This window comes from Callithrix jacchus, chromosome 18, assembly GCF_049354715.1.
Source record: "Callithrix jacchus isolate 240 chromosome 18, calJac240_pri, whole genome shotgun sequence".
NCBI classification, from domain to species: Eukaryota; Metazoa; Chordata; class Mammalia; order Primates; family Cebidae; genus Callithrix; species Callithrix jacchus.
The window spans coordinates 11372328-11494223 of record NC_133519.1 but is presented as its reverse complement, the minus strand read 5'-3'; the positions used below and the strand labels follow the sequence as shown (position 1 = coordinate 11494223).

General features: G+C 47.6%; 2 protein-coding genes and 4 non-coding genes across 28 annotated transcripts; 3 read left to right on the top strand and 3 right to left on the bottom strand.

Annotated features, from left to right (window-relative positions):
* Window positions 1-2281: 2281 nt before the first annotated feature.
* On the bottom strand, window positions 2282-46856 carry TUFT1 (tuftelin 1). 20 transcript variants are annotated; one of them, XM_078355665.1, is made up of 14 exons: window positions 46737-46856; window positions 32224-32342; window positions 25690-25764; window positions 25180-25281; window positions 23566-23652; window positions 22942-23031; window positions 21071-21136; window positions 16970-17083; window positions 12233-12601; window positions 11259-11353; window positions 7221-7326; window positions 6036-6119; window positions 4736-4836; window positions 2282-4150 (listed from the first exon to the last, which is right to left on the bottom strand). In XM_078355665.1, the coding sequence occupies exons 4-14, from the start codon at window positions 25258-25260 to the stop codon at window positions 4087-4089; spliced, it is 1257 nt and encodes a 418-aa protein (XP_078211791.1). In that variant the 5' UTR covers window positions 25261-25281; window positions 25690-25764; window positions 32224-32342; window positions 46737-46856; the 3' UTR covers window positions 2282-4086. The 20 variants fall into 20 exon arrangements, with proteins under 20 accessions (XP_078211791.1, XP_078211797.1, XP_035136240.1 ...); XM_078355671.1 differs by having other exon boundaries at window positions 12473-12601; XM_035280349.2 differs by lacking the exon at window positions 32224-32342.
* Window positions 46857-48153: 1297 nt separating this feature from the next.
* CGN (cingulin) lies at window positions 48154-78116 on the bottom strand. Of its 4 annotated transcripts, none has more exons than XM_017966265.4 (21): window positions 78057-78116; window positions 69058-69950; window positions 67862-67962; window positions 67650-67719; window positions 67443-67538; window positions 64881-65008; window positions 64067-64199; window positions 63523-63735; window positions 62633-62781; window positions 61640-61772; window positions 58477-58686; window positions 57926-58132; window positions 57305-57562; window positions 54550-54720; window positions 53499-53660; window positions 52247-52336; window positions 51697-51780; window positions 51482-51600; window positions 50793-50901; window positions 50251-50414; window positions 48154-49628 (listed from the first exon to the last, which is right to left on the bottom strand). In XM_017966265.4, the coding sequence occupies exons 2-21, from the start codon at window positions 69934-69936 to the stop codon at window positions 49487-49489; spliced, it is 3618 nt and encodes a 1205-aa protein (XP_017821754.1). In that variant the 5' UTR covers window positions 69937-69950; window positions 78057-78116; the 3' UTR covers window positions 48154-49486. The 4 variants fall into 4 exon arrangements, with proteins under 4 accessions (XP_017821754.1, XP_008982614.1, XP_054103413.1 ...); XM_008984366.4 differs by lacking the exon at window positions 78057-78116 and adding an exon at window positions 76586-76646; XM_054247438.2 differs by lacking the exon at window positions 78057-78116 and adding an exon at window positions 71901-71918.
* LOC118149349 (small nucleolar RNA SNORA44) lies at window positions 59884-60008 on the top strand. The gene has a single exon (XR_004736733.2). It is a non-coding gene; the product is annotated as a small nucleolar RNA SNORA44 (small nucleolar RNA).
* On the top strand, window positions 60406-60512 carry LOC118149306 (U6 spliceosomal RNA). Its single transcript, XR_004736696.1, has one exon. It is a non-coding gene; the product is annotated as a U6 spliceosomal RNA (small nuclear RNA).
* Window positions 78117-93809: 15693 nt separating the features above from the next.
* LOC118149392 (U4 spliceosomal RNA) lies at window positions 93810-93950 on the bottom strand. Its single transcript, XR_004736763.1, has one exon. It is a non-coding gene; the product is annotated as a U4 spliceosomal RNA (small nuclear RNA).
* Window positions 93951-109974: 16024 nt separating this feature from the next.
* LOC118149302 (U6 spliceosomal RNA) lies at window positions 109975-110081 on the top strand. Its single transcript, XR_004736692.1, has one exon. It is a non-coding gene; the product is annotated as a U6 spliceosomal RNA (small nuclear RNA).
* The last annotated feature ends 11815 nt before the right edge of the window (window positions 110082-121896 follow it).

Here is a 121896-nt window from a genome sequence, read left to right as displayed (position 1 = left end):
AGAAGCCCTAGGCTAACTTTTTGGAGCATTTCTGTCTGAGGACTCTCTTAGACCCCTGGTTCTCTGCAGTGCTTGGGTCACAGCTTGAAGGAGGTCTGGCGCAAGCTCAGTGATGCTTGGCACTAAGGAGTGAGGAAGCCCAGGGGATCACGAGAGGCCCCCGCAGAAAACAGCAACACACACCGAAGAGCTGGTTAAAGACGGAAAGCTGCTTGCTTTTCCAACCCAAAGGTTATTACTCTCCTTAGTCAAATTAAGTTGCTTTTTTTTTTAGATGGAGTCTCGCTCTGTCGCCAGGCTGGAGTGCAATGGCACAATCTTGGCTCACTGCAACCTCCGCCTCCGGGGTTCAAGCAATTCTCCTGCCTCAGCCTCCTGAGTAGCTGGTTACAGGGGCCAGCTACCATGCCCGGCTGATTTTTTGTATTTTTTAGTAGAGATGGGGTTTCGCAATGTTGGCCAGACTGGTTTCAAACTCCTGGCCTCAAGTGAGCAACCCGCCTTGGCATCCCGAAGTGCTGGGATGGCAGACATGAGCCACCGCGCCCCCAGCCAAATTAAGTTGCTTTAACTCATGTTGTGTCACAGCACCTTTCCAAAGTGGAAACACTTCCTAGTGGGACATTTCATAGCAAAAGGTACTTTTAAACAGAGATGAAAATGGGCCAATCAATTCTTGGCCTTCGAAACTTATGTTTGATAAAGTTCCCATGCACTGTTTGGTTGAGATGCTGTGTCACTGCCAGGCTTTTTCTCTGTTCAGGGGAAGGGACAGACGAAGATGGGGAAGACATGGGCGGTTGCTCAGGGGGCAGGGTGCTCCTGCTGCTTCTCCCACGTCGGGCTGACGCTCCAGGTTTACAGGAGGCTGTCGATGCCGGCTGCATGTCTGAGCAGCTCTCAACACCCAGCTCAAAGAAACAGGCCTTTCATGGCAGAGGTCCCAGGGAATCAGACTCTATCCTCCCTCCACAAAATATTAAGGCAGCACAGAGGAGTTGGCTTAAAAATGACAAAGCAAAGGCAATAAACAAGCCATTGAAGCCAGAAGTGCTGTACTCACCACACCCTTTCTCAGGCCCTGAGCGCTATCTCCTTCTCTGCGGGTCCCCCATTCCCCATCTCTAATCGACAAGATCGCCAAGATACAAACTATCTTTCCCTGATGACCCCCCTTCTTCCCTATGGCATGCCCCTACTCTGTTTGACAGTAGCGTAACTAAAGTCCAGGAAATATGCACCACAGGCACATTTCTGTCCAAGGACTCTCTTAGACCCCTGGATCAAGTCCCTGGAATGCCTCCAGACCACTCCATTATCTGCAACTCAAATCCCAGTTCCTCCCACTGAGCTCAGGCCTGGCGGGAAGCCTCCCTTTGGCGTACAGCGGCACACTCACTGCGGTATTCCTCCAACCCTGTGAGTCTTCCTGGCACCTTGGTCAACCTCGCCCTGCTTCCACCCTGTTAATATTCTGAGAGCAAGTACAGTCTAGATGTACCCATGCCAAACAAGACTGCCAGACAGAAGACAGCCACGGGTGTCAGAAGACAAATTAGGGTCTGGAAAGGAAAGAGGTTTCCAGTGCATCCGAAACCTGCAGTGTGAACTGGCTGAGAAGCAGAAGGGGGAAGAAAGGAGAAAAACGTACACTCTTTCAACTGAAGGCGAGAACGGGAGCTAGAAAGGAAACAAGCCAGGGATGAAGGGGTGTTGTTTCTGGTTTCTTTGGCCCGGAGAATATTCGCGTAAATTCATCTATGTCCCCATTTGGCCCCGCAGTCAACTGCCTTCTTGGCAGAAAGGAAAAAAAAATCATGGGACTAATTGAATGATGCCCAGAGACCGCCAGAAACGAACCCCCCTGAAGAGCCGTGGTCAGCATTTCCAGAGTGCTTTCTGTTTCTGCGGAGGACATGCGGTTAACTCGTCTAGCTCAGCAGATGAGTGCCGCTGGTCTACCTCTGTAACCACAGGACTCTACCTCTTTCTCTTTTCCAAATGAGATACAATGTGGCGGAACTTAGGGACCCTACAGAGGCCGCCGCTCCAGAGAGGGTCAAAGCTAAAGTTAGGGGCTGCCTCCAACATTCACGATTCGGACTGTGGAGCTGGGCTGCTTCTAATACTCTATAAATGCCGCAGAGTCCTCCTATCCTGGCATTTGGGATGTCTGGACCACAACTCCCACATGTGGCTAACAGGGTGCCCATCTTCAAGAGACACTACAATTTTGTTCTTTCATCCTCCCTGAAAAGTGAAAGCAAACCAGACCGGGAGGTCAAAGAGACACATTAACATAATTTATTAAACTCACCATACAAAGAATATGCCACAGGCAAACGTAACAGAAGGGGAAGAAACATGGAGATCACCTGCTCCGACCCCCTCATGTTATAAATGAGGAACTGCCTGAGGTCCCAGAGCACTGTTAGGACAAAGCCAGAATGTGAGCCCAGTCCGGAGACACAGAAACACAGACTTAAGGCTTCTTGTTGTGAGCCACGTGGAGCCCAAACACTTAATCCACATTTGTTTTGAATTTTTCTGATTCCTATAATACCATACTCGGATGCTTATCTACTTCTCAAGGCGGTAGGAAGAGCCCTAAAGAAAAACACGATGGGTCAGGCGCAGTGGATCATGCCTGTAATTCCAGCACTTTGGGAGGCCAAGGTGGGCAGATCACCTGAGGTCAGGAGTTCGAAACCAGCCTGGCCAACATGGTAAAACCCCCATCTCCACTAAAAATACAAAAGTTAGCCAGGCATGGTGGCATGCGCCTGTAATACCAGCTACTAGGGAGGCTGAGGCAGGAGAATTGCTTGAATCCGGGAGGTGGAGGTTGCAGTGAGCTGAGATCATACCACTGCACTCCAGCCTGGGTGACAGGGACAGACTCCGTCTCAAAAGAAAAAACAAGCAAACAAACATGGTGACTGTAGGGTCATTCAGATCCAGGATAAAAGACCGACTACGGAGCAAGGGGTTCAGAAGGGCTAGTGAAGAACTCATCTGGGCCCCACAAGAGTCCTGATTGGCCTCTTTCTCCAAACAACATACACTCTGACCCCAAAGCCTCGGGGAAGTATACTTACCTTCCTGAGCTGCAGATCAAGTTAGAAGGAGAAAGGGAGAAGAAACAGGCGGAGGAAGGAGAGAAAGATTTATAATAGTGTCACTGGCATTAACAACCCTAATGGGAACAGTTCCAAGCAAATCCAAACACTGCAAGAGAAGGCTACAGAACTTTGGTATTATATCTGTCATGAGATGTAAGCAATCCACCAATAACTTAGCACGATACATACAATGATGGTTTTGCTGGGACTGGTGGAATCCAGTGAAAACAGTTTTTAGGCTCTGCGCCAAGAAGACCGAGGTGTGCCTTGTGGTAGGTCCTTAGGGAAAATCCCTTTTCGCAGCAGAGAGAAGTCACACATAACTGCCTGTAGTCCTGGAGAATCTTTCTGCAAAAAGCTAATCCCCAGAAACACAAGGCCACCCAAAGCTTAGGTTCACTGGCTCTGTCCAGGCCTCACCAGGTAGCCCCACTATCTGTCTGCAGGAGGCCAGGTCAGCGTAGGCTGCAGGTGGAGCAAGTAGAAAAACAAACAGTTTGTTGCTAAGAACTGAGCTGTGTTTGTGGAAGGAACTTCATTCCCCCAGGACATTCTCCAATCACTCTGGACATCTGTGTCTCCAGCTTTTAGGGCTGAGGCAAATCTTGTCACCTTTCCCAACCAGAAGAAGGCCTGGCTTCTGGGGCAGCCAGAGTCCAGTCTACAACAGAAGGGAGGCTCTCTACAGAGGAAAAATAGTCGCTATAGGAATACAGATAGTGCCTTGGCTCCTGCTCACAGGACAATGTCTTCCAAAGGGCTGCAGTGCCTTGAAGAAGTGCTCGTGCTCCATCTGCCCAGCATATGGTGGCAAGGAACTCGGGAATGGTGAGACACAGAAGCCCTAGGTCCTGGGTGCAGCCAGGAGACAGTCAGGAAGTCAAAGTCAGTGCTAACAGCCAACAGGGGCTTCTCCGGAGGCAGAGGCAGCAGCAACAGCAGCATCCATCTCCAGGCAAGCAGCTCAGGTTTCCACCACTCGGATGAGAGGCATGGGCTTTGGGCTGGGGGGCTTGGATATCCTAATGCTGAAAAGAAGGTTGGACACAGTGAGTTGTGCTGGGAACAGCTGTGTCGTGGCTCACCCTTCACAGAGCCTCCACTCCACATTTGCCTCTGCAATCTTACACTACGGTGGCGGCTGATCACTTGGGTTCTAAGTGCTGTGAAACAGAAATTATCAGTGACATCTAAGAGAAGGTTTGGGACATGATACATGTGCCTTGTAGCCAGGGTGATGAAACGAGAGGGGCAGTTAAACCACTGAGAAGTGGATATGGCTGTGATTTTTGATTTTGCCAAGTTCACAGGTCCTTTTCTGAATCTCTTAGAGGCAAAATACCCTCTCCCTAGAAATAGGCAAACATTATAAATAAATTTTGCCATTTCAGGGTGTCCATACATTCACGGACCTCCTTAGGCTTGTGGTTAAGGTTCTACTCTAACTGGGTTAGAAAATGGTTCAGGTAGACAATGGGCCAGCTTAGAGACAGAGGGAGGAAGGCTGGATTTAAGAGCCTTGTTCTTGCCTCAGCACTAAAGGTTCCACATAGCTTTGTCCCTCCTGCCTCCCCTCCTCCCTGGGCCCGTTCCGTCTATGTGCGCTCACTCACCTGCCCGAGTTCTCTGTCTTGGCCCGGGCCTGGGTGCTGAAGTTGCCGTGACTGATTTGTTTTTCTATCAGGTGTTCCATCCGTTCATGCATCTCTAAATTCTGTAACACAAGCTTAGGGGTTAGAGTTGGCCTTTTTCTGGCTTTCCGGGTGTCACATTCAGCTACTGCATTCTGGTCTCTCTGCCTGTGTGTGCACTGTTGTCATCCCCACCCACGCCATGTGGCCACCGCCTGGATACCCTCTTGCTTCGTCTTCGTTACCACAGACTGCGCTTATCCTCCAATACCTGTTCCTCCATAACTGTGTATAACACTGATAGTGATGGTTTCCTATATATCCTCGACATACAGTTGTTTTTTTTTTTTTTTTTTGAGATAGGATCTTGCTCTGTTGCCCAGGCTGGAGTTGCAGTGGCATGATTATACATAGCTCACTGCAGCCTCAACCTCCTGGGTTCAACTGATCCTCTCCCCTAAGTCTCCCAAGTAACCAGGACTACAGATGCATGCTACTGCATCTGGCTAATTTAAAAAAAATTTCTTTTTCAGACACAAAGTCTCACTATGTTGCCCAGGCGGGTCTTGAACTCCTGGCCTCAAGCAATCCTCCTGCCTCAATCTCCCTAAATGCTGGGGATTACAGGCATGAGCCATTGCACCTGGCCCCGATATATAATTTTTTGTCCTCAGTTGAAATATTCACTTGCCTTTGTTGATAGGCTATGCTCTAAAGCATTCTCTGGTCTTTTTAAAAACATACATTTTACCTCTGACTTTAGACTGCAAACTCCCTGAAAATAACCCTTTGTCCCATTTATCTCCCCCACTACAAGGGATCTTCACAGAGTAGCTGCAAAGTGATCTTCAGGGTCCTGTGGCAAAGTGGTTTTTGGACTAGGAAGGCAATTCGTTGGCTAATCCAGCCCCAGAAAAGACTCCATGTGTATGAATGCCGCCTACTCCTTCAAAGCCCAGCACCACTGCCAGATCCTCTGCAAAGCCTGGAGGGTCAGAATTAGCCTCCATGCAGCCATGGCCTGTTGCACCATGATATGTACCTTGAAGGTGGGAGGGGGAAGAGGGGGGAGGGTCTCATCATTCTCATCATTGTTAGCAGCTCCCTAAAGGTTCTCAGAAAATGTTTTCTCAACTGAACTGAAGGTCAACCAACCACCCCAGGTGTTCGCTTCAGAGCAGCAGCGAGACATGACAAAGACCCCTCTGTAACCTCTGTCCCCCTTACGTCTACCTTCTCTTCAAGAGCCCCGTTCCCCTGCTGGGCTGCCCAGCACACACACCTCTGCCTCCAGATAAGCGATTTTTTCCTTGAGCTCCTGGATGGTGGCGTCCTTTGACTGGATCACAGCTTTGGAATTCTGGAGCTACAAAGGTGCAGGAGACACTGGAGCTCATTTTGCAATGACTACACACTCACCAGCCTTCACCCCAGCTGCTGGGGAAGCCAGCAGAGCCCAGCAACGCCATATGACTTCATTAGCTTTTCTACAAAGGCTTCATTTCAGTCAATATTAAACTCTTGATTATCCCAGGGGTGGGAGTGAGGAATGAATGAGGGGAATACTACGCTGAGAACCCAAAATCATGAATGATTCAAAACCCATTCCATTTAGCTCTGGAAAATACAAATTATTTTTTCATTCGTGATTTATTTAAGTACTTACTATATGACAGACTCTGTTCTAGACAACAGAAGACAGCAGTGAATAAAACAGATGCTAACGGAGCTGACGTGAAGCACATCCGCCCTCCCAGTTAGGGGGCATTGGGCTCTCAAAACAGTTCTGCAAACTGACAAATCCTAAGTATGCCACCCTCAAGCTCAGGCAGGGTAAGGCAGGAAATCAGTCTTGAGGCTCAAGGTTAACAGAGTTTATTATGATTCAACTACTCATTGACCCACACTCTTCACAGAGTGGAAGAGAAACTAACCTTTTCCTTCCTTTCCTATTGGAAAGCAGAGGCCAAATGGCAAACAAAGAAAACAGTAGGGGAAAGATGGTAGAAAAGCAGATCCTAGGGCCGGACGCGGTGGCTCACGCCTATAATCCCAGCACTTTGGGAGGCCGAGGCAGGTGGATCACGAGGTCAAGAGATCGAGACCATCCTGGTCAACAAGGTGAAACACCGTCTCTACTAAAAATACAAAAATTAGCTGGGCACGGTGGTGCGCGCCTGTAGTCCCAGCTACTCGGGAGGCTGAGGCAGGAGAATTGCCTGAACCCAGGAGGTGGAGGTTGCGGTGAGCCAAGATCACGCCATTGCACTCCATCCAGCCTGGGTAACAAGAGCGAAACTCGGTTTCAAAAAAAGAAAAGCAGATCCTAATAATCCAAACCCTGGTAATTGGTAGCTATAAATGTCTGACAGGAAGCGCATGAATGTAAGTCAAGCTCCCTAGGAATCTAATAAGAGCATAGACTTAGGGTGACCCCCAGGGCAGGTCACAAACCAACCCAGCTTACCTGCTCTATCATCTGCCGGACTTTCCGCTGCTGGCTCTTGAGCATGTCATCCAAGTGGTGGATCTTCTCCCGCAACCCGGCCACTTCCTTTTCCAGGGTAGCAGCCCTGGGGATAAAGACCAGAAGGCTGAGAAAGGGAATAAGAAGACTTACTTACCCAGTCACAGGGAGAGCCCTGAGCTTGGGAGGTTCCCATCGGATATGATCCCCAAGAATAGGTGGTGGGTACCTTAGAACATCACATTGGAAGCACTGAGGTCAGGAGTTCGAGACCAGCCTGGCCAACATGGTAAAACCCTGTCTCTACTGAAAATACAAAAGTTAGCCAAGCGTGGTGGCGCACGCCTGTAGTCCCAGCTACTCAGGAGGCTGAGGCACGAGAATCGCTTGAACCCAGGAGGCAGAGGTTGCGGTGAGCCGAGATGGCACCACTGCACTCTAGTCTGGGTGACAGAGCAAAGACTTTGTCTCACACACACACAAAAAGAATATCACACTGGAAGCATCATCAGGGATCGCCTAGTCCAAGTGAGGAAACTGAGGCTCAGAAAGGGTAGAAGGGATCCCAGTCATTCTGGGTAACTCTGGAGGGTAAATCTAGAAGCAACAGGTAGATGGTTCCAGGGAAGCCGTTTTTAACACAGGAAAGACCTACTCAGCATTAAAGCTCTCAGAAAGTGGACAGTCTCACGTGTAACGAACTCCTCATTACTGGAAAGATTCAAGTAGAAGCTAGGATTGAATTTTTCTTTTTTTTTTTTTGAGACAAGGTCTTACTCTGTAGCCCAGGCTGGAGTGCAGTCCTGCAAATGTGGCTCACTGCCAGCTTGACCTCCTGGGCCGAAGCAGTCCTCCTACCTCAGTCTCCCATGTAGCTGGGACTATAGGCACATGCCACCACACCCGGCCAATTAAAAAATTTTGTGTGTGTAGAGACAGGGTCTCACCATGTTGGCCAGGATCTCAAACTCTTAAATTCAAGCAATCCAGTGGGAGGGGGAGGTGGGGAGGGATAGCCTGGGGAGAAAAGCCAAATGTGGGTGAAGGGGAGAAGAAAAGAAAGCACACTGCCATGTGTGTACCTACGCAACTGTCTTGCATGCTCTGCTCATGTACCCCAAAACCTATAATCCAATAAAAAATTTAAAAAAAAAAAAAAAAAAATTCAAGCAATCCTCCCGCTCCGGCCTCCCAAAGTGCTTGGATTACAGGTGTGAGCCACCATGCTCAGCTGGAGCTGGGATTATTATACTCAACACGATCAAGCTGTGTGCAGGGATTTTATATCAGGAGGGAGATAGGATTTGAGGCTCCTTAAAATCTTTTACACAGTTCTGTTTCTAGGTCTCCTGATTCCCAAACCACTGTCGCTTCCTTTGCCTCTTCTAAGCAAACTGAGCCAAGAACCCCCGAAGGGCAGTGTAAAATAATAACTATATAGTGGGTCTCTGTCCCGGTTCCTGACATAGAGCTCCTAAAACCTTTGTAATTTCCTGAGTAGAGGGGTGACAGAAGCATGTTTTGTTATACTATTTGGGCACAGTCCCTGGTTCCTGAGCCTTGGCATCTCCAAGACTGATGAGTGTCTTTTTGTACGCTAATGATGGCTGGTGGCTTGGGTCCCTATGGAGAGCTTCAGGATGGGGCTAGTCAAAAGAACAAGGCCCGATTAAAGGGTTGAAACTTTCAGCCCCACAACTCCCCCTAACCTCTAGGAAAGGGACAGAAGATAGGAGCTAGAGACTAATCACCAATGGCCAATAATTTAATCAATATTGCCTAAGTAATGAACCTCCATAACCACCCTAAACAAAGGGGTTCGGAGCGTCCAGCTTGGTGAATGCATGCGCATGCTGGCCTTGCCCTACATACCTCACCTGTCTGTCCATTTGAATCCTTTATATTATCCTTTATCATAAGCCAGTAATAATAAGTGAAATGTTGGCCAGGTGCAGTGGCTCACGAATATAATCCAAGTACTTTGGGAAGGAGAGGTGGGAGGATTGCTTGAGCCCAAGAGTTCAAGACCAGCCTGGGCAATATGGCAAAACCCTGTCTCCATGAATAAAATTTTAAATTAAAAAAAAGTAGGCCAGGCGCGGTGGCTCACACCTGTAATCCCAGCACTTTGGGAGGCCAAGGCAGGTGGATTGCTTGAGATCAGGAGTTTGAGACCACCCTGGCCAACATGGTGAAACCACATTTCTACTAAAAATACAAAAAATTCGCTGGGCGTGGTGGCACACGTCTGTAGTCCTAGTGTGTCTCCTACTCAGGAGGCTGAGGCAGGAGAATTGCCTGAACTCGGGAGGCAGAGGTTGCAGTGAGCCGAGATCGCACCACTGCAATCCAGCCTGGGTGACAGAGTGAGATTTCATCTCAAAATAAATAAATAAACCAACAAATAAATGAATAAGTAAAATGTTCCCCTGAGTTCTATGACAGCACACCCATCACAGCAAATTGTCAAACCTGAAAAAAGGATATGGAAACCCCCAATTTATAATGAAATCGGTCAGAAGTGTAGGTACCCTAGACCCCACTACTTGTGATGGCATCTGAAGTAGGAGCAGCCGTGCAGGACTGGCCCTTAACCTGTGGTTCTGCACTAACTCTGGCTGGTCTCAGACTGAATTAAAGTGCAGGGCGCCCAGCTGGAATCAACTGAGAATTGGAGAAGTGCTTGGTAGGGAAAACCCACATATTTTGGTGTAAGAAGTGTTATGAGTAGGGGAGCAGTCTTCGTTTAGTCAGGCTACTAGGAAGCGTGTCCTGGGGTTCGGGCCCCTGAAGAATCCATCACTCCCCAGTTCTGCCTGAGGAAGCTGACGAGTGCACGCTGCCTGGGGTACAATGCAACCTGAGCCACCCCATATCCTTCCTACACTCCAAACGCTCTGAATTTCCACCCTCAGCTCTCCAATGTCCTACTTTCAGTCTCCTTTTATTTAGAAAATCAGCACGTACACGGCACACCTGTCACTGCCATTCCCAGGTCCTGGCTTTTGATTATCTAATCCTTTTTGTCTCTCTTGCTCTGCCCATGTGCACCTCCCCACTGAGGAAGGAGTGCTGACTAATTCTGATATTAATTCTGATATGAAGTCCAGTCAGAAAGGCGGCTACAATACGATGCATGTATTTTCCATGCCAGGAAGGTCAAATCTAAGCTATCCTAAAGGAGAGAAAATGCTTCCAGAAGACTGAGGGGCCCTGAAGGGCAAGGATTGCGTCTGTTCAACCTGGAATTCCTTAAAATGCCCTTTGGATAATGTCTTGTTGAACCAAAAAAGGTCGAACTTATACAATGAAGATCAAACCCAAAATGCTGATGTCAAATGTGATTTGCCATTTGAGGTATTATTTATTAACTGCCAACAGCATAATTTCCAACCTCCTGAAGAACTAGAAGGCACAATCCTGGCTCTGTAGGCTTCGCTGGTTGCCCGGGGCCTCTGATTTCCTCTGATCAGAGGGAATTCACAAACCATCTCACCTTGGAGGTAGAAAGAATCTCAGTGATCACCTATGGGACCCTGCTGACAGGTGGTTCTTAGTTTCTATCTGAATTGCTTCAAGGAACAGGAAGTTCAGTATCTCCTCATGAAGCTGCTCATTCCATTTTTCATCAGCATGACTCATTATTCAATTTTACCCTCAAATCGTTCAGTCAGTTTTTGTTTTGGTGGAGAAGAAACGAAGGCATAACATTTCCACTGCCTTAATCTGTGGAATGACGCACAGCAACAGCAGAGGCTCCGCCAGCTCTCACTTGCCGTTGGCTCTCAAACTGTGAAAGCCTTTTCTTTAGGTTATTACCCCATGGAAAATGAACTGCCTGGAGATGGCGGCCTTCCAAATGGTATCTCTTGGGTGGGGCTCCACCCTGAGCAAGCTCACAGTGAGTCAGAGCTGGAAGATCTGACATCAGCACCAGTTTCCTCTCCAGACCCAGCCACCACAGGAGCTACAGGCTGCACGGCCTGCCCTCCCTCCACTGCAACCCAACTTCACAGTGAACAAGAGCTGAGCCCTTACTTTTCTCGTTCTGCTTGGCCGTCAGCATTGTTGCTCCGAAGTTCCTCTAGGGCCATCTCCCCTTCCCTGACTTTCGCCAGTAAGGCCTGATGCTCCTGCGTGGGCCACAAAAGAAAATCTAGGATGAGAAGATGGCAAGAGTTTGCGTGTCTGGGGTGAGATGGGCGCCAGGCTGGACTTAGCCCCTGCTGGGCCTGGACGGCTGCCAAAGAGCAGCAAGATGAGCTGGTTTGATGGGGCGCCCTCCCTTGTCGGGGAGAACCCTTCCCACTCTCACTCAGCCTCACCCAGATGCCCGGAGGCAGAACCCAGCCCTGTGTCATGCAGGCCCACTCGCCAGCTATGGCTGCCAGTCCCTGGGAAACCAGGTCTTCAAAAGGGGCATCTGTGCAGGAATCTGCCTAATGCAGAAATGGGCTCAGCTCTGGCTAGGGGGAGGCTAATTCCTTGAAGGCTAAAAGGTATTCCAAGGGATTTGCCAAAGGAAGCTGCCAAGTGTGCTACTCCGGAGATGCTCCGAAGAGAAGCGTCTCAGCAACCGTTTCTTTCTTTTGTTTTTTTTTTTTTGAGACTGAGTTTCGCTCTTGTTACCCAGTCTGGAGTGCAATGGTGCGATCTCGGCTCACCGCAACCTCTGCCTCCTGGGTTCAGGCAATTCTCCTGCCTCAGCCTCCTGAGTAGCTGGGATTACAGGCACGCACCACCATGCCCAGCTAACTTTTTGTATTTTTAGTAGAGATGGGGTTTCACCATGTTGACCAGGATGGTCTCGATCTCTTGACCTCGTGATCCACCTGCCTCAGCCTCCCAAAGTGCTGGGATTACAGGCTTGAGCCACCGTGCCCGGCTCAGCAACCGTTTCAATCCACCCGCAGCCCCCTTCCAGCCCAGGAGTCCAGGCACTGACAAGCAGGATCCCCGATTACCGTCTTGATCCCTAACACACGCCTCTGCAGCTCAGGATCCCAGATTACCGTCTCCATCCCTAACACGCACCTCTGCAGCTCAGGATCCCAGATGACCGTCTCCATCCCTAACACATGCCTCTGCAGCTCAGGATCCCCGATTACCGTCTCCATCCCTAACACGCGCCTCTGCAGCTCAGGATCCCAGATGACCGTCTCCATCCCTAACACATGCCTCTGCAGCTCAGGATCCCAGATGACCGTCTCCATCCCTAACACGTGCCTCTGCAGCTCAGGATCCCCGATTACCGTCTCCATCCCTAACACACGCCTCTGCAGCTCTCCGACTTCTGCCTCTTTCTGCTCCACTCTGTTCTCCTCTCTCTGAAGGGCCGCGTTACTCTGTTCTGCTTCTCTCTGGTATTGGCTGAGTGTGACCTAAAACACGGGGCAGGAATATGTTAAATGGTGTGGAAAGAAAGAGCAAATATGGGGGGAAAAAAACCTTAGAAAAGAACCCAGGAACCTGGGTGGCTCCGGAGCTGTGACGGGATAAAGGTGGTGACTCAGATGGCCATAGCACCGCCTTCCCTTTGCTGTGCAGGACCACCTCAGTACTCCAGCAGAGTGAGTCTATGCCCAGGGTTAACTGGCTCACAGTTGATTGAGGTCCACTTTAAAGTGACACCTGGAACCCACAAGCACCACTTTTCAGGTACGTGACTCCTTCATCATCCCCATGAACCCTCTGCCATCACCCAAGCTTAACCCAATGTTGTGGCTTTCTATGAATTCAAAAGCAAATAATCCCGGGGAGGATACCTCCAGGTCCTTCCCTCTGTCTCCTCCACGCCTCCTCACTCTCACTTCTAGCAATACTTCAGAGCCCACACACAACAGCCAAAATGGCAACTGGAAGGGCTACTAAAACATCAGGAAGAACTTGTCTTTTATCGGAGATGAGAAACCATTTGGAGAGAACAGAAGCAGAGCATCAGAATGAGAACACAAAGAACTCGCCTCCTTTCCTCCCACTTGCATCTTTCCAACTCCCACTCATCCTTCAGGTCTCACTTGGATGCCCCGTCTTCCAGGGAGCCTTCCAAGCCTGGGGGAGGAGCCCTTCCTTTTTGTGCCCAGGGAGAGGACACACGAGGGACACACGGCCTTCCCTCCCATGGCACTGAACAGACTTTGCCCAGCCACCGCATGCACCTGAAGCAGGCTGTCAGCATCCTGATGGCACAGACCTGAGCTCCCACAGCACCTTGTATACAGTAACTACTCGATGAAATCAGGAGCGGAACTGACATGCATCTAATCAAACCCTCTCCCTTAACAAGCAAAGGCCAACTGACCTATTCAAGGTTACCCAGCTAGTGAATGACAGCCAGTGCTAGGACCCAGATACTTCACCATCCATTTCAACGCTTCCCAGGTACCTCACACTGACTGCTCATCACTTATTAAAAAAGAATCCAGGTAACTTCTGGAAAGCCTAGCCAGCCAGCCTGGGAAAACAGAACACCAGCAGCCAGTTTGTCCAGCCCCTCCCAAGGTCAGAACTGGGGAGGAGAAAGCACAGCACAGGGTGATTGATGTGTAATGGGACGTGTCCATGCTACACACCAGCTCCGTCCAGAGCAAACTCACTCTCACTGCAAATCCTTCTTGACAGCAAGCAGCCAGTAGAACAGGAAACCCATGCTTAATGGCAAGTTGTTTTCATGGTAATTGGTCATCTTGCCCTTCCTACCCCTAGGTTCAGAAAAGTACATCAGGGAGTCCAATTCACTAGGAGAAACTGAGACAAGCCCTCAAATGACCTGTATTAACCTGAAAGAGCCCATCCCCATAGGCAGGAACTTAAAAATAAGGCCTTTCATTTCTGTACATAAACACTACACCCAAGTCGATGTGAGCTCAGAGCACTGTGTTAACAAGCCCATGGGTCAGTTCTTGCACCCCACTGTTGGAGCAAAAGGTTAAAAAAAATACAGACTCCCCTTCCATATTTGTCTCTGTGGCTCCAGCCAACCCTGCCCTCAAAGTAGCCTCTTAATTATAAAAAGGTGGCCGGGCGAGGTGGCTCACGCCTGTAATCCCAGCACTTTGGGAGTCCAAGGTGGGTGGATCACCTGAGGTCAGGAGTTCAAGACTAGCCTGGCCAACAGGGTGAAACCCCATCTCAACTAAAAATATACACACACACACACACACACACACACACACACACACACACAAATAGCTGAGCATGGTGGCAGGCATGTGTAATCCCAGCTACCTCAGAAGGCTGAGGCAGGAGAATCGCTTGAACCTGGGAGGTGGAGGTTGCAGTGAGCCCAGATCACATCATTGCACTCCAGCCTGGGTGACAAGAGCAAAATTCTGTCTCAAAAAAAAAAAAAAGGTGTGCCAACTTGGCCCACCAGTAGGAATGAGCTGAGGAACACCTCCTTTTTAAAAAAAAAAAAAAAAAATTATTTATGTATCCTATTTATTATTTTGAGACAAGGTCTCAGTCTGTTACCCAGGCTAGAGTGCATGGCACCATCATAGCTCACTGCAGCCTCCACCTCCTGGGCTCCAAAGATCCTCCCACGTCAGCCTTCCAAGTGGCTGGAACCACAGGCATGCTCCGCCACACCGGGCTAATTTTCTTACTTTTGTAGAGACAAGGTCTATGTTGGTTAAGCCGGTCTCAAACTCCTGGGCTCAAGGATCCTCCTGCCTTGGCCTCCTGAGCGATTACAGGCGTGAGCCACAGTGCCCAGCAGGAAGCATCTCCCATCGCAGGAGGTGCTGTGTACTATGCGGTTACGAAACAGAACCTCTTCTAACCTCTGGGCAGCGGCTACAGCGGTCGTGGCACTTTTGAGATCCAGAGTAGCAGACTCCTCCATGCGTGATTAAACCCAGTAAGTATTTCTATCATTTCCACAACTTCAAAATGCCTCTCAATGCAGGAATTTCTTTCCAAAATTCACAACCTGGTCAGTACGACAGCCTCAACCTTCCTTCCTCCTGTTTTGCTCGGAAAAGGTAGGAAATAGCTGGTTACCAACTGATACATCACCAACGAAATTATACAAACTGTAGAATCTGAAATAGATGCAACACACCCCTCACCACACAGCTACTTTGTTCTGAGACGACAAACTACTTTTAATATTACCCTAAGTCCAAGCTATTTACAATAGGAAACTCTGCTTATTAAACTGATTGCTAAGAAAAATGTAGATGATTTTAGGCCAGGCGCGGTGGCTTATGCCTGTAATCCTAGCACTTTGGGAGGCCCAGGCGGGTGGATCACAAGTTCAAGACCAGCCTGGCTAAGATGGTGAAACCCCGTCTCTACTAAAAATACAAAAAAATTAGCCAGGCACAGTAGCAGGCGCCTATAATCCAAGCTACTCAGCAGGCTGAAGCAGGAAAATTGCTTGAATCCGGGCAGCAGAGGTTGCAGTGAGCCGAGATCACACCACTGCACTCCAGCCTGGGCGACAGAGTGAGACTCCATCTCAAAAAAAAAAAAAGAAAAGAAAGAAAGAAAAATATAGACTATTTTATATTGCTAAAACCCTTCCAAATAATAAAGTGCCCTCACATATATCACCTCACTGGATCTACACAACAAACTTGTAAAGTGCATTTCATTCACCCTTTTTCCAAAAGTTGAAACAGATACTCAGAACTGCTTGTTCAAATAAGACCTCGGCTAACACAAAAGCAGTTTATCATCCTCGGTGCCCTCCTTCTTCACCCCCAGCCCTCCTCTCAGAAATTCTCCTTCTCAGTTCCATGAAAAAGAAGAGTTCTGGCTGGCCTTTCTTTCTACCAGCTCCCAGCATGCCTAGGCAGGATATAACCCTAGCATAACATATTCACGACACAAAGGATACTTTACTGTGGAAAAACAAAAGCAGGTAACAGATGGTTAACCTCACACAGAGCAGTTAGAAAACTGCCCACGGGCCTCGTGTGATGGCTCATGCCTGTAATCCCTGCACTTTGGGAGGCCAAGGTACGCAGACTACTTGAGCCTAAGAGTTTGAGACCAGCCTGGGTGACATGGCAAGACCCTGTCTCTACAAAAAATACAAAAAGTAGCCAGGCGTGGTGGTGTGCACCTGTTGTCCCAGCTACTCAGGAGGCTGAGGTGGGAGATGGCTTGAGTCGGGGAGGTGGAGGTTGCAGTGGGCCAAGATCGTGCCACTGCACTCAAACCTGGCAACAGAGTGGGACCCTGTCTCCAAAGAGAGAGAAAACTTAAGATACTCATTCTAGACCACGAAACTCTGCATAGTTTAAAGCTGCATCTAGGGCCCAAATCCTCTGACTCTATAAGTGCAGTTCTTTCTACAACAACACAGACTTAGTCACTCATCCAGTCCACGTTTATGAAGCACCCATCTAATACCAGGTATTGTGCTAGACACTGGGGACTCGGGGGTGACATGCCAACAGTAGTCCTTGCCTGCATGGAGCCTTAGAGCCAGGGATTCTTACCACAGCACAGACGGAAATGACTTCTGAATTACCTGCTGCCCCAGATGGGCACCACCCTCAAATTCATCAGAGCAGGGAATCCCGAGCTGACCTTTGAACTGTGGGCCAGCCTTGGACAGTAAATAGTACAACTGTCTAGGAGAGGGAAAAGCAGACCAGTGCTCCAGGCTTCACAGCTGTGCCTTTCCAGTTTGTGGCACTCAGCCAGAGACAGGAAGTCTAAGCTGAGACAGCACTGGCACCTGCGTTCAGTAGCCCACCCTTTAGGGCACTTTCTCCCTGAATCCCAAATCTCACCTCGAAAGCCACACGGTCTGACTGGTGCTGCCGCTCGGCCTCCTGAAGTTTGGCCAGCAAGTCCTTCACAGTCTTCCTCAAGCTCTCAACATCCTCGTTTATACAGATGTCCACCTACAGCCAGAGCAAGGATGGGAAAGGGAAGCCATCAAGTTTCTGACTTGGTAAGAAAAGGTCCCCTCCCAGCCACACACTGGGTTGGATCATCTCATTCAGACCACCCTCACAAAAAACTTATCATCACAGGAGGGGAGAGTTACCTTAGGCAACCAAAAATTCTGAGTTACTCAATGACACATGATCCCTTCATACCCTAAGGAACTGGCTGGGTGTGGTGGCTCATGCCTGTAATCCCAGCACTTTGGGAGGCTGAGGCGGGTGGATCTCCTGAGGTCAGGAGTTCAAGACCAGCCTGACCAACATGGGGAAACCCTGTTTCCACTAAAAATACAAAAAATCAGCCAGGTGCAGTGGCACATGCCTGTATTCCCAGCTACTCAGGAGGCTGAGGCAGGAGAATCGCTTGAACCCAGGAAGTGGAGGTTGCAGTGAGCCAAGATCACGCCACTGCACTCCAGTCTGGGCGTCAACAACAAAAACTCCGTCTAAAAAAAAACAAAAACAGGCCAGGCGTGGTGGCTCACGCCTGTAATCCCAGCGTTTTGGGAGGCAGAGGTGGGTGGATCGAGAGATCGAGACCATCCTGGTCAACATGGTTGAAACCCCATCTCTACTAAAAATACAAAAAATTAGCTGGGCATGGTGGTGCGTGCCTGTAATCCCAGCTATTCAGGAGACTGAAGCAGGAGAATTGCCTGAACCCAGGAGGCGGAGGTTGTGGTGAGCCAAGATTGCGCCATTGCACTCCAGCCTGGGTAACAAGAGCGAAACTCCGTCTCAAACAAAAACAAAAGCCTCAAACACCCAATTATTTTAGGACGTGCTCAGTAATATTTCATGTATGTATCTACCAATCGATTTCTTGGCGAGTATGTGCATGCCATTTATAGGTATGTGTCCTGCTTCCCTCTATCTGCCTAGAGCTCTCTGAGAGCAGAGACCATGTTCCCCTTTGGACTACAGTTCCCACAGGACAGGGACTGTGTCACATCCATCACAAAGGAAGTGGTCTAAAAGCACAGCCTTTACCATTCTCAGCTTCTGGCACTGAGAGCAGCATACAAAGGGTTACTGACGGATGGCCAGATTTAGGGCAAAAGCATGCAATGAGTCCAGGAATCTGATTAATGTAGAAAAAGGTGTCTCATGGAGGTAACTGCTCAGTCTCTCCCAGACACACCCAATTGTGGGCCGGTGGTTAGGGATGAACAGACATGTAGGGTCTCGCCCCCATCTCTGCTGCACAGGCACCAGACACTTCATTACAAGCTCCCTGTGAGTCTGAGAAAAATCTCTCCCCGTCTTGCACAGCGGGAAGCAGCAATGCCTTCAAACCGGAGCTCAGAGTTCTCGGCTGGGAGGAGGGAGATAGGGTCCCAGTTTCTGCATTATCCTCGGGTCCTGTGGGCCTTCATTTCTTTATCTGTGAAGCAGTGAGTACACTCCCTTCCACACCCTGCCTTACAGGCTGCCTCAAAACTAGGTAAGATAACATCCGGTACAGCTTTGAGCTTGTGCGAAGAAAGAGGCCAAACAGATATTACCAGGTATTATTGTAATTTGTTGCCAACAACGTATTTGCCAAATACGGTGATTCAAAGGAAGGAGAAAGTCCAAACTGCACATCTGAAGCAAGTGGTTAGAATCACAGCATTCCAAATCTAGGTGTCAAAAGTTATCCAATTTCCCTAAATCCTCACCTGAACCAATGGCCGGGTGAAAATGTTTTCAAAGGCTCCTGAAACACAACTATTATGCACTTATTTCAAAGAGTGTCCTCATAAGATTGTTTAATGACACGGAAAACGTTCATGAAAATATTATTTCATCATATGATATAATATGAAGCAAAAAAACTAGGTTAAAAAACTACATGTAGGAGGCAGAAGCAATGAACTAGATTTTGATACAGCAATGTAGATAGATCCTAAAAATGTGGTACCAGGGAATAAAAAGAACAAAGAGAAAAGAAGATATAGCACAAGTGCATCATATATATTGAAAACACTTTACAGGCATATTTAAAGCCATATATTGAATTCACCAGAGTGAATGCCTCTTGCAGGAGGTGGAGAGGCAAAAAAAAAAAAAAAAAAAAACCAAAAAACTAAAACCAGTGAGAGGCCTTGACAGGACCCCTGAACTAACGGGTGGATCTGATTCAACCTATACTTGAGGACCAAAAACACCCAATGCAAAAACATACCCAACTAAAGAAACAAAAAATTATAAAGGAAGGTTACATATTGTACAATATGAATATTGTCAATATATATTTGCATTCAGGGAAAGACAATTTCACTGTGGTTTTTATCTGAGTAGATTACAAGTGACATTTGTTTCTTCTTTCACTTTTCTGTGTTTCTCAATTTTCCAAATTTTCTACAATATGCATGTTTTGTATATGATCACAAAAAAAATAACAACAAGCTTTTTTTTAAGTACAGTCATGGTGGCCTGGCGCAGTGGCTCATGCCTGTAATCTTAACACTTTGGGAGACCAAGGTGGGTGGATCACCTGAGGTCAGGAGTTTGAGACCAGCCTGACCATGGTGAAACCCCATCTCTACTAAAAATACAAACATTAGCCAGGCATGAAGGCTCATGCCTGTAGTCCCAGCTACTTAGGAGGCTGAGGCAAGAGAATCACTTAAATCCAGGAGGCGGCGGGTTACAGTGAGCCAAGATCACACCACTGCACTCCATCCTGGGCGACAGAGTGAGACTCCAATCAAACAATAAAACATAAAGTACAGTCATGGAGGCCAGGCGCAGTAGCTCATGCCTGTAATCCCAAAACTTTGGGAGGCCAAGGTGGGCAGATCACTTAAGCTCAGGAGTTTGAGATGAGCCTGGGAAACACGGTGAGACCCTGTCTTTACAAAAAATACAAAATTAGCCAGGTGTGGTGGCACATGTCTATAGTCCCAGCTACTCAGGAGGCTGAGGCAGGAGGACTGCCTGCCAAGAGGTCGAGGCTATAATGAGCCATGATTGCACCACTGCACTCCAGCTAAGATGACATGGGGAGACCCTGTCTCAAAAAATAATAAAAATTTAAAAATAGGCTGGGCACAGTGGCTCATGCCTGTAATCCCAGCTCTGTGGGAGGCCAAGGCAAGAAGATCACTTGAGCCCAAGATTCAAGACCAGCCTGGGCAACCCCATCTCTACAAAAATTACCCAGGCATAGTGGTGCATGCCCTCTAGTCCCAGCTACTGAGGTGGGAGGACTGCGTGAACCCCAGGGTCGAGGCTGCAGTGAGCCATGATCGCCACTGCACTCCAGCCTGGGCGACAGAGTGAGACTCTGTCAATCAGTCCATCAGTCAAGTACAGTCATGGAAGGAAATACTATGCAGTTATTCAAAAGAATGAGGTAGATCTATATGTACCGACATGGAAAGAAAGTTACAATATACTCTTCAATTTAAAAAAACAAAGCAAGCAAAGAATAATGAATTTACCATGATCTTATAGTTAAGAAAAGCACATGTATGTTATATACATATATTTATCATGTACATATGGTGTACATATAACGTATACATGATATTTAAATATGGTTGTCTATGTACATAAAAATACTCTAGAATACTGGCACTCCACTGTGGGTAAACATTAGTATCACCTGAAGAGCTCTTTAATGTCCTAATGCCCAGGCCGCTGATCAGAACAATGAAATGACAAGCTCTAGGGACAGGCCCCAGGCATCACATCTTTTAAAGCTTGCAAGGCCATTCCAGTGAGCAGCTGAGGCTGAGAAGCACTGCCCTAGAAAGATCCACCCACTTCAATCTGTTAACAAGGAGTGAGAGTGGGGAGGAGAATTTCCACTCTTTATATTTCTCTGTTGTTTGAATTTTTATCTCAGCTACTACTCTTGTATTTAATGAGAGAGAAAAAGCAATAAACAAAGGGATGGGAGGAGGCGATGCCGCCCCAGCTAAGCAGAGCACCGAGGTGTCCTCTGTTACCTACCTCAGGTGAGCTGCTGTACGGGGCCGGGGGACTCTGACTCAAGCCATTTGGCTTTTCTAGCACCACCTGTTCAGAGAGAAATAAAATTGGTAGTTAAAACACATGAAAGCAACCAACTTTGAAATATTATTCTCCTAACACTCAAATCTTAGACCCGGAGAGTGAGAGGAAGGAGACTGGACGGAAAGGACAGAGAAAAAGAAAGGGAGGGAGAAAAAAGAAGGAATGAAGAAAGGAAAGAAGAAGAAGAGGGAAGGAAGGGAAAGAGAGAGAGATTTCCAGTGTTCCATGAGAAAACAAACAAGAGGGGATGGAGAAATATATGTGGCCTGGAGAGGGATACCCTGGTCTTGCAGGGAGGGTGAAAAAAACCTTGGGCTAAAACCTTCCAGCAGGTGGAAAAATATGTGGAGCCCGTTCCTCCTAGCCAGGGAATACAAGCAGCTGCCTACCACAAACAAAGGGTTTTCCTGCCTCCGGGGATCCTGACAAAGTTTAACAAAGCAAAAGTCACAAAGGGAAGCAGCTTTTTCAATTCTGATTATTCATCATATGACAGCTGGTTCACGCAAACAAGGGCGCCAGACTTTGGGCCAGTCTCTGAGCACATTAAGTTCTTCCACCCGACAAAGCAGCTCTCACTAGGCAGAGGTGGGCTCAGGCACTGAAAGGCCTACCTCCAGCCAAAGCAAAAATTAGGAAATGTTCCACCCCACAAGCCTAGTGCATGCCAAGACAAGAAACTTTCCTTGCACCAGCTGCTGGGCCACTGTTCCCTTCAAGGGAATGAAGGCAGAGGCTGCTGCTGGTGCCAGAACCAAAATGCAAATAAAGGATACAACTCAGTAGGCCAGGCACGGTGGCTCACTTTGGGAGACCTAGGTGGGCAAATCACAAGGTCAGGAGTTCAAGACCAGCCTGGCCAATATGGTCAAACTCCGTCTCTACTAAAAATACAAAAAGATTAGCAGGGCGTGATAGCTTGTGCTTGTAGTCCCAGCTTCTCAGGAGGCTGCAGCAGAAGAATCACTGGAACCTGGGAGGTGAGGTTGCAGTGAGCCGAGATCGCGCCACTGCACCCCAGCCTGGGCGACAGAGTGACGCTCTGTCTCAAAAAAAAAAAAAAATACAACGCAGAATCTAAAGGCGGATGAGGGTAACGTCACAACTCTTTGTGATAGACAGACAGCTCTGCTCTGCTCTCCTGAGGACATTTCTGTCCCCGAGTTTTGGAAAAGCTGAAAAGCAGGATCCTAGGATTATCCATCCCAGAAAAGACTTATCCAATTTGTTCAGTCTAAGAAATATTTACTGATGCCTTCTACATCCCAGACCTGGAGGGAGTGGGAAGGTGGTGATACAGACACAGGGTGGGGGTGGGGTGAACTCCTAACCTTGAGGAGCTTCCCATCCCAGGCTACACATAACTACATATGATTAATAACAGGCTAGGGCAAGGACTTCCATTTACACTACAGGTGTCACCCAAACTAAGCAAGATCAGCTCATGAGACGTGTGGATTTACAGGTGATTGTCTGCTTTATAAAACTCTACTACTATAAGAAGCTTGATCACAGAATCCTTACAGATAAGAGGCTTTGCTAACAACTGATTTCATTTATTTAAGTTCAGTTTCTGTACAGTATTTCAGGAGGTGTACTTGTGCTTAAGCTGACATGTGTAAATGTAAGTGCTCATTGACTGGAGAGTCCTAACTAGACTGGGAGTGCTCAGAGGAGCCAGCATCACCTCTACATTCTCCATCCCAGCAGGGGTGCTAGATTCGGCACACACTGGGTGAACGGCCTGGCACAGCCCCACCTCCTCAGTGGGAACCCAACTGAGGAGGAACCCAACCATTTCCTATTACCTGTTTCTCCTGCCGATGGAGAGAATCTCCCAGGTCCCTGTCAAGCTTGCTACTTATATCCTCCCGGAGCTTCTGCAGGCAGTTCCTGGCCTGGGAGGGGAGGGCGAGAAACTTGAGCTTTAGGGTAGAGAAAGAGAGCGCACCAACTCACCCAACTCTGTGCCCCATCCCCGGCCTGTACTGTGAGTCAGGCACTGTCCTAAGTACTGGCTGAAGGATGGAGGGAGGAACCCTGGTCAAGTGGGGCTGCAGCTGACATTCTAGTTGGGGAGACACACAACACAAAAGACAAATAAGCAAAACGTGTAATATGTCATATGGGAATAAGTGCCAACGAGAAACATGAGCCAGGAAGAGAGTTAAGAAATGCTATGAAAGGTGGCTGGTAATTTCGATAGGATGGCTGGGGACAGTGCTAGGCACACAGTACTTGTATTTGTGGATGAATGGATCAGGTATGAAGGGTCAAAAGTGATATGTGACACACGGGAGGCCATGGTGGCATTTCAGAGACATAAAGGAAAAAGAAGGGGAAAAACCAGAATCCAAAAAAGAAGGCAACGAAAAAAATGTGAGGTTTGGAGATATGACCTAGGCCCTGCGTGAGAGGGAAGGCGGGCCCACCTCCTGGATGTACTGCACCTCACTCTTCAGCTGGTTAATACTCTTCTCGTGGCTCATCTTGTCTCCAGACCTCCCCTTCAGGTACACCTGAAAGAAGAACGCTATTTGGTTAAGAAACCTCAAATTAAATTAACTACACAAAAATAGGCAGCATCACACAGTGCTGGTGAGAGGGCAAACTGTTACCAGCAATTTCCTGGGTGGAATTTGGTGATTCAGATCAGAAGACCTAAAAATATATTTACTTTTTGGCCTATCAACTCTACTTCCAGAAACTGACCCTAATGCAATACATTTAACTAAATGCTATATAGCTATATTGGCATAAACATTCACACACGTACAATCACGCATCACTTAATCATAGGAATACATTCTGAAGGGTGCATCATTAGGCAATCTCATCCTTGTACACACATCACAGAGTGTCCACGCACAACTCAGATGGCATGGCCTCCTACACCCTTAGGCTGTATGGTGTAGCCTCTTGCTCCTAGGCTACAAAGCTGCACGGCATGCTACTATACTGAATACTGTAGGCGATTATCACACAATGGTAAGTGTTTATGTATCTAAACCTAGAAAAAAATACAATAAAAATGGAGCATGATAACCTTCTGGGGCCACTATGGTATATGCAGTCCGTCACGGACCCAAACGCTGCTATACAGCACATAACTGAACTGTAACTGAATCAATCACATGATACGGAAATTATATCTCAAAAAGCTGTTTTATTTAAAAAAGAGAAATAACAAAAATAATTTTTAAAATTATTTATTTATTTTTGAGACGGAGTCTCACTCTGTCACCCAGGCTGGAGTGCAGTGGCACAATCTTGGCTCACAACTTCGACCTCCCGGGATCAAGCAATTCTCCTGCCTCAGCCTCCCGAGTAGCTGGGATTACAGGTGCCCACCACCACACCCAGCTAATTTTTGTATTTTTAGTAGAGACGGAGTTTCAGCATATTGGCCAGGCTGGTCTGGAACTCCTGACCTTGTGATCCACCTGCCTCAGCCTCCCAAAGTGTTGGGATTACAGGCATGAGCCACTGCACCCAGCCAAATCATTTTGTTCTTAAAAAATAAGTTCCGTCGGCCAGCTGGGGTGGTGCATGCCTATCATACCAGCATTTTGGGAGGCTGAGACAGGAGGATTGCCTGAGCCCAGGAGTTGGAGACCAGTCCAGGCAACACAGGAAGACGGTCTCTGCAAAACTAAAAATAAATAAATAAATAAATAAATAAATAAATAAATAAGTTCCATCAGGATGAGACCATTATAGGAAAATAGTAAGTTCCATAAACACACCTCCCACCTCCCTCCACAACCTCCAGCAGCACAACATGGACAGTGGATAGGCCCTTCGCACGGTCATCCAGTCCACCCCCTCGCCTGGGGCCAGGCTGCACCAAAGTTGCTCACAGGCCAACTGTAGTCTCCTGGTATTAATTAAGACATTTCCAGAAGACTGCCAGGAACTAGCATCTCAGGTCTGGTCCCTTCCATCAAACCACAAGCTCCCTTTGGCAACAACATCAACTGCTCCCTCTCATGTCCGTGCAGGAAGAAAGAGGGCAGGGAGGAAAGGTGGAGGTGAACTAAGCTTACCTTAATGATCTCCTCATGTCCATCATGGGACTCCACCAGTTCTGAAGCCAGAGAATGACCAGCTGAGCGGCCAGACACCATGGCGTAGGTCTTCCTGCCCGCCTGGCCAAAGAGAGACGAGAGAGAGAGAGAAATGGCTCAGAAACCACATGACAAGCCCAGAACTCCTGCCCCTCAACCAATGCAGAAGACCTGATTCTCAAAGGACTTGAAGGGTTAGTCTGACTTTCCTCTGCAAAAATTCGTTTCAGAAATTCTAAAGGAAGCCACACAGCAGCAAGAACACTGGCTGGGGAAAATTGGCAGAAACAGCAGGTTAGTTTTAATTTTAGTGGGGGACTCCTGTCCCAAAGCAAGGCACAAGGCTCAGGCAAGCTGGATGCTGCTGAAAGGAGGTGCTCCCATGCTCCCGACGGCAGAGACGGCTCCAGGCAGCACTTGGGGAAGGGGCCAGCAGCAAGGAAGCACTGGTGTGGGGAGGGAGCCAGGCCCACCAGAATTCCGCAGTACCTTCTGGGCTATGTGTTCGAGTTCATCTCCTGTCAGTTCACCCTGGAGAGTCAGTCTGAGAATGTCCACGCTGCCCTAATAATGACAATGACAGCAACAATAACCTCTCACCTTTACAGTCTACAGATACAGAGTGCTAATGGGACACGGGTGCCTCTGCCAGCCCTGTGGAGCAAGCCTTATCACCGCCACTTCACAGACAGTCCAGGGAGGTAGCTTAGGTGGCCCAAGATCAGGTGTCTGGGGTGACTCTGGGACCATCTGACAGTTCTTTCTTTCACAACAAAGTCTACACCGCACACGGCTCTGTACGGCTCCAGCGGGGCCACCCTGGTTCTTGGACTGCAGGGAACACGGTGCATGTACTCCTCTTTCTCCAGCTGTGGAGAGGTCATGCCTGGACTGCTCATCCTCAGTCCAGAATTTCTGCTCCTGACAATGCAACAGCAAGTTACTGATGCACTTTACAAGACTAGCATATTCCTCCCAAACTAAACTACAGGAAAATACCTGAATTCAAACTCCCATTTCTACGAGCCACACAGAAATTATCTAAGTGAAAGCAGGCAAGATAATAGGTATTTATCTAGAGATTAACCTAATCTCAAAGAATGAAGCAGGTTTTCCTTCATAAGTCAAAGGGTGTGTGTGTGTGTGTGTGTGTGCGCGCGCGCGCGCACGGGCACGCGTGCTTTTGAGACAGAGTCTCACTCTGTTGCCCAGGCTGGAGTGCAATGGTGCAATCTCAGCTCACTGCAGCCTCCGCCTCCTGGATTCAACGGATTCAAGCAATTCTCCTGCCTCAGCCTCTAGAGTAGCTGGGATTACAGGTACTCACCACCACGCCTGGCTAATTTTTGTATTTTTAGTAGTGATGGGGTTTTACCATGTTGGCCAGGCTGGTCTGGAACTCCTGACCTCATGATCCGCCCACCTCAGCCCCTCAAAGTGCTGGGATTACAGGTGAGCCACCACACCCGGCCCCCAAATCAAGATTACGGGCTCATGCCTGTAATCCCAGCACTTTGGGAGGCCAAGGTGGGCAGATCACCTGAGGTCAGAAGTTCAAGACCAGCCTGGCCAACATGGTAAAACCCCATCTCTACTAAAAATACAGAAAAATTAGCCAGGCGTGGTGATGGGCACCTAGAATCCCAGCTACTGGGGAGGCTGAGGCAGGAGAATCACTTAAACCCGGGAGGCGGAGGCTGCAGTGAGCCGAGACTGTGTCATCGCACTCTAGCCCGGGCAACAGAGCGAGACTCCATCTCAAAAAAAAGAAAGAAACAAAATATATGGAGGTTACTCTCTGCCACAGGAGGTGACACTGAAATATCAGCCTCCTCCCACTTCTTGGAATGAATCTAAATGTAAGAAAGACAGAAGACACCGCCACAATGGCCCTTAGACCTTCCCAACCCTAGCAAAGTAGCTGGTTTTATAAAAACATTGAACTCCTATGAAATAAAGCCACATCCTTAAAGTAGCAGGCAACACTCTCCACAGTCTGGGGAAACTCGCCCTTCTTTCTACCGTCTCTCAGCGCCCCATCTGATATATTCTGTGGTTTCCAACTTCAGTGCCTTTGCTCCCATCATTTGCTGTGCCTTAAATATCCATTCTCCCCATTTTCACCTAGGGTATCTGCAAGTTCCTCAAGAGCTCATGTTCAAATGCCTCATCTTTCCATGATGCTACCCTGCATCCTGTGGGAAACACAGCTTCCCCTCCCTGAACTCCCACAGTGTCCTAAGGCCTCCCAGGCATCTGCTTCTCAGTTATTTGTGTTCTGTGAAGATTTACCCATTCTGTTAACTCCTTGAGGGCTGTTGTATGCCACAGCTGTTCACAAAGGTATTTTCTGAATGCACAGTGAATGTTCCACGACATCTAGGTCAAGAGAATATTACAAAAGAAAGAAGAGGAAATGATTTCAAAATAGCCAGAATGGCTGCCAATTCTTTCTTCCCAGGACATAGTTGCACTTTTATTAAAATATTATCTCGGCTGGGTGTGGTGGGTCACACCTATCCCAGGACTTTGAGAGGCCAAGGCGGGTGGATCACCTGAGGCCAGGAGTTCGAGACCAGTCTGGCCAGCATGGAGAAACCCCATTTCTACTAAAAATACAAAACTCAGCTGGGTGTGGTGGCAGGCACTTATAATCTCAGCTACTGGGGAGGCTTAGGCAGGAGAATCACTTCAATCTGGGAGGCAGAGGTTCCAGGGAGCCAAAATCACACCACTGCACTCCAGTTTGGGCAACAGAGCAAGACTCCATCTAAAAAAAGGAAAAAAAAAAAAAAACCACTATCTTCCCATACCTGGAGGCAGCTGGGAAAAGGAAGGGCATCCTTCAGTCAGAACAAAAGAGTTAGTAGCTAATGAAGGTCAAGTCTAGTCTGTTTCATAAACCCAGGCTTTTCCAATTAGAACAGCATAGACAACGAGGCTGGACTGGGGCACTGAGAGATGATTCCATCCAGTCATCGGAATTCCAGGTGGAGAGGAGAAAGAGGGTGAGTTGAAATGTTCTCAAAGAAATAATGACCAAAAACTTTCAAAATTTGGCAAAAGACACAAACCTATAGATTCAAGAAGCTAGGCAAACCTCAAACAGAATAAACATGAAATTCATGCCATGATAGATCATAATTAAACTTCCGATTAACTAAAGACAAAGAAAACGTCTTGAAAGCAGAGAAAAATAACCTGTGAGGAGAAAACAATGTGAATAACCGCAGATTTCTCATCAGAAATGACAGAGGGTAGAAGGAAGTGGCATACTATTTTTCAAATGCTGAAAGAAAAGAACTGTCAGCAAAGACCTGGAATCAACCCAAATGCCCATCGATGATAGACTGGATTGGGAAAATGTGGCACATATACACCATGGAATATTATGCAGCAATCAGAAATGATGAGTTCGTGTCATTTGTAGGGACATGGATGAATATGGAGAACATCATTCTCAGCAAACTGACACAAGAACAGAAAATGAAACACCGCATATTCTCACTCATAGGCGGGTGATGAAAAATGAGAACACATGGACACAGGGAGGGGAGTACTAAACACTGGGGTCTATTGGGGGGAAAAGGGGAGGGCCAGTGGGAGGGGGAGGTGGGGAGGGATAGCCTGGGGAGAAACGCCAAATGTGGGTGAAGCGGTGAAAGCAAACAGAACACACTGCCATGTGTGTACCTATGCAACTGTATTGCATGCTCTGCACATGTACCCCAAAACCTAAAATCCAATAAAAAAATAAGAAAAAAAAAAAAAAAAAGAAAAGAACTGTCAATTCAGAATCCTGTCACAGAGAAAATATCCGTCAGTAACGAGTGGGAAATGAAGACACTCTCAGATGAAGGAAAACTAAGAGAATTTCTCACCAGCAGACCTACACGAATAGAATGGCTAAAAAACTTCTCTAAACAGAAAGGAAACGATAAAAAAGGAAATTTGAGCCGGGTGCGGTGGCTCACACCTGTAATCCCAGCACTTTGGGAGGCCAAGGCAGGCAGATCATGAGGTCAAGAGATTGAGACCATCCTGGCCAACATGGTGAAACCCTGTCTCTACTAAAAATACAAAAATTAGCTGGACATGGTGGCATGTACCTGTAATCCCAGCTACTTGGGAGGCTGAGGCAGGAAAATCGCTTGAACCCGGGAGGCGGAGGTGGCAGTGAGCCGAAATTGCGCCACTGCACTCCAGCCTGGCGCCAAAACAAGACTCTGTCTCAAAAAAAAGGAAATTTGAAATATTGGGGGGGAGAGGGGGAGGGGACAGGAAGGAAGTGAAAAGGAAAGGGAAGGGAAGGGGAAAGGAAAGGGAAAAGGAAAGGAAAAAAGCACCTTTATTTGTAACAGCCAAAAACTAGAAACAACCCAGATGCCTCCAGTAGAGAAATGGGTGAACAAATTGTGACATATCCATTATTGTGGAATACTATCGGCAATAAAAAGGATCAAACTATTGAATTGATACACGCAACAACACTCTCCAGAGAATTTGCTGAGCGAAAAGAGCCAATCACACAAGTTTACGTGCTGTATAATTTCGCTTGTGTAACATTTTTAAAACAACAAAATAATAGAAATGGGAAAAAGACTGGCAGTTACCAGGAATTAAGAAGAAGGCGGGGGCAGAAGGGAAGTGGGTGTGGTTCTCAAAGGGCAACATGAGGGGACCGGTCCTTGAGGTGATGGAAATGTTCTATAGTGTGACTGTATCAACACCACTGTCCTGCTTGTGATAGAGTTCTTTTTTTTTTGAGACGGAGTTTCACTCTTGTTACCCAGGCTGGAGTGCAATGGCTCGATCTTGGCTCACCGCAACCTCTGCCTTCTGGGTTCAAGCAATTCCCCTGCCTGAGTCTCCCGAGTAGCTGGGACTACAGGTGCGCACCACCATGCCCAGCTAATTTTTGTATTTTTAGTAGAGACAGGGTTTCACCATGTTGACCAGGACGGTCTCGATCTGTTGACCTCGTGATCCACCCGCCTCGGCCTCCCAAAGTGCTGGGATTATAGGCGTGAGCCACCGCACCCGGCCTGAGTTCTATAGTTTTGCAAGATGTTATCACTGCAAAAAAGGAAATAAAGGCTACAGGGGATTTCTATTATTTCTTGTAACTGCATATGAATATGTAATTATCTTTAAGGAATTAATATTTCTTGAAGTACTTTCAGGGACAAAAAGAATATAATGAAAATAAGCATTTATAATCCTGCCACCCAGAAAGAGCCACTATTAAAATATTAATGTATGCCTTATAATTTTTTTTGAGAGGGAGTCTCATTCTGTTACCCAGAATGCAATGGCACGATCTTGGCTCACTGCACCCTCTGATTCCTGGGCTCAAGCAATCCTCCTACCTCAGCCTCCCGAGTAGCTGGGATTACAGGCGTGAGCCACCATATCTGGCTAGGTTTTTGTATTTCTGATAGAGACAGGGTTTCACCATGTGGCCCAGGCTAGTCTCAAACTCCTGACCTCATGTGATTACCCCCCACCCCGCTTTGGCCTCCCAAAGTGCTGGGATTACAGGTGTGAGCCACCACACCTGGCCTTAAAATTTACAACTTCTATTCATCAGAAGACACTGCTAAGAGGACCGGCGTGGTGGCTCACATCTGTAATCCTACCACATTGGGAGGCTGAGGTGTGCGGATCACCTGAAGTCAGGAGTTCCAGACCAACCTGGCCAACATGCTGAAAACCTGTCTCCACTAAAAATAAAAAAATTAGCTGGATGTGGTGGCACATGCCTGTAGTCCCAGCTACTCGGCAGGCTGAGGCAGGACTGCTTAAACCTGGGAGGCACAGGTTGCAGTGAGCCAAGATGGTGCTACTGCACTCCAGTCTGGGTAATGGAGTCAGACTCTGTCCAAAAACAAAAAAAAAAAAGAGGGCCAGGCATGGTGGCTCACAATCTCAGCACTTTGGGAGGCCAAGGTGGGCAGTCACCTGAGGTCAGGAGTTCGAGACTAGCTGGCCAACATGGTGAGCCATCCCCCATATACACTAAAAATACAAAAATTAGCTGGGCGTGGTGGCATTCCCCTGTAATCCCAGCTACTGAGGAAGCTGAGGCAGGAGAATCGCTTGAACCTGGGAGGCAGACGCTGCAGTGGTGCTGAGATCATGCCACTGCACTCCAACCTGGGCGACAGAGCAAGACTCCATCTCAGAAAAAAAAAGGAGTGTATGACAACCCACAGAGCAGAAGAAATTCATCATATGTATATCTAACAAAAGATGTCCAGAATACATAAAGAATTTCTACTATCCAAAATGACTAACATGGGATCCTGGACTGAATCCTGGATCAGAAAAAAGATATTAGTGGAAAAAGTGGCAAAACCCAAATAGTCTACAACTTTGCTAGCGGCACTGTACCGACACTAATTTCTTCGTTATAACAAACGTGCCATAGTAACATAAGAGGTTAACATTGTGGGAAAACTGGATAAAGGGTATACAAGAGTTCGTACAATCTTTGCAACTTTTCTGTAAATTTAAAATTATTTCAGGCTGGGCGTGATGGCTCACACCTGTAATCCCAGCACTTTGGGAGGCCAAGGTGGGCGGATCTCCTGAGGTCAGGAGTTCGAGACCAGCCTGACCAACATGGAGAAACCCCATCTCTACTAAACATACAAAATTGGCCAGGCATGGTGGCGTATGCCTGTAATGCCAGCTACTCAGGAGGCTGAGGCAGGAGAACCGCTTGAACCTGGGAGGTGGAGGTTGTGGTAAGCCGAGATCGTGCCATTCCACTCCAGCCTGGACAACAAGAGTGAAGGTCTGTCTCAAATAAATAAATAAATAAAATAAAATTATTTCAAAATAAAGTGTTTACTTAAAGAAAGAGGCCAAGTGTGGTGGCTCTTGCCTGTAATCCCAGCACTTCGGGAGGCTGAGGTGGGCAGATCACGCAAGTTTAGGAGTTCAAAACCAGCCTGACCAACATGCAGACACCCCGTCTCTACTAAAAATACAAAATTAGCTGGGCGTGGCAGCACATACCTATAATCCCGGTTTCTCAGGAGGCTGAGACAGGAGAATCACTTGAACCCAGGAGGCAGAGGCTGCAGTGAGCCAAGATTGTGCCACTGCACTCCAGCCTTGGCAACAAGAGAGAAACTCTGCTTCAAAAACAAAAAGAAAGCGAGAAACCGACAGTTAGGCATGCAGCCCAATATAAAAACAGGTAGAAGACGCCCACAGTCACGTCATTATGAGGATACCCAAATTTTCAATAAACATATGAGAAGGGGGTCAATTTCATCAGGCATTATCAGAGAACTGGAAACTAAAACCACAAAGTAATACCACGAAATGTCTATCAGAACAACTAACATGAAATGGATAAAAAAAAATACCAAATGTTTGGAAGATGTGGAACAGCCAACACTCTGAGATGCTGATGCTGGGATTCCACAGCATCACAATCGCTGGAAAATTCAGAAGCACGACCAAAGACGAACACAAAAGTGGCCTAAGGCACAGCAATTCTACCACTAATTACTCAACAGAAATGCAAATGTACGGTCTCCCCCAAAATAAAGGCCTCAGAAGAAAGAGGTTTTCTCTGACTTTCTCCTGCCCTCATCTCTGGCCTTTCATTCCTTCCCTCCACATCCCAAGGCTACCCACAGAAACTAGAATCCCTCTTCTCCAGGCAGGTCACAGAAACCAGAACTCCTTTCCCCCAAAGCCAGCCATAAAATCTAAAAATATTACTCTAATTTTCCACCTCTCTATTAAAAACTGGCCATAAAGAAATTACCTGACCCACTTTGCTTGATTTTAAGTCATAAGACCCCCATTCCAGACAGGCTCCTCTGGCCTCATACCCAGAAGGAATGCTTAAGAGAGGTCAAGAAGAATCTAGATAGACAGGCCTTGCTGGGTTTCCCCAGTCAGTTTCTTAGCATTGGACCATCCCCTTTCTGCCCAGTCCTATTTCTACACAGCTGTCTCTACTTTGTCAAATCAAGAATGGACAGTTTCTGATTCGGTAAGGTCAGATTTTAAAAATAATAAAAATTTTCAAAAAATGGACACTTTCCTCTCTATATTCCAGTCTTCCATCTGAAGGTTCCTATGTCACCTAAAACTACGATCAAATAAATGTTTATGCCTTTTTTCCTATTAATGTCTTTTGTCAGTGATTTTCAGCAAAACTTCCAAGGGTGAAGGGGAGGCTATCCCTTTGCCCTGGCACATACATATGTTTCCCATAAAAGCACGTATTCTAGAAAGTTCACAGTAGCATTTTTCATAATAGCCTCAAACTAGAAATTACCCACATGTTCATCAAGAGTAGAATAAATTGCAATATATTCATACAATGAAACTTTGTTCAACAATGAAAAAGAATGAAGTACCGTACATGCAACATCAGTGAATGCCACAAAAATGCTAAGCAAAGGAATCCAGACCCAAAAGTACGCTATATGATTCCACTTACATAAAAAGCACAAAAATAGTCAAAACTAATAAAATACACACTGTGGAAGTCAGGATAGTGGTTACCCTTGAGGGTGGAGGTAGGAGGTAGGACACGAGGGGGCTTCTGTAGTGCCTGCAACGATTTGTTTCTTGATCTAGGTGCTGCTTACAGGAATGCGTCTAGTTTGTGAAAATAACTTAACTGTACATTTGTGATGTATATACTTTTTTGTATATATGTTACTATTAAATGTTTGTAAAAACAAAAAATCTCAAACTCCTTATTATGGTATGAGAGTCCCCTTATGATCAGGACCATCAGTCTATACCACGCAGTGTTTGGACTCCCTCCAGCACCCCAGTGTACCCTGCTGATCAGGACCATCAGTCTATACCACGCAGTGTTTGGACTCCCTCCAGCACCCCAGTGTACCCTGCTGATCAGGACCATCAGTCTATACCACGCAGTGTTTGGACGCCCTCCAGCACCCCAGTGTACCCTGCTGATCAGGACCATCAGTCTATACCACACAGTGTTTGGACTCCCTCCAGCACCCCAGTGTACCCTGCTGATCAGGACCATCAGTCTATACCACGCAGTGTTTGGACTCCCTCCAGCACCCCAGTGTACCCTGCTGATCAGGACCATCAGTCTATACCACGCAGTGTTTGGACTCCCTCCAGCACCCCAGTGTACCCTGCTGATCAGGACCATCAGTCTATACCACGCAGTATTTGGACGCCCTCCAGCACCCCAGTGTACCCTGCTGATCAGGACCATCAGTCTATACCACGCAGTGTTTGGACTCCCTCCAGCACCCCAGTGTACCCTGCTGATCAGGACCATCAGTCTATACCACGCAGTGTTTGGACTCCCTCCAGCACCCCAGTGTACCCTGCTGATCAGGACCATCAGTCTATACCACGCAGTGTTTGGACTCCCTCCAGCACCCCAGTGTACCCTGCTGATCAGGACCATCAGTCTATACCACGCAGTGTTTGGACTCCCTCCAGCACCCCAGTGTACCCTGCTGATCAGGACCATCAGTCTATACCACGCAGTGTTTGGACTCCCTCCAGCACCCCAGTGTACCCTGCACTCTAACTATCCCCAGCTTTCCCCATCCAATCGTAGGAAGGCATCTAAATCCAAGTCTGTTTCTGCTGACGAGTCTTCCAGTGCAATACGTGCTCCCACCTCCCCAGAGGTGCGTATGTTGCTTTCTCCTACCAGGGTATCCTCTCCCACCTTCCACGTTGCCTCCTTGGAGAATTCCTGCTCAGCCTTCAAGGCATCTCCTCTCTGAGGGTCCTATCCCAGCACTTCTCCCTCAGTCAGAGCACCTACTGCACCCTGCATATCCTGCACTCTATCACGGAGCCCATTCTTTTGCAACTATTCATTCCTCTCCTCCAGTAAAATCATAAGCTCCTTGAAGACATGGAGAGCTGATTTAGCACAATACCTGGCCGAGAACAGGTTCTCAAAAAATATGTGTTGCGTGAGTTCCAGGTGACATGTTCAGGGATTTTCCCAATTCCCTTTGAGAAACCCCGGCTCTTCGGTTTAGAGCAGTATGGAATACTGGAAAAAGCAGACACAGAAAGGTAGCAGAGGAAGGTTAGGGAAAAATTGAGCAAAGACTAAGAATGCAGCTCTAAAAAGAAATATAAGTGGCTAATGGAATAGGAAAGATGCTCACCAGTAATGAGGAAAATGTAAATTAAAACGATAATGAGCTAGTTTGGGGGGATTTAATAACACTTACAGGGCCAGGCGTGGTGGCTCACACCTGTAATCCCAGCACTTTGGGAGGCCGAGGCGGGTGGATCATGAGGTCAAAAGATCGAGACCATCCTGGTCAACATGGTGAAACCCCATCTCTACTAAAAATACAAAAAATTAGCTGGGCATGGTGGCGCGTGCCTGTAATCCCAGCCACTTGGGAAGCTGAGGCAGGAGAATTGCCTGAACCCAGAAGGCAGAGGTTGCAGTGAGCCAAACAAGAGTGAAACTCCGTCTCAAAAAAAAAAAAAAAAAATTACACTTACAGAAATATAAAGATAAGACATGTACAAGTATGTTCAAAGCAGCACTGCATGCAATGGCAAAACACCAGAAACAACCCAGATGTCCCACTGACAAGGAAATGAACTTTTAAATTACCTATGATTATTATATTATTATTTTTGAGACAGGGTCTCACAGCGTCGTCCAGGCTGGAGTGTAGTGGTATGATCACACCTCACTGCAGCCTTGACCTCCCAGGCTCAATTAATCCTCCCACCTCAGCTTCCTGAGCAGCTGGGACTACAGGCATGCATCACCATGCCTAGCTAATTAGAAAATGAATGAATAAAACCTGGCAGATTAGTACAATGAACTACTATTCAGCTTTGACAAGAAATGAACTACACAACATGCATTGACGTGAATAAATATCAAAATAAATGTTAAGTAAAAAAGCAAGCTGGCGCCAGGGGCATTGGCTCACACCTGTAATACCAGCACTTTGAAAAGCCAAGGCAGGCAGGTCACTGGAGATCTGGAGATTGAGACCAACCTGGTCAAACTGGTGAAACCCCATCTCCACTAAAAATATAAAAATTAGTTGGGGGTGGTGGTGCATGCTTATAATCCCAGCTATTTGGGAAGCTGAGGTGGGAGAATGGACTGAACCCAGGAGGCGGAGGCTGCAGGGATCCAAGATCCCGCCACTGCACTCCAGCCTGGGAGACAGAGTAAGACTCTGCCTCAAAAAAAAAAAGAAGAGAAAAAGAAAAAAAAAAAGAAAGCAATTTGGGTCAGGCACGGTGGCTCATGCCTATAATCCCAGCACTTTGGGGAAGTCAAGGCAGATGGATCACGTGAGGTCAGGAGTTCAAGATCATCCCGGCCAACATGGTGAAACCCTGTCTCTACTAAAAATACAAAACACTGGCCAGGTGTGGTAATGGTCCCCTGTAACGCCAGTTACTTGGGAGGCTGAGGCAGGAGAATCACTTGAACCCGGGAGGCAGAGGCTGCAGTGAGCCGAAATTGTGCCACTGCACTCCAGACTAGGTGACAGAGTGAGACTCCATCTCAAACAAACTAACAAAAAAGCAAGCTGTAGAATATAAATATGTATACAGAGCTCAAAACATGCCAAACTAGGAAATATATCATTTGAGCCTGCAGTAAATAAACACAAAATTCAAGACAGTGATCACTTCTGCGGAGGAAGCAGAGGGTTATGATCTGGAAGGGACTTTAGGGCTTCAAAAGTGTTGGTAATGTTTTCTTTCTTTCTTTCTTTCTTTCTTTCTTTCTTTCTTTCTTTCTTTTGGGGATAGAGTTTTGTTCTCGTTGCCCAGTGTGGAGTGCAACGGTGCGATCTCGGCTCACTGCAACCTCTGACTCCTGGGTTCAAGTGATTCTCATGCCTCAACCTCCCAAGTAGCTGGGATTACAGGCACCCACCACCACACCTGGCTAAGTTTTTGTATTTTTAGTAGAGATGGGATTTCACCATGTTGGCCAAGCTGGTCTTGAACTCCTGACCTCAGGTTATCCACCTGTTTTGGGCTCCCAAAGTGCTGCGATTACAGGCATAAGCCACCACGCCCAGCCTGGTACCGTTTTATTTCTTAAGGTGGGTGTTTGGTACACAGGTGTCCATTTTATTGCCATGCTTTAAGACTTCTCATATATCCAGTCTTCTTTCCTGCTTTTCGGTAAAGCTTTTTTTTCATGTAAATCCTGCAGAGATATCATTTTTAGACCAACAGAATGGCAAATATTAATACAATGGAACTCTGTATACAACAATGACAAAGAATGAACTACTGTACATACAATATCAGCAAATCTCACAAAAATGCCAAGCAATAATATCTAGTATTATCAGGGATCAGTGAGAATGAGAGAAAAAGACCAATTTCATACTTTGTTGAGGGGAATGTAAATGTATAAAGGTCTTTTGGGAAGTTAATTTGGCAACATTAATAAGAAGGGTTTGCATATTTCATAAATCCTTTGACCCAGTAAAATCCACTTTTAAGACTATGAACTATGAAAATCCATGCACATTTGCTCAAAGATATGCAAGAAAAACCTGACTGAAATATTATTTACAGCAGTTAAAAACTGGAAACAATATAAATATTCTCTTTATTTTTTTTTTGAAACGGAGTTTCACTCTTGTTACCCAGGCTGGAGTGCAATGGCGTGATCTCAGCTCACCGCAACCTCCGCCTCCTGAGTTCAGGCAATTCTCCTGCCTCAGCCTCCTGAGTAGCTGGGATTACAGGCACGTGCCACCATGCCCAGCTAATTTTTTGTATCTTTAGTAGAGACGGGGTTTCACCATGTTGACCAGGATACTCTCGATCTCTTGACCTCGTGATCCACCAGCCTCGGCCTCCCAATGTGCTGGGATTACAGGCGTGAGCCACCGCGCCCAGCACTTCTAATGTTTTAAACTTCAGGCACAAAAATGTATTTGTGTGACACTCCTACAATAAAACACATAAATAAAGAGAAGGAAAGAAAACGTACTAAATTTGCCCAGGCACAGTGCTCACACCGGTAGTCCCAGCGCTTTGGGAGGCCCAGGCAGGCAGATCGCCTGAATCCAGGAGTTTGAGACCAGCCTGGGCAACCTAATGAGACCCTGCCTCTACAAAAAGTACAAACACTAGCCTGGCATGGTGGTCCACACCTGTAGTCCCAGCTACTAGGGAAGCTGAGGTGAGAGGATCAATTGAGCCTGCAAGGTCAAGGCAGCAGTGAGCCAGGACTGGGCCAATGTACTCCTACCTAGTCGGCAGAGTGACACTGTCTCAAAACAAAGTACTAAACGTAGGGTCACAGGCAGGATGTCTGAGTCCTGACTGATGACCATTAATCCTTGAGCAAATCACTTAATCTCTCTGGGCCTCAGTCTTCTGTCTGTAAAATGGGGGTGACAATATCAACCCCACCGACATCTTAGGAAGGGCAGGTAGATGTGGGAGAATGATGTAAAAGTGGTTTGCAAATGATAACTCGCTTCACAAGCGTGAAGCAGCATCACTTTCGCAAGTAGCTCTGGAAAGTCTGCAAGAGAAGAGGGTGGATGAAGTAAATTGTCTAATGGAGCTGATGAAAAACTTAGGGCTCTCTCTGGCACCTCATCCTCTAGAACCGGAGAATGCATCTTAGTCAACAAGGCCACAGACCTCAGCCTGCACCCCCAACCCAGAGTCAGGGAGTAAATCCTGGGGCTCCTCTCTGCTTGGTGTACTTCATTGTTCTCTGGAGCAGGCTCATTTCCTTAGGACTGTGAGCAGACTCCCGGGAGCTTTAGAAACACCCCAAAAGTATCTTACGGGGGGTGGGCGGGGGGGCCCTACTGGGAACTCTAAAAGGCAAGATGGGAAGTGGAGCCTTCTTCTCCAGGGAAGAAGGAACAGTGCTAATCACAAGGTAAGCAGCCTTCAACCTCATAAACATTTTTGGGAGAAGCCCAGCTACCTCCAAATTACAGGCAGCCTCACCACTCTGTTCAAACACATCTCTGGCTGTGACTCACTCCTCAAAGCAGGGAGGGGGTAAACACATAGCTGAGGGGTTAGAGATGGAGACGCCACAGCAGAGATCGGGAGATAAACAGGGAGGCCCAGGGAGATAAAGAAAGAGGTGCAGAGCTCTCACACCACAGGCTCACGTGAACAGCTCTTCACTCCCCAAGTTTGACAGGGGTCACTGGAAGTGGGTGAGAGTCAAGCTAAGAGGAAGTAAAGGAAGTGGAGACTGCCCTGGAGCTGCAGACCAGCACTAATTCCCCTTCACCTTGTATCCCACTCTTCCCTCACTTTGTCCCTCAATCCCATCCACTTTCCCACCCCAAGTGTACATGATCACCTCAGTTTCCTCACTTTGAAAAATGGGAACAGCCAGCCCCTTGTAACAATGGCTCCCACGTGACGAGGACGAAGAAAGCCCCATTAAGTCAAAGAAGAGAGCCGCATGGGAAGGGTGGGTACCTACCCTCTCTCTGAATGACTCGCACCTGACTCAGCTCATCAGTCTCAGGTACGTGGTCCTGCCTTCTGCAGCGCTGCCTAGGCCAGAGATGGCCCTTGTGGAGTATGACACGAAGAATCACTCCCTTTCTTCCTCCCCAGATTAGCCAACAAAACAGGTGTTTGCTTTTTATGTGGCTGCCTACCCAGAGGCATGGGCTGGACAAGCTCTAAGCAGAGGGCCGACCAGGGTTACTGTGAGGTGAAATGAGAAAAAGGATTCGGGCGGCACCCTACACGGGGCAGCCTTTCTCATTACTTGGAGCCCTAACAAAGGAAAACACTGGGGCCTGGCAGTGACAGTGTGACCTGAACCCCAACGCTGAAGGAGACACCCACTTGCTGAGCCAGTCTCTCTCCAGGACACCTGCCTAGAGACTGGCACACCTGGAATGAAAGGGAAAGTTCCTCAGTGCCCCCTCCGCATCAAAGGGAGTGGTTCTGCCCTCTCTAGTCTTTGACTCCCTGCTCAGTGATTTTTGCTTTTGTGCCCCCAGACCCAACCATGTCCCTTTTCTTCCTTCATTGACTCATCCCCATCCTACCTTAAATTCTCTCTTCTTCTTCCTGCCTCTGCTGGCTAGGCTTAAATCTGGGCCACCAGCCTTCCTGGTACATACCTATTTCCCTAACTGAACCTTCCCAACCCCTAGAAAACAAAGGTATTTCACAAGACTCTTCACCCAAAGAGGTATGCACCATAATTACTAGCAGGCAAGGAAGCTCATCCCACCTCTCTGAGTACACGTGTCTGGAACCGAAACCATCTGGGTGCACGCCCCCCTCCACCCTGGAGAACTATGGGCAAATGTGAGCACCAAATGCCTGATGATGAGGTAACTCTCCTCACTCAGATCCTCCCCTCGATCCTTCCTTCTCTGGCAAAGACCGGCATTCCTCAAATTCCTGGCAGGCTTGGTGACATCAGCTGCAGTGCTCCTGAAAGTAAAAACCTGGCAATCAATGGGAAAGATGGGATGGTGTGAGGAGAAATTTATGGGCTGAGATTAGGACAAGTCTCCTGAGTGGAAGGAACAGGCAGCCACCAAACTTGAAAGGCTCCTCTGCCCAGCAGTTTCCCCCATACTTAGATGTCACAGAACCAGGACTTCCACCGTTTTAGAATGCATTCATGGCTCCAGATGAATCCTCTTTTAAAATGCAAATATTGAGGCCGGGCGCGGTGGCTCAAGCCTGTAATCCCAGCACTTTGGGAGGCCAAGGCAGGTGGATCACGAGGTCAAGAGATCGAGACCATCCTGGTCAACGTGGTGAAATCCTGTCTCTACTAAAAATACAAAAAAATTAGCTGGGCATGGTGGTGCGTGCCTGTAATCCCAGCTACTCAGGAGGCTGAGGCAGGAGAATTGCCTGAACCCAGGAGGCGGAGGGTGCGGTGAGTCGAGATCGCGCCATTGCACTCCAGCCTGAGTAACAAGAGCGAAACTCTGTCTCAAAAAAAAAAAAGCAAATATTCTGACCAAGCAATTCCACTCCTAAGTATTCCTCTCCAAGAGAAATGAAAATATATTTCCACACAAAAACTTGTACACCAAAGTTCATAGCAGCATTATACATAATAGCCAAAAAGCAAAACAACCCAAATGTCCACCAACATTTATCTATGACGAACACAGCTATAATATATCCATATAATGGAATATTATTCAGCCATAAAAAGGAATGAAGTACTGATTCACATGACAACATGAAGGAACCCTGAAAACATCATTCTAATAAAAGAAGCCAGTCACAAAGGATCATACACTGATGATTACACTTATGCAGAATATCCAGAATTGGTGAATCCATAGAGAAAGAAAGTAGACTGGTGGCTGCCTAGGTCTGGGGGAGATTGCAGGGAAATGGGGATGGACTGCTAAGGGGTCAGGATTATAAGGTAATGAAAATGTTCTCAAATTGATTTACTGGTGATTGCACAACTCTGTGAATATACTGAAAACCACTGAAACGTATACTTTAAATGGGGCATATGAATTATATCTCAATAAAGCTGTTCATTAAAAAATTATATGAAGTTCATGGTAAGGCTTCAATAAATCACAGTTCTAGTTTAAAAAAATAGGGCCGGGCACGATGGCTCGCGCCTGTAATCCCAGCACTTTGGGAGGCCAAGGCGGGTGGATCACGAGGTCAAGAGATCGAGACCATCCTGGTCAACATGGTGAAACTTCATCTCTACTAAAAAAACAAAAAATTAGCTGGGCATGGCGGCGCGTGCCTGTAATCCCAGCTACTCAGGAGGCTGAGGCAGGAGAATTGCCTGAACCCAGGAGGCGGAGGTTGCGGTGAGCCGAGATAGTGCCATTGCACTCCAGCCTGGGTAACAAGAGCAAAACTCCGTCTCAAAAAATAAATAAATAAATAAAAATAAAAAAGAGTGAGGCTCTGCGAAGACTTGGTATTAAACTACATCAGTCTCTGAAGTCCTAAAGGAACATCACCTATTCCATGGTAAAGACACGTGTTCAGACTGCAGCTGACACAAAAATTCCGAGTCCACCCAGGTGTTGAAAGAACCGCTCTGGCCAAGACAGTTCCCCCCCCCGTGCCACACCTCCCTCTGCCGAAAAAGAAAAAGAAAGAGTATGAAAAAATGCAAATATTCTAAGGAAAGATAACACTGAAAGATTACTTGAAGAAACCAGAGCAGCAGGGGATACGAGCTGCCTTGGTCATTAAGTCTGAAAAAGACGAGGAAAGACGCCCAGAGAAAGATGCCAAGATATGAACCCTGACCTATCACCTGTGAAGGGTGGGAATATAGATTTTCCTATAATTCCCAAAACAGAAGTCAATAGATGTCTAAACTGATACATCAAGAAAAATCATTGTAAGCATATTATTTAGAAACATGGAGGTAAACACAAGACAAAACAGCTAAAAGTAGAAAGTGGTTACGTTCATGGAGCAGAACTTGGAGGAGGGGACTGCTATTTTCTTTTAAAAGCCTTCTGATAGTATTAGATCTTCTTAAAATCACACACATATATTCCTTTGATAAAAAGTGATTTAAGAGACCGGGCATGGTGACTCATGCTTGTAATCCCAGCACTTTGGGAAGCTGAGGTGGGCAGATCATTTGAGCTCAGGAGTTTGAGACCAGCCCAGCCAACATGATGAAACCCCATTTCTAGTACAAATACAAAAATTAGCTGGGCATGGTGGCCCATGTCTGCAATCCCAGCTACTCAGGAGCTGAGGCAGAAGAATTGCTTGAACGGGGGAGATGGTGGTTGCAGTGAGCCAAGATGCACCACTGCACTCCAGCCTGGGTGACAGAGTGAGACCTCATGTCAAAAAAAAAAAAAAGGTCAGGTGATTTAAGGTCAGGTGCAGTGGTACACACCTGTAATCCCAGCACTTTGGGAGGCCGAGGCAGAAAGATTACTTGAAACCAGGAGTTTAAGACTAGCCTGGGCAACATAGTGAGACCCCATATCTACAAAAAATGAAAAATTAGCTGGGCATGTTAGAGTATGCTTGTAGTACTAGTTACTTGGGAGGCTGAAATGGAAGGATCCCTTGAGTCCAGGAGCTCAAGGCTGCAGTGAGCTATAATCACACCACTGCACTCCAGCCTGGGCAATACAGTGAGACCCTCTTAAAAAAAAGTGATTTAAGAAGGATGGAAAGAAAGAAGGAAGAGAGGGAAGGAGGGATATAAAATCAGAGATCATCCATGGTAAAGTCTAATGGCATGGACATCTATTCTTTTGCCACACAGCTTCCATTCCCCTCCACTGATAGCAACACTTGGGTCTTTGGAGAATCTCTTTCCATCACTATAATCTGGGGGCTATCAATCAAGGAACCCTGCCCTGCTCTGGACAATTGGGGGGCCAAGAAATGATGGTACTCTCTCCCTGGAATCCTGAGCAGAATGGTGAAAGGACCTAAAACAGCTGGAACCAATTCACCGATAGTAGTAAGTCTCCAACTTTCCTCTCACTCAGGTCCCAGGACATCCTTGTATAGGACTTTCTAAGCTTTCCCTTAAATCCTGTGAACTGCTCCATTTCCTTCTAATCATGTCCTCATCTGCTTAACTTCGCAGGACTCATTCTCTGTTGTTCGTAACCAAACGAAGTTAATGGAAATACCTAATAAAAAGGAGTTTGGTGTTTATTTGTATATTTATTTGCCAATATCACTTACCACAGGGGCTTGCAAAGCTTTTCAATCTCAAAAACATATTTCACATCACGATCCAGTAAACTAACACACACATATATAACACACACATACATATATATAACTGAAATAAAAGCTCTACCAAAAATGTCTATCCTTACTAACACTCTAAGAGTGTTGATTCTATTTCTTTTCTAATGCTGGTCTGACCTAAGTTGATCTCAGATCCACTAGTGGTTATGGTCTGTAGTTTTGAAAAACACTGGCTCCTTGTACCTGCTGCATCTGCCTCCAACAATATAAAGTCCCAGAGAGTGTATTAGCCCTATGTCCATGTCCATATGTGATACATTGAGGCACGCAGCCCGGCTACCCTATGTCCATGTCCATATGTGATACGCTGAGGCACGCAGCCCGGCTAATGGGGAAACACCAACAGAGTCCCAGGGCCCACACTCCCATGAGGATACTCTAATCAGTTCAACTGTCAACACTCTGACTCTGGAAAAAACATTTGATCATTTATTGATTTAATCACTTTGCACACTCATTGAGCATCCATTCAGTGGTGTGACTATATGACAGATTCCTGGAGACTGTCCAGAGCCGTAAATTCCATGCAAGTTGGCTCAGAGAAGAGGAATCCAGGACAAGGCCTGTGTCCTGACTGTTTACCATCTCCTCCCCTCCCTTAAGGGCCCAGGAATGTCTCCAAGATGAGATCTGGACAATGATTACTTCGTTCCCAGCTTTGGAGTAAAATAAGTCTCAAGTTCAGCCTAGAAAAAAGGAATAAAAGGGTAATTCTGTCTCTCCCTTGCTCTAACGGTGTCTGGTTAGCTTCAAACTAACTTGTGGCTAGAGACCATCTGAATTCCTTGTCCACTATTTTCTCCTAATGATTTTTTTCCCTCCACCAGACAAGCAGCAAAAACATCAAGAAATAGTATAAGGGGCCAGATGTAGTGGCTCATGCCTGTAATCCCAAGCCCTTGGGAGGTCAAGGTGGGCAGACTGCTTGAGCCCAGGAGTTTGAGACTAGCCTGGACAACATGGTGAAACCCCATCTCTACCAGGAGATGGAGGTTGCAGTGAGCTGAGATTGTGCCACTGCACTCCAGCCTGGGTGACAGAGCAAGTCCCCGTCTCCAAAAAGAAAAAAAGAAACAGTACAGATTAACGATTCATTAATACTGCCAATGCCTGGGTCTTAAACTTATCTCTTTTCTATAGCAGGCAAAAAGCAGCCCAAACATCCCTCTCTTTTATTTATCTCATACCCTTTCCCTCAACTATTCCAAAAGTGTGAGCAAGAGCATGGAGGAGAAGCTATCGGTGGTGTGCACCGGAAGTCCAAGCTACTCAGGAGGCTCAGGCAGGAGGATTGCTTGAAGCCAGGAGTTCAAGGCTGTGCTGTGCTACGATTGCACCCGCGAAGAGCCACTGAACTCCAGGCTACAAAGCGAGACTCTTTACACTTAAAAACAAAGAGCATGGAGTAGGACTTGCAGCTGACACAAAACGGATGGATTTCTTCCTTCTCTTCAGAGTCTCACAGCTGGGGATGTGGCAGGCTAGAGAAGAGTGGGGTTGGGGCAACTGGGGTTGGCCAATAGCAACATCTGTATTGTAATGTGGCAAAAACACTCATAGCCCGGGCAGAAACGGAGAGGGGACTGGGACCAGAACTAAATGACCATCTGTATTCTAAACTTGAAATGAGCACCTATTCTACAAATATCGCTTGAAGAACAGCCATAATCTAGCTTCAGTTAGGTTATATCTACCTCAAGGGCAGGCTCAGGCAAGCAGAGGGTAAGGGAATCAGATGGGGGAGGGGGGATGATACACAAACTCCCCATCACCTTGATTTTCATTGCACTCTCACTCACAATAGCTTGGAAATTGATGTAATAGTACACACCTAATCTGGGTTAAGTTCCCCAATAGAACCTAGAAACAGCCACAAATTACCCTCCTCAGCCTCTGGACAGGAAAAACCATATGGTCAAGCTAGGGTGGGGAGAACAGGGACTGGGAGCCAGAGAAAGAAAGAGGAGCTAGGTAGACCAGCCTGCACTGGACAACGCCGCCTATCTCCTCAACCCTCTCCTTGTCCCAAAGCCCTTTCTTGGGTCACTTCTCTCCCCTTCACAGCCTGGGTTCTGCCTCCCCTTCCTCCACCGTCCCCGGGCCTGGCGGCTGGGGACGGAAGCAAAACCAACACACCGTCCCAGCAAGCTACTGATAGGCCGATAGGGGGAGGAAAACGGGAGAACTACAAGCGGGAAGGCGGAGAAATTCAAGACGAGAGGTGACCCCCGGGCGGGAAAGCCCTATCCCTTTTAGCGAAAAGTAGAGTCCCTGGACAATCTCGAAATAGCCCGAGTCCCACCGTCCCCCACTCGCCCCCGACCCTGCCCTGGAATTGACTCTACCCTTTTTCTTGTTACTGATCATCCAAAGCACAGTGATGAAATTCTTTGACGGGCCTCTAAGGTCACCAGGACCCGCGACCCACGGGAAAGTCTAAGCCTCCTCAGCGAGACACAATGTCCGAAAGCGCTCAGGGACCCAGTCTGGCTGCCCAGAGGACGCAGGAGCAAGCACGAACTCGCCGGCGCCGAGTCCCAGCCAGGAGCCGCAGTGTCCTACCAAAGGGCAGGGACGCCCCTAGCTCTGAAGCCTCAAAGGAGTCTTCACCCCGCGACTCCTAATGCCCGTCGCAGGCAGCAGAATAAAAAGAGAGAAGCGCCCCGCAGGGCTGACCGCGCGAGCCGGGCACCAGGTGATGTCAGCGAACTCGGCGCGGGGCACCGGAGCGGCGGGCTTAGAAATCAGGAATACAAAACGGGAAAGACGGCGAGGGCGCTTTTTCTTACCGCGGCCTGGTCCTCTGGGTGCAAGTCCACCAGGGTACACCAGTTCTGCGTCCCGTTCATCTTCCCGCGGGGTCGCAGCACACACACAACCTCTCGACCGAGCGGTCCCGCTCCAACTAGGCGGGCGCGCGCGGAACCGCCTCCTTGTATAGGCTTGTCGGGGGCGGGGCTGAATGTAGGCCACGCCCCCAGCTCGTGGTTTCGCCGAGAACGCGCGATAAGCGAGGTGGGCGGGGCCAAGGGGTTTGAGACTTGTCTTAGCCCAGCTCGCACAGATTTACACAAAGGTAGGGCTTGGGAGCGACATGGGGCTGCTTTAACTGAACAGCTGTATTTAGCGTATGCGGTTGCAGCTCAACAGACGTCACTAATCTTTCTCCTTCCATCTCTCCAAGATCAGTGTTGGTCAGAGGGAATCACCCTGCCTGCTCCTAGAGGATGAGAATTTGGAAGCTGCAAAAGCTTCCTTCCATACATGTTCTTCTCTCTATACGTAAGCCAGCCTGTAGGCTTTGTAGAGCTGAGTAAACCTTTGCTCCACCGCAGAAAGGCAGGCACCAAAGGGCCAGCTCACTCAGACTGGCCTAAGCCAGTCTGGCAGGTGCATTTCTTTGGCGAGAGGCCCAGGAGGCCCAGTCTAAGCCAGCCAAGCTCTGGGTGGAGCTTGTTTTGCAGAAGCCCTTATACTGATGCTGCCCTTATATGGTTGGGAGAGGCGGGACACTTTGCCTTAAAAGGAATTTGCGTTCATGAGAAAGGATGAGCCTTGACTTCGGTTGCATTTGCTCCCCAGTCCTAGGCTGGGATCTTGAGGGCCTAGAAGAAAGGGTTGGCCAAGCAGGACCCTGGAGCCTCCTCCCTGCCCAGCTGCTCTTGGCAGATGGCTGGTCCACTTGTCTATGGCTTACACAGACAGCAAACAGAAAACTTCAGGAGGAGGTCTGACCCACTGCTCAGTGGCTAGTACCCCTATACCTGGCAATAGGCTCTAGTGAAGGGCCAGCTCCCTCTTCAAGGCAACACTAGGGCAGGAACAGCAGAAATGTCCCTACCTCCCAGGTAGGGACTGGGTCCTATGCCAGTTAGGAATGAATGAGGATTTTTGTATCTGGGAAGTGAATGCTGGGGTTATCCCTACAACCCAAGGGAATAGAACCCAGTTCTGGTCTGTTCTACTCTAATTCTGAAAAAGGCATTTACTGGTCTTGTTCTTCCCAGAAGGTTGTTCAGGAGAGAATGCGACTGCTATAAACATCTCCGGGTTTCCTAGGTCCCATCTGCTCTGTTGTAAAGGGCCTCTGAAATGTAAGGTGAAGAAAACTCTAGCTTCAGCCCCTAAGCTATATGGTTAATATGACTTCATAAAACCTGGACCTCCAAATAAGCCAGGAAAAAGAATGAGAAGACAAACCAAGGATTTCAATATAAATGTATAATTTTGATATTTAATTTAAAATAAAACCAAGGCTGAATTGGATTGGGAAAGAATGTCTGATTTGCAGAAGAATATAGGGATTTTTTTTAATCAAGAGATTACAAGTCATTCGTGAAAAGAGCCTTCCTCCTCCCCACTGGCTCCCTATAGAACCTGCTTAGTAAATATGAGAGGTGAATCATTCCCCTCATCTCCTCCCTACCAGGACATGGCTCTCCCTAAAATCCAAAGGAGAAATAAATGTCTTCTGTTGCCTCTTCCCATTTTTACAGTCAGCTTCTAACCCCTTGCAAAGCCCTAAATCAAGACCAAGCACCTCAGAAAATGAGGGTCCCTTGGTTCTCTATGTTGGGCACATCTGGTCAGAGAAGCCCCCAAGTCACAGGGACTGAGACCTTTCCTTTTGGAACTTGTACAGACAGTCGTCAGGGCTCCCAGGTGCAACCACCTTATAACCATATCCACAGTCACAGAGGAGAGAGAGGAGGAAGGACGGAAACCCTGAGAAGCACCAGACCCCCGCCACTTTATCATGGCCCCACCAAAGTCCCTCTCCCAGGGGCTCATCGGCAGAAAAACCAACAGCTCTCTCAATCAATCACTGGGGCAGCAGGGAAGGCTAAGGGCCCTGGCTGGGGAAAAGCTGGTCTTTGGAGAGGTATGAATGTGCAGATATAAAAGGCAAGAAGAGCATCCTTATCTCCTTACCCTGGCCAAGGCACTGAGAGGAAAAATGCAAGGAAGAATGGCGAAGAGGGGAAGGGAAGAAGACAAAACACAGGAACTGGAGGGGTATGGGGACTACCACCACAGGAGCCCCATACTTGTGCAAAGAAATGGGTAGAGCCACGCCTGCATGTCCCTTACCCACAACATTCCCCTCACCCTGCTCCAGAGTAGAAGGAAAATGAGTTGCAGGAATCCAGGGAGCACAATAGCATAGGATATTTCCCTGAGCCTTAGGGTTAAAGGCTAAAGAATAAAGCTTTATACACATGGCAATTTCTATCCCTTCCTATCCTGCTCAGTCCCTATCAGCCTAATGCTGATCATCCTTCCACATGAGAGAGATGAGGGAGGTGTCGGCACTTGAGGAAAGGGCTCAGTTGGCTTGAAATATCCACGCTTCCAGTGGAAAGTCCATCCATCACCTTATTGCTGATGTCTTTTATCACCATCGCTCAGACCCCTCCCTGGTCTTAGGTCTGAATAACTGGGTCATGCACAGGAATGCAGAATCCAGGGTGAGCAGAGCAGAGCAGCACTGGCTGGGACAGGCCTTCAGCCTGGTTTCTGGGCCCTTGAGGACCACGAGCTAACAAGAGCTGGTCTGTAGGTTGCTCTCCGTAAGCAGTGATGCAATGGATGAGGGATCATAGACACCATCAAATTCCTCATCTGAGCTCAGCCCTTCGTGTTTGAGAGTTGACTCAGCAGCTGAGCGGGAAGCTTTGCGCCTGACTCAGAGAGAATAATACTGGTTAGGGAGGGGAAGTAGAAATATTGAGACAGCCACTCTTTTTGTGTTAAAGAACCCCCAATTCTTCTAAGGCCTAAAGTTACAAGATACCCAACTAATCAGATTTAGGGAGATGAGGTATAGGATGATGGCTGAGATACTAAGAAATAAATATACTGGGCTGGGCGCGGTGGCTCATGCCTATAATCCCAGCACTTTGGGAGGCCGAGGCGGGTGGATCATGAGGTCAAGAGATCGAGACCATCCTGGTCAACATGGTGAAACCCCGTCTCTACTAAAAATACAAAAATTAGCTGGGCATGGTGGCACATGCCTGTAGTCCCAGCTACTCGGGAGGCTAAGGCAGGAGAATTGCTTGAACCCAGGAGGCGGAGGTTGCAGTGAGCCAAGATCGCGCCATTGCACTCCAGCCTGGGTAACAAGAGTGAAACTCTGTCTCAAAAAAAAAAGAAAAGAAATAAATATACTGGCTTTCAACCAGAAACAAGTGACTGCACAGTCCCATCTTAGACATTCTCCTCCTTATCCAGCTCAGGAGAGACCATTCCCTCTCTGCTCTACTGTCCCTATGGAGCAAGGGGCAAAGGGGCAGCCCATACCAGGAGTCCTTCTCCAGAGACTTGATCCGGGCCTGGAGCTGTTCATTGACCTCATGCTGCTCCTCCAGCTCACGCTGGGCCTTCTTCCTCAGGCCGTCCAGTCGCTCAATTTCCTCTTCTGCTTCATCCACCTGACGCTTCAAAGCCTTCACCCTCAGGCTTAGCTGGGCAGGATACCAAGTCCCCACATTGGAACAGCGTCTACTACCATGGCCTGGGACCCTCCCCTGTAACTATCTTGACTAGACATAATTGCCCCTGAAAAAATGTGGCCACGGGCAAGTTCCTTAGCCTCACAGGGTTGACTTAGGGATTAAATGTATTAACACATGTGTCATACTTACAGAACCTAGCACAGGACAAGCACTCAATAGATATGCTCACGATGACTGCTCTAGTCTAGTCCTTTCCATCTAATCTCTGTCCTTAGACAAGGAAAGTCTAAGTCTGGAAGACCTATGGGAGACAAGGGCCCCCTTGGCTTTCAGGAAAACATACCCAATGGTCCACAGCTGCTTGGCCCCAGGGTGCCATGTGCTCACCTGGTCTTTCTGGTCATTGACATGCTGCCGCTCGTCTTCAATCTGGATGGATAGCTCTTTAACTTTCCGCTCCAGTTTTCTATTGGTAGACTGCAGAACTGTCTTCTCCCTAAGATGAGGTAGAAGAACGTCTATGAGTGTCCCGATTTCTTTTTTGTTTTTTATGGAGTCTAGCTCTGTCTGCAGCCTCCACCTCTGGGTCCAAGCAATTCTCCTGCCTCAGCCTCCTAAGTAGCTGGGATTATAGGCACCCACCACCACGCCCAGCTAATTTTTATATTTTTAGTAGAGACAGGGTTTCACTGTATTGGCCAGGTCTTGAACTCCTGACCTCAAGATCCACCCACCTCCGCATCCCAAAGTGCTGGGATTAGAAACTTGAACCACCATGCCTGGCCAAGAGTCCCCATTTCTAAGGGAATCCTATCTTGGCCCTTTACTGCCCCCAAGGACTTCTCTTAATCATGAGCCCACCATTAGACTGGGCAGGATCCAGGGCAGATTCAAAGAACGAGGGAGAGCGAGGTCATTCACATTTAAGAATTTCTGCAACTCTCTTTGCTCTCTATCAGGAGAAAATGTTCCCTAAATATCAGGCCACGTTGGCCATATCTGACGTGGAAGACGAAAGGAGCTGCAGAGGAGAAAAGCCAAGAGGGAGGGAGGGAGGGAGGACAGGCTTATGTCACCTCTCTTCAGCCTGCAGCCGCTCCTGCAACAACTGATTCTGAGACTCGAGCTGAGAGAGGCTGGCACTGGGTTTCTGGAAGCCTTCTGAGCTGGCCAACCGGGTCTTCAGGTCCTTGTTCTGAGAAGGACAGGAAGCCTCCACAGTCAGTACTCCACTGGCCATTTTATCCACCTCCTGGGGTCCATTCCTGGGACTCCTCCCTTCCCCCCTCACCTGTCTCTCCAAGGAGATTTTGTCACACTCCAGGTCCTGCCGAGCAGACCTCTCCTGCATGAGCTCTGTCCTCAGCTGATCCACCTAGTGGAGAGGGGTGAGAGGACCAGACTTGGAGAGGGCTAAGGACGCACTAGCAAGCTGAACCAAGTGAGGCTGAGTCACGGGAAGATGGTCTCTGAACCCTGAATCCAGAAATTCCCAGGCAACTAAAAAATCACAGCCTATTCAAATGGGAGGAGCCAGAGAATGTAAACAGGGCCTCCTTCATCCCACCAGGAACTAGTATCCCTGAACTAAAGAAGCCCCAGTTCAGGTCAGAGAGCAGCCCAGGCCACGAGGATCCCTTCCTCCACGCAAATTACTGGCTTCTTTCCACCCAAGGAAACTGGCCAGCCTTTCCCAAAGCAGGCAAGACCCTGAAGTAAACCCAGCCATGCACAGATTGGGCAGGCAGACCTCTCCGGATGATGAAAGATGGGAGGGTAGACTTGTTTTTGAGGGAACCAAGAGGTGATACAGTACAGAGATGGGGTGTGACGGGGGTTACCTGGTCCCGGCCACGATTCACCCGGTCTGTTAGCAGCTCCACAGTGTTCTTCTCCTCATCTAACTCTGCTTCCAGCCGTGAGACTTTTTCCTATAACAGAAGAACAGGTTAATTCTGTCCCAAATGCTGGATACCAGAATGCCAAACTCAGACCAGGGCCCAGAGCCACCATGGAGCCAGCGCCCTCTGCTGACCAGGTGTGGTATCACGGGCAGGTTGGGACCATGCTCACAGCCCCATGACAGAAAGGCAAACCCCAGAATCCACTCTTCATTGGAAAACCCTATTTCTCTAATGGGAAAACAGAGAGAAACCCAAGTACCTGGGCCAAGATTGAGATGAGGAGACTCAAGAAACGGAGGCACCGGAGGCAGTACCCAGTAGAGGCTGAGTATGCACATGGCACCAGACTGCCTAGTCTGAAAATCAAATCTACCACTTCCCAGCAGTAGACCATGGACGAGTTCATCTCTCCGTGCCTCAGTTTCCCTCATCTTTAAAATGGAGAAAACAAGATTACCTACCCCACAGGGTTATTCTGAGGATTAAATAAGTCTTTTTTTTTTTTTTTTTTGAGACGGAGTTTCGCTCTTGTTACCCAGGCTGGAGTGCAATGGCGTATTCTCGGCTCACCGTAACCTCCACCTCCTGGGTTCAAACGATTCTCCTATCTCAGCCTCCCAAGTAGCTGGGATTACAGATATGTGCCACCATGCCCAGCTAATTTTTTTTTTTTTTTTTATTTAGTAGAGACGGGGTTTCACCATGTTGGCCAGGATGGTCTCGATCTCTTGACCTCGTGATCCACCCGCCTCGGCCTCCCAAAGTGCTGGGATTACAGGCGTGAGCCACTGCGCCCAGCTAAATAAGTCTTAAGTGCCTATCACATAACACCATATATGTTTGCTGCTGCTGTTATTATCAAATATAGCAAAGTGAAGAACACTCTTCACTCTAAAGGGGAAAGCCACCGCTCAGCCCCAGCCAATTGTTGCCATGCAGATTCAGGACAAGACACTCAGTATGACCATATCTGCCAAATACAAAAGAAGCCAGAAATCCAAATTTTTAGGTGACATCTATAAAATTTCAAAACAACAGCAATTGATTCAATGTTGTTTAAAATACGACAGCCAAACAAAACCCATCAGCTGTGGGCTGCCAGTTTCGGCTGCTAGTACAGAAAGAGGCCTGAAAGTCCCACCTATGCCAGGAAAATCCTTTTCCACAGGTCACCCCCCAGTGCCCTCACCTCGAGGCCCTTCAGCTGCCGGGCCCTGTCGTCCTGGGAGCGCTTCTTGTTCTCTGCCTCTTGCTCCAGCCCCTGCAGTCGCTGGGCCAGAAGCTCTTTGTCTAGCTGGGCTGTGTCTCGCTCAGCCTGGCATGCTTGCAGGGCCTGCCGCAGCCTCTGAATCTGGCCACGGGGGTAAAAATGCCACAGCTCAGTGTAGTAAGAAGGTGAGGGGTGAGGGGCAGGAGCAGTCCAGCCCCGTGCAGAGCAACATGTCATCATTGTCATTCTTTAGAATGACCAGTAGGGTGGTGACAATAAGAAGCAGATGGACTTTTCATGTGTTTTCTTTCTTTCTTTATTTTTGAGACAGTCTTGCTCTGTTACCCAGGCTGGAGTGCAGTGGTGTGATCTCGGCTCACTGCAACCTCCATCTCCTGGGTTCGAGTGATTCTCCTGCCTTAGCCTCCCAAGTAGCTGGGACTATAGGTGTGTGCCATCACACCCAGCTAATTTTTGTATTTTTTTTTTTTTCTTTAAAGATGGGGTTTCACAATGTTGGTCAGGCTGGTCTTGAACTCCCGACCTCAGGTTATCCGCCCGCCTTAGCCTCCAAAGTGCTTGGATTACAGGCATAAGCCACCACACCTGGCAATTTTTGTATTTTTAGTAGAGATGGGTTTTCACTATGTTGGCCAGGCTGGTCTAGAACTCTTAACCTCAGGTGATCCACCTGACTCAGCCTCCCGAAATGCTGAGATCACAGGCATGAGCCACCGCACTTGGCCTATTGTTTTTAAAGTCTACACAACTTGGAATCACTTGTGGAGTTTTAAAATCCTGATCCTAGATCCCATCCCCAGAGATGATGATTTAAGTGGTATGGGATACAGCTTGGGTTTTGGGATTTGTTAAAAATCCCTGCAGGTGGCTCTAAGATACAGCAAACTTTGAAAATCACTGCTCTACAGACAATATATTCCCTCATCCTGCAAGTCATTAGACCAAAACCTGGGCCTCAGGGACCCTTGGCTACAGGTTCAGTTCAAAGGCAAGGATATTAGGTTTCTACCTCATCCTGAAGCCGGTTCAGTCCCCCAGAGGTTTTCTCAGCCTCACTGGCCCAATCCTTGGCTTGGCGCTGGGCATCTGCCACCTCCCGCCGGGCCTTTTCCTTATAATCCTCCAGCTGGGACTGGAGCTGCTGCAGGGCTTGCTTAGAGGCCTCCCCGATCTGCTCCAACTAAAACAAAGAGAAAAGGGTCTTCAGCACTGTACCTCTTTAATAAATGTCCCTTTGCAGGCCCAGACTCCCAACACTCCCCCCCAAGAATCTCCTTCCTGACAAGGCAGCCCTCTCTTGCTCTTTCCTGGGCCCAGTATGGCTAATAGCTATATACAGATGTCTGGGTTCAAATCCTGGCTCTACCACTTACTAGTGATCATACACAAGTTACTTAGCTTCTCTGGGTCTCAGTTCCCCATCTGTGAAATGGGATAAGAATAGTAACTATAGGGGCCAGGCCTGGTGGCTCACACCTGTAATCCTAGCACTTTGGGAGGCTGAGGTGGATGGATCACCTGAGGTCAGGAGTTCAAGACCAGCCTGGCCATGATGGTGAAACCCCATCTTAAGAAAAAAAAAAAAAAGAAGTGATTTGGCCGGGTGCGGTGTCTCAAGCCTGTAATCCCAGCATTTTGGGAGGCCGAGGTGGGTGGATCACAAGGTCAAGAGATTGAGACTATCCTGGTCAACATGGTGAAACCCTGTCTCTACTAAAAATACAAAAAATTAGCTGGGCATCGTGGCGTATGCCTGTAATCCCAGCTACTCAGGAGGCTGAGGCAGGAGAATTGCCTGAACCCAGGAGGTGGAGGTTGCAGTGAGCCGAGATCGCACCATTACACTCCAGCCTGGGTAACAAGAGCGAAACTCCGTCTCAAAAAAAAAAAAATAGTAACTATATCACAAGGTGTTGTGAAAATTACGTTAATTATGTAAAGTTCTGTATTTACAACAGTGCCGGATACAAAATAAGCCTTAAATGACCATTTCAGCACAACTCAAGGTACCAATGATTATAACATGTACCACTAAGAAAAATCTGCCAACTGAACTATAACATACTGTAAGTTACAAGACACAACTCAATTTCAGAAACGTAAAATGTGCATTTTTCATTGACCAGTGATAAAATGTGCACTTTAGAATTGATATATGTTTGCTCTTATTTTACAAAAAGATTAGAAGGAGAATCTTAGCAGCAAAAGCAATTTATTTCCTTTTCTTTTTTCTTTCTTTTCTCCTTCCCCTCACCCAAATTTAAAATTCACCAGGCCCAATGGCTCATGCCTACAATCCCAGCACTTAGGGAGGCCAAGGCAGCACTTAGGGAACCTGAGGTCAGGAGTTAGAGACCAGCCAGACCAACATGGAGAAACCCCATCTCTACTAAAAATACAAAATTAGCCAGGCTTGGTGACGCATGCAGCTACTTGGGAGGCTGAGGCGGGAGAATCGCTTAAACCTAGGAGGTGGAGGTTGCAGTGAGCCAAGATCGCAACACTGCACTCCATTCTGGGCAACAAGAACACAACTCCATCTCAAAAAAAAAAAATTCTACCAGAGGTTTTTTTTTTAGACAGGGTCTTGCTGTAGTGCAGTGGGGCAATCACAGCTCACCATAGCCTCAACCTCCTGGGCTCAAGCAATCCTTCTACTTCAGCCTTCCGAGTAGCTGGGAATACAGATGTCTCATTCGAATCCTGGCACTACCACTAATTAGCAACCACAGGCGAGTTACTTATCTTCTCTGGGTCTCAACTCCCCACCTATAAAGAGAAACGGAGGCACAAGCCACCACACCTGGCTAATTTTTTTTTTGGGGGGACAGAGTCTCGCTCTTTCCCAGGCTTGAGTGCAGTGGCAGGATCTCCGCTCACTGCAACCTCTGCTTCCCAGGTTCAAGTGATTTTCCTGCCTCAGCCTTCTGAGTAGCTGGAACTACAGACGTGCGTCACTACACCCAGCTAATTTTTGTATTATTAGTAGAGACGGGGTTTCATCACGTTGGCTAGGATGTTCTTGATCTCCTGACCTTGTGATCCATCCACCTGGGCCTCCCAAAGTGCTGGGATTATAGGCATGATCCATCGTGCCTGGCCCTCTTTTTTTTTTTTCTAAGTAGCAACAGAGCCTCATTATGTTGCACAAACTAGCCAGTGAAGATTCCTGTATTCAGCTTTTGTAGACTTCTAAGGGAGAACCTCAGGAGATGCTGTCCAAGCATGAGACCATAAAGAAACAGGACATGAGGGAAAGGACCAAAACATGGAGGGGACATAGGAAGGTGCCCCTTCCAGAAGATTAGGTCTTGGTCTTCCCAAAAATGTTCTTGAAGAAAGCAGACATCACACGTTTTTTTTTCCTTGAGACAGAGTCTTGCGCTGTCACCCAGGCTAGAGTGCAGGGGTGCGATCTCGCCTCACTGCAACCTCCACTTTCAAGGTTCAAGCGATTCTCCTGCCTCAGCCTCCCAAGTAGCTGGGACTATCGGCACGAGCCACCACACCCAGCTAATTGTTTTTGTATTTTTAGTAGAAACAGGGTTTTGCTATGTTGGTCAGGCTGGTCTTGAACTCCTGACCTCAGGTGTCTGCCCACCTCAGCCTCCCAAAGTGCTGGAATTACAAGCGTGAGTCACTGCGCCCAGCTGTAAACATCATACATTCTGACCAACCCTTCCTCTCACAACCCTCTGTCCCCTCAGGCCAGCTTCTGGATGAGCTGGGCCTCTTCCTAAAGGCCCAAAATACCCATGCCCCACCTCCTTGTTCAGTCGGTCCACAGTCTTGTCCAGCAAACGTTTCTGCTCCTCCAGCTCAGCCTTGCTGCGCCTGAGCACCTCCCTCTGCTTCCCTTCCTCCTCCAGGGCCCGGTTCAGTGTCTGCTGCTCCTGCCCCAGGCGGGCCAGCCCCCGCTGAGCCTCCTCGAGGCGTGCCTCCAGTGCCCGCTTGGCTGCTGCCAGACTCCCCTCCTCTTCCTGGGATGCATTCAGGGCCTCCTCCAGCTGCTGTTTCTCTGCCTGAGAGGTAGGAAAGCAGGGTTGGACTGAGAAGGCAAAACGGGTTCAACCGTTTGGAGGTAGGTAGCTGGGCAGGAGAAATTAGGTATTTATGAAAACAGGCTCCTAGCAAAGAAATCAGGACATAGAGAGCAAGCAAAGGGTGGGAGATAAGAGAGAAAAATACCAGTGCAAAGACTGGAACATTGGCGCCAATGTATACTCCAGGAAATAAACCCCAGGTTAACAGAGGGTTTGGGAAGGCAAAACAGATGCCCACTAGGGCAAAATAAAACTGACGGCTGAGTATTTAGCATAGGAGTATTCCATGAGGGCTGAGCAGAGAGGGCTGGGAGGAAGCAGACCCTGGGCAGAGGCACTGACCTCCAGCCGCTGCAGCTTGTCCCGAAGTCGCGCCTCCACCGCTTCCCCACCATCCACCAGGCCTCGAGTCTCCTTCAGCTGCTGCTCCAAACCCAGGATGCGCCTGCGGAATTCGTCATTTTCCTCCTGGGTCTCCCGGAGTGTTGTCTCCACTGCGGCCCGCCGCTGCCCCAGCACTGCTGCCTCTGCCTCGGCCACCATCTTAGCCTAAGGACGGTTCGGGGGGATGGCAGCTCAGACCCCAGGGCTTGGGGCCATTGACTGCGCCCAGGAAAGCTGTCCCAAAGACAGCCCATAAGAATGAGGCTTAAAGAGAGGTGCTGCCACCAGCCAGACGCTTCCCTGAGATCCCACCCCTACAGAGATGCAATGGGTTTCACCAGTACAGCAGCCTCCCCCTGCCAAATCCTGGCTTCTTTTAACCACGTGCCTAGGACCCAGGAGCTGGTCAGTACATACCCATGACAGGTAACTTTCCACACCCTCTGGGTCCTCAGCCCTCCAGACACCCTCAGCCTCCACCTCCTAAGCCCTGTGCCCACTCCCCTTGCCTTGGAAGCCTCTTCACAGTTCTGTCGCAGTTGCTGGAGGGTCTTTTGTAGCTGGAAGTTCTGTTCTTCCAGCTCCCGACCTCGATCAGCCTCGACCCTCAGGACCGACAGCTGCTTCTCCAACTCCCGGTCCCGGTGTCGCCCAGCCACCTCCTGGCTCTGCCGTTCTGCCTGTAGTTCCTTAAGCTCCTCCTGCGTCTGGCACAGCTCCTGGAAGGAAAGGGGGATGGTGATGGGGCACCTAGAGCCAGACTAAGATACCTGAATGTGGAGAAGCTGAAACTCTCCTACATTGCCGGGGGAATGAAAAATGACGTGGTCACTCTGGAAAGCAGTTTGGCAGTTTCTCAAAAAGTTAAACAGGGATTTACCATTTATATCACCAGCAATTCCACCCTTAGGTAACCCAAGAGAATCGAAAATGTGTTCACACAAAAACCTATACGTGAATGTTCATAGTAGCATTATTCATTACAGCCCAAATGTATAAACACCACAGATGTCAATGAATTGATGACAGGACTAAATATGTTATACCACGGAGTAGAATGGTATTCAGCCACAAAAAGTAAAGAAGTACGCACACTTGCTACCACAGGGACAAACCCTGAAAACGCTACGCTAGGTAAAAGAAGCCAGACCCCTAGGGCCATACATCATGTGAAATATCCAGAATAAGCCGGGTGCGGCGGCTCACGCCTGTAATCACAGCCGAGGTGGGTGGATCCCGAGGTCAGGAGTTCAAGACCAGCCTGGCCAAGATGGTGAAACCCCCGTCTCTAGTAAAAAAAAAAAAAAATAGTTGGGCATGGTGGCCGGCGCCTGTAATCTCAGCTAATTGGGAGGCTGAGGCAGGAGAATCGCTTGAACCCAGGAGGTGGAGGTTGCAGTGAGCCGAGATGGTGCCACTGCACTCCAGCCTGGCCAATAGAGTGAGACTCCGTCTCAAAAAAAGAAAGAAAGAAAGAAAAAGAAATATCCAGAATAGGTAAATCTAGAGACAAAAAGTAGATGAGTGGTTGCCATTGGGTGGGAGGAATCTTTGCTAATGGGTATGGGGCCTTTTGCAGGTAATAAAAATGTTTTGCAATGAAATAGTGGTGATGGTTGTATAACTTAATATAATAAAAACCACTAGATTGTACACAAAGATGACTTTTATAGCATGTAAAACACAACTCCATTAAAAAAAATAACAGGCCAGGCGCAGTGGCTCACACCTATAATCCCAGCATTTTGGGAGAAAAATACCAGTGCAAAGACTGGAACATTGGCGCCAACGTATACTCCAGGAAATAAACCCCAGGTTAACAGAGGGTTTGGGAAGGCAAAACAGATTTCCGCTAGGGCAAAATAAAAAAAAAAAAGAACGTGAAGGGAAAGTACATGAAGGTTTTGCTAGTAAGACTGGTTGTTTAAACAAATGTCGCGTGGCCATGGGATCTCCAGCTGTACGCAAGAGCAACCTGGAGAGACATTGACAGCACAGGTCAGATCAATGCCTGCAGCTGCCTGTCGCCTTTCCTATAATGCTTCAGGAAAAACACACATACACACACACATATAATATAAAACCAAAATATGTGACACAATAAATACTGGCACAGATCTGATTTGGTTTTTTTTTTTTGAGACGGAGTTTCGCTCTTGTTACCCAGGCTGGAGTGCAATGGCGCGATCTCGGCTCACCGCAACCTCCTCCTCCTGGGTTCAGGCAGTTCTCCTGCCTCAGCCTCCTGAGTAGCTGGGATTACAGGCACGCGCCACCATGCCCCCCTAACTTTTTTTGTATTTTTAGTAGAGACGGGGTTTCACCATTCGACCAGGATGGTCTCGATCTCTTGACCTCGTGATCCACCCGCCTCAGCCTCCCAAAGTGCTGGGATTACAGGCGTGAGCCACAGTGATTTCTTTTAGAAAGAAAATTAAGTGCTCGCTGCGGCAGCACATATACTAAAATTGGAATGATACAGAGAAAATTAGCATGGCCCCTGAGCAAGGATGACACACAAATTCGTAAAGTATTCTGTATTTTTTTAAATATAAAAAAAAAAGAAAGAAAATTAAAATACGAGTTCTGGTTTTAATTATTAGCTATTAGCCACTTCCGAAATTCAGAAAGTACCATAATTAGGATAAAGGGTTATATGTAACCTTTATATGTAAGACCATATACTCTGGCATATGGTCCATATACTTGACCTCAGAAAGTTAGAGACCAGCCTGGCAATGCAACACCATATACTACCATATACTCTGCTATTTTTCTTTCTTTTCTTTTTGAGATGGAGTTTCGCTCTTGCTGCCCAGGCTGGAGTACAGTGGCATCATCTCAGCTCACCACAACCTCCGCTTCCCAGATTCAAATGATTCTCCTGCCTCAGCCACCCAAGTAGCTGGGATTACAGGCACGCACCACCACGCCCAGCTAATTTTTTGAATTTTTAGCAGAGAAGGGGTTTCTCCATGTTGGCCAGGCTGGTCTCCAACTCCTGAGCTCAGGTGATCCGCCTACCTCAGCCTCCCAAAGCGCTGGGATTACAGGCGTGAGCCACGCCACCCCGCCACTTTTTCTAATAAGTTTTGTTATATTAGTAACCAGGCCATGCCAACACACGTATTCCAGTCCATGTGATGATATTTCTCAATGTAAATTAATAAACTGAAATTCTAATGGTAAACAACATTTCTTCATAAATGTAGGTAAGAGTCCCCTCTGAAAGACAAAGCAGCTTTTGCCATGCTGACCACATTAGATTTCTGAGCCTGCAAAATGACCCTGGAGTTTCACAAATCCACCTAAATGATGCTGCCCATGATGCCTCTTGGGAGGCAGCCACCAGGGTTTGGCTATACCCCAACCTGGCTTCTGAGAGCACTTTCCATTAGAAACCTCTTTGCTCAGTCTATGGCCATACCACCCTGAACACGCCTCATCTCGTCTGATCTCGGAAGCTAAGCAGGGTCAGGCCTGGTGAGTACTTGGATGGGAGAAACCCTATGCTCGATGCTGTGTTGGAAAGAGATCAAGCTGAGCAGGGAGGATGAGGCCTGGAAACCAAGCACACAGGAGATGGCCCCACTAGCATGGAGGCCCTCATGGAAAGGTAAGGCAAGTGTTCATCACCCCTACCTCCCATTCTGTCCCCCAATTCCCAAATACCTTCTTGAGTACTTCCACCTGGCGAGTATCTCCAGCACTAGCTCGGGCCTGCTCTAATTCCCTCTGCAAGACCTCTATCTTCTCTCCAAGCTCCTCTTCCATCTCCTCCTTCTCCATTCGCAGCTGCAGGAGTCTGAGTGGGCAAGGTAAAATAAAAGGGAAAGGGAACAGAGTAAGGCCACATGCCTGGGGGAGGTTAACATGGCAGTGAAACCCACCTCTAAGGAGGTGAAAACACTGGGCACCCGCTCTCAAGAGGAAGGAAGGTGAACATGGAAAAGAACAGTTTGATACATGGGAGAGTAAGAGCATAGCACGGATAGAAAGGAAGTGAGCCAGGTGTGGTCGCTCACACCTGTAATCCCAGAATTTTGGGAGGCCAAGGCAGGTGGATCACTTGAGCCCAGGAGTTCAAGACCAGCCTGGGCAACATAATGAAACCCTGTCTACAAAAAGTTCAAAAAGTAGCCGGATGTGGTGGCACATGTCTGTAGTCCCAGTTACTCGGGAGGCTGAGGTGGGAGGATGGCCTGAGCCTGGGAGGTGAAGGTAGCAGTGAGCCCAGACTGTGCCACTGCACTCCAGCCTGGGCAACAGAGCCAGACCTTGTCTCAAAAAAAAAAGGAGAAAGGGCCGGGTGCAGTGGCTGGCACCTGTAATCCCAGCACTTTGGGAGGCAAAGGTGGGTGAGGTCAGGAGTTCAAGACCAGCCTGGCCAACATGGCAAAACCCCATCTCTACAAAAAATACAAAAATTAGCCAGGCGTGGTAGCATGTGCCTGTAATCCCAGATACTCGGTAGGCTGAGGCAGGAGAATCACTTGAACCCAGGAGGCAGAGGTTGCAGTGAGCTGAGATCATGCCATTACACTTCAGCCTGGGCAACAAGAGTGAAACTCTGTCTCAAAATAATTAATTAATTAAAATTAAAAAGAGAAAGGAAGTGGGATATGAATCATGGGCAAGTATTTCTGAGAGGACCAAGCCCCTTACTCCTGCTTGGTGGCTCTAAGCTCCTCCTTGTTCTTCTGAAACATGCTCTGCCAATGCCCCGTCTCCTCTGAGGTCTCCTCCAGCTCCCTCTGCAGCCCTCGCACAAGGGCTGACATCTTCTGCCTCTCAGCCTCCAGCACTGCATGGTCCTAGAGAAGGGGAGAGTTGGACACCAGAAGGCTCAGAGGGAAGCAGTAACTTCAAACCAAAGTGTGAGTGTGTAGAGGGAAAGGCTTAGACCCAGAGGGCACCATGCCAGCTGCACCCCCTGACACCCTTGTGGTACCTGGTACAATGCTAGCAGAGGTTCTCTCCTCAAGTCACAGCCCACTTTCTATCATCTACAGGAAACCTCCCCCAGTTATTTCCCCTTGAGACTTTTTATTTTTGGGGGGACAGAGTCTTGCTCTGTTGCCCAGGCTGGAGTACAATGGCACGAAATCAGCTCACTGCAACCTCCACCTCCTGGGTTCAAGTGATTCTCCTGCCCCAGCCTCCCAAGTAGCTGAGACTACAAGCACACACTAAACCCAGCTAAGTTTTCATATTTTTGGTGGTGACAGGGTTTCTCCATGTTGCCCAGGCTGGTCTCCAACTTTCTGAGGTCAAGCAATTCATCTGTCTCAGCCTCCCAAAATGCTGGGATTACAGGCGTGAGCTACCACCCCAGCCCCACCCTGGGACTTTTGTCACACAACCTCCTGGTACTCCCAGCCTGTACTCCTTCGCTGTGCCCTTATAGTTTTCCTGGCCAAGGTTTTCAGCAGATCTCACATGTCCTTTAGGGGGAGTTCCCAGTTGCAACCATGAGAAGTCCAAAACTATCAGACCCCCAGGCAGCCTTGCTCCCCAGCAGCGCCCTTCTCTCTGACACTGCTCTTGTCACATGCCTGGGTTGCGTCCTGCATGCTCTTGCGGAGCTGCTCCGTGTCTCGCTGGCACTGCTGCCGCACGTGTTCCACCTCCTGGTCACGGGAGGCCACCTCCTCTTTCAGGGCCCCCTTCAGGGCTGTCAGCTCCCGCTCCCGCAGCCTCAGCTGCTCCTCTACCCGCTGTTTCCCCTCCAAGACCTCTTCCAGAAGTTCCCGGGTCTCTAACAGGTCCTGGAGAAAGTAAAGGTAGAAGCGCAGGGGTGACTATATTAGGATCCATCTATTCACCAATTTACTGAGTCGCAAAATATTTATTGAGCACCTTTGTGTTAGGCACAGTACCGGATGCAGATGCTCTAGTACCAGTACTAGAGCGCGGCATGATAGATTTCCTTTATCCCAACTCTATTCCCAACGCACCCCCGAATCTGCCTGAAAGCACACTAAGGAGTACCTGCAATCAGACACCCGCTCCTCACACTTTGGGGAAACCACGGATGAGCAGACGCGAGGATGATCCAGCTGAGAAAAAGCAGAGGCTGGGGCACAGGACCCCAGTTACCTTCAGTAACACCTCCTTAGCAGGCTCAGGACCCTGGACCTGTTTCAGCTTGTTCTGCAGCTCCACCACCTGGGTCTCCAGTCCATGTCGTAAACTTTCACCCTGGTCCAAGAGGCGCTTCATGTTCTGGAGCCTAATAATAGATAACATGATTGCACACTATGTGTCAGGCAGCTTTCTAAGCGCATCATATGTTTTAATTCATATTTATTCATTTGTTTAAACTTGCTTTGTTCAGGTCCTGAAGAGGCCGCCCCTGACCTTTACAACCTGCTCCCTGCAACCTGGCCCTCCTGATCTGCCTTACCCTGCTATAATTACTGCCTTCTCACAGTTACAAGTTGACCTGCATAATATGTTTGTTTACTGTCTGTTCCCTCTCAGTAGAAACTAAACTTCTGGAGAGCCAGCCCTTCATCTGTAGGGTTCACTGATGTGTCTTGGGTACGTGGATTCATGCCTGTCATAGCATTCCTGATGAAACATCTGCTGAATGGATGAATGAATCCTTACAATGATCCTGTGAGGTAGGTACGGTTATTAATTCTATTTTACAGCTTAAGAAGCTGAGACAGAGGCAAAGCCAGGTGGCTTAACTCTAAATCAGGCACCACCACTGTTACTGATAAAGAATGTAGAGGAAAATAATTTTTTTAGAAAGAGAAAAGGCCTATCCTGTCCTTAAACCAACACTGCCCCTTTGAGCTTCTGGAAATTTCCTTCTGTCTCCTTCAACCCTAGGGGCAAAGTAGGAGTGGCCTCTAAGCCTGGCCTAGGCCCCCAAGCATCGAGGTACGCCACCAGCTGCACTCACTCCTTGTTGCTCTGCTGGGCCTCCCCCTTCCTCCTCTCCAACAGCTCCTGCAATTGGCTGCACTCTTCTGTTTTCTCCTCCAGCTGCCGTTCCAGCCCAACTCGGGATGGCTCTAGCTTCTGCCGCTTCTGAAAAAGGGAATGAGAGTACAGCAGGTGGAGGGTGGGGAAAGCCTCTCACAAAGACTCAGAATAGGGCCAGGCAGTGGCTCATGCCTGTAATCCCAGCATTTTGGGAAGCCAAGGCAGGCAGATCACAATATCAGGAGTTCGAGACCAGACTGGCCAACATGATGAAACCCTGCCTCTACTAAAAATACAAAATTAGCTGGGCATGGTGGTGGACGCCTGTAATCCCAGCTACTCGGGAGGCTGAGGCAGGAGAATCACTTGAACCCAGGAGGCGGAGACTGCAGTAAGCCGAGATCGCACCACTGCATGCCAGCCTGGGCAACAGGGCAAGATCCTGTCTCAAAAACAAATAAAAAAGATTCAAAATAATGGGAATATCTAACACTCATTGGACACTTGCTGTATGAGAGACACTGTACTTGGGACCTTATGTGTATTATCCACATTTAATCCTCATAACTGGCTGGGCACAGTGGCTTACACCTATAATCCCAGCCTGGCCAACATGGTAAAAACCCATCTCTACTAAAAAATACAAAAATGAGCCAGGTGTGGTGGTGGGTGTCTGTAATCCCAGCTACTTGGGAGGCTGAGGCAGGGAGAATTGCTTAAACCTGGGAGCTTCAACTTCCTGGGCTCAAGCAATCTTCCCACCTCAGCCTCCCAAGTAGCTGGAACTACAGGTGTATGCCATCACAACTGACTAATTTTTTATTTTTTGTAGAGGCGGGGTCTCACTGTGTTGCCCAGCCTGGTCTCAAACTCCTGGGCTCAAGTGGTCCTCCCACCTTGACTTCCCAAAGTGCTGGGATGATAGGCATGAGCCACCATGCCTGGCCCTGAGTAAGCCATTTTAGAACCAGGTCCTCCAATTTACTTCTTTTGGCCACAGCCAGAAACTTGACTGGAACCTTATAGCAGACTCAGAGCCAGAATTACCCTATGAAACTGATCCCTGGTTCTTGGTCCTCAGACACTGGGAAATTGTTTGTTTGTTTATTTCAGACAGAGTTTTGTTCTTGTTGCCCAGGCTGGAGTGCAATATCAGAATCTCAGCTCACTGCAACCTCTGCCTCCCGGGTTCAAGCGATTATCCTGCCTCAGTTCCCGAGTAGCTGAGATTACAGGCATGTGCCAACACACCCGGCTAATTTTGTATTTTTAGTAGAGACGTGGGGGATGGGGGGGTTCTCTATGTTGGTCAGGCTGGTCTTGAACTCCCGACCTCCGGTGATCCGCCCACCTTGGCCTCCCAAAGTGCTGGGATTACAGCCGTGAACCACCGTGCCCGGCCAGGAGATATTTAAGTAATTTGTTACACAGCAATAGATAATTAATATAATACTATCATAATCCCCACTTTAGGGAACAGAGGCTTAGAACATTTAAAGAACATGCCCAAGGTTGGTTACACAGCCAACAAGTAACGGAACCAGGATTTGAACCCAGTTAGCTTCGCTCCACAGCCAACCACTTAACCATTACACTACAGTGCTTTCCAGGAGACAAAGGAACTTACAATCCAACATTTACTGAGCACCAACTACACACAAAGCAATACTGAAAGGCAGAAGACATGCTTTTAAAAAAAGTACACTAACTTTAGAATAAAACTGACCTGGATTTTTTTCATTCCTCTCTGCAACTAACTGAGGCAATTTACTTAGCCTCTCTGATCTTCTGTTTTCTCATCAGAAAAGGGTCTAGAATAGGTGTTCACAGGGTCACTAAGATAATTACAGTACCCAGGACAACACATACTACCAAAATTATACTCAATAAATGATAGCTACTACTATTGCCATTATTTTGATGATGATTAAAAAAAAAAAATGAGGCCGGGCGCGGTGGCTCACGCCTGTAATCCCAGCACTTTGGGAGGCCGAGGCGGGTGGATCACGAGGTCAAGAGATCGAGACCATCCTGGTCACCATGGTGAAACCCCGTCTCTACTAAAAATACAAAAAATTAGCTGGGCATGGTGGTGCACGCCTGTAATCCCAGCTACTCAGGAGGCTGAGGCAAGAGAATTGCCTGACCGGGAGGCAGAGGTTGCTGTGAGCCGAGATCGCGCCATTGTACTCCAGCCTGGGTAACAAGAGCAAAACTCTGTCTCAAAAAAAAAAAAAATGAGGCACAGAGAAGGTAAGTAATTTTCTTAAGTTTTATACAGCTACTAAGGGGCAGAGCCAGAATGGGAACTCCCAAAGGGAGTGGAATGGAAGGTAGATAGATTCCTCATGTGCTCCACCTCCCCACACCCCAGAAAACCCCAGAAGTCCTTGCTGGAACTAGCATGCATTCTTGTCTCTTGTCTCGTAAGACACAAACATGCTTGTTCCATTGCTTGGAAGAGTCAGCCCAGCCCATCTCCAGGCCAAGCCTTTCTCCCTGTGTTCCTTCACCTCTGGCACCTCTAACCTTTCCTCACCTTCACCTCTTCATCCAGCTTCCGCTGTAGCTCCTCCACTTTTCGGGTAAGCTCGCCCTGCCCTGCCACGGCCTTAGAAGAACCAGAAGACATCATCTGCCAGAAATACGGGGGGTGGGGAGGAAAGGGGTGAGTCCAAGTCGGATCCCCTGAGGCCCTCAAAGCCCTAACCTTGACCCTTGCTCCCATCGGGAGAAGACCACTCACCACTAGAGGCTGCATCTTCTCCAGCACCAAACTAACCTTCCTCCTCACAGAGGTTTCACTTTCTGAGCTTCTAGAGGATAAAAGGATAGAAGCAAGGTTTAGGGGAGGAAAGAGGTAGCAGACATCGGGAAAGGGTAAAATCAGGGAAGGTGGGGAACAAAGCTAGAAGGAAAAGGGAGGGGTGTGCCTCTGCTGCTGGGGGGGGCACTCACCCCTCCCTCAGGATGCCATAGATGGTAGCCTTCATATGGTCCACACTGCCTGGTGGGGCTGCCTCCTGCTGGTCCCGGAGGAGGTCTGGAGTTGATTTGAACTGTTTAAAAGAGAAAGCAAGAAACAGGAAGATTAGGCCAGAAGCATGCACGGGGTTCAGACGGAGTCAAAGAGGCAGTCTCGGGTCAAGGCCCCTCAAGCATGATGAACGACTCTGAAGTGCAGCAAAGAAGACGTGCTGCGGAGGCCTGAGCAACAGGCCAGGGAGAGGCCAATGCAGATGCCCCCTACACTATTGCTGCCAACCAGATTCTCCCAACAAACATCTCAACCAGCTGCGAACTGTGCTGCAAGTGATTTGTCACCAATGGCAGTTAGCATGCTACAGCTGATAAATAATTTACTCTTAAAATGAACTTAGGCACGTGCCTGTGGTCCCAGCTACTTGGAAGGCTGAGGCGGGTAGATCACGAGGTCAAGAGATCGAGACCATCCTGGCCAACATGGTGAAACACCGTCTCTACTAAACATACAAAAATTAGCCGGTGTGGTGGCCCATGCCTGTGGTCCCAGCTACTCGGGAGGTTGAGGCGGAAAAATCGCTTGAACCCAGGAGACAGAAGTTGCAGTGAGCCGAGATTGCGCCATTGCACTCCAGCCTGGCCACAGAACAAGACTCCGTCTCAAAAAAAAAAAAAGAAAGAAAGAAAAAGAAAAATATACTTTTTATGTGCAAGCTCTGCAGAGAAAAATAACAGAGAAAAAAAAATGAACTTAAATTTCTCTCAAAGTAAAGTGGCTCCCTCACTTACATTCCTGAGTAGGAGAGAAAGGTGTGGAATTTTAGCAACAGCACCAAGGAAACTGCTCGTGTCCTCCAAGCCTGCCTTACGTGTGCTGCAGACCTGGCAAATGCTGGTGACTGAGCATAGTTCATGGTTGTGGCAATGACAACTAGGTCCAAACTTGTGAATAACGATTTTTTAGCTCAGTCCATTTTCTTCAGGATTTTACCCATGGAAATACCTTGTGCATGTGAATATTACCTATTTTCTGGACAGATACAGCGGAGAACAAAAGGACAGTTTCTGCCTAGGCTACCAGAATTAGCAAGGTGGCCTATGGCTAGTGGGTAAAGGAGATGATAAGGGAGAAGAGGCTGACAGTTGGAAGCCACGGAGGGGCTGGGTCTGACCTGCAGCATGGTAGGGTCCTGTGCTCTCCCCTGAGGCTCCTCAAAACTCTGAAGGACCCAGTCCTGAGTCTGACGGGCACGGCTTAAGCCACTGAGAGGGCTCGGGCTCGGGCTCGGGCTCTGGGCTGGCTGCTTCGAACTGCCCACGTGGTTGTCATATTTTGTGTTAGGGTTCCAGTGGTTGGTGGACTGCCGCTCCCGTTCCTCCAGGGTGTCCCGTGGGAGGCGGCTGTCCAGGCTCTTGCTCCGTTTGCGCTGTTCAGGGGGTAGCATCCGTGTTCGGTGGCCAGTCCGGCCCCGGGCCTGGCCCCTAAGTTGACTGTCAAACTTGTTGATGAGTGAGTCCACTGAAGACAGGGGAGCAGTGTCAATGGTGCTGCCCGGGGAAGCCGCTTTTGGGGCTAGGTCCAGCATGCTGGTGCTTCTGTTACTAGGATCCATTGGGCCAGGGCCTGCCAGCGAGGCCTGGGACTGGGAACGGAGTAGCTTTCCATTCCACTGGGTCCCAGGATCCTCATCAGATGTGCTGCTCTGCGAGGGGGCAGGAAATCCCCTGACCTGAGAGTAGGGGTTCTCAGGGAGTTCCGAATCTGAGCTCAGAGCTCCTGAGGCCCCTTGGTCATTGGCCCCCTTGATTTGGACCCCAAAGGAGTCGCCACCTTTCTCCCCACTGTTGAGAACCACAAAGGGCTGTCCAGCAATGCCCTGGACACGCACAGCAACCCCATAGGTACTGGCTCTTGCATCCTTAGCTGGGCGTCGACCACCACGACGTAGAGTGCCCATCTCTGCACCACTCACTGGCTCTGTGATGAAGCGAATCTGGACTCCATGGTCTACAGGGCCCCGGGGCTCAGCCATGTTGGGTGCCTGCTCCATGAATAGGAGGAGTCCTAGAAGATGAAGAAATGAGTTTAGGCTGAGAGAGTTAACTAGAAACTATGAAACTTCTACTTGCCCAGCTTTAGTGGGGCTGACTGCCTTGTCAGTTCCTACCAGATAAACCACTGGATTCTCAGACTAACACGAGGCCCCTGGAGAGCCTTTTAACATACAGGTTGCTGGACCTAACCTCCAGAGCTTCTGATTGAGTAGGTCTGGGTTGGGAACTGAGAATTTGCATTTCTAACCAAGTTCCCCAGGTGATACTGATGCTACTGGTCCAGATACCACACTTTGAGACTCACTAACCTAAAAGAATCCATTTCCTCTGATACAGCCCTGGGGAGCTAGGCTTTGTTAAAAGTTTAAGGATTTTGCTTGATGGCCAGGAGCAGTGACCTGTAATCTCACCACTTTGGAAGGCCAAGGCGGGCCAACTGCTTGAGCTCAGGAGTTCAAGACCAGTCCAGGCAACATGGTGAAACTGCATCTCTACACAAAATACAAAAGTTAGCCGTGCCTGGTGGCTCACGCCTGTAATCCCAGCTACTTGGGAGGCCGAGGTGGGCGGATCACAAGGTCAACAGATCGAGACCATCCAGGTCAACATGGTGAAACCCCGTCTCTACTAAAAATACAAAAAATTAGCTGGGCATGGTGGCGTGTGCCTGTAATCCCAGCTACTCAGGAGGCTGGGGCAGGAGAATTGCCTGAACCCAGGGGGCGGAGGTTGCGGTGAGCCGAGATCGCACCATTGCACTCCAGCCTGGGTAACAAGAACGAATAAATAAAAAAATTTTTAAATAAAAGTGTATCATCCCACTTCTGGAAAGAAACTTAAAAAAACTGCTAGCAGTGATGCCTTTCTAGTAAGTACTAGAAACAGGGATGGGAGAGTTTCTGTTCTCTGGAAGAGCAGAAAGGAGTGGACTTTCTTACTGTCTATCTCTTTGTCCCTTTTGAATTTGGAACCATGTGGAGGTATTATCTATTCAAGAAAAGATTTAAATATGGTTTAAAAACTGTGCCACTCCAAGGAGCCCCAGGTCAAGTAAACTTGTCTCAGCTAACAGCCAGAGCCAACACTATCCATAGGCCAGCTTCCCAGGTCCACATTGCTCGAGCTCAGAGTCAGCAAATGGAATGTATTCCAGGTAGGCTCTGGCTCCAGGAACTCGGCGGGGGAGAGATTATCTTCCAAGCAAATAAAAAAATTCAGCTTCCCCACCCCTTCCGCTAGTCTCTACCAGAGCCTAGCACCAAACTGGAGGAGGAGCCTCTAACGTGCCAGACAGAAACACAAACATAGCCAACTCAACCTCCCCGTGGAGCTCTGGGCCAAGGAAACTTGGCAAGGCCCCTTTCAGAGACTGTAAAGCGCTAGCAAGCCAGGAAATGAAGGTGAGATGAGAGGGGAGGGGAAGGGATGGGAGAGGCAGAGCTACAGGTGACAAAGGGCTTGGTGGGGAAGGTCTCCTATCTAAAGAAGAGCATTCTTAGAATTCCCAGCAATTTTCAAGAGAAAAGAACGGGGAGGGGAGATCCCTTTATTAGGAATAATTCTTCATCTTTTTGGCCCTGGGACTCCATGAGGAAATGATGAAAGCGATGCACCCTCCCCGAGGAGACAGCACACACAAACTTTTACCACCCCCTCTTAAAAGGTGTGTGAAGGCCGAAGGGTAGAACATTTCTCCAAGCCACTCATCCAGTAGAAAATGCATTGGACTAGAGTCAGGATCTGGTTTGGAATCCTATCTCTGCTCCTCACTTGATGTATCCAACCTCAGGCAAATCGTAACTTTTCTGGTGTGGTGGCTCATGCCTGTAATCCCAGCACTTTGGGAGGCCAAGATGGGCAGATCATTTGAACTCAGGAGTTTGAGACCAGCCTGAGCAACATGGCAAAACCCCAGCTCTATAAAAAATACAAAAAAATTAGCGGGGTATGGTGGACACACCTGTAGTCCCAGCTACTATGGAGGCTGAAGCAGGAGGATCACCTGAGTCCAGGAGGTCAAGGCTCCAGTGAGCTGTAATCGCACCACTGCACTCCAGACTGTGTGATAGAGTAAGAGCCTGTCTCAAACACAACAACAACAAAAAACCCCACAACTTTTCTGTGCCTCAGTTTCCTCATCTGTAAAATAGATATAATACCACCGCAAGGTTATTATCTGTCAGAATGAGATCATAAACAATTATATGGGTATACATAACAATAAAAAAATTACCAAGTTAAGGCCGGGCGCGGTGGCTCAAGCCTGTAATCCCAGCACTTTGGGAGGCCGAGGCCGGTGGATCACGGGGTCAAGAGATCGAGACCATCCTGGTCAACATGGTGAAACCCCGTCTCTACTAAAAATACAAAAAATTAGCTGGGCATGGTGGTGCACGCCTGTAATCCCAGGTACTCAGGAGGCTGAGGCAGGAGAATTGCCTGATCCCAGGAGGCGGAGGTTGCGGTGAGCCGAGATCGCGCCATTGCACTCCAGCCTGGGTAACAAGAGCGAAACTCCGTCTCAAAAAAAAAAAAAAAATTACCAAGTTATACACTTAAGACCTTTGTACTTTATTTAGGCCAGGCAGGGTGGCTCATACCTGTAATCCCAGGACCATGGGAGGCAGACGGATCCCTGAGGTCAGGGGTTAGACAACAGCCTGGCCAACATAGTGAAACCCTGTCTCTACCAAAAATACAAAACTTAGCTGGACATGATGGCAGATGCCTGTAATCCCAGCTACTGGGGAGGCCAAGGCAGGAGAATTGCTTGAACCCAGGAGGCAGAGGTTGCAGTGAGCTGAGATTGTGCCACTGCACTCCAGCCTGGTGACAGAGCAGGACTCCATCTCAAAAAAAAAAAAAAAAAAAGATTTTTGTACTTTATTGAACTTGGGCTCTAATTTAATAAAAAGGAGATAAAAGATAAGATATTAAGCATAAAAACATCTAGCAGTGTGACTGTCACAAAGCTGACAACAAATATCCTTCATACATGGCACTTCGTCCAACAGGCACTTTCTGGCTTCACCTGGTTCATAGAAAGATGTCACTTCGGTCAGGTGTGGCGGCTCACGCCTGTAATCCCAGCACTTTGGGAGGCCAGGAAGGGTGGATCATGAGGTCAAGAGATTGAGACCATCCTGGCCAACATGGTGAAACCCCATCTCTACTAAAAATACAAAAATTAGCTGGGTGTGGTGGTGCATGCCTGTAATCTCAGCTACTTGGGAGGCTGAGGCAGGAGAATCGCTTGCCTAGGAAGCAGAGGTTGCAGTGAGCCAAGATCGCACCACTGTACTCCAGCCTGGCGACAGAGTGAGACCCTGTCTCAAAAAAAAGAAAGAAAGATGTCACTTCTTCAGAGAAGCCTTCCCTGACCACTCATACCACAAACCAGCCCACTTCTCACAAATCAGCCTCCCACAAACCAGGTCGGATTCACGTTATACGCTATACAGTTGTCCTTCAGTAGGTTTACTCCAGTTTATATTTATACATTTATTGGAGTAATTATTTCCTGTCAGTCTCCCCTACTTGATAATAAGCTCCTGGAGGGCAAAGACCATGGCTATCAGCTAACCACTGTGTCTCCGGGTGTTTGGACACGTGGTAGATACCAACAAATATTTGTTAAAGGCTGTATCCTGAACTAAAGCCCACTTGCACAGCCGTGGGGAGATTTGCCCTAGACAAATCTACTTTGCCTTAGTAACAGGACCTCCTCCTGATTCAGACTTGCTGCCCTATGTAGCCGTGATCTTAGAACCAGATGTGCCTACATTGCCAGCTCTCAGAAGCCACATGATTTATTCATGATGCAGTCTCCCCTGTCAGTACATCTACTGAGCTTCCAGATCCAGGTCAAGGAGTTCCCAGCCTAGGCCCAGCAGAGGGCACAGCCCCTTGGACAACAGCACTAAATTGCTCAGTGGCAGTGTCGAGCACTCCCCTAGGTCCCAGGTTAAGTTAGTTCCCCAGCCTCAATCACCTCCGGTCCAAGGACATGTGGATCAGGGGCCAGGAGGGCTAAAAGGATCTTCGGGGTGGGTCAGAAAGCAGGGCTCTAAATGATTCAACATGGAAAACCCGAAACCTACCCGCCTTCGGTTACAGAGGACAGTGGGGCGGGACCAAGGCAGCAGGGCAGCTCTGAGGCCTTGCGTAAGCCCCAGAGGCAGGCAGGTAAACAGTGATCAAGGGCCAGGCAACGTGGAGTCCAGGGCCTGCGCCCTCGCCAGATGCCTGACCCTGATTTTCTCTCCCCCGTCACATGCCCAGGGCTCTCCGCACCAACTGCACTCCGGGAAGAGACCAGACCACCACCTAATTCAGCTGCATCTGTCTGCCTCTGTTTTTCCAGCTTGCAAGGAGTGGGAGAACACTACACCTATACCAGACGGCCACTTCTCCCTGAGTTACTCATTAGCCTGCCCTGCCCCAATTCCATCACCTCTGGCCTAGCCATATGCATCTGGTTTCCAACTAGGAGTGACAGGGTCTCCGGACTAGCAGCAAGTGGGGGTGGGGTGGTTTCGGGTGTTTGGAGGAAGGACTGATTCACACAGGGCCAGGCAATATGCCTGGTGCTGGCAGATTTAGAAAATGGGAGAACTAAAGGTATAGAGATTAGAACCCCCTCAGAGAAAACAAGGAAAGCAAACGGTCGAAATAGAAAAGGACAGCTCAGTGACCTTGATCACTCGGCACCCTTTTTTTCCTAGTCACAGAAATAAGAAGGTTCCCCATAGAACCAAAAAAATCCCCCAAGTGGACTCCTGGCTAGGTCCACTGAAAAAGCAGAAACCCGAGAGCCAGGCTAGAGCTGCTTGGCCAGAAGGGAAAAAACACAATGAGGAACTGGGCCCCTGCAAACTGGCTGGACTGGTTTGAGAGGCAAGGGAAAGGGGAGGGCCAGGGAGACTACACTGGCAGCTTGTAACGCAGACCAGAGAAATTCCACATCACGGAGGAGGCACAGGGGCAAGACCATGGGCAGGGGCTCTCCAGCCTGGATGGCAAAGCCAAAGCTCTGAAGGAGAGGACAGAGGGCAGGGAGGGAACAGGCAGGAGGAGCAGATGAACAAGAACCTGGTGACAGGCCAGTGTGTGACAGGGAGACTTTGTCTCCCTCCACCCCTCCCTTTCAAGTTCCCAAAGTTGCATTCCTGATCCCACACTTGTCTTGGCCGACTCCCTGGCCCTCAGTTTGCCCCTCCCTGGCACAAAGAGAAGAGCCCTACACCCCCCTCACCTCCCACAAGGGAAATGGCATGCAGGCCAGCCTGGGAAACACAGGAAGAGTTCTAGGAAGCCAGAATCCTCTTAGAATCCGGCAAATCTCTGGATTAGCGGTCCCCCAGAGCCAGCCCCCAGACTCCCACACATCCAGGATGAAAGAAGAGATGCAGAAGTATGTGTAGGCAGCCCATCTACAAACACAGCGGTTGCTAATTATTTCCCAATTACAACAACCTTCCTCAGGCAGGGCTTCAAAGGGGCCAAGCTAAGGTTGACTCTAGTTCCCTTACACCCGCCTAAGGCAAAGAAATTTGCCTTCAGTCTTGTCTGGGCCCTAAGGTGCACCTTGCATCTGTCCTGGGGATTTGGAGTTACAATTCCCCTAGTCTGGTGGTCTCCTGATGAGTCCTGCCTATTTCCCGCACCTAGTGCCTGCTGCCATTCTGACAGCCACCTCAGTTCAGGACTCAGGGATGCCTGGGGTTGTCCAGGGAGTAATGGGGATACGTCCAGACATCAAGGAAATTGCGATTGGGCTCCCAAACCCTCATCCAATGGTCCCCATCTAGAACCACAGAAAAGTATGTGTACTTGGAGGAAGGGTTTGACATCCGCCCCCAGAAAGTGACCTCCTGAGAAATAAGTATTCGTATTTCTCAACATTACACAGGCCCAGGGGTCTATGCTTCCTCATATCCCTCTCTTGGAGAGTACTCTCCCTTCTCAAGAGGAAGAAGGAACGATTCTCCCTGGCAAGAAAGCAAAGGACAGAAAGTGAAAGCCTAATGGTTGTACACCTGGCGAAGAGATGAGGATGCCCTCTCATCTGCCCCTCAGTGTCTCTGATTCGCCACTGCCTACGGCTGGAGGTGAAGAGCTGGGGAAAAGATCCCACACCCCAGATCCATCTCAAAGCCATCGGGAAGGTGACAGCCGCCAGCTGAGACCGGAGGGCGCAGGAAAGAACCTCAGGCAAGCAGCATCTGCAGATGCCCTCCCCTGACGAGTTTGCATCTCAGGCAGCAGCAGTTCCCCGGCTCAGCTGGGACTAACTCCTTCCCCCAGGCCCCGCGGTCTCCGAGAGAAATTCTGCCCCTAGGGCTGGCGTCTGACCTCCAGAGAGATCTGGCGCTGGAACGCTTTCATGTCCTGGGAACAGCTTTCGCCCCAGGTGCCCCTCGCCTGGCATCTTCCCAGCCACCTGCATCTGGAACCTCAGGGTAGGGGCCGGCTCTTAATCAGTACCTCACCGCGCCCCAACCTCCCCTCCTCCCGTCTCCCACTCTGCACCTGTGCCCTGGAGAGGGGCATCTCACATCGCCTCAGGCGATGCCCGCCCCTCACAGGTAACCCTGAGGGCCCGCTTTCCTTTCGGGTGCCTTGGCCCCTGCCGGGCCCACTCACCCTGGCCGGGCTCGGCGCTCCCAGGCTTGCGCTCAGGCTCGGGCTCGAGCTCGGGCAGAACAGCACGCGCGGCTGCGGCCCTCCCCCTTGTCCTCGGAGCTCCCTCCTTTCTCGCCTCCCACCAACCTGTTACTCCGCGGCGGAGCTCCACCCCCGGGGGCCGCCAGCGCCCGCCCCGCCCTCCCCCGCTCCGGTTGGTCCGCTTCCCGCAGGGGGCGGGGCTTCAACCGCGGGGACCAGGACCCGGGGTCTCCAGCCGCGAGGGGCGGGCTGGGTCACGTGGAGCGGCTGGCTGCGGAGGGCCAGCGCGAGCGGCGAGGGGCGCGGAGGCCATTTTGGGGGCGTCGCGGTGGGCCGCCAGTGACCGCCGGCTCAGACCACGGGAACCACCGGCCAGAGCATCTTCTGGTCTCTGCTGGAAAGCAGCCTCCCGCCTCCGGTTTACTCCACGGAAATCGCCGCCCAGGGCCCTTTCTGTCCTTCACCTACCTCTGCAGGAACCAGCATGCTCTTTCGTCACTTTCTGCAGAAAATATCTCCGTTGTTCCCCGACATCACAGCCTCCTGCACCTCAGCTGGTCTCCCCTTTCCCTGACCTGAACCAGAACCCTGATTTTGGGATTCTATTTTTTTGTGTGTGACTGAGTTTCGCTCTTGTTGCCCAGGCTGGAGTGTAAATGGCGCGATCTCGGCTCACTGCAACCTCCGCCTCCCGGGTTCAAGCGATTCTCTCACTTCAGCCTCCTTAGTAGCTGGGATTACAGGCTCGCAGCCACCACGCCCGGCTAATTTTTGTATTTTTCGTAGAGACGGGGTTTCACTATATTGGCCAGGCTGGTCTCGAACTCCTGACCTCATGTGATCCACCGCCTCGGCCTCCCAAAGGGCTGGGATTACAGGCATCAGCCACCCCGCCCGGCCTGGATTCTCTTTTATCTCATGCCCTCCACAATCATTTAACAGCCTGACTTCTTCTATGAATATAACTTTCTAGTTAATAACACATAATTTTAAAAATCATTTTCATCATTTTGCCTCCCGTCCTACGATAACCTCCACCAGACCAAGGATCTCTTGTTCCGTGCCCTGCTTCATCCCAAACTCCTGCAACTGGGACTGGCACAAACTTCGTGTTTAATAAACGTTTGTTTATTGAATGAATGGGAACCGGGGACGGAATAGGAATGACCTTCGTTGTAAACTGAAAAAGACTCAACCCCGAATAGTAAATCCACCTTAGAGTCAGCCCCTAGAGAAGTAGGGTGCTAATCCCAGTTTCCTGAGAAGAGTAAAGACTAGGGGCTCTGCAAACTGCAGGAACCCGGCTCATGCCAGCAGCAGTTAAAACAACATTAAAGCTGGCTTCCTAGCTGTTAACCGTTGGGACATGTAAAAAAGAGATTAACTTAGTTTACGTTGCTGGGCTCAGGATTTTGTTTTCATTTAGTTACAACAAATATTTACCCTGTACCTGTTTGAAGTAGAGGAGGAATCTTCGAGGCAGCCGGTGTGTTCTCGGGAGCTCATTTCCGCTCCTCCCCCAGCCTTCAGAAGCTAGGTTGGGTCCTACAGGGTAAAGTCCACTTACCAACTCCTTAGCTGGGATGCAAAGTCTCTGCATTCCAGAGGAAGCTGTATATAAGGATTAGGGCCATCAAACCAGCCCTTGCCCTGGGAAGGAACAGCAAAAAAGATGTGGTGCGTGTGGGGACAGAAGAGGAAATGTCCTTTCAGGATGGCACCTCCTGAACACTGGGGTGGCTTTCAAAATACTTTTTTAAAATTTTTATTTTATTGGGCATCCCCTAAACCAGAATAGGTTCAGAGACACTCCCATGGGATAGTATTTGTTTGTTTGTTTGTTTGTTTTTATTGTATGGAGTCTTGCTCTGTCGCCCAGGCTAGAGTGTAGTGTCGTGTTCTCGGCTCACTGCAACCTCTGCCTCCCCGGTTCAAGCGATTTCTGACTAAATTTTTGTATTTTTTTTTTTTAGTAGAGACAGGGTTTCACCAGGCTTCTCTCGAACTCCTGTCCTCCAGTGATCCTCCTGCCTCGGCCTCCCAAAGTAGTAGGATTTCAGGCGTGAGCCACCATGCCTGGCCTGTTTTTGTTTTTGCTTTTTTTTTAAATTGAGACAGTCTCACTCTGCCACTCAGGCTGGAGTCCAGTGATACAATCTCAGCTCACTGCAGCCTCCATCTCCCAGGCTCAAGCGATCCTCCCACCTCAGCCTCCTGAGTGGCTGGGACTTCAAGCACACACCACCACACCAGGCTAATTTTTGTATTTTTAGTAGAGATGGGTTTCCGTGTTGCCCAGGCTGGTGTTGAACTCCTGACCTCAAGCCATCTGCCTGCCTTGACCTCTCAAGATACCGGGATTACAGGCGTTAGCTACCACACCCACCCAAGTTTTTGTAAGTTGTTTTTTCTTTTAATGTGGGATGTTTAATTGACCCAGATATTGGAAAGGCAGAAGCTCCTAAACTCTCCTAGATAACACCTTAACAATTAGGATACTTAGTGTATTTGTAGTAAATACCAACCTGGGTGGTTACCTGGCACCACGGACGTGGATTACAAGGATAAGTGGGAACCTCTGAGTCACTGCCTTCGTCATCTCTTCCTCAAAGAAGCACTCAGTCTGAAAGGGACACCCAGGCACAGGTGACAAAGGCAACACCCTGGTCTTTTTCCAGAGTTCAGAAGAGAGGTGATCCTTCTCCTTAAGAAATGCTACAGGGCCAGGCATGATGACTCACACCTCTAATCACAGCACTTTGGGAGGCCAAAACAGGAGGATAATTTGATCCCTGCAGTTGAATTGCTTGAACCCAGGAATTCAAGGCCAGCCTGGGCAACACAGTGAGGCCCCAACTCTATTTAATAAAATATTTTCGGCCGGGCGCAGTGGCTCACGCCTATAATCCCAGCACTTTGGGAGGCCGAGGTGGCGGATCGCAAGGTCAAAAGATCAAGACCATCCTGGTCAACATGGTGAAACCCCGTCTCTACGAAAAAAAATACAAAAATTAGCTGGGCATGGTGGCGCGCACCTGTAGTCCCAGCTACTCAGGAGGCTGAGGCAGGAGAATTGCCTGAACCCAGGAGGCGGAGGTTGCGGTGAGCCGAGATCGCGCCATTGCACTCCAGACTGGGTAACAAGAGCGAAACATCGTCTCAAAATATATATATATTTTTTTTTCTTCAAAAAACAGATAGCAAAATTGGCCAGTTTATAAATACAGCAAAAGCAGAAATTACAGCAAATATAATATCCAGAAAGCAAAACTAAATAACACTGATAGATGTTCAAGAGAGTTGTTTTATTTTGTGAAGTGGGATAATAGAGAAAGTTTTGGTTAAATCAGAGGTTTCACCGAAGAAGTGGATTTGGAACCAAATTCCTCTCCTGCAGTTCTTTCCCAAGTTCTCCAAGGCTCACTCATACCACTAACAACTGTATTGAATTGTTCTCTCAAAGACCACCTGTTAATAATGGAAGGAGACGGGGCGTGGCGGCTCATGCCTGTAATCCCAGCACTTTAGGAGGCTGAGGTGGGTGGATCATCTGAGGTCGGGAGTTGGAGACCAGCCTGATCAACATGAAGAAACCCCGTCTCTACTAAAAATACAAAATTAAACTGGGCGCGGTAGCTCAGCCTGTAATCCCAGCACTTTGGGAGGCCGAGGTGGGCGGATCACGAGGTCAAGAGATAGAGACCATCCTGGCCAACGTGGTGAAACCCCGTCTCTACTAAAAATACAAAAATTAGCAAGGAGTGGTGGCGCATGCCTGTGGTCCCAGCTACGCAGGAGGCTGAGGCAGGAGAATCGCTTGAACCCAGGAAGCAGAGGTTGGGGTGAGCCGAGATCACACCACTGCACTCCAGCCTGGCAACAGAGCAAGACTACGTCTCAAAAAATACAAAATTAGCCAGGCATGGTGGTGCATGCCTGTAATCCCAGCTACTCTGGAGGCTGAGGCAGGAGAATCGCTTGAACCCAGGAAGCAGAGGTTGGGGTGAGCCGAGATCACGCCATTGCACTCCAGCCTGGGCAACAAGAGTGAAAACTCTGTCTCAAAAAAAAAAAAAAAAGAAGGAGAGAGAGTACCTTAACTTAAAGGAAAACGGTAAAAGAAAAGGTAACTTCTATGTTTGGTTTTGGGGTTTAGGGGGTCAGTGGGGGGGGTGTTTGAGACGGGGTCTCACTGTCACCCAGTCACGGCTCACTGCAGCCTCAACCCCATAAAAAAGGATCCTCCCACCTCAGCCTCCTGAGTAGCAGGAACTACAGGTGCACATCATCACACCCAGCTAATTTTTGTATTTTTTGTAGAGACAGGGTTTTGCCATGTTGTCCAGGCTGGTCTCAAACTCCTAAGCTCAAGTGATCCACCCACTTCGGCCTCCAAAGTTTTGGGATTACAGGTGTGTGTCACTGTGCTCAGCTGGTTTTGTTTTTAAGGAGAGACTGGCAGGGCACAGTGGCTCATGCCTGTAATCCCAGCATTTTGGGAGGCCGAGATGGGTGGATCATGTGAGGTAAGGAATTTGAGATGAGCCTGTCCAACATGGAAAAACCCTGCCTCTATTAAAAATACAAAAATCAGCGGGGTATGGTGGCACCTGCCTGTAATCCCAGCTACTTGAGAGGCTGAGGCTGGAGAATTGCTTGAAGCCGGGAGGTTGAAGTGAGCTAGGATTGTGCCATGGCACTCCAGCCTGGGCAACAGGAGTGAAACTGTCTGAAAAAAAAAAAAAAAAAAAAAAAAAAACTTGGTTATGTTTTTTGTTTGTTTGTTTGTTTGAGATGGAGTTTCGCTCTTGTTACCCAGCCTGGAGTGCAGTGGCACGATCTCGGCTCACCGCAACCTCCGCCTCCTGAGTTCAGGCAATTCTCCTGCCTCAGCCTCCTGAGTAGCTGGGATTACAGGCACACGCCACCATGCCCAGCTAATTTTTTTTTTTTTTTTTTTGTATTTTAGTAGAGACGGGGTTTCACCATGTTGACCAGGATGGTCTCGATCTCTTGACCTCGTGACCCACCCACCTCGGCCTCCCAAAGTACTGGGATTACAGGTGTGAGCCACCACACCCAGCCTTGGTTATGTTTTAATAAGAAGCTGGAAGGCCGGGCGAGGTGGCTCAAGCTTGTAATCCCAGAACTTTGGGAGGACAAGATGGATGGATCACTAGGTCAAGAACAAGACCAGCCTGGCCAAGATGGTGAAACCCCATCTCTACTAAAAATAAAAATGAAAAATTAGCTGGGCATGGTGGCCCATGCCTATAATCCCAGCTACTCAGGAGGCCGAGGCAGGAGAATTGCCTGAACCCAGGAGGTGGAGGTTGTGGTGAGCCGAGATCGCGCCATTGCACTCCAGCCTGGGTAACAAGAGCGAAACTCCGTCTCAAAAAAAAAAGAAAGAAAAGGAAATTCTGGGGTAGATTTTTTTTTTTCTCACAACATGGCTGCTTATTTGCAGATACGGTAGATTTTATAAGGCCTTGACTGTCAGGATAAGAAATGTAGGCTCTCACAGTATTCTAGACTGAGTGACAGAGCTAGATCCTGTTTCTAAAATCAAACCAACAAAGAAGGAAAAAGAAATGTGGGCTTTATTGGTAGGTAATGGAGAGCTATGAAAGGTTCTTGAGCAGGAAAGAGGCGGCACTTCAGAAGGTTAATCGAGGTCTGAATGATAAATGCAACGGTAAGGCTTGATTAAAGTGAACCCTAAAACCACAGTGCTAGCAAAGGGAGGGAAAAGCAAGGACCACTCACCCTGATGCTCCTTTAGTATATTACTCATCATTTCTCTCCTGAGCTTTGCTTACAAATGCTTTGCTCTTCAACAACAATAATCATACGTAGTTATGCTAACACTTGGGGCTTTTCCTGGCTGAGTACAATTTCTTTTTTTTTTTTTTTTTTTTTTTGAGGCGGGGTTTTGCTCTTGTTTCCCAGGCTGGAGTGCAATGGCGCGATCTCGGCTCACCGCAACCTCCGCCTCCTGGGTTCAGGCAATTCTCCTGCCTCAGCCTCCTGAGTAGCTGGGATTACAGGCACGCTCCACCATGCCCAGCTAATTTTTTGTATTTTTAGTAGAGACGGGGTTTCACCATGTTGACCTGGATGGTCTCGATCTCTTGACCTCGTGATCCACCCGCCTCGGCCTCCCAAAGTGCTGGGATTACAGGCTTGAGCCACCACGCCCGGCCTCTTACAATTTCTATTCTAGTTATGATTAAGGAAGATAATAAGAAATGGTCACTGTATACAGTCACTTTATACACATGTCCAATCATTGGGTACACAACTTCCAAGAGTCCCCAAAAGATATTTCATTCTTTCTGACCCACGTCATCCACTCTTCTCTCAGTTTGACTAGGGAGGCAGAGTAGCAGAGATTTCATGAATGGATGTCACTGAGGCAGAGTACCGAGTCAGGAGTCAAAAACCCTGTATTCTAATTTTACTTCTGGGAAAGCTGTACTCCTAGCCAAGTCTTCCAAAATATTTGGGACTGGCCAGGCGCGGTGGCTCACGCCTATAATCCCAGCACTTTGGGAGGCCGAGGCAGGTGGATCATGAGGTCAAGAGATCGAGACCATCCTGGTCAACATGGTGAAACCCCGTCTCTACTAAAAATACAAAAATTAGCTGGGCATGGTGGCGCAGCCTGTAGTCCCAGCTACTCGGGAGGCTGAGGCAGGAGAATTGCTTGAACCCAGGAGGCGGAGGTTGCGGTGAGCCGAGATCGCGCCGTTGCACTCCAGCCTGGGTAACAAGAGCGAAACTCCGTCTCAAAATATATATATATATTTGGGACTCTCTTTTCTCTGAGAATTGCGAACATGATCCCAGATTTCATAACTGTATTATTTCCTTTGGGTTTCTCAAAGAGGAAAAGGTTGTTTTCTGCCTCCCACCTCTTCCTTTTGTTATCAGCTGGGAACGTAAGTGTAACCAAATCTGGTACAGAAAGGGTAATTGTTTGGGACAAAGCATTCCAAGCAACTTTTTTCAGCTTAATCAGAGTCACTGCCGACATGGGAAAGACTCATCTCCAAATTCCTTGCATCTCCCCACAGCCTCCCAGCTGCCCGCCTCTCATGCTCTGAGTAGCTAAATTCCAGTAGGTTCAAAGTCTCCGGTATATATTCATTTTGTTGTTGTTGTTGATTTTTAAACAGTAGAGATGGGGTTTCCCTAGATTGCCCAGGCTGCTCTTGAACTCCTGGGATCAAGCAATCCACCCGCCTCGGCCTCCCAAAGTGCTGGGATTACAGGCGTGAGCCACTGCTCCTGACCTTCAGTGTATATTCAAAATAAGAGTATCATTTCAAAGAAAAAAAAAAGCAATTCCCATGAAATTAAAAAGAACAGATTCCTTCTGCATAATTCTTTTTCTGGGTTGTTAAACGCTGTTCTGAGGAGAGAGCCAGTTTTCCTCCACACACCCAAACAACAGCTGATTCTACCTCCCATCTCACTTTCCTCCTCTCATCAATGAAGGGGACAGAAGCTTGGCAGCTCAAACCTATACACACATCCTGCAAGCCCTGAGACTCCTCCAGTTCTCTGCCAGTCCACTGTGACAGAGAGTTTTAGCAGAATCCCATTTACTGCCTGATTTGCTCAGGTTCTTTATCTGATAATTTTTTCAAAGTATAAGTCTCATAATACAGAGGCCACATGACATGTGGGAATAGCACTGAACTCCAAGACAAAATACCTGACACGGCAGCCATCACACCCCTTAGAAAGAATCTGCCATTCAACTGCCAGAAAGCAATTCGCTGTCAGCCTGCAGCTGCGTCACCTTTGGGATCCACTACCATGTCAGAGCTAAGCCGGCACTCTTCCTGAACAGCCCCAAGCCAGTGGCTGACCGAATGGTTACTGGAGCCTGGCCATTTCTGCCCTCCGTTGATTTCTCTATGTGATAGCCTTTGCCCCGGAGCTTTCCCCTGAGTAGACTGCAACTTGGAAGGATTTGCACCATGGCTTGAGGCTTTTCTTGCCGGATTTTGCTTCTGCCTTCCTTTACTTCATCAGGACAGGGAAACCTATCCAAAGGCTTTCTCTGCCCATTCCTGCTTCCTTCTGTATCTATCGCAGGTGTTACCAGCCAGTAAGCCTCTTGCCCTCCTTTTTTTTTTTTTTTTTTTTTTTTTTTGACAAGAGTCTCACTCTGTAGCCCAAGCTGAAGTACAGTGGTGTGATCTCAACTCACTGCAACCTCCACCTCCCAGGTTCAAGCAATTCTCCTGCCTCAGCCTCCCAAGTAGCTGGGACTACAGGCACTTGCCACCACATCCAGCTAATTTTTTTGTATTTTTAGTAGAGATGGTGTTTCACAGTGTTAGCCAGGATGGTCTCGATCTCATGACCTCGTGATCTGCCCACCTCAGCCTCCCAAAGTGCTGGGATTACAGGCGTGAGACACCGCGCCCAGCCAAGCCTCTTGCACTCCTTTGTCTCAGCATCTGCTCCCCAGACCACCTGAACTGACTCAGGCGACCACTCCAGAAGTGGTCTGAAAAAGTGAGCAGTAAGATAGGTTTAGGGCCGGGCATGGTGGCTCACGCCTGTAATCCCAGCACTTTGGGAGGCCAAGGCAGGTGGATCACTAGGTCAAGAGATTGAGACCATCCTGGTCAACAAACTGAAACCCTGTCTCTACTAAAAATACAAAAATTAGCTGGGCATGGTGGTGCGTGCCTGTAATCCCAGCTACTTGGGAGGCTGAGGCAGAACTGCTTGAACCCAGGAGGCGGAGGTTGCGGTGAGCTGAGATGGCGCCATTGCACTCCAGCCTGGGTAACAAGAACAAAACTCCATCTCAAAAAAAAAAAGATAGGTTTAGGGAACTGCAGCACTCACTGCCTGGCTGGCAAAAAGAACGCCTCCTGGATGGTATGGGGTACAAATAGTCCCTGGAACAAGATGGCAGCCAAGTTACTAAAATTTTCACTGATGGTGAAATGGGAGAACATTCCTATGGTTCAGGCATGTAGGGCAGGCAGAAGGACCGAAGTGAGTACAGGGACAATGGAATTGGCTGGCTGTTACTAAGTTGCATTGGGTCTTGCCAATAGATAATGAAAAGCTGAGAGTAGTTAACAAACATTGAAAATTAACTGTGAAGGTCAGAGGGCCTTTTTGATGGCTTACAAAGAGGCCCTTATCTACAGCAAGGGGAGAGCAAAAAAATCTAAATACAGAACTCCAGGACTTTAATAGAGCTCCCAGAGGAAGATCCGCAATCAAGGTCAGGGCTCTGGTTGGGAAAACCTGGGACCCAACACAAGGAATGGAAATTACTGGGTGGGTACCCCCAAAAGATTCTGGCTTTCTGCACTCCTCTGAACCCTCACAGCATTAAAAGGGAGCCCACCCCTCCCTGTTAAGAGCTGGAACTTCCTCAGTGTAAGAAGACACTGCAGAGGCCTCTCCCCTCCCAGAATCTCATGACTATAAAGATCTTAATCTTAAACTCTCTTGGGTTAAATTACAGCATGATCTGGTAGGCAAGAACATGCTAGGCCTAATAAGGAAAGAAAGGGACTATAACCCAAAGTATCCTCCTAGAACTGGCCAACATTTAGTGGTAAGAGTAGGGAAGTACTGCCGGGCGCGGCGGCTCAAGCCTGTAATCCCAGCACTTGGGGAGGCCAAGGCAGGTGGATAACGAGGTCAAAAGATCAAGACCATCCTGGTCAACATGGTGAAACCCCGTCTCTACTAAAAATACAAAAAATTAGCTGGGCGCGGTGGCATGTGCCTGTAATCCCAGCTATTCAGGAGGCTGAGGCAGGAGAATTGCCTGAACCCAGGAGGCAGAGGTTGTGGTGAGCCGAGATCGCGCCATTGCACTCCAGCCCGGGTAACAAGAGCGAAACTCTGTGTCAGAAAAAAAAAAGAGTAGGGAAGTACCTGTGGGATTGGATTTTGATGGTGCTTAATCAAGGGGATGAAATATAAAAGTGGGGCCAGGCCCAGTGGCTCATGCCTGTAAACCCAGCACTTTGGGAGGCCGAGGCGGGCAGATGACCTGAGGTCGGGAGTTCGAGACTAGCCTGGCCAACAAATGGAGAAACCCCGTCTCTACTAAAAATGCAAAAAAATTAGCCGGGAATTGTGGCAGTCATCTGTAATCCCAGCTACTGGGGAGGCTGAGGCAAGAGAATTGCTTAACCTGGGAGTCAGAGGTTGCAGTGAGTGGAGACGGCACCATTGCACTCCAGCCTGGGCGACAGAGTGGGACTCTGTCGCAGAAAGAAAGGAAGAAAGGAATGAAGGAAGGGAGGAAGAAATAAATAATGGAAGAAAAAAAGAAAAAAGTGGATCAAGAGTGAGTTTTTTTACTTGGGGACCACTTTCTTGGGATAGAATTTAACTTCCTGGTCAGGCACGGTGGCTCACACCTATAATCCCAGCACTTTGGAAGGCCAAGACTGGCAGATCACCTGAGATTGGGACTTTTAGACCACCCTGACCAACATAAATAAACCCCGTCTCTACTAAAAATACAAAATTAGCTACACATGGTGGCACATGCCTGTAATCCCAGCTACTGGGGAGGTTGAGGCAGGACAATCACTTGAACCTGGGAGGTGGAGGTTGCAGTGAGCCAAGATCATGCCACTGCACTCCAGCCTGGGCAACAAGAACAAGACTCAGTCTCAAAAAAAAAAAAAGCCGGGCGCGGTGGCTCAAGCCTGTAATCCCAGCACTTTGGGAGGCCGAGGCGGGTGGATCACGAGGTTAAGAGATCGAGACCATCCTGGTCAACATGGTGAAACCCTGTCTCTACTAAAAATACAAAAAATTAGCTGGACATGGTGGCGTGTGCCTGTAATCCCAGCTACTCTGGAGGCTGAGGCGGGAGAATTGCCTGAACCCAGGAGGCGGAGGTTGCGGTGAGCCGAGATCGCGCCATTGCACTCCAGCCTGGGTAACCAGAGCAAAACTCTGTCTCAAAAAAAAAAAAAAAGAATTTAACTTGCTGGTAGGGACCTGCCCCTAGTGGCTCCTAGAAGCATGGAGGAAATAATAATGCTTGCTGAGTGAAGGTCAAATATGTGTATTGCCATAGCAACTGGGGGAAGAAAAGATTAAATCGCTCAGCAAAGTAGGCATGATAAAGTGAATTTTAAGAGGCTAGAGCCCAAGCAAAGGATGCTTCATAGAAGACCCAGAAGAATCCCTTTTTTTTTTTTTTTTTTTTTTTGAGATAGGGTCTTGCTCTGTCACCCAGGCTGGAGTGCAGTGGTGCAATCTCAGCTTACTGCAACCTCCGCCTCCCGGGTTCTAGAGATTCTCCTCCTTCATCCTCCCCAGTAGCTGTCATTACAGATGTACACCACCATGCCTGGCTAATTTTTATATATATTTTTTTTCCTGAGACAGAGTCTTGTTCTGTCACCCAGGCTGGAGTGCAGTGGCACGATCTCGGCTCACTGCAACCTCTGCCTCCCAGGTTCAAGTGATTCTCCTATTTCAGCTTCCTGGGAAGCTGGGACTACAGGCACACGCTACCACGCCCGGTTAATTTTTTGTGTTTTTAGTAGAGACGGGGTTTCACTGTGTTAGCCAGGATGGTCTCAATCTCCTGACTTCATGATCTGCCTGCCTCGGTCTCCCAAAGTACTGGGATTACAGGCATGAGCCACCACACCCAGCTTAATTTTGTATTTTTAGTAGAGAGGGGGTTTCACCATATTGGTCAGGCTGGACTCAAACTCCTGACCTCAGGTAATCTGCCTGCCTTGGCCTTCAAAGTGCTGGGATTACAGGTATGAGCCACCACACCGGCCAGGAATCCCATTTACCAAGGCCATCAAAAGTGTGCTGGCGAAAGTGCCAGCATCACACAGAAGCTTAGTGGTGGCTTTCTTCTGCAAGCCAGCGCTAGAAGGAGGAGACACTGTCACAAACTTGGCTCTTTTATGGCAACAAGGATGATGGGGGTACAGAAGAGGTAGAAGCTGGTGGCAGCACTTAATTGCCAGAAGCTGGGGAATGAGGCTTACAATGATCAGAGACTGGCAAGGGGCTTGTGAAGAGTTGTATCGATGGTTAATAGGACATGGTATCCTTACGGGGCAAAATGGATGTGCAGTCAAAACCAGGGTCCTGCTGAAGATGTGTAATCAACAGAGAGCAAGAATGGATGAGCAGGAACTTGAGGATGGAGATCTCAGTAAAAAAGCATGCTCCTTTGTCTGCTTCTAGAATCTAAGTCCCTTTTCAGACCCAAAATTCATTGACTATAGAGATACACAGGTCCCACAAGACTTGGCAACACCATGGTAAGTATATACTGTGGTGATTCTCCAGCCCTTTCTTTTTTTTTTGAGACCGAGTTTCGCTCTTGTTACCCAGGCTGGAGTACAATGGCGCGATCTCGGCTCACCGCAACCTCCACTTCCTGGGTTCAGGCAGTTCTCCTGCCTCAACCTCCTGAGTAGCTAGGATTACAGGCACACGCCACCGTGCCCAGCAAATTTTTTGTATTTTTAGTAAAGATGGGGTTTCACCATGTTGACCAGGATGGTCTCGATCCCTTGACCTCATGATCCACCCGCCTCTGCCTCCCAAAGTGCTGGGATTACAGGCGTGAGCCACCACGCCCGGCTCTCTCCAGCCCTTTCAAAAGGGGACTTGTAAGTATTTACTCAGGTGACTGTGCACAGAGGACTGCTGGACACGGCACTTAACTGACATTGACACATAGTCCCAAAGTATCACCTTCGCTCCCCTATTGGAGTGGGAGTTTATAAGGGCTGGGTAAAAAAGTACCAGCCAAAGTCCAGTTTACAGTGGATCCACCGCGTCTAGTCAGAAACAGTCGAGACTGTTCAGACATCCTGCAGGACATCACTTGGATCCATTACATCAATGACATCATGCCCGTCAGTCAGGATGAGCGAGAGTAGCTGGCATACTAGATGGAGCCCTTGGTAAGAAACACGTCCTGCCAGGCATTGTGGCTCACGCCTGTAATCTCTACACTTTGGGAGGCCGAGGAGGGTGGATCGCCTGAGGCCAGGAGAGCCAGACCAGCCTGACCAACATGGTGAAACCCTGTCTCTACTAAAAATACAAAAATTAGCCAGGGGTGGTGGTGAGCACTTGTAATCCCAGCTACTCAGGAGGCTGAGGCAGGAGAATTACTTGAACTCTGGAGGTGGAGATTGCAGTGAGCCGAGATGGCGCCATTGCGCTCCAGCCTGGGTGACAGAGACTCCATCTCTAAAGGAAAGGACACATGTTCTCCAGATTATGGAAGATATCTCTAAGATTCCGAGGACTACCACCTCATTTAGCATTTTAGGAGTTTGGTGTTTTAGGGATATGTCGGGACATCCTTTCTAAAGTGAAAGACAAGTTGCTGCATCTTGCATCCTCTACCACAAAGAAGGAATCAAAGGACCTGGCAGGTCTCTTCAGGTTCTGAAGGCAACACTTTCCAAACTAGAAACATTGCTCAGGCTGATATACTAGATGGCACAAAAGACTGCCAGCTCTGAGTGACACCTGGAGCAGAAAAAGAATAGCCTCGCTTATCATCACTCTCAGTGACCCCCTGAGGGACTTTATGCCTCCTATTCCTGCAGCTCTGGGATCTGCAGGGTGAGATATTCTGATCCCCAAAGGGCCATATTCTTCCAACAAAGGTCACATTGCGTTACATGGTATGACGACCACTTGGGCACTTTGAACTCCTTGTATTCAGGAATCACCAAGTAAGAAGAGAAATTATCACTGTCATATTGCCAGTGTAACTGACCTTGATCAGGGAAGAGGTGGGGCTGCTGTTACACAATCAGGGCAGGGAAGAATATGTGTGGTGACTCACTTGGGCATTTCTTCTTCATCTTTTTTTTTTTTTAAAGATGGGGTTTCACTGTGATGGCCAGGCTGGTCTTGAACTCCTGACCTCAGGTGATCCACCCACCTCGGCCTCCCAAAGGCCAGGATTACAGTCATGAGCCACAGCGCCGGCCTCTTTTTTTTTTTCTAATGGAGTTTTGCTCTTGTTGCCCAGGCTTCAGTGCAATGGCATGATCTCAGTTTACTGCAACCACCTCCTCCCGGGTTCAAGCGATTCTCCTGCCTCAACCTCCCAAGCAGCTGGGATTACAGGCATGCGCCACTACATCCGGCTCATGTTTTGTATTTAGTAGAGACAGGGTTTCACCATGTTGGTCAGGCAGGTCTTGAACTCCTGACCTCAGGTGATCCACCCCGCCTCATCCTCCCAAAGTGCTGGGATTACAGGCATAGGCATTTCTTGGTATTATTTTGCTTAGTTGTGACTATGAATGAATAAATGCAGCAACCCTGGCCTGAGAAGGGGCCCTCAGACCCATGAGGGATTAGGGTTTGGGCCACAGCATCAGTAAGCCACTGAGACTAGTAGAAGTGATAGCTGAGGGAGGAGGGAGTTAGAGTAGAGGAAGGAAACAATGAGTACCCAGTGCAGCTTCGAGAACAACAGCAGCAATGGCGGCTGGATATTATTCCACTAATCACCCTCATCCAAGTTTTTCACAGGAACAGAAGCCCTTCCCAATTATGTTTGGAGAAGTGAATCCACATGATACAAGGGGTGGACTGGAGCAGCCATGGAGATACCCCCGTTGGATTCCTTTCACAGAAGAACTTTCTTTTTTTTTGAGACCGAGTTTTGCTCTTGTTACCCAGGCTGGAGTGCAATGGCGCGATCTCGGCTCACCGCAACCTCCGCCTCCTGGGTTCAGGCAATTCTCCTGCCTCAGCCTCCTGAGTAGCTGGGATTACAGGCAAGCACTGCCATACCCAGCTAATTTTTTTTTTTTTTGTATTTTTAGTAGAGACGGGGTTTCACCATGTTGACCAGGATGGTCTCGATCTGTTGACCTCGTGATCCACCTGCCTCGGCCTCCCAAAGTGCTGGGATTACAGGCGTGAGCCACCGCACCCGGCCAACACAGAACTTTCTGTTCAGCTGTAGGAGTGCACACAGCTTCCAGCCGCAGCAACTTCAGGATTCACTATCACGTGCATCTTAAGACCACACTCTTCCCAGGCAGCCTCAGGCAATGACTGAGCATGGTGTGCATACTCAAGCCTGGCCATTTCTGCCCAACTTTGTCTCAGGTCTCCCCACAGAGTTGACTGAGACTTTGTCAGAGCCACATCATGACTTGAGGCTCTCCCTACCCATCCTGCTTCCTCTCCCTTTATCTTTCACAGCCATTACCCACAGTAAACCTCTTCTGCTCCTAACTGAGCATTTCCTTCCCAGAGAATTCAAACCAATGCACTGGGTGATAAAATAATATTGAACAGAAAAAATAAAAGCTATGTATATATGTACATATATGGTTTATGTAGTTTATAGTTTTTATATATGCATATATTTACACATACGCAGTACAGTTATAAATACTTTTAATGTGTATTTGTATAGATGAGACCCCGAAGACATGGAAAAATAAAACTGGTTGATCTATTAAGTGGAGTAAAAGGATTATGAATGAATTTTTTTACATGTCATTTATTGTTGACACAATGTCATTTGAAGAGAAAACAAGTATATTGGTTCTAAATCTACTTTTTGCTTTAAAATATATGGGATTTGGGAGTGGGGGCTGGGAGCGGTGGCTCACACCTGTAATCCCAGCACTCTGGGAGGCCAAGTCTGGTGGATCACCTGAGCTCAGGAGTTTGAGATCAGCCTGGGCAACATGGCGAAACCCGGTCTCTACTGAAAGTAACAAAATATAGTTGGGCATGGTGGCTGACACCTGTAATCCCAGCTACTTCGCAGGCTGAGGCAGGAGAATCACTTGAACCCAGGAGGCAGAGGTTGCAGTGAGCCAATTCACTCTAGCCTGGGCAACAGAGCAAAACTCTCTCTCTCAAAAAAAAAATATATAAATATATATATGTACTTAAATATATATAAATAAATATATATGTATAAAAATACAGTTTTTTGCCCAAATTGCCCAATTGCACAAAGTCCCACATATATAGTTATATATATATTTATTTTTATAAAGTATAAAGTAAGGCTAATAAATGTGACAACAAAATGAGGTTAAGACTGTGAACACACTTTGCTATTGTACAACAGTAAAGTTGTTTTTTTCTTTTTTCTTTTTTTTTTTTTTTTTGAGATGGAGTTTCGCTGTTGTTACCCAGACTGGAGTACAATGGCGCGATCTCGGCTCACCGCAACCTCTGCCTCCCAGGTTCAGGCAATTCTCCTGCCTCAGCCTCCTGAGTAGCTGGGATTACAGGCATGCACCACCATGCCCAGCTAATTTTTTTTTGTATTTTTAGTAGAGATGGGGTTTCACCTTGTTGACCAGGATGGTCTCGATCTCTTGACCTCGTGATCCACCCGCCTCAGCCTCCCAAAGTGCTGGGATTATAGGCGTGAGCCACCGCGCCTGGCTACAACAGTAAAAATTGTGAAGTATTTTTATTACTGGCTCAAGTACCAGGTAGAAGTTAGTCAAGTAACAAATGCTTATTGAACATCTACTGTGTGCCAGGTACCATTTGTATTAGTTTATATGGCTGCTATAACAAATTACCACAAATTTAGCAGCTTATAAAACACAAATTTATGTCTGGGTGTAGTGGCTCAAGCCTGTAATCCCAGTACTTTGGGAAGTCAAGGTCGGGGGGATTGCTTGAGATCAGGAGTTCAAGACCAGCCTGGGCAATGTAGCGAGATCCCGTCTCTACAAAAAGTAGCCAGGCATGGTGGTGTGTGCCTGTATCCTTTTATAATAAGGCGGTTCAGAGACTTGATAGACTTGTGTCTCTCAAGTTCTGTAGCACATCAGGGGGACCAAGAAATAGAACCCTGGGGCCAGCAGAGTGGCAGAACAGTTGGAGAAAGTTATCTTTCTCTCTACAGGAAAGGGAGGATTTCCTGTAGATTGATGGGGGCAAGGAAAGGCTGGTCTCAAGGAGAAAGTCAACCAGATAAAGAATTACAAAAAGCTTACAAAAGAACGCAACATTCTCACCCCAGCTAAGCAAACGCTTTTTTCCTTACTTCTCCCCTCAGGGGTGGGAGAGGCTAGTTTATTCTGATGTGTGGTTACAAATTCTACAATGACACTCTTTGTATTTAGTCTCCTGGGCTGTCCTTTGTTTTCCCCCAAATAATTGTTCAGTTATTTTATTTTATTTTTTTATTCAGTCTCTGTAGAGACTGTCAAAAATTGCCAATGCCAACTACATTTCAAGTCATCATGGCAGGGTATTAGGAAAAGTTTTCAATTAGCAATAATCGCGCCTTGGATACACCTCATTGGCTACGATACTGCCATTGTGCAAAGCTGTTCAGTTTTTAGAAATGGCTTTCTTGGCTCGGCACGGTGGCTCACGCCTATAATCCCAGCACTTTGGGAGGCTGAGGCGGGTGGATCACGAGGTCAACAGATCGAGACCATCCTGGTCAACAAAGTGAAGCCTCGTCTCTACTAAAAATACAAAAAAAATTAGTTGGGCATGGTGGTGCGCGCCTGTAGTCCCAGCTACTCAGGAGGCTGAGGCGGGAGAATTGCTTGAACCCAGAAGGCAGAGGTTGCAGTGAGCTGAGATTGCGCCATTGCACTCCAGCCTGGGTAACAAGAGTGAAACTCCGTCTCAAAAAAAAAAAAAAAAAAGAAATGACTTTCTCATAAAAAAAAAAGATAGTAAAAAAAAAAAAATAGAAATTACTTTCTCTTTGACTGCAAAGATGAATTAGATAAATTTATATATGCAAGTTAGTAAATTAAATATCCAAACTGTGATTATAAAAAGTTTGCATATAAGATTCTGCCTTTTCATAAACGGTCTCACGGTGGTATAGCTGACAAACAGAAAACGCACAAATGTAAAGTGTGCGATTTGATAGTTTTGACATATGTATACGTCTATGAAATTTTTACCAATCAAGATAATGAGCATATCCACCCGCCAGAAACTGGGTGTTGGGGAATGGGGGTGGATATATTCTCCCTAGGTTTTGACCTCTTGTTACCAGCTCACAAATTTTTACTCGCAGTAATGAGACAAGATGAGTCATTCATAAAAAATTTTTTCTACAAAAGTAGGCAGAAAAAAAAACTTCCCACCCACTTGGCAGGTGATCAGTAGCTCATTAACCTAAATCATGTCACCACACTGTCATGTCTTTCTTCATTGTATACAGGGCTCAGCTGGAAGGCAAAGGGCTGGGAAAAGCACCCAGCTGGTGTCCCAGGCCAGCTCTTGGCTGCCTATATGGAAGCAGGAGGGGATTTCTGCCCTCAGTCCCCTAACAGGCCTGCCCTCCAGCAGTCTATCCTCACTGGGTACCATAGCATTCAGCCAAAGGCTAGCAGGCCTGAGTTTCTTCCTTATCTCTAGCTCATAAATCTTCCCTCTTGTCTAAAAGAAAGAGATACTTATCCCTAATTCTATTTTTTAAAATTATATTTGCAGGCGTGGTGGCTCATGCCTGTAAATCCCAGCACTTTTGGAGGTCAAGGCAGGTGGATCATTTGAGGTCAGGAGTTCAAGACCAGCCCAGCCAACGTGGCGAAACCATGTCTACTAAAAATACAAAAATTAGGCCGGGTGCAGTGGCTCACGCCTATAATCCCAGCACTTTGGGAGGCTGAGGCGGATGGATCATGAGGTCAAGAGATCAAGACCATCCTGGTCAACGAGGTGAAACCCCATCTCTACTAAAAATACAAAAACTAGCTGGGCATGGTGGTGCGCACCTGTAGTCCCAGCTACTCGGGAGGCTGAGGCAGGAAAATTGCTTGAACCCAGAAGGCGGAGGTTGCGGTGAGCCAAGATCCTGTCATTGCACTCCAGTCTGGGTAACAACGGCGAAACTCCGTCTCAAAAAAAAAAAACAAAAATTAGCCGGACATGGTGGCAGACACCTGTAATCCCAGACACTCAGGAGGCTGAGGTGGTAGAATTGCTTGAACCCAGAGGCAGAGGTTGCACTGAGCTGAGATCGCACCACTGCACTTCAGCCTGGGCAACAGAGTGAGACTCCGTTTAAAAAAAAAAAATTATGTATATATATATTTTTTCACTTTTTGTACAGATGGGGGCTCATTATGTTGCCCAGGCTGATCCTGAACTCCTGGCCTCAAGTGATCTTCTCACCTCAGCCTCCCAAAGTGATAGGATTGTAGGTGTGAACCACCACACCCAGTGTATCCTTCATTCTACAGCCAGCCTCTCTTCCTAGTGTCTAGACTTAATTCCTGATCTCTATTATTCAGCAATATTTATTGAACTCCCACCAAGTATAAGGCACTGGGACTACAGGCATGTGACACCACGCCCAGCTAATTTTTGTATTTTTAGTAAAGACGGGGTTTCACCATGTTGATCAGGCTGGTCTCGAACTCCTGACCTCAGGTGATTCGCCGGCCTCAGTCTCCCAAAGTGCTGGAATTACAGCTGTGAGCCACCGCACCCAGCCATATTTCTTTGCTTTCTATTCACCATCTCCAGGTATACCCCGTAATTCCAAGTCGCCTTGTCCCTCACCTGCAGTTGAGCTTGGAAACTGAAGGCTTTTCGAAGTCTTCCTTCTACTGGATGTCTCTTGTGCTTCTGCTCTCAACTTTTTCACTCTTTCTCCTTGGATTTCGATCTCTGTCTCTTATCTTGTATAGCTCTAGCCCTCCTGTGTCCCTGTGGGTACTTCTTGCCTTTCCCAGTTATCCCCCATAGCTGTGAAAAAGGTCTATCCTTTCCTTTGCCCTGCACACTTCCCCCTCAGTAGCTCATTCACTCTCATGCTTTCTCCTGCCACCTCCAAAAACAGACAACTTTCTCTTTCATTCTTTCTTTTTAAAAAAAAAAAAAAAAAAGATGGGGTTGCACTGTGTTGGTCAGGCTGGTCTTCAACTCCCGACCTCAGGTGATCCACCCACCTTGGCCTCTGAAGTGCTTGGATTACAGGCTTGAGCCACCGAGCACAGCCTCTTTCTTTCTCTTTCTTTTTCTTCTCCTTCCTTTCTCTCTCTCTCTCTCTCTCTCTCTCTCTCTCTCTCTTTCTCTCTCTCTCTCTCTTTCTATTTTTGAGACAGAGTTTCACTCTTGTTGCCCAGGCTGGAGTGCAATGGCACAATCTTGGCTCACCACAGCCTCTGCCTCCCGAGTTCAAGCAGTTGTCTGGGATTACAGGCGTGTGCCACCAAGCCCAGCCAACTTTTGTATTTTTAGTAGAAATGGGGTTTCTCCATGTTGTCAGGTTGGTCTTGAACTCTCGACCTCAGATGATCCACCCACCTCGGTCTCCCAAAGTGCTGGGATTACACGCTTGAGCCACTGCAAGCAGACAACTTTCAAATCTCTGCTGTAAACACTGATCTGTCATCCATGTACTGAATCAGTATTTCCAACTTTCTCAGAACTTCTGCACTTGTGCGTCTCATCTTTACTTAGGACACAGACGAACCAAGCAAGTTAACTTCCCCAGTATACCAGCACTCCCTCTCAACCTCCCTGTCTTTACTTTTTGTAGCCCCCAATATTAGAAGGAGCAACTTCTTACTTAGAATTGTACTGGAGACCTGGTACTAATAATACCTGCCGGCTACCCTAAATAGGAAATAAATTTAAATACATTAATAAATACAAAGCAAGTCTACGGCCCTAAGTGGGAGTAATCTCAGCCTTTGGAAAGAAAGGCTAAAAAGTAGCATCTGGCTTCAAAGAAGACTTACCATTGTTAGGTTCAAGCCAGAGGGCAAAGAAGGGAAGCGCAGGACGCTAGAGGGGATATGGGCAAGGGAGGGTGTCTAAGAGCTCAGAGAAGGGAGATTGGAGCAGGAGGAAGAATGGAGATAGGGATCCTGTGTGTGGGAAAACACACAAACTCAGAGTGTTTGTTCCTGTTATGTCACTCAACAGCAACAATCAACACAGAGAGAAGACTCTGTGACCAGGGCCGGGCACGGTGGCTCACGCTTGTAATCCCAGCACTTTGGGAGGCCGAAGCGAGTAGATCACAAGGTCAAGAGATCGAGACCATCCTGGTCAACAAGGTGAAACCCCGTCTCTACTAAAAATACAAAAAATTAGCTGGATATAGTGGCGCGTGCCTGTAATCCCAGCTACTCAGGAGGCTGAGGCAGGAGAATTGCCTGAACCCAGGAGGCGGAGGTTACGGTGAGCTGAGATCGCACCATTGCACTCCAGCCTGGGTAACAAGAGAGAAACTCCGTCTCAAAAAAAAAAAAAAAAAAAGACTTCTGTGACCAAATATGGAGGATTTCTCCCCACCAGCAAACAGAGTATCAGTTCTGCAGCTGACACCAGCTGGGTGTCCTCTAATTTGATTCTGACACCAACTACCGGGAGGCCACAGGTTGAGGGCTCAAGCCCCAAAACTACCTCCGCCCACCACGTTCAGACACAAGTCAAAACCCAAGCCTGGGCCGGCAGTGGTGGCTCCCGCCTGTAATCCCAGCACTTCGGGAGGCTGAAGTGGGAGGATCACATGAGGTCAGGAGTTCGAGACCAGCCTCTCCAACATGGTAAAACTCCATCTCTACTAAAAATACAAAAATTAGCTGGGCGTGGTAGTGGGCACCTGTAATCGCAGCTACTCGGGAGGCTGAGACAGGAGAACCACTTGAACTTGGGAGGTAGAGGTTGCAGTGAGCCAATATCTTGCCATTGCACTCTAGCCTGGGGAACAAGAATGAAACGCTATCTCAAAAAACAACAACAACAACAAACCCAAGCCTCCAGAACTTATGGCCAACCAGCTTCAAGTTGGGGATCCTACAGCCCGCTCTTTGGGTTTAATTCATTTGTTACAGTGGCTCACAGAACTCAGGGAGACACAGGTTTACCAGTTTATTAGAAAGGATATGACAAAGGATATAAACGGAGGGATGGATAGGCCAAGGTATCAGGGGCGGGGTGCAGAGCTTCCATGTCCTTTCAGGGCGAGCCAGCCTCCAGGAACCACCACGCATTTAGCTCCCAACCTTGTCCTCTTGGGCTTTTTTTTTTTTTTTTTTTTTTGAGACGGAATTTCGCTCTTGTTACCCAGACTGGAGTGCAATGGCGCGATCTCGGCTCACCGCAACCTCCGCCTCCTGGGTTCAAGCGATTCTCCTGCCTCAGCTTCCCGAGTAGCTGGGACTACAGGCACGTGCCACCATGCCCAGCTAATTTTTTTGTATTTTTAGTAGAGACAGGGTTCCGCCATGTTGACCAGGATGGTCTCAACTTCTTGACCTTGTGATCCACCCGCCTCGGCCTCCCAAAGTGCTGGGATTATAGGCGTGAGCCACCGCGCCCAGCCCTCTTTTATGGAGTCTTCATTGAATAGATGTGATTAAAGCATGGATTGAACACACACACACACACACACACACACACACCCCTAACAGACTGATTGGGGAAACCCAGCAAGGCATGTCTGTTTAGATTCTTCTAGGTCTCTCTATACAGCATTTCTTCCTCCAGGCTACAGGGCATCTCTGGAATCAGGGTTATGACTCACAATCAGATTAGAGTCTTGCACCTGGCAGGTGCAATGAGAACAGGAAGGTCCAGTGTGGTGGCTCATGCCTACAATTCCAGGCATTTGGAAGGCCAAAAGCAGGTGGACTGCTTGAGCCCATGAGTTTAAGACCAGCCTGGGCAACCTTTTGTAGACGGAGGCTGCCTCTACAAAAAATAAAAAATTGGCTGGGCGTGGTGGCTCATGCCTGTAATCCAAGCACTTTGGAGGCCAAGGCGGGCAGATCGCCTGAGGTCGGGAGTTCAAGACCAGCCTGACCAATATGGTGAAACCCTGTCTTAAATAAATAAATAAATAAAATAAAATAAAATAAAAAATTAGCCGGGCACGGTGGTGCACACCTATAATTCCAGCTACTCGGGAGCCTGAGGTGGCAGGATAGCTTGAGTACAGGAGTTCGAGGCTCGAGTGGGGGTGATTACACCACCACACTTCAACGTGGGCAACAGGGTGAGACCTTGTCTCAAGAAATCAATCAATAAATAAATAAGAGCAGGAGCAAGACAAATGGCGAGAAAGTCTGTGTCCTGAGGTCTGTCTCTGAATCCTCAAGTGCCCTAACATTATAACAAAAGACTGTAACGGGGCACCGAGAGATACGAGCTCTCAATGAGAGGCGCTGCGGCCACATAGACTTCACAGATCTAGACTCAACTCTTAATATCTGCTGATGAGCTCTCAATGAGAGGCGCTGTGGCCACATAGACTTCACAGATCTAGACTCAACTCTTAATATCTGCTGATCCTCTACCCTGTGCACGGTCAGCTCAGATAGAGTTTTGCTCCTATCAGTGAATTGACATGGGGCGACAAGGATAAAAAGCAGAAACAGCTGCTACAGCCAAGAAGAGCCTAAGAAGACACTGAATAAATATGTGGTGTATCCTGGATGGGGTCCTGGGGTAGAAAAAGGATGTGAAATTTAAAACTAAGGAAATCTGATTAAGTATGGACTTCAGTTAATAATAATGTGTGATTATCGGTTCAGTAACTGTGACAAATGTACCACACGAAGGTAAGATGTTAACAATAGGAGAAACTGGTTGGTCGCGGTGGCTCACGCCTGTGATCTCAGCGCTTTGGGAGGCCGAGGCAGGTGGATCACGAGATCAGGAGTTCAAGACCAGACTGACCAACATGGTGAAACCCCCATCTCTACTAAAAATTACAAAACTTAGCTCGACATGGGAGGCTGAGGTAGGAGAACTGCTTAAACCAGGACCCGGGAGGTGGAGGTTGCAGTGAGCCGAGATCACGCCACTGCACTCCAGCCTGGGCTACAGAGCAAGACTCCATCTCAAAAAAAAAAAAAGTACAAAAATTAGCCAGTCATGGTGGTGGGCTCATGTAATCCCAGCTACTTGGGAGGCTGAGGCAGGAGAATTGCTTGAACCCTGGAGGTAGAGGTTACAGTGAGCCAAGATTGGACCACTGCACTCTAGCCCAGGCAACAAGAGCAAAACTCCTTCTCAAAAACAAAAGCAAAGAAATAATAGGAGAAACTGCGTGCTGGGTATATGAGAACCCTCTGGACTATCTGTGCAACTTTGTTGTAAATCTGAAACTATTCTTTTTTTTTTTTTTTTTTTAAGACAGAGTCTCGCTCTGTTGCCCAGGCTGGAGTGCAGTGGCATCATCTCAGCTCACTGCAGCCTCCGCCTCCGGGGTTCAAGGGATTCTCCTGCCTCAGCCACCAGAGTAGCGGGAATTACCGACATGTGTCACCATCCCTAGCTAATTTTTGTATTTTTTTTTTTTTTGAGACGGAGTTTCGCTGTTGTTACCCAGACTGGAGTGCAATGGCACTATCTCAGCTCCGCCTCCTGGGTTCAAGCAATTCTCCTGCCTCAGCCTCCCGAGTAGCTGAGACTACAGGCGTGAACCACCATGCCCAGCTAATTTTTATATTTTTAGTAGAGACGGGGTTTCACCTTGTTGACCAGGATGGTCTCGATCTCTTGACCTTGTGATCCACCTGCCTCAGCCTCCCAAAGTGCTGGGATTACAGGCGTGAGCCACCACGCCTGGCCTAATTTTTGTATTTTTAGTAGAAACGGAGTTTCACCATGTTGGCCTGGCTGGTCTCGAACTCCTGATCTCAGGTAATACACCTGCCTCAGTCTCCCAAAATCCTGGGATTACAGGCCTGAGCCACCACACCCGGCCTGAAACTATTCTTAAACCATTCATTAAAGCCTGCAGGCACAATGGCAAACTAATGTAGTGCCGGCTACTTAGGAAGTGGAGGCGGGAGCATCCCTTGAACCCCAGTGTTCCAAGCTGTAGTGAGCCATTAGCATGCCCGTGAATAGCTACTGCACTCCACACTAGGCAACATGGAGAGGCCCTGTCCCTAAAAATAAATAAATAAGTAGTAAACATGAATGAATTCTTGATTCTGAAACTTTGGCTTCCTAAACTTACCAGGAAGGACCTATCACTGGGAGGATCCCTGCTGGAGAAGCCTGGTGAGGACACTAGTATTTTATTCCCAAGAAACCTTGGGGTTCCTTTTGAAGATTTCCTCTCCCAGGTCCTCTACATCTAAGCTGTGATTAAGGGCTGTTGATTGAAATTTAAAATATCCTTCATCCAGAGTTTTCAGTGTATAAAACTAAAAGCTTTCTTTTTTTTCTTTTTGAAACGGAGTCTTGCTTTGTTGCCCAGGCTGGAGTGCCGTGGCATAGTCTCAGCTCACTGTAATGTCCGCCTCATGGGTTCAAGCCATTCTCCTACCTCAACCTCCCAAGTAGCTGGGATTACAGGTGTGTGCCACCACGCCTGGCTAATTTTCGTATTTTTTGTAGAGACGGGGTATTGCCCAGATTGGTGTTGAACTTCTGAACTCAAGCAATCCCTTTGCTTTGACCTTCCAAAGTACTGGGATTACAAGTGTGAGCCGCTGTTGACCAGCCAAGACTTCCCTTTCATCATGTCATTTTCCTCTGAAAAATCTCAACAATTCCCCAGCACCTATCACAGCAAATCTAGCTTCCAAAGTCTTACATAATCAGGTCTCCACGTCGGTCTCACTACTCTCCAATTCCAGTCCTACTGTCTGGCATTCCCTCTCACTCTCTGCCTCATCTGTCCCCAGCCATGCTGCCAGTTGCTGCCTCCATACTCCCGCCTATTAATCCCCAGATCTGGGCCACACTTCTGTGGCTACTCGAATCCTACCAATTGCTCAGTTTCACTACTTCAGTGAAACTCTTCTTGATTTCTTTTTCTTTTTTTTTTTTTTTTGAGACGGAGTTTCGCTCTTGTTACCCGGGCTAGAGTGCAATGGCGCGATCTCGGCTCACCGCAACCTCCGCCTCCTGGGTTCAGTCAATTCTCCTGCCTCAGCCTCCTGAGTAGCTGGGATTACAGGCACGCACCACCATGCCCAGCTAATTTTTTGTATTTTTAGTAGAGACGGGGTTTCACCATGTTGACCAGGTCGATCTCTTGACCTCGTGATCCACCCGCCTCGGCCTCCCAAAGTGCTGGGATTACAGGGGTGAGCCTCCACGCCCGGCCTGTGATTTCTTTTTTTCTATAATTTTTTCCAATTATGAATTCTTATGGAGCTAAACCACACAATGAGTGTTTCACTTATATGTTATTTATAAATTATGATTGTAAATGTATAATTGTTTTGCATATATTTATTTATTGTAAAACACTTAAGCACTTACTGTTACTGTTTTAATTACTTTACAAATGTTACCTCATGTGATTTTCATAATGACCCCTCAGGAGGCTGAGGTAGGGGAATCGCTTGAACTCGGGAGGCGGAAGTTGCAGTAGCACCAGCGCACTCCAGCCTGGTTAACAGAGCAAGGCTCCATCTCAAAAAAACAAAAACAACAAAAACATAACGACCTTGTAAAATATTATCATCACCATTTTAAGTGAGGAAACCAAAGTGCAGATTCGTTAAGTAACTTGCCCAAGGTCGTAGAGTAAGCAGCAGGGTTCACACCCAGACAGTCTGACTGTAGAATCACGCTCATAACCATATACAGTTCTGCCTTTTGATTGCTCAAATGGATTAATTATACGACGAGGTCCTTGGGAGGGAACTGTATCTCCCATGTCTTCTCTTGAGAGCCTCATATTGTGTTTTTAAAATTCTTATCAACTGCCTGGAGTTTTCTAGGTTTCATCTTTATGGGAGGCTGATATCTGTAGCCCTGGGAATGGATTTGCAATTAGGATGCTGAGCATTAAGCTGAGCATGGTTCCTTTGACCTTACTAACTCTCTCCTTTCTATTTGAATCCCCCATCTTTCTTCCGTAGATGGGCCAAGCCAAACCCTTTGCTGACTTGAGTCCTCCCCTCTGGCTTCCCTCACTGATTGCCAGGAGCTCACAGTGAGTCCTATGGCCACGAAAGGGCGAAAGGGACCTCAACACCTCCATTGGGAAGACTCACAAGGGCAAAAGCCAGGATTTCATTTACCCATCCCGGCTCTAGTCCCTCCACCCTGCAGCTGACCCACACTGGGTCCTTCCCAGGTCTAATGGGGAAATGCACAGTTTTAAAAGTCAGACAGCTCTGAGTTTGAATATTGACCCTATCACTTATATGTCACCACTTAAACAAATGACTAAAGCTTTTTTTGAGCCATAATAAGCCTCTGAATATGACTGTGTTATTGCAAATACAATAATGGCTAACACTGAGCACTTACTATGTGCCAAATCCAGTTCTGAATATTTTGCCTACATGAATTTGTCCAGTCTTCACAGCTCTAGAGGAAGTGCTATGTTGTCTTCATTTTACAGATGGGGAAGTTGAGGCACAGAAAGGTGAAGTAACTTACCTAATGACACATAGCTAGCAAGGTGTAATCTGGCCAACTTTGGTAGCACTTTCATGAAGATAAAAAGAAGTAATATGTACAAAATACCTAACATATTGAGGTACTCTATTAATATTTCTCTTGTATTAGTTAGGATTCAGTTTGGCTTCATAAAACAGAAAATCTGGCTATCTGTCTCTGTCTATAATCCCAGCACTTTGGGAGACCATGGTGGGTGGATCACTTGAGGTCAGGAGTTCGAGACCAGCCTGACCAACATGGTGAAATCCCATCTCTACTAAAAAAAAAGTACACACACACACACACACACAAGAAAGTAGCCAGGCGTGGTGGTAGACACCTGTAATCCCAGCTACTTGGGAGGGTGGGGCAAGAGAATCACTTGAGCCCAGAAGGTGAGGGTTGCAGTGAGCCAAGATGGCACCGCTGTACTCCAGCCTGGGCAACAGAGTGTGACTCCATTTTAAAAACAAACAAACAAACAAAAACAGAAAATCTATTTAAGAACAGCTTAAAGAAACTAAAAGTTTATTTTACTCTGAGGCGGACAAAGGTCAAAATAGGCAATCCAGGGCTGATGGGATTGCTATGTCTCATTAAAGACTCAAGTTCCTTCTGACTCTCTGCCATCCCAAACTCATGGCTTCTATTCTTGGAATTGCTTCCTGGCAGCAAGATTTGCAAACTCTAGATGCCACATCAGGCTCCAGGCAGCAGGAATGAAGAGGAGACAAAAGTAAAAAGGGACACCTCTCAGCTAAGCCGGCCATTTCAAAGCTGTCCAAGAAGCTCCACCTGAATACTTCTTTTTGTTTTTTGAGACGGAGTTTTGCTGTTGTTACCCAGGCTGGAGTGCAATGGCGCGATCTTGGCTCACCGCAACCTCCACCTCCTGGGTTCAAGCAATTCTCCTACCTCAGCCTCCCAAGTAGCTGGGACTACAGGCGTGCACCACCATGCCCAGCTAATTTTTGTATTTTTAGTAGAGACGGGGTTTCACCTTGTTGACCAGGATGGTCTCGATCTCTTGACCTCATAATCCACCCGTCTCGGCCTCCCAAAGTGCTGGGATTATAGGCGTGAGCCACCGCGCCCGGCCCCCTGAATACTTCTATCTACATTGTATGGTTACTCCTATCTACAGTGGACTCAGAGATACAGTGTCCCCTTTATCCACAGGGATACATTTCGAGACCCCCAGTGGATGCCTAAAACCACAGATAGTACTGAATCCTATATAAACTCATTTTCCCATACACACATACCTATGATAAAGTTTAATTTATAAATTAGGCATAGTAAGAGATTAACAACAATAGCTAACAATAAAATAGAACACTTATAGCAATATGCCAGCATCACTACTCTTGCATGCTGGGGCCATTATTAGGTAAAATAAAGGTTACTTGCATGCAAGCGCTGATATCACTACTGTGACAGCCCAGCTGATTACCTAGATGGCTACTAAGTGATGAATGGGTGAGTAGTATATACAGTGTGGATACACAGGACGAAGGAGTGATTCATGTCCCTGCAGGAGAGAGTAGGACAGCAAGAGATTTCAGCATACTATTCAGAATGGCAGCAATTTAAAACTTACACTTTGCTTATTTCTGAAATTTTCCATTTAACATTTTTTGGATCATGGTTGACCGTGGGTAATTGAAACCATGGAAATCGAGACTATGGATAAGGGAGAACTCTGTTCAGTTTTTCAGCTGGGACCATTGCCACACTTAATAATTTAAGGTTTGGCGGGGCGCGGTGGCTCAAGCCTGTAATCCCAGCACTTTGGGAGGCCGAGGCGGGTGGATCACGAGGTCAAAAGATCGAGACCATCCTGGTCAACATGGTGAAATCTTGTCTCTACTAAAAATACAAAAAAAATTAGCTTGACATGGTGGCACGTGCCTGTAATCCCAGCTACTCAGGAGGCTGAGGCAGGAGAATTGCCTGAACCCAGGAGGTGGAGGTTGCGGTGAGCCGAGATCGCGCCATTGCACTCCAGTCTGGGTAACAAGAGCAAAACTCCATCTCAAATAATAATAATAATAAAAAGAAGAATTTAAGGTTCAGTTAGTAAGGAAGCATGAAAGATCGGATGCTGAGTAGGCTACTAGCAGTCTCCCCTCTAGGCACTGAGATGGCACAGTCTGTCCCACACACCTACATTCTAGAGCCTTTTTCAGTCAAAGCTTTAGTTTCCTCTGTTGTCATCTCAACTTCTTGTCCTCTCCTTCTCAGACCTTTTATTGTTAGACAGGGGACCGACAAGAAAGTCTCTACTCTTCTGACAGTCCAGAAGTTGAAAACAATTCATTTATTACCTGACAACGATTCACTGAGTATGAATTATTGGCCAGAAACCACGAGGCACTGAGAAACAACAATGGAAAAAAACAGGTCCTCAGCCCAGGCGCTGTGGCTCACGCTTGTAATTCTAGCACTTTGGGAGGCCGAGGCAGGCAGATCATCTGAGATCAGGAATTTGAGACAAGCCTGGGCAACATGGTGAAACCCTATCTCTACTAAAAATACAAAAAATTAGCTGAACGTGGTGGTGCGCGCCTGTAATCCCAGCTACTCGGGAGGCTGAGGTCCGAGAATCTCTTGAATCTGGGAAGCAGAGGTTGCAGTGATTGCACCATTCCACTCCAGCCTGGGCAACAGAGTGAGATTCTGTCTCCAGAAAACAGAAAAAGATGTTCTCAGGCCTCATTTAGCTCAGCGTCTAACGGTGAGAATCATATTCTTTGGGGATAAAGCTATATTTTTTTTCTTTGGTTGGCCTGGCTCTGTCACCTAAGCTGGAGTACAGTGGTGCAAACAGCTTCGACCTCCTAGGCTCAAAGCATCCTTCTGCCTTGGCCTCCCTTGTGGCTGGGACAACAGGTATATGCCACCTTGCCCGGCTTTTCTCTTTTCACCTCTTTTTTTTGGTAGAGACAGGGTCTTCCTTTGTTTCCCAGGCTGTCCTCGAATGCCTGAGCTCAAGTGATCCTCCCGCCTCAGCCTCCCAAAGTGCTAGGATTATAGGCATGAGCCACTGCGCCCCGCCGAGAGATAAGCTATTCTTTACTAAACAATTATCATGCTCCTGGAGGAAGGGGTGCTTCACCAAACAAACGAGAATCAAAACAACTTTCGCAAATGAAGAAACATTAAGTGGAGAGCTAAAAGACGGGGAATAAACCCAGCGAGGACTCCCAAGTCCAAGGCAAGGAAGCGAGGCAGTGCATGGAGTGCTAAGTGGGTGGTGAGGAGATCTGCAAGACTGGGGCACGGGATGTCCCATGGCACATGGGGAGACGAGGCCTAGGCGGTGGGAAGGGACTAGATTGTCAATGGCCTTAGAGGCTTTCTATGACAGAAGTTTAACTCAATCCTGTAAGTGATAAGGAACTATTGAAGAGTAACATAGCAGGAGTCACAGGCTAAATGGAGGTGGGGAAGGTGAGGTTAGTGACAGGGACCCTGTTATGAGGCTACTTTGACACCTGAGTAGGAAATGGTAAACTAAGGCATGATGGGGAGGATAGAAAGAAAAGCCAGAATGTGAGAGAAATGAGGACAGTAAATGTAGACAACATTCGTCCTCCTGACTTTGCAGTTAAATCCTTGTGGACTGTAACTAACGCCGCAATCTTCCCCAGGCTGGATGAAAGTAGCATGAAAAGGCCGGGCGCGGTGGCTCACACCTGTAATCCAAGCACTTTGAGAGGCCGATGTGGGTGGATAACCTGAGGTCAGGAGTTCATAGACCAGTTTGCCCAACATGGTGAAACCCGTCTCCATTAAAAATACAGAAATTAGCTGGGCATGGTGGCGGGCTCCTATAATCCCAACTACTCAGGAGGCTGACGCAGGAGAATGGCTTGAACCCGGGAGGCAGAGGTTGCAGTGAGCCCAGATGGCGCCACTGCACTCCAGCCTGGGCAACAAGAGCAAAACTCTGTCTCAAAACAAAAATAGAAAGTAGCATGCCTATACCTCCTGCAGCTCAATCTCCCCTTTGGCACTTAGTCCTGTCTTCCGTTTCACACATTATGCTGTGCTTGTGAATGTGCAAGCTAAGCACAGTAGAGACTTCTAGTGTTCACCAACATCTGTGTTCTTCTCTTTTCCTATTTTTTTTTTTCTAAGATGGGGTTTCCCCATGATGGCCAGGCTGGTCTTGAACTCCTGACCTCAGGTGATCCACCCACCTCGGCCTCCCAAAGTGCTAGGATTACAGGCGAGAGCCACAGCGCCCGGCCTCTCTTTTCCTATTGCGTATAGCTAGATCACATTTCTAGTTTCTGCTATAGTTAGATGTGACTATGCGATTGAGCTCCAGCAGGAGGAATATGAAGGAATGTATTCTAGTGCTTGCTTCTCAAACTGTACGTGGTAAAAAAAAGGATTTTTTTCCTTGTAATGCATTATGGGCCAAACTTTTTGTAAAATACACTAAAATGAGTTACTGGAACTATAAAATGAAAAACAAAAGCAAAGACATAAAAAGTTCAGTCCAAATTGCTTTTTCAACTTTTCAACTTTTTCTTTTCTTTCTTTTTTTTGAGACAAGGTCTCACCATGTTTCTCGGGCTGGTCTTGAACTTAGTCTTCAGTGATTTGAAACATAATCTCTGACATCCTTTTTCAGAAACAGTAATGGGAGAAATATTTTGGACCAAGCTGAGGTACTGTCCCCAGGAAAGTAAGAAACTTTTTCAGCCTAAGGCAGGCCTGAATCAACTGCCTTTTTTATTTTTCCTATTTTTTTTTAAGAGTCAGGGTCTCACCATGTTTCTTAGACTGGTCTTGAATTCCTGGGCTCAAGCAATCCTCTTACCTTGGCCTCCCAAAGTATTGGGATTACAGGCGTGAGCCACCATGCCCAGCCAATCACGTGCTTTTAAATAAAATTGTAAAATGATGCTGAATCATATAGAAACAATGTTGAAAATCCCATAATTTAGAACAGTAAAAAATGTCTCTTGAGATTACCTGACACCCCCACCCCCTCAAAGACTCTCTTGACTCAGCCTCCTGAGTAGCTGGGATTACAGGTGCCTGCCACCAAGCCCAGCTAATTTTTATAGTTTTAGTAGAGATGGGATTTCACCACGTTGACCAGGTTGGTCTCGAACTCCTGACGTCAGATGATCCGCCCTCCTTGGCCTCTGAAAGTGCTGGGATTACAAGCATGAGCCACTGCATCCTGCTGAGATTATCTGACTTTTTAAACTGAATGATGAAGAATCATAAAAGGAGAAAAAGAAAAACGGATATGTGACTGACTTTTTACATTGCCACAGGAAAAAAAAATTACCCTATGTTTACGAATTTGGTCCTGTGGCCAGGCCACATCTAAGGGAAGAGTTATTTAATATAAATGTTCTCTTAGTCACTGTTTTTCAAGTTTACTTAATTTCCAGGTCCCTTCCAAGAAAAAGGTGGTGAATTTTGGGTGGGGTCGTCGCCCTCATCTCTTAAAATTGGTGATGCTGTTCTTTGTGCTGTCCCGTCTTTCCCTCTGATTGCATTATTTGTTAACACAGGTTGAAAGAGTTCATCTGTCATCTCTGCCTCATTTCTGGGGGTTCTGAATCAGAGTTTTTAGTACTGGTTCCTGAGAACTAAAGGTCTTTTTAATTCTCTTTTTTTTTTTTGAGACGGAGTTTCGCTCTTGTTACCCAGGCTGGAGTGCAATGGCGCAATCTCGGCTCACCGCAACCTCCGCCCCCTGGGTTCAGGCAATTCTCCTGCCTCAGCCTCCTGAGTAGCTGGGATTACAGGCACGCGCCACCGTGCCCAGCTAATTTTTTGTAATTTTTTTAGTAGAGACGAGGTTTCACCATGTTGACCAGGATGGTCTCGATCTGTTGACCTCGTGATCCACCCGCCTCGGCCTCCCAAAGTGCTGGGATTACAGGCTTGAGCCACCGCACCCGGCCAGGTCTTTTTAATTGTTGTTGTCTTTTTAATATCAGCGCATCTATTTCCTTTGTCATAAAAACTTGATGACCGTGCTCGCTTCAGCAGCACATATACTAAAATTGGAACGATACAGAGAAGATTAGCATGGCCCCTGCGCAAGGATGACATGCAAATCCGTGAAGGGTTCCATATTAAAAAAAAAACAAAAAACTTGATGACCCTTTACCAATGGTGAGTTCAATTTCTTTTTCCTTAAATTCCTACAGTCTGAGGGCAGTGAGTTCAGTTTCTTTTAATATAAAATGTTAATTGTAAAAAAAAAAGAGAGAGAAGAAAATTAAGCCCAATTTTTTTTTTTGAGATGGAGTCTCACTCTGTTGCCTAGGCTAGAGTGCAGTGGTGCGATCTCAGCTCACTGCAACCTCCACCTCCCAAGTTCACTGTCTCAGCCTCCTGAGTAGCTGGGATTATAAGTGGTTGCCACCACACCCAGCTAATTTTTGTAATTTTAGTAGAGACAGGGTTTCACCATGTCAGCAAGCTGGTCTCAAACTCCTGGCCTCAAGTGATTCACCTGCCTCAGCCTCCCAAAGTGCTGTGATTACAGGCATGAGCCACTGCGCCCACCAAACTTGCTATAAAGGTTTACTTTCCATTCCTATTCTTTTTTTTTTTTTTTTTTTTGGAGACAAAGTTCCCTCTTGTTGCCTAGGCTGGAGTGCAATGGTGTGATCTCGGCTTACTGAAACCTCTGCCTCCCAGGTTCAAGCGATTCTCCTGCCTCAGCCTCCAGAGTAGCTGGGATTACAGGTATGTGCCACCATGCCCGGCTAATTTTGTATTTTTAGTAGAGACACGGTTTCTCCATGTTGGTTAGGCTGGGCTCGAACTACCGACCTCAGGTTATCCACCCGCCTCAGCCTCCCAAAGTGCTGGGATTACAGTCGGGAGCCACCATGCCCAGCCCATTTCTATTCTTATATTGTCAAGTACCAGTAACAAACTATTTACAAACCAACACCAATCTCTGGAACCCATTTAGAGGGATGTATCCGACTTCTAGGCCCATAAAATTTCCCACGTATGCTCTTGCTTGCCTTTTGCACGACAGGCCTTCAGATCCTGAGTTCCTGAAATAGCTGCATGGAGAACTGCCCTGCCACCCAAGGGGCAAGAAATAAATGTCTACTGTATTTGAGCCATTATTCTTTTTCTTTTTTTTTTTTTTTTTTCTCTCTCTCTCTTTATTTATTTTTGAGAAAGAGTCTCGCTCTGTCACCTAGACTGGAGTGCAGTGGCCTCACTGCAACCTCAACCTTCTGGATTCAACTGATTCTGCTGCCTCAGCCTCCTGAGTAGCTGGAATTACAGGTGCTGGCCACCAGGCCCAGCGAATTTTTTTGGATTTTTAGTAGAGACGGGGGTTTCACCATGCAGGCCAGGCTGGTCTTGAACTCCTGACCTCAAGTGATCCTCCCACCTTGGCCTCCCAAAGTGCTGGGATTACAGGCGTGAGCCACGGTGCCCCGAAAAGCCATTATTCCTATTTGGGTCTATTTGTTACAGCAGTTAGTCTATCTTAACTAACATAACGTGGTGCTACTGTTTCTTTCACAAGAGTAATTCTATTCAGAAAGAGCTCAGTAAATGTCTGAAGTAAGAGATTGAGAACCCGCTGTTGGAATGGAATGGAATGTGGTAAACAGGCTCTGGATTTTCGCAGAGCAATGGTCAAAGCTAAGAAAAACGTTTCAGCGTGGGTGGCACCTTAACACTGAAGTATCTCTGCAGCTGGTTTAAGCATGCACAGTCTCATTTAAGATAAGATTCCATTTGGGAAAATGTTGGAAGGCTTCTCTTAGACTAAAATGGTATAGAAGAAAATGTATATGGAGCTGCCTTGTATGCAGTATCTGCTCAACAAATGTTAGTTGATTCTGAATCTGAATGCCCAAGACTTACCGGAGGGAGGCCCTCCCTCGGGCCGGACCTGGGATGAGGGGGATCTTTTCTCCACAGAGACATTTTTTTTTTTTTTTTTGAGACAGAGTCTCACTTTGTCTCCCAGGCTGGAGTGCAGTGGCGCCATCTCAGCTCACTGCAACCTCTGCCTCCCAGGTTCAAGCGATTCTCCTGCCTCAGCCACCTGAGTAGCTGGGATTACAGGCACGCGATACCATGACTGGCTAATTTTTGTATTTTTAGTAGAGATGGGGGTTTCGCCATGTTGGTCAGGCTGGTCTCGAACTCTTGATCTCATGATCCGCTGGCCTCGGTCTCCCAAAGTGCTGGGATTACAGGCATGAGCCACCGTGCCCGGGTGAGATTTATTTTCTAGGCTAAAATCCTCCCTCGTTTGTTTGGTATTTGTGTCTACTGTGCCTTGCAGTGAGAAGTCCTTGAATTGTAACTTCCTTTCCTCCTTCTGTAATTTCAGGATGTCTCCTTGCTTTCAGCAGAGGTGGAAGGAGTGCTGGCACCTGGCAGAGCTGTCTATGTCAGAGACAGAAACAGAAAGATGGGTACACAGAGCATCATAAATCCACCTTCTCAGAACTAAAAGGAAACAGCCTGTATGGCAGGATTGGCTGTTCTTTCAAGGAAGAGAACTGGTCCTCTGAAGGAAATGTGTACAGTTAGGGAAACTGCCTGCTCTCAGCACTCCAGAAGTTTATTCAATTAGGCATTTCATTTATTTATTGACCTCCACAGACACTGAACAATTCACTTGCCTCACTGCTCTACTGCCAAGAGGTAGAAATTTGCCTGAGAGGAAGGGCTGTGGTGACAGCCTGGGTTCTCCTGACTAGTTTGAAATCATCACATGACCCTTTGTAGGTGACTGCACCATTTTCCCCTATAAAATGTGAAGGGGATTGTTTTCCTCCTTCCAGGAGACTATATACATGTTTCCAAAGAAGCTCTCCAGCCTACAAAAAATGTTAACTGAAGACCGTGCTGAAGTAAAAGGCAGCTTAATTTAATCCTGATAAAAGGTCAAGCTCTTTTTTTTTGAGAGTCTCACTCTGTCACCCAGGCTGGAGTCCATTGGCATCATCTCAGCTCACTGCCACCTCCGCCTCCCAGGGTCAAGTGGTTCTCCTGCCTCAGCCTCCCTGGTAGCTGTGACTACAGGCAGCTAATTACCACCACACCCGGCTAATTTTTGTATTTTTAGTGGAGACAGGGTTTCACAATGTTGGCCAGGCTGGTCTCGAACTCCTGACCTCAAGTGACCCTCCACCTTGGCCTCCCAAAGTGCTGGAATTCCAGGTGTGAGCCACCACGCCTGGCCAACTTCTTTTAATTTTGTTTTGTTTTGTTTTATACCTATTTCCTGACAAGCTCTTCTAATTTTTAAATGAAAAACATGGAACTCAGAAGTAAATAACTGAAGAATGAATTTTTAAATCTATTTAAATTCTATATTAAAATAAACTAAAGCAGGAAGGAGAGAAAATAAAGATGGAAGAAAAGAAATGGAAAGCAAATGAAAGGCAAGAAAAAAAGAAATTCAGATGAGAAACGACTGATAGGTGATAAGAGGAAGGAGCTGGGGAGGAAGGTAAGAGGCAGAAAGAAGAGAGTGAAAGGGAGACTCGAGGAGAAGTAAACTTGGTGAGAACTTTTGGGCTGGGCGTTTTACGTCCATCATCTCACACTTGTCTGATGTGTATTCATCATGTATTTAAGGTTTTAAACAGAGGAATGACATGATCTGACGGGCATTTTTAAACGCTCACTCTAGCCAGGTGCCGTGGCTCACACCTGTAATCCCAGCACTTTGGGAGGCAGAGGCGAATGGATCACAAGGTCAGGGATTCAAGACCAGCCTGCCCAATTGGTGAAACCCCGTCTCTACTAAAAATACAAAAAATATCCAGGCATGGAGGTGGGCACCTCTAGTCCCAGCTACTCAGGGGGCTGAGGCAGGAGAATCACTTGAACCTGGGAGGCAGAGGTTACAGTGAGCTGAGATGGTGCAATTGTACTTCAGCCCGGGCGATTAGAATCCCGGCAGGCAGGATCCAAAGGAGCAGAGAGAATTAACAGATTTTTAGGAGGAGGCCGGGCGCGGTGGCTCACACCTGTAATCCCAGCACTTTGGGAGGCTGAGGCAGGTGGATCACGAGGTCAAGAGATCGAGACCATCCTGGCCACCGCGCCAGGCCTCTTTTTAATTTTTTTAATGTGGCTAGTAGAAAATTTTAAATTACATATGTGGCTCTCATTACCTTCCTATGGAAGGCACTGTTACAGACTGTAAGAAGTGAGATATTTCCAAGGCCTAGTACTCAACAAATATGCATCGAGTGAATAAATAAATTGTAATCTGCCAGGCCACATTCAGTTTCTGACTACAGGTATATATCAACGATATCTTTTCACTTCAGTGTTGCTATTTTCATAAAACAGAATGTACTTTCTGTACCAGCTAGACCCAAACATTCCCCAAAATCTGGCCAAAAGCTTTGGAATACTTCCGCAATTCATCTACAAATGTCTCTACAGGGATATTTGTCTTCTTATAGGTGTAGTTCACTTTCAGCTAAGATAATTGCTCTAGAAATGGCGTGGCACAGATATACCATGATAAATGAGAACCATCTTAAGCTGAGCATTCTAAAAACGACCGCTAAAACGTGAAACAATACCTACACGTCAAAATCAGTGAGGATCTTCCAAAATTGTGACTTCATTTTTACCAAACGGTTCAGCACCTCGTCAAAGTCTGTGCTTCTACTGAGCTCGGGGTTCTGAAGCAACGGGAAACGAGTCCAGTGCCTGGCTGATTCAGATGGCACGGCCAGATCTCATCTGAACACCTGCACGTCTCAGAACACATCAGCACTGCTCTTGTATCACTCCCCTGCAGCTTCACGTACACTGCGCTCAGCTGTCACATCACATCAGTGAGAACGTACACTCTTATGAGTCAGTAGGGGTCTGGCATGTTGTATCTGTCAGAACCCTGCTAATTAATTCACTAAAGTCTTCAATGTAAGGAAACAGCTCAGTAAATCTCTTCAACAAGTTTCCACCATCTAGGCGTCTGACAGCATTAAAATAAACTAGATCTCTATGTTCTGCTTCAGTCCTTTCCAGGCATACTGAAAAGTGAATATGGCCAAGGGCAGACACACAAGAAATCCAGTCTTAATGCCCCCATCAAATCACGTGATTTGCAGAGCTCCCAGCACACATTTTCCTAATGAATGATGTAATGGAAGTTGGGGCCCCCTAATCGCTTTCGACGTGAATAACTTGAATAACATGTAGAAATCTTTCTTCCCGTGATCTGTGTCGAGTGAGCTTAGCTTTTCCATACTTAGACAAACTTCTCAAGTTCCATCTTGACAAGAGGTTAGGCCCTACTAGCTAATGAGGCACACTTTTTTCCCCTGAAAATTTTAAGCGGTCCACAATCCAAGGTCAAGGGAGCCTACATCTGATAAAAGGGCTGCAGGAGGGACACCTCTACACAAAGTTTCACTGATGAAATGAAATCATTGTGCTAGAGTCCGCAGCCTGGTCTATTCTCTGTGTATACTGCCGTACGGGACATGGCACCTTCATTCATTCAACCAATATTTACTAGTGTTCCCCATGTGCAAAGCCCTTTGGAAGATATCAAGATAAACAACACTAACAGCTGTCATGTAATGAGCCTCTTACATCCTAGATCCTTTTAAATGCACAAGACCAAAAGGAGATCAGCTTCCTTTCACTAAGAATAAAACTGTGTCCCTATATTTAAGGAGTTTATGTTTACAAAGATTTCTGGTAGACAGCATGGTACCAACTATACGTATATGAAATCCTAACTGCTGTTTGTAATGAAATTAACAAGCACATCAGATCGTTTAATTTGTAGCAGTCAGCATCATTCTGATCTAAGCACTTCCCAAATGTTTGCTGACAGGGCCAACCCGGAGACAGTGCGAGGTGATTTTCTATCTACACTAAGAACACAGCAAAAAAATAGTTAAAATGCATGAACAATAAAGCAAAATTTCCTAAATCTCAATAAAGAGAAGCTCATAAATTACTTGCCACTGAAATTTTTTTGGTTTTTTTCTTTGTTTTTGAAATTTTTTAAATAATCTGAATTAAACCTGGACTGGACCAGGTATAATCTTACCCACTTGAAGCAGGGGCATGTATTAGATTCGAATGAAGTAAAACAAAAACTCAAAATTCGTCACCCACAGAAATCTTCATCACTCACCAGGATGGCGTTTTGGGGAGTCGGCCTCCATCTGGCAAAATTACTTACCACACCGAAATCTTATTCTAGTGTCAACTGAGAGCAGAAGACCAAGCCTGGGAGCCTGACCTTGGGGCCTGTTAAAATGTTATTTACATCTAAATTAATTTGAGATAGAAAAAGGAAGCAGGAAAAACTGTATTTTAAACATCACATCTTTTTCCTCCAGGTCACTTCATTTTCTGCACTCCTGCTACAGCTCCCTCAACGCAGTCTGAGGCCAAGAAATCATGATGACAAAGAGAAATGCTCAACCAGAAAAGGCGGCTCCTGGAAACCCGAGCCCACTCGAGGGTTCAGCAGACCTCGGATCCCACCCGCCGGAGCCTCGCCGCTCCCTCCCGGGCTGGGGCGCTAGCAGAGGAGCGCAGGGCGGACGCGGCCCTTTTCTGGACTTCGGGACTCTGCACCCCTGCTCCCCGGTGCCGCCTGCCGCCCCGCGTCCTCCGCACCCACGCGCCGAGGGCCCAGCGCGTTCGCCGCTCCTGCTGTCCCGTCGCGGTATACCCACCCACCCGCACGTCCAACGCCCTCTTTTTCCCTGAAAAGTTTCTAGACGGTAGGGACTATTTTCTTCGAATGTAACCTTCCACCAAACTGGAGGGAAAAGTTACCCGAGGCCAGAGAAGGGCTGGGGACATGGGAGGGACCCACCACAGCCCTGGTTCTGAAAACGGAGGTCTCCTTCCCTGGAAATGAGTAACTGGGCCCCCAAGCCAGAGTTTGGTTTGTTGGATTAATTGGTCAAAGTACACGTTGAAGCTAAAGATCTTAAATGGAGATATTTAAAAAATGGATATAAAATAGACTCCACTAGACAAATGATTCTTGTCTTCAGACCCTGCAGTTCTTCCTGTTGATTCTCATGATATCTGTTCTTCCCCACCCCGGGATCCCATGTCGTGAGGTTCACGTATAGGGAAATTCAGGTCACCTGAGAATGACTTCGTAAACCCTAGAGGTAAAAGTCTGATCTAGAAACTGCTCTTTCAGGCAGTTTGCTGAATTTTATCGTATTCTGTGAAGGTAAGCTAACCCGCAGAAATAATGATTGGGATAATCCACTAGGTCCATATTTTTCAAATTGTGGGTGGCAAAATGAGTGTGACAAGAAATATGAGGAAGGAAGAGGATGGAATGAAGGCAGAAAGGGCTGGGCATAGTGGCCCACTCGGGTAATCCCAGCACTTCGGGAGGCCAAGGCAGGGGGAATCACTTGAAGCCCCAGGTTGGAGACCGGACTGAGCAACATAGGGAGATTCCATCTCTACAAATAAAAAATAACTGTAATTCCAGCACTGTGGGAGGCCGAGGCGGGTGGATCACGAGGTCAAGAGATGGAGACCATCCTGGTCAACATGGTGAAACCCCGTCTCTACTAAAAATACAAAAAAATTAGCTGGGCATGGTGGCACGTGCCTGTAATCCCAGCTACTCGGGAGGCTGAGGCAGGAGAATTGCCTGAACCCAGGAGGCGGAGGTTGCAGTGAGCCGAGATCGCGCCATTGCACTCCAGCCTGGGTAACAAGAATGAAACTCTGTCTCAAAAAATAAATAAAATAAAATAAAATAGGCTGGGTGTGGTGATGCACTTCTGCGGTACAGCTACTCCAGAGGCTGAGGCAAGGGGATTGCTTGAGCCCAGGAGTTCGAGGCTGCATTGAGCCATGTTTAAGCCACTGTACTTCAGCCTGGGCAACAGAGGAAGACACTGTCTCAAAAAAAAAAAAAAAAGAGTATAATAAAAGAGATTAGAAAGCTATCACACAGTGAGGATTAGTAGTCTTTCATGAAACCCGAATCATGAAAAAGTACCGTGTGTTTGTGTGTGAACCAATCTGTAGAATATACTTTTTACTGTGGGTGGCTGTCAAAAAATGTTTAAAAACCACTCTGCTAGACAGTGGAAGTTTTAAGGACACTTAGATTGGAAAGGTTGAAAATCGTCTAATTCATTCATCTATGCTTAGACAGTATCTCATTGTAAGAATAGTGTTGACTTTCATTACCTTTCTTGCTTATCATCTTCCCGTCTCAACATTTGATACTAATGATTTGTGAATAATTTGTCTCTTTAAAGCTATTATTTCAGTAAAGAAAGCTATAACTCAAAATACGAAGGCAATTCTGCCAAGTTCCCCTTTTTCCTATGGCTCTTCTATCCTGTCCCCTGGGCAGTGGACATATTACAAATGTGCCTGAAACATCTGCCTCCAGTGCAGTCCCAGAGAAATCTGGGTTGCTGGACTATCATGTCCATCAGACACCCCCATGGATCTATTTTACTTTAATTAAAACTTTTAATTTTTCTTTATCTTTTTCCCTTATTATTATTACTTTTTTAATTTTTTTTTTTTTAAATAGAGATGGGGTTTCACCATGTTGGCCAAGCTGGTCTCAAACTCCTGGCCTCAAGTGATCCACCCACTACGGCCTCCCAAAGTGCTGGGATTACAGGCGTGAGCCACCACGCCCAGCACCCTTATTATTTATTTCTAAAATTTTATCTTCACATGTAGGTTATATGAAAACCTGAAGGTTTTTTGTTTGTTTGTTTGTTTGTTTTTTTGAGATAGAGTCTCTCTCTGTTGCCCAGGCTGGAGTGCAGCAGAGAAATCTTGGCTCACAGCAACCTCTGCCTCCAGGGTTCAAGCTATTCTCCTGTGTCAGACTTCTGAGTAGCTGGAATTACAGGTGCCTGCCACCACATATGGCTAATTTTTGTATTTTTAGTAGAAACAGGATTTCTCACTGAGTTCTCCCAAAAGGCAGAGAAGTTACACTCTCTACATGTGATTGCCAGGATACCTGCCACTCAACGGGAGAGGACCGTGGCAGGCAGAGGAGGGACAGCCTGTGTTTTCTGGGCCTGAGGGATAGTGGGACGTTGAAGGGGTAAGAGAAAAAGGGAGAAAGGGAAAAGTGTTAGACATATATCTGCCCGCCTCAGCTGGGATTACAGGCCTGAGCTACTGTGCCTGGCCTTCTTGTGGGTTTTATCAGTAACTTCACCAATCTGTTGCCCACCTGGAATGCCTTTCTTCTTTTCTCTCACTTATCTACACCCTATACCTTCTTCTTCTTCTTTTTATTATTTATTTATTATTATTATTATTATTATTATTTTGAGACAGAGTCTTGCACTGTCTCTTGGGCTGGAGAACAGTGGCGTGATCTCAGCTCACTGAAACCTCTGCCTCCCAGGTTCAAGGGATTCTCTGCCTCAGCCTCCTGAGTAGCTGGGATTACAGGCACCCGCCATTACACCCAGCTAATTTTTTGTGTTTTTAGTAGAGACAGTATTTCATCATGTTGGCCAGGATGGTCTCAAACGCCTGATATCGTGATTCACCCACCTCAGCCTCCTAAGGTGCTGGGATTACAGGCGTGAGCCACTGTGCCCAGCTAGACTTTGTCTTAAAGAAGGGGTAGTAGGGCTGGGCTGAGTAAAAAAATCTCAGAGAGAATCAGAATACGGAGCCTGTCACCCATGAGTATAGTCAAAATGTCTCATGTCCCGTAAAATATTTATATTGCAATATAAGATATCTTAAGAACTATTAGAAAAAGCTACCATTTATGGAGTAACTCCTGTAAACTATTGGCCTAGGCATTTTATCTATTATGTAACTAATATCGTGCTCCATCCAGTTTGCCATGTTGTCTCTCATTGTTTTTTGTTGTGTTTTGTTTTGTTTAGAGACAGGTCTCACACTGCCACCCAGGTTGGAGTGCAACGGCACAGTCATAGCTCACTGCAGCCCCAAAATCCTGGGCTCGAGCAGTCTTCCTGCCTCAGCCTCTCCAGTGGCTGGGGCTATAGGCAGGCACCACCACACCCAGCTAACCTTTTACTTTTTGTAGAGAATAGGGTTTCATTATGTTGCGCAGGCTGGTCTTGAACTTCTGGACTCAATCTTCCCTCCTTGGCCTCCCAAAGTTCTGAGATTATAGGGATGAGCCACTGCACCTGGCCTTGTCTCACAGTCTTAACCAGGAAAGTGTCCTGGGAACTTCTTATTTTTTTCAGTCCAACCTTTATACCAGTTTATTAGTCAGTATAATGAGGCTATCCTGCGTTACCAAAGTAATCCTGGAATCTCAGTGATTTAGCACAGTAAAATTTTTTTGTTGTTATTCTGGTAAAGTCTGATGTATTCTGGGCAACTCACTAGTTCAACTCTACTCCATGGGGTGACTCAGGAATCTAAAATGCTTCCACACTCTGGTTCTACCAACTCATTTAATGGGAAAAGAGGAGGGAATTGAAGGGTAGTTGGCTGAGCATGGTGGCTCACACCTGTAATCCCAGCACTCTGGGAGGCTGAAGTGGGCAGATCATGAGGTCAAGAGATAGACACCATCCTGGCCAACATGATGAAACCCTGTCTTTACTAAAAATACAAAAATTAGCTGGGCATGGTAGCGCATGCCTGTAGTCCCAGCTACTCAAGAGGCTGAGGGAGGAGAATCACTTGAACCTAGGAGGCAGAAGTTGCAGTGAGCCGAGATTGTGCCATTGCACTCCAGCCTGGCAGTAGAGCAAGACTCCTGGGCCAGAAGTAATCTATCAGTTGCATTCCCATTTACAGCTGATACAGCTACAAGGGAGGCTGGGAAATGAGAGTACATGAATATTCAGGGAGCCACAGTCAATGTGGTAGAGGCAGGCATCCCAGGAGAGCCACTATTCTTGCAATGTTGGAGAATCAAAATAACCTCCTTAATGCCAATTATATCAACTCGCTGGCTGAAGTAGCTCGACTATCTGGTCATCTTTTGGGTTCTAGAGTTTGCTGCATGTTGAAGAACCTCTTGGGCAAAGATAAAGAAGTAAAATGATGGTAGTAATATAGAAATATAATACTAATAAGCCTCATGTTGGAGTAGAAGAAACTCTAGTTCTTTTGGCATACATGTTCATTTATGATTATTGAGAAATGTATCATTTCTCTAGGAAGACAGGGAATGAAGCATCTCTCTTTTTTTTTTTTTTCTTGAGACAGAGTCTTTCCCTGTCACCCAGGCAGGAGTGCAGTGGCACAATCTCAGCTCACTGCAACCTCCACCTACCATGCCTCAGCCTCAGGAGTAGCTGGAATGACAGGCCTGCACCCCCACTCTCGGCTTATTTTTGTACTTTTAGTAGAGGTGGGGTTTCGCCATATTGGTCAGGCTGGTCTCGAACTCCTGACCTCAAGTGATCCACCCACCACAGCTTCCCAAAATCCTGGGATTAGAGGTGTGATCCACCGTGCCTGAGTAGAAGCATCTTGTCCAGTGGGGTTCATGAACAAGCCCAGAAACAGGATTCAAGTCTGAAAGTGCCTGCAAAATGTTGTATATATTTACAAATGTGCATTTTTCTGGGGGAGAAAATTCATAGCTTTTATAGAAATTTTTGAGGGGATCATGATGCAGAAAAGGTTAAGGTTCACTTTTCTAGGCTAGGAATAAGATCTCCGAATAGGAGAAAGAGAGATCAGAGCCTTTCAGGAAGCAAGGTGCATAGGAAAGAGGAAACTCATCACATGTGATGCACAGCACTTTATTTATTTATTTTTTTGAGATGAAGTCTTGCTCTATCACCAGGCTGGAGTGCAGTGTGGTGCCATCTCAACTCACTACAACCTCCACCTCCTGAGTTCAAGAGGTTCTCCTGCCTCAGCCTTTCAAGTAGCTGGGACCACTGGCACATGTTACCACGCCCAGCTAATTTTTGCATTTTTAGTAAAGATGGGGT

Bases quoted from the DNA above. Each gene is read 5' to 3' on its own strand.
- CGN (XM_017966265.4), bottom strand. From the start codon at position 69,936: ATGGAGCAGGCACCCAACATGGCTGAGCCCCGGGGCCCTGTAGACCAT. The intron at 57,563-57,925 runs GTCAGTGCCTCT...CCTACCTCTCAG, and splicing joins ACAAGCTGCAGCGGCTGGAG to GCAGAGAAACAGCAGCTGGA. The intron at 54,721-57,304 runs GTGGGGCATGGG...TCTTTGTTTTAG, and splicing joins TGGACCGACTGAACAAGGAG to TTGGAGCAGATCGGGGAGGC.
- TUFT1 (XM_035280349.2), bottom strand. From the start codon at position 46,796: ATGAACGGGACGCAGAACTGGTGTACCCTGGTGGACTTGCACCCAGAG. The intron at 23,653-25,179 runs GTAAGCTTAGTT...TTCTTCTTTCAG, and splicing joins GACATGAGGAGATCATTAAG to GTGTACCTGAAGGGGAGGTC. The intron at 21,137-22,941 runs GTAATAGGAAAT...CTCTCTGAACAG, and splicing joins TCCATCGGCAGGAGAAACAG to GTGGTGCTAGAAAAGCCAAA.